At 46.0% G+C, this 140,119-nt stretch overlaps 7 protein-coding genes and 1 long non-coding RNA gene across 61 annotated transcripts in view; 5 read left to right on the top strand and 3 right to left on the bottom strand.

Moving 5' to 3' along the window:
• The window catches only part of CLIP1 (CAP-Gly domain containing linker protein 1), a 139,788-nt gene extending 108,786 nt beyond the window's left edge, over positions 1 to 31,002 (top strand). For 30 of the 50 annotated variants that reach the window (XM_078337513.1, XM_078337518.1, XM_078337532.1 and 27 more), the window contains 7 exons: positions 15,264 to 15,316; positions 19,972 to 19,992; positions 23,416 to 23,533; positions 23,619 to 23,769; positions 24,311 to 24,360; positions 28,306 to 28,430; positions 29,344 to 31,002. In XM_078337513.1, the coding sequence (XP_078193639.1) occupies positions 15,264 to 15,316; positions 19,972 to 19,992; positions 23,416 to 23,533; positions 23,619 to 23,769; positions 24,311 to 24,360; positions 28,306 to 28,430; positions 29,344 to 29,569 (744 nt within the window). In that variant the 3' untranslated portion in view covers positions 29,570 to 31,002. The remainder of the gene's footprint in view (positions 1 to 15,263; positions 15,317 to 19,971; positions 19,993 to 23,415; positions 23,534 to 23,618; positions 23,770 to 24,310; positions 24,361 to 28,305; positions 28,431 to 29,343) is intronic. The other 20 variants (XM_035257960.3, XM_054239022.2, XM_035257953.3 and 17 more) reach the window with 1 other exon arrangement.
• A 4,248-nt stretch (positions 31,003 to 35,250) lies between these two features.
• Positions 35,251 to 63,447, top strand: VPS33A (VPS33A core subunit of CORVET and HOPS complexes). Of its 2 annotated transcripts, XM_002753118.6 has the most exons (13): positions 35,251 to 35,438; positions 37,843 to 37,908; positions 38,644 to 38,771; positions 41,163 to 41,349; positions 43,748 to 43,864; positions 44,789 to 44,963; positions 50,686 to 50,879; positions 52,996 to 53,122; positions 55,275 to 55,342; positions 56,516 to 56,653; positions 59,108 to 59,245; positions 62,040 to 62,208; positions 62,590 to 63,447. In XM_002753118.6, the coding sequence occupies exons 1-13, from the start codon at positions 35,337 to 35,339 to the stop codon at positions 62,769 to 62,771; spliced, it is 1,791 nt and encodes a 596-aa protein (XP_002753164.1). In that variant the 5' UTR covers positions 35,251 to 35,336; the 3' UTR covers positions 62,772 to 63,447. The 2 variants fall into 2 exon arrangements, with proteins under 2 accessions (XP_002753164.1, XP_009003071.1); XM_009004823.5 differs by lacking the exon at positions 59,108 to 59,245.
• A 4,310-nt stretch (positions 63,448 to 67,757) lies between these two features.
• LOC144577695 (uncharacterized) lies at positions 67,758 to 89,657 on the top strand. Its single transcript, XM_078337549.1, has 7 exons — positions 67,758 to 67,857; positions 68,559 to 69,205; positions 70,602 to 70,728; positions 77,758 to 77,889; positions 79,265 to 79,375; positions 79,549 to 79,645; positions 88,878 to 89,657. The coding sequence occupies exon 2, from the start codon at positions 68,647 to 68,649 to the stop codon at positions 68,779 to 68,781; it is 135 nt and encodes a 44-aa protein (XP_078193675.1). The 5' UTR covers positions 67,758 to 67,857; positions 68,559 to 68,646; the 3' UTR covers positions 68,782 to 69,205; positions 70,602 to 70,728; positions 77,758 to 77,889; positions 79,265 to 79,375; positions 79,549 to 79,645; positions 88,878 to 89,657.
• On the top strand, positions 69,115 to 89,657 carry DIABLO (diablo IAP-binding mitochondrial protein). The gene is made up of 6 exons (XM_035257913.3): positions 69,115 to 69,205; positions 70,602 to 70,728; positions 77,758 to 77,889; positions 79,265 to 79,375; positions 79,549 to 79,645; positions 88,878 to 89,657. The coding sequence occupies exons 1-6, from the start codon at positions 69,156 to 69,158 to the stop codon at positions 89,072 to 89,074; spliced, it is 714 nt and encodes a 237-aa protein (XP_035113804.2). The 5' UTR covers positions 69,115 to 69,155; the 3' UTR covers positions 89,075 to 89,657.
• Positions 89,658 to 89,843: 186 nt separating this feature from the next.
• B3GNT4 (UDP-GlcNAc:betaGal beta-1,3-N-acetylglucosaminyltransferase 4) lies at positions 89,844 to 93,910 on the bottom strand. Of its 3 annotated transcripts, none has more exons than XM_035257908.3 (2): positions 93,823 to 93,910; positions 89,844 to 91,048 (listed from the first exon to the last, which is right to left on the bottom strand). In XM_035257908.3, exon 2 carries the CDS (start codon positions 91,037 to 91,039, stop codon positions 89,990 to 89,992), a length of 1,050 nt encoding a protein of 349 aa, XP_035113799.2. In that variant the 5' UTR covers positions 91,040 to 91,048; positions 93,823 to 93,910; the 3' UTR covers positions 89,844 to 89,989. The 3 variants fall into 3 exon arrangements, with proteins under 3 accessions (XP_035113799.2, XP_054095012.2, XP_035113802.2); XM_054239037.2 differs by lacking the exon at positions 93,823 to 93,910 and adding an exon at positions 92,972 to 93,083; XM_035257911.3 differs by lacking the exon at positions 93,823 to 93,910 and adding an exon at positions 92,074 to 92,127.
• A 260-nt stretch (positions 93,911 to 94,170) lies between these two features.
• On the bottom strand, positions 94,171 to 115,359 carry LRRC43 (leucine rich repeat containing 43). Of its 2 annotated transcripts, none has more exons than XM_078337548.1 (12): positions 115,200 to 115,359; positions 113,669 to 113,929; positions 111,587 to 111,697; positions 110,052 to 110,191; positions 107,895 to 108,193; positions 106,103 to 106,290; positions 104,673 to 104,932; positions 100,812 to 100,953; positions 100,489 to 100,617; positions 100,217 to 100,399; positions 99,863 to 99,896; positions 94,171 to 94,327 (listed from the first exon to the last, which is right to left on the bottom strand). In XM_078337548.1, the coding sequence occupies exons 1-12, from the start codon at positions 115,335 to 115,337 to the stop codon at positions 94,200 to 94,202; spliced, it is 2,013 nt and encodes a 670-aa protein (XP_078193674.1). In that variant the 5' UTR covers positions 115,338 to 115,359; the 3' UTR covers positions 94,171 to 94,199. The 2 variants fall into 2 exon arrangements, with proteins under 2 accessions (XP_078193674.1, XP_017831943.4); XM_017976454.4 differs by having other exon boundaries at positions 107,895 to 108,133.
• A 1,174-nt stretch (positions 115,360 to 116,533) lies between these two features.
• LOC118144374 (uncharacterized) lies at positions 116,534 to 121,183 on the bottom strand. The gene is made up of 3 exons (XR_004729154.3): positions 121,045 to 121,183; positions 119,906 to 120,014; positions 116,534 to 116,662 (listed from the first exon to the last, which is right to left on the bottom strand). It is a non-coding gene; the product is annotated as an uncharacterized LOC118144374 (long non-coding RNA).
• Positions 121,184 to 122,633: 1,450 nt separating this feature from the next.
• On the top strand, positions 122,634 to 125,260 carry IL31 (interleukin 31). The gene is made up of 3 exons (XM_078338168.1): positions 122,634 to 122,775; positions 123,359 to 123,504; positions 124,931 to 125,260. Exons 1-3 carry the CDS (start codon positions 122,634 to 122,636, stop codon positions 125,258 to 125,260), a joined length of 618 nt encoding a protein of 205 aa, XP_078194294.1.
• The last annotated feature ends 14,859 nt before the right edge of the window (positions 125,261 to 140,119 follow it).

Below are 140,119 nucleotides of genomic sequence, written 5' to 3'. Positions count from 1 at the left end.
TGAGGAACATAGCAAGACTCCATCTCAAAAAATATGTGTGTGTGTGTATAATATATATAAACATATACATATATGTATACATTATATGTACAATATACATATATAACATGTTATAGATGTTACATATATGTTATATAGTATATGTTGCATATAATATATACCTATACATATATAATGTATTATATACATATAAATATGTATATTATATATAATGTCATATACATATAACATATATACATGCATGTTATAATATATGCATATATACATATACATGTATTGTGTGTGTGTGTGTGTGTATGTATATATATATATATATATATATATAAAGTTTTTTTAAAGTATTAGGAGATGAGGAAATTTTCCCAAGTAAAGGAAGAACTGAATCTACAAACAGAAAAGAGAGTGGGTTGTATGGAAACCCAGTAGGGGAACCCACTGGGAAAAACTGGTCCAAAATAATAAACATACACACACACACAAATACCCTGGTGATTACTGAAATTCAGCAATATAGATATAATTCTAAGTGCCCAGTCAGAAAAATCAAATTTCTTATAAAAATTTTAAAAACCAACCCACTGCAGATACATTCAATGCCAGAAAATTCTGCTGTGCTGCCTCCAGAGTTCTGAGGGACAGGAAATATGGCCAAGGTTGTCATATCCAGATAATGCCTATTCAGGTTCATGTTTTCAGATATGAAAAGACTTAGAAGCTGTGGTGTCTGTGGGTCCTACTGGAAAGTAGACACTTGATGGTAAATTTGAACCAAGCAAGACATGAATCAAAATAAAGGCATTAGTAAAAGAGAAATGGACACAAGGACTGGTCGTGAGCATTAAATTCAAGTAAACAGATAGCTAAGCACACAGCTGTGGAGTTTATGGGTGCATACTAATGTTGTGGGGTTCTTTGTTTTTTGAGACCGTGTCTCATTCTGTTGCCCAGGCTGGAGTACAGTGGTGCAATCGGTTCACTGCAACCTCCACCTCCCAGGTTCAAGGGATTCTCTTGCCTCAGCCTACCAAGTAGCTGGAAATACAGGCGCATGCCACCACGCCCAGCTAATTTTTGTATTTTTAGTAGAGATGGGGTTTCATGATGTTGGCCAGGCTGGTCTCAAACTCCTGACCTTGTGATCCACTCACCTTGGCTTCCCAATTGGGATTACAGATGTGAGCCACCATGCCCGGCCCATACTAATGTTTTTAATATTTTATTTGGAAATTATTTCAAACCTTGTGAAAAGTTGTGAGAATAGAAGAAATAATGCTCATATTTTATTATTTTTACATAAACACTGTGCAGTCATCAAATTCAGGGAGCTTAACCTCAATTCAACACAATTACCGATGTACAGACCCTAATCCTGTTCAGGCAGTTGTCCCAGTAATATCCTTTACAACTTTATTTTTTAAATTCAGGATCCAGTCCAATTTCATGCATTCTTCTCACTGAATTGTCGTGTCTCTTTAGTCATCTTTAATCTGGAATGATTCCTGTTTTTGTCTTTCATGACATTGACATTTTTTATAAGAACAGGCCAGCTAAAGCTGCATAAAGTCTCTCATTTTCAGTTTGTGTGATGTTTCTTCCTGATGATATTCAGGTTACGCATTTTTAGCAGGAAGACTATGTAAGTGATACTGTGTCCTGCCAGGAGGCATGTTGTTAAGCCAGCCACCCCAAGTGAATCTTAACAGCATATGCCGTTTCTTTGTCCCATTATTGGTGATGTTAATTTTGATCATTTGGTGAATACAAGTTTAAAACATTTGCAAGGTAAAAAGAAAAAGAAAAAATATATAGAGAATGTGACTAACAAAATTTGATCGCCACTGCACTCCAGCCTGGGTGACAGAGCGAGACCCTGCTGCAAAAAAAGAAAAGAATTAATTTGAAATCATGTTAACGTCTTACATTTTAAAAACATATTTTACTTAAAAATTTTTACAAAACAAATGTATAGTGTGAATCTATAGGGATGTCTTAGAATCATATATATCTTGTGGTAAATATTTTTTTGCTCTCAACAAATTTATTTTGTTTACTTCCATTTTTTTACTCCCTCCTATTAAAGTAAAATTAAATTTGATTTTCCCTCCCTCTCTTTGTCCTTCTCATTCTGTATATACATGGAGATGTCTGGCATTCAGCTAGTGTTAATTATGGTCTTTTTTTGTCTTTTAATTGTATCTTGCTCTGCCTCCTAGGCTGGAGTACAGTGGCATAAGCACAGCTCACTGCAGTCTCAACTACCCCTGCTCAAGCCATCCTTCCACCTCAGCCTCCCGAGTAGTTGGGACTGCAGGCGCATACCACCATGTCTGACTAACTTTTTTTTTTTTGAGGCAGAGTCTTGCTCTGTTGCCTAGGCTGGAGTGCAATGGCATGATCTCAGCTTACTGCAACCTCTACCTGATGGGTTCAAGCGATTCTCCTGCTTCAGCTTCCCAAGTAGCTGGGCTTACAGGTGCCTGCCACCATGGCTGGCTGATTTTTCTATTTTTAGTAGAGACGGGGTGTCACCATGCTGTCCAGGCTGGCCTTGAACTCCTGACCTCAGGTGATCCACCCACCTTGGCCTCCCAAAGTACTGGGATTACAGGTGTGAGCCACTTCAACTGGCCTGCCTGGCTGATTTTTAAGGTTTGTTTTTTGTTTGTTTGTTTTGTTTTGTTTTTCTGTTAGAGACAGGGTCTCACTATGTTCCCCAGGCTGATCTTGAACTCCTGGACTCAAAAGCGATCCTCTGGTCTTAGCCTTCTAAAGTGCTTGGGATTACAGGCATGAGCTATCACACCCAGCCTGTTTGTGGTTATTTCTAAGTGGAAGAATTGGGGAAATATTTTTCCTTTTTTTTTGGTCTTTTAAAAAAAATATTGCTGAATGTCTTTTTTTAAAAAAGCATGTATCATATAAACAATAATAAAGTAATTATTTTTTAAAAATAATAATTATATCTACAACTTTGGGAATCACTAAAGCCAAACCTCTGATTTGTTTAGGTTCTGGGGGAATCATCCTTTTATCCAGTCAAGTGTGTTCAGCCATTTTTTTTCTTTTTTTTTTTTTTGAGACTGAGTTTCGCTCTTGTTACCGAGGCTGGAGTGCAATGGCGCGATCTCGGCTCATCGCAGTCTCTGCCTTCTGGGTTCAGGCAATTCTCCTGCCTCAGCCTCCTGAGTAGCTGGGATTACAGGCATGCCCCACCATGCCCAGCTAATTTTTTTGTATTTTTAGTAGAGACGGGGCTTCACCATGTTGACCAGGATGGTCTCGATTTCTTGACCTCATGATCCACCTGCCTTAGCCTCCCAAAGTGCTGGGATTACAGGCTTGAGCCACTGCGCCCAGCCTCAACCATTATTACATTTAGGAAGTGGTCCAAGGGATATGTTCAGTTCCTGAAAGTCTTTTTACAGCCTGTATATTCTCTTTGGCATCTTTTAAGTTTCTTGCTTGAGACATTCCTCTAGACTTCTCCAGAGTCCTCTTTTTCTTTTCTTTTTCTTTTTTTGAGACGGAGTCTTGCTCTGTCACCAGGCTGGAGTGCAGTGGCACGAGCTTGGCTCACTGTAACCTCCGCCTCCCAGGTTCAAGTGATTATCATGCCTCAACCTCCCGAGTAGCTGGGACTACAGGTGTGCACTACCATGCCCAGTTAATTTTTGTATTTTTAGTAGAGGCAGGTGGTTTTGCCATGTTGACCAGGGTGATCTTGAACTCCTGACTTCAAGTGATCCATTGGCCTCAGCCTCCCAAAGTGCTGGGATTACAGGCGTGAGCTACTGCCCAGCCCCAATACCATTCTTTGATAAAGGACAGTGATTTCTGTGTGAACGTATTTGAAGATGTAAATACTTTTTTTTTTTTTTTTTTTTGAGACAGAGTCTTGCTCTGTCACTGAGGCTGGAGTCCAATGGCGAGATCTCAGCTTACTGCAACTTCTGCCTCCTGGGTTCAAGCAATTCTCTTGCCTCAGCTGCCCTAGTAGCTGTGCCTGCCACCACACCCAGCTAATTTTTTTTATTTTTAGCGGAGACAGAGTTTGGCCATATTGCCCAGGTGGTCTTGAACCCCTCACCTCAGGAGATCCACCCACCTTGCCTGGCCTGAAGATGTAAATATTCTTATATAATTCATGTACATGTTCATATAAACTTAAACCAGTCCTAAGGCACGCAGAACTTAGATTGGTAGCATAATGCATGCTGCTGCAGGCTGAGTTCCCTAGGAAGCAGGCTGAGAGAGAGTTTAGTATCATGACTCTTATTAAAGGATGTTCTCGGGGCAGCTCCTGTGGAAAGGAGGAGAAAGAAACAGGATTGGGCAGTGGGAAAATTTGAGGCATGATGCAGCCCCAGCCACAGCTCCAGAGCTCTGGAGCTGGAGTGGCTATGCAGATTTGTCCGAGTCATCCATGTCATCCAACATGACCCTGCTGGAAGGGGCTCCGTAGTTGTGATGATCCCTGAGGGGATCACCAGCTGAGCTGTCCCAGAAGCTGGGCAACGCAGCTTTCCTAGAAAAAGGGCATCTGCATAGCTGATCACTGTGTCTGCCCCACTCCTTTCTTTTCTGAAAGGGCTTTGCCATACAAAAATGACTGAGTCTTCCTCTTCTGTTTTTTCCCATTACCTTCTCCACTTGCAGCAGGAGAAGTCTGTCTGTGTGTGGGAGGCGAGACTAGAATTTCTCAGACGCAGGGAGTATGTTTTGTGCTGTCAAGGTAGAACTGCTATTTTGGACCTCAGAACACTTGCTTGGTTCAAGAAGAGACTAAAATAGCCCAAATGTGAACCACCTCAGTTGAGCAGAGAGTTCTTCATTCTGTGAGAACCCTGGCTCTGAGTGCCACTACTAACTCATACACATTGAGAGCACCAGCTTACTGACTATGACATATTCGTTCACTAAGTGCAGTTATTGAGTGCCTACTGTGTGCCCATCAGTGTTCCAAAAGTAGAGGAGATCACAATAAACAAAACAGAAAAGCACTTTTCCTCTCTGGAAAAGTTTTTATTCAAGTGGTTTTACTTAGCCTCAAAGCGGAAGTTGTGTATGTAATGGCTAGGAACTTTTACATGCCCTTCATTTCACCTGAGCTAGTATTTTTCTTAGCTTAACGGACAGACATGAAACAAAGTACCCCCCATGTTTGTTTTCAAAGTAGAGATATGCATGGATGAGCTCTCGGAGATTTTCCAGTCCATTGTTCCCCAAACTATAATTATTTGTGCATTTTTTTCACTGTAACATTGTTCTCAAGTGTTTTTCCTTAACTCTCCCTTTTTTCCCTTTTATGTATGGATGTTCTCTCTCTCTGTCTTTTTTTGTTGTTGCTGTTTTGAGACGGAGTTTCGCTCTTGTTACCCAGGCTGGAGTGCAATGGCGCAATCTCGGCTCACCGCAACCTCTGCCTCCTGGGTTCAAGCAGTTCTCCTGCCTCAGCCTCCTGAGTAGCTGGGATTACAGGCACGCGCCACCATGCCCAGCTAATTTTTTGTATTTTTAGTAGAGACGGAATTTCACCATGTTGGCCAAAATAGTCTCAAACTCCTGACTCCATGAGCCACCATGCCTGGCCTCTTTTGCCTCTTTTTTAACGTTTTATTGTGGAAAGTTTTAAGCATACACAGAAGCAGAGCGAGCAGTACAATAAATCTCCATGTATAAAGTTTCGTTAGCAATTAACTCTTGGATACTCGTCTCAGCTATACTCCCATTCATCCTCTCTACCTCTGCATTTTTTTTTTTTTTTTTTGAGTTAGTCTCACTTTGTCACCCAGGCTAGTGTGCAGGGGCATGATCACAGCTTACTGGAGCCTTCAGCCCTTGGGCTCAAGCAATCCAGGCTCCTGAGTAGCTGGGACTATAGGCGTGAGCCACTGCACCCAGTTCTACCCTGAGTGTTTTGAAGCAAATCCTAAATCCTAGATTTCCTGTCATTTCATCTATAAATTCTTTATTTCCAAAGAAGTTAGAATTATTTATTTTAAATTGTTATTTTTAAATTAGAAATACATTTGTAACATGAAAGAGTACAAATATGTATAATCTAAAAATTATTATTCCTCTCATTGCCATTTCATTGAAGCTGCATTATAAATGGTTTGGTATATTTTTCCTTGGTGTTCCTTATGTGTATGCCAGCATATACAAATGCATATATGCATACATTGTTTTTGTTTTTTACAAAAGCTATATTGTACAAATTATTCCAACTTGGTTTCTTTTTCTTAAAGTCATTTTTATTGAGATCTAATTTACATAAAATACAATTCACCCTTCATAGGTGTATAGTTTGGTGAGTTTAGACAAATATATACAATCATAAAACTGACCCCACAATCAAGATTTCCTTCATCCCAAAAGGTTCTCTTATCCTTCTTTATAGTCAATTCATTCTCACTCCCTGAAAACTCTTATCTCTTTTCTGGCCCAATAGTTTTTTACCTTTTTAATTTTTTTTGTAGGTCACATAAATGAGTCAAAACTATGTAACCTTATTCACAAACACAGTAAACATAAATGGTTTGAACATTCTGAATAAATGGCAGAGACTAGCAGAATGGATTTTTTTAAAAAACATGATCTAACTATATGCTGTCTATAAAAGATACCGTTTAGATTCAAAGCCATAAATAGGTTGAAAGTAAAAGGTTGGAACAAGATCTACCATCCAAACAGGAACCAAAAGCAAGCTGGAGAAACTACTAGTATCAGACAAAATAGATTTTAAGGCAAAAATTGTTACTAGAGACAGAGAATGATGAAAAAATATCAATCCATCAGGAAGATATAACAATTTTAAACATAGATGTATCTAATAACAGAGTCCTGAAATACATAAAGCAAAAACTGACAGAATAAAAAGGAGGAATAGACAATTCAACAATTATAGCTGAAGACTTCAATACCCCATTTCAGTGATGGATAGAACAACTATACAGAAGATGAAGGAGGAAACAGAAGACTTGAATAACACTACAAATCAACAAAACCTAATAGTCATCTGTAGATTGCTCCATCCAACAGCCACAGAAAACACACACTTCTCAAGTGTACATGGAGCATTCTCCAGGACAGGTTATGTGTTAGACCATAAAATGATTTTCAATAAATTTAAAAGGGTGAAATACTTACTGTGTTGCCTTACCACAGTAGAAAAGGTTAGACATTATACATAAGGCAATTTGGGAAATTCAAAACATTATATAGCCTTATGTATCTAGTTTCTTTTTCATTTTTTTTGAAATGGAGTCTCACTCTGTTGCCCAGGCTGGAATGCAGTGGCGTGATCTTGGCTTACTGCAACCTCTGTCTCCTTGGTTCAAGCGATTCTCCTGCCTCATCCTCCCAAGTACTAGGGACTAAAAGTGCACACCACCACACCTGGCTCATTTTTGTATTTTTAGTAGAGATGAGGTTTTATCATGTTGGCCAGGCTGGTCTTGGACTCCTAACCCCAAATGATCTGCCACCCATCTCAGCCTCCCAAAGATAAAATCTTTTTCTATTTTTTATTTTTATTTATTATTATTTGAGACAAGGTCTCACTGTCACCCAGGCTGGAGTGCAGTGGTACAATCTTGGCTCATTGTAGCCTCCCGGCTCAGCCTCCCAAGTAGCTAGGACTATAGGTGTACACACCACACTTGACTAATTTTTTGATTTTTTTGTAGAGACAAGGTCTCACTGTGTTACCCAGGCTGGTTTCAAACTCCTGGGTTCAAGTGATACTCCTGCCTGGGCCTCCGATAGTGCTGCGATTACAGGCATAAACCACTGCACCGGGTCTCTAGTGTTATTTCACTTACCATAATGCCTTGGAGATCTCTCCATGTGATGTATATCAGTAGTTTGGGATTATATCATAGATGCTTTATCCATTTGGATACTAAGTTTTTCCATTTTGGGGCCATTATGAGTAAAGTTGCTTTGAACATTTGTGAAGAGGCCAAGCATATGTTTTCATTTATTGTGGGTAAATACCTAAGAGTGGAATTGCTAGTATGATCAGTCTATGTCTAACTCTTTAAGAAATTATCAAACCATTTTCCAAAATGAGTACTATTATACATTCCCACCAGCAATTTATGAGGTTTCCAGTTATTCCATATACTTTTCAGCACTTAGAAAAACTTCAGTTTTTGTCTTTTTAATATTAAGCATTTATCCATTTGTCAACTAGGGAACTGCTGGGATGGAGGGCTTGCGTGCCCAGGTGGCACATGGAGTGTATCAGTGTGGTTTCAGTTTGCGTTCTCCTAATGACTGATGATGCTGAGTGTCATTTCCTGTGCTTACTAGCCATCTGTCTCTCTTCTTTGGTAAAATGTCTATTCAAATCTTTTGGTCAGTTTTCATTTAGTTTTTTTTTTTTGTCTGCACATTATTGTGTTATGAGAGTTCTTCATATTTTCTAGATACAAGTTCTTTATTGGGTTGTGTTTTGCAAATGGTTTCTCATCTGTAGCTTTATACTTTCTTAACAGTGTCTTTTGAAGAGTAGAAGTTTTAAGTTTTGGTCAACTCCATTGACAGGGCTTAGAAGCAACAAAACCCAGTACCAATGAGCACAGCTAGTCCCTAGAGCTTGTTTTATAAATACTCTTCACTAAAGCAACCAGAAATCCATAGAGAAATGGTTGATTCCAGGGCTGGTATGGAAAGACTATAAGGTGAGCCTGGAATATTTTGTGTACTGAAAAGCAAGGAAGTGCTCAAAGAATAATGGAGATTAGAAAAAAGAAAAGAAAAAGAAAAAGATTTTTAAAAAAAAGAACAGTGGAGATTAATGAAGAGGACATTAGAACCATCTTGAAGAAGCTCCCACTGACCAAATATTTGAGCATCAAAATATATAAAAGTATGAAAAAAAATACATAAAGATATAATGGATTATAACAGATTGAGTAACAGGAAACCATGAATCTAAACTGGTATTAGTAAATAAATGGAAGCCAGGAGTAGTGGCTCACACCTGTAACCCCGGCACTTTGGGAGGCCAAGGCAAGCAGATCACTTGAGGCCAGGAGTTTGAGACCGGCCTGGCCAATATAGTGAAGCCCCATCTCTACTTAAAAAAAAAAAAAAAAACTCAGCTAAAACTAGGCTCTTGTTACATGACAAAAAAAAGTAAAAAAGAAAAATACATAAAATTAGTCAGGCATGGTGGCACATGCCTGTAATCCCAGCTACTTGGGAGGCTGAGGCACGAGAATTGCTTGAACCCAGGAGGCGGAGGTTGTGGTGAGCTGAGATTGCATCCCTGCACTCCAGCCTGGGTGACACAGCAAGACTCTCCAGTGAGTGAATGAATGAATGAATGTATGGAAAATGACAACCCTTCCTCATGATAGAAGACCAACTAATAAATATTTAATGGATGGAATTATGGACACATACAATCACCATATGGTAACCAGCATGTTAATAATTTGTTCAGGCAAGAATCATCAATCTGTGCTAAAACAAGTAGGCAATAGTTTGTTGAATAACAGGATATTTACATAGTTTTAAAATGTATTCCCCAAAAATACAGATTAATTACAAAGAAAAACATAGTACCTTTCCAGTGGAGAAACATGGAAGATATTTCCTCCTTAACCAAGTGACTGAAGTTAACCTCACCAAAAATCAACAGCGTGTACCTCCTGATACCATGTGCTGAGAATGACACAGGTTTGCTTCTGTGGTATTCCTGCCAAAAAGTACGTGATTTGACTCTAATCAAATGGAAACATCAGACGAATCCAAACTGACATTCTACAAAAATATTAGGTGATAGGCGGATCACCTAAGGTTAGGAGTTCAAGACCAGCCTGGCCGACATGATGAAACCCCGTCTTTACTAAAAATACAAAAGTTAGCGGGGCGTGGTGGCACATGCCTGTAATCCCAGCTCCTCTGGAACCTGAGACAGGAGAATTGATTGAACCCAGATGGCAGAGGTTGCAGTGAACCAAGATCGTGTCACTGCACTCCATCTTGAAACAGAGTGCAACTCCATCTCAAAAAAAAGAAATAGGCCAGGCGTGGTGGCTCACACCTATAATCCCAGCACTTTGGGAGGCTGATGCAGGTGGATCACGAGGTCAAGAGATCGAGAGCATCCTGGTCAACAAGGTGAAACCACGTCTCTACTAAAAATACGAAAATTAGCTGGGCATGGTGGTGCGCACCTGTCGTCCCAGCTACTCGGGAGGCTGAGGCAGGAGAATTGCTTGAACCCAGAAGCGGAGGTTGTGGTGAGCTGAGATTGTGCCATTGCACTCCAGTCTGGGTAACAACAGCGAAACTCCATCTCAAAAAAAAAAAAAAGAAATAAAACTTCTAGGTGCAACTTGTTATCTCCTGGATTGGGTAACAATATTGGATCAGAAGAAGAACAAACATCATTTTGTATAAAGATCAGTATTATAAATACCAAACATCTCTTCCTTGGAAGTTCAGGCACATGGACCCTCGAAGAAGGGGAGAATCTTTGCATACATTTTTGTAGGGTTGAATGATTTTTCAAATGTTCATTAATAATTGTTATTTTCTGTGTTGTGAATTATCGGCCATGCTCTTTGTCCATTCATTGTAAAAACTTATCAAGTTGTAAGTATTGATTTTTTTAACTTTTTTTTTGTTGTTGAGACAGAGTCTTGCTCTGTTGCCAGGCGCCAGGCTGGAGTGCAGTGGCGCAATCTCCGCCTCCTGAGTTCAAGCAATTCTCCTGCCTCAGCCTCCCAAGTAGCTGGGACTACAGGTGCACGCCATCATGCCCAGCGAATTTTTGTATTTTTTTTTAGTAGAGACGGGGTTTCACCATGTTGGCCGGGATGGTCTCGATTTCTTGACCTCATGATCCGCCCACCTCGGCCTCCCAAAGTGCTGGGATTACAAGCATGAGCCACCGCGCCTGGCCAATTTTTTTTAACTTAAAAATTATAAAAGTAAAACAGATTCCTTCTTTAAAGAATAAATATAAATTGTGCAAAGGGCCTAAAGACCAAAATGAAAGCCCTTCTCATCTCCATATCCCACTCTCCAGATGTTCTCTTTCTCATTTCATTTTTTAAAGTTTGCCTCCCACTCTTTTCTTCCTTTCATTCTAAATATTTCTGTGAATCAGTCCTGCAGCAAAAACATGTATCTTAATGGGTTAGGACATCAAAGATTCTATAAAAGTATGCTATGTTAACCTCTATAGATTTCATGGTAAAGGGATATTTATGTTCAGAAGATGTGTTTATGTACATTAAAGAATTTTTTTAAATAACTACATTCAAGTCCCAGTATATTAAAGAACTTAAAAAATAAGACCTCACCAGGTGCAGTGGCTCACGCCTGTAATCCCAGCTCTTAGGATGGCAGAGGTGGGAGGATAGCTTGAGCCCAGGAGTTCGAGGCCTGCCTGGGCAATATAGTGAGCCCTGTTCTCCACAAAAAAAAAAAAAAAAAAAAAAAAGACAAATAAATAAGTAAGACCTCATAGCAAAGCATGAACATACCTAATACATAATTAATAATCACTATAACTACATAGAGTGGGCTAGTAAATTCTAGGCTTTTGGAAGCCATTACATATCTTTGGTGTTATCTTTTTATTTAACACACACACACACACACACACACACACACAAGCTTTTTAACCCTTTAAAAAAAATTAACAGTGTGCAGCCTGGCCAACATGGCAAAACCCTGTCTCTACTGAAAGTACAAACTTTAGGAGACGATCCAAGATGGCCGATCGCTAACATCTCGGGATTGCAGCTCCCTGTGAAAGCGCAGAGAACGAGAGGACACCACACTTTCAGACAAATTTTGGTCGCTCACGGAGCAGAAGATTCCCAGTGGAGGAGCCACACGGGTCGCCAGCGCGACTCTTGTGGCCGGCGCAGCAGTTGTGCCGGCACCTCAGCGCGGCAGCTGTTGGTGCAGAGTAAACGGGACTGGTTCCCCTTCTGATCGAGGTTTGGAGGAGCTGCACGGGTCGCCAGTGCGACTCTTGTGGCCGGCGCAGCGGTTTTGCCAGCACCTTGGTGCGGCAGCTCTTGGTGCAGAGTAAACGGGACTGGTTCCCCTTCTAACCGAGGTTTGGAGCTCTGGGAAGGCAGAGTCACCTATTACGGACTCAACAAGGAAGCCAGACTGGAGATTCCCGGGCAGAAAAGCACCATCAGTCTTAACGCCACTGTTTTGGCCAGCACAGTGGGTTGCTCATATTTTGGCCCCGGGAATGAACAACTTGGACGTCCACTCAGAGACCTAATTTGAAAGTTGGTAATTACAAAGATGACAGGTGGATAAATTTACAATGATGGGAAGAAACCAGCGTTAAAAAGGCTGAGAATACTCAAAATCAGAATGCCTCTCCCTCTACAGAGGATCACAGTTCCTCATTAACAAGGGAACGAGGCTTGATGGAGAATGAGCGCATCCCATTAACAGAATCAGGCTTCAGAAGATAGATAATAAGAAACTTCTGTGAGTTAAAAGAACATGTTGCAGCCCAATGTAAAGAAACTAAGAACTTTGAAAAAAGGTTTGATGAAATCCTAATGAGAATAGATAACTTAGAGAGGAATATAAGTGAATTAATGGAACTGAATAATACAATACAGGAACTCTGAGAAGTATGCACAGGTTTAAACACTCGAATTGTTCAAGCAGAAGAAAGGATATCAGAGGTCGAAGTCCAACTTAATGAAATAAAACGAGAAGACAAGATTATAGAAAAAAGGTTAAAAAGGAATGAGCAAAGTCTCCAAGAAATGTGGGACTATGTGAAAAGACCAAATTTACGTTTGATAGGTGTACCTGAATGCGATGGAGAGAATGAATCCAAGCTGGAAAATACCCTTCAGGAAATTATTCAGGAAAATTTTCCTGACCTAGCAAAGCAGGTCAATATTCAACCCCAGGTAATACAGAGAACACCACAAAGATATTCCTCAAGAAGAGCAACCTCAAGGCACATAATTGTTAGATTCACCAGAGTTGAAACGAAGGAGAAAATACTAAGGGCAGCCAGAGAGAAAGGTCAGGTTACCCACAAAGGGAAGCCTATCAGACTTACAGCAGATCTCTCAGCAGAAACTCTACAAGCCAGAAGAGAGTGGGGGCCAATATTCAACATCCTTAAAGAACAGAACTTTCAGCCCAGCATTTCATATCCAGCCAAACTAAGCTTCACAACTGAAGGAAAAATAAAATCTTTTATGAACAAGCAAGTACTCAGAGATTTTATTACCACCAGGCCTGCTTTGCAAGAGCTTCTGAAAGAAGCATTACACATAGAAAGAAACAACCAGTATTAGCCTTTCTAAAAATATACCAAAAAGCAAAGAGCATCAACATAAAGAAGAATTTACGTCAATGAATGGATAAAACAGCCAGTTAACATCAAATGGCAGTAATCCTAAATTTAAATTGACTAAATCCCCCAATCAAAAGATACAGCCAAAACCCAACGTCATGTTACATCCAGACCCACTTCACATGCAAGGATACACAAAGACTCAAGAAAAAGGGATGGAGAAAGATTTACCAACCAAATGGAGAGCAAAAATAAATAAATAAAAAGCAGGAGTTGCAATTCTCATATCTGATAAAATAGATTTTAAAGCAACAAAGATATAGTGGTAAAAGGATCAATGCAACAAGAGCTAACGATCCTAATACCCAGATACATAGAGACTCAGACTCAATGAGACAGAGAACTAATAAGGATATCAAGGACTCAAACTCAGATCTGGAACAAGTAAACTTAATAAACATTTATAGAACTCTCCACTTTAAATACACAAAATATACATTCTTGTCAATACCACATCACACCTACTCATAGGTTTAAATGAAATATTGATTGGCCATTATTAATACCCCCCTTTTTTTTTAGAATAAAGCAACATTTCCATTCTCTCTCCCTCTTGTTCTTCCTCTTTCTTCCTCTCCTTCACTCTTTTTTTTCTTTCCTTCTCTCAAAAAAAGAAAAAAAGAAACCAACTTGTAGACCTCTAGATCCAGGTCAGCAATGTCTCTCTCACTGCCTGATTTCCTTCCTTCCCTTCTCTCCCTCCCTCCCTTCCTTCCTTCCTCTCTCCCTCCCTTCCTCCTTTCCTCCCTTCCTGCCTTCCTTCCTCCCTTCCAAAAAAAAAAAAAAGAAGAAAGTACAAACTTTAGCTGGGCATGGTTCTAAGCACCTGTAAATCCAACTACTCAGGAGACTGAAGCAGGGGAATCACTTGAACCTGGGAGGTGGAAGTTGCAGTGAGCCAAGATTGCACCACTGCATTCCACCCTGGGCAACAGAGCAAGATTCCAACTCAAAAAAAAAAAGCGAGTTGAAATTGGTGGTATTTGGCCAAACTGTGCAGGTTGGAGGTAGAGATGATTCTTCCTTCACAAGATTAACTACCTGAATCTTTTGGGTTTTTTAATCCCTAATGGAATAATAAAGAACCACTGGAAATTCTTTTGTAACCTCTTTGTTCTGTAGGTGAGAAACACATGCTTTACTAATGCTTGAATGTAGGAACAATTCAGTGAATGTGTGTTGAATTGATGGATGGGTAAATTGAGGTCCATAGAGAGTACGTGGCCTGTTCCTACTCCTCTGCAGTTTAGTGACACTTGATCTCTGTGGTTTAAGTAAAGGAACCAGAATGCTGTTAGCAGTGGAGCTTTACTCATTTAACAATTTGGTTTTTTGTATGTGAGAGAGTCTCACTGTGTTGCCCAGGCTGGAGTGTAGTGACAGGATCTTGGCTCTCTGCCTCCCAGGTTCAAGCAGTTCTTCTGCCTCAGCCTTCTCAGTAGCTGGGGTTACAGGCACACACCACCACACCCGGCTAATTTTTATATTTTTAGTAGAGATGGGCTTTCACCATCGTGGCCAGGCTGGTCTCAAACTCCTAAACTCAGGTGATCTACCCGCCTTGGCTTTTCCAAGAGCTAGGATTACAGGTGTGAGCCACCATGCCCAGAGAATGAATATTTTTGAATGCTCAAGTGTGCTTTGTTGTGTTCAAGGTTAATATTTTTGACTCTCAGGTCCCTGAGGAGTGGGAGTTACTGAGGTTGTGATTTATATGTTAATAACTGTACATCCTGTGATAGGGTGACCACTTGTTCCTCTTCATTGGTGGTGAGGAAAGCCAGTGGCTTTAGCTGTCCTGGAGCCTAGGGGATGACATGTGAAATGAAAAATATGCCTCTCTGTGGCCTGGTTATGAACTGAACTTTTTTTGTGTTTTTTTTCCTAGCTGGAAGAAGAAAGATCTGTGCTCAATAATCAGTTGTTAGAAATGAAAAAAAGGTAAGCTTTCTGTTTATTGTTGTGTGTGTTTAATAAGATGTCAGAACGTGATATATATGGTAACTTGTAGTAGAAAACAAGTGACCTCCTTATATTCAGAAAATGCCATTGTGATAGTTTGGTATTTGTAATTGACAAATTATGAAAATGCATTTGCTGGGTCAGGCATGGTGGCTCACGCCTGTAATCCCAGCACTTTGGGAGGCTGAGGCTGATGGATCACAAGGTCAGTAGTTCGAGACCAGCCTGACCAACATAGTGAAACCTCGTCTCTACTAAAAATACAAAAAATTAGCCAGGCATGGTGGCAGGTACCTGTAATCTCAGCTACTCAGGAGGCTGAGGCAGGAGAATCGCTTGAACCTGGGAGGCAGATGTTGCACTGAGCCAAGATAGCGCCACTGCACATCAGTCTGGATAACGTGGAAGACTCCCTCTCAAAAAAAAAAAAAAGAAAGAAAGAAAAAGAAAATCTATTTGCAAAAGTTTCACTATTACTAAAACAAAAATAATTTTATGTTAAGCCATGCTGAGTTGCTTTATTCAGAGGTGATCTAAAATCAGATTGTCTCATGTATACCACTATTACCTCCTAGTTTCAGTAACTAAAAATACTATAATCTTACATGTAGTTATTGATCTAGATATAAATACTGATTTCAATTACATAAAAATGTTAGGCTGGGCGCGGTGGCTCACACCTGTAATCCCAACACTTTGGGAGGCCAGGGCAGGCAGATCATGAGGTCAGGAGATTGAGCCCATCCTTGCTAACACTGTGAAACCCCGTCTCTACTAAAAATACTAAAAATTAGCTGGGCGTGGTGGCACGTGCCTGTAGTCCCGGCTACTTGGGAGGCTGAGGCAGGAGAATCACTTGAGGCCAGGAGGCGGAGGTTGCAGTGAGCCAGAGGTTGCAGTGAGCCAAGATTGTGCCATTGCACTCCAGCCTGGGTGACAGAGTGAGACTTTGTCTCAAAAATAAATCAGTAATTTTAATGTTCATTAATAATGGGTAACATCATTTTAAGTGTTTCTATTTTCTTTAAAAAGGCTTTGTTACTTATTGTTCTCCCATAGTAGTCAAATGGTATTCAAATTAAAAACTAGTATAATTTTTTCAGTACTTTTCAATAAGGAAGAACATGGCCCACAGAAACAATTGTATAGAAGCTTGATGCTTCTATAAGCTGATAAGTCTTTGTCTGCTGTTTTAAAATGTGCAGTTTTGTTTAGAGGAAGTCTGTGCTTTACATGATGCCAAGCAGGTTTGGGGGGTGCTACTGCTGAGAACCACAGCCTGTGCAGTGGCTGCTGCGGAATGGGTGCACACCACAACTGTGATGTGCTTTTTTGCTTCTTAGAAACAAAACTAAAAAACAGACCTTAAGGAATAGCATAACCAATAATTTCTCCATGGTCCGGTGAAGTATTTTATTCCCACTTGTCGGGGAAGAGGAGGTTTCCCCCACCACCTACTGAGGTGTGTGTTTTATGCAGCAGTGTCTCTTCTGCCAACATGGCAGTTGCTTAGGAGTGGAGGGCTTTATTTATTTATTTAGATTTAGCTATTTGTATTGCATAAGCCACACTCTAAAGGACGTCAGGCTTTGGTCCAGGGATGCATTTACTCTTCTTTTTTTATTTTTATTTTTTGAGAAATGGCCTCTCTCCGTCGCCCCAGTTGGAGTGCAGCGGCTCAGTCATGGCCCACTGCAGCCTCTATCTCCTGGGCTCAATTGACTTCCCACCTCTCAGCCTCCCAGGTAGCTGGTACTACACCCATGCATGGCCACACCTGGCTAATTCTTTTTCTTAATGTTTTATAGAGACAAGGTCTCGCTGTGTTGCCCAGGCTGCCTTTCCTTTATTTAAATTAAGAAATAGTAGTGAAATTAACTAAGGTGGTGTTTATACTCAGAATGCAAGTGTGTTTCACCACTGCCATGCCCCTGATAAGTCTTTGCTTATTTTTTAATTTTTTTTTTTTTTTAGATGGAGTTTCGTTCTTGTTGCCCAGGCTGGAGTGCAATGGCACAATCACAGCTCACTGCAACCTCCACCTCCCGGGTTCAAGCGATTCTCCTGCCTCAGCCTCCTGAGTAGCTGGTACTACAGGGCTTGTTACTGTGGCATTCTGGCAAGGGAGCTATGGTTGGACACTGGTTCATGCCTGTAATCCCAGCACTTTGGGAGGCAAAGGAGGGAGGATCACTTGAGCACAAGAGTTCGAGACCAGCCTGGGCAACATAGTGAGACTCTGTCTTCATTAAAAAAAAAAAACTGGTGTACCCCTACATTTAAATAGCACTTCATAATTCACAAATTAATCTAATCTCAAAACAACCCATTGAACTGTGTGGTGGAGCTTGCATTTTTAAAGGATGAAATTAGCCAGGCATTGTGGCACATGCCTGTAGTCCCAGCTACTCAGGAGGCTAAAGCGAGAGAATCGCTTGAGCCGGTATTCAGTGCCATAGTGTACTAGGATCATGCCTGAGAATAGCTGCTGCCCTCTAGCCTGGGCAACATAGCAAGAGTCTGTCTCTAAAATAAAATAAAGAAATAAAACAATGAAAGTAAAGCTTGAGAAGTTAGGCATGTTATCCCAGGACTCAGGACTAATAAAGGACAAGTGCAGGCTGAAGACTCAGGTCATCATATTTTTATGCTGGTTCTCCTCTCAGTGAATCTTTAAGTTTTTATTTATTTATTACTTACATAGATCTTTTTAAAAAAGAGAAGACATGCTTAATGATGAAGTCTTTATCATGTAACTTTAACTAAATTGCATGCCTTTCAAAATATGGTTAGGCATGGGACCTTTTTCGTGGCTTAAAAAGATGAAACATGGACCAGGCGCGGTGGCTCATGCCTGTAATCTCAACACTTTGGGAGTCACAAGGTCAGGAAATCAAGACCATCCTGGCCAACATAGTAAAACACTGTCTATACTAAAAATACAAAAAATTAGCTGGATGTGGTGGCACTTGCCTGTAGTCTCAGCTACTCAGGAGGCTGAGGCAGGAGAATTGCTTGAACCAGTGAGGCGAAGGTTTCAGTGAGCCAAGATTGCACCACTGCACTCCAGCTTGGGTGACAGAGCGAGACTCTGTCTCAAAAAAAAGAAAAATGGAACATGGCCGGGCATAGTGGCTTATGCCTGTAATCCCAGCACTTTGGGAGGCCAAGGTGGATAGATCATTGAAGTCAGGAGTTTGAGACCAGCTTGGCTAACTTGGTGAAACCCCATCTCTACTAAAAATATAAAATTAGCCAGGCATGGTGGCAGGTGCCTGTAATCCCAGCTACATAGGAGGCTGAGGGAAGGAGAATCACTTGAATCCAGGAGGCAGGTTGCAGTGAGCTGAGAGTGCCATCGCACTCCAGCCTGGGCAACAAGAGCAAAACTCCATCTTAAAAAAAAAAAAAAAAAAAGATGAAACAAATTTAGGGGCTGTGAAGTTCTCTTTCTTACTTCTCTCTGTTCCTGTTTTATGTCCTCATTGTTTAGGAGAATGTGTCTTGAAAAATCACTCTTAATTTTCATCAGAAAATATAAAGATGACTTTTCTGGGAGTGAAAATTTCACTCCTAGTTTATCATATGTAGAAGTGTTCTTTGTTAATTAACCCTTATGGAAAGTTATTTCTATTTTAGAAACTTGAATGTAAATTTATTTTAGCTAATAGTTGGGACCCTTAAATTCCTTCTAAAAGTCAGTTTGATAAAGGATTCATATGTAGGTCTATGTGTGTCATGGTTAAATAAATGTACCAAGCATTGAGTACTAAAAAGAACTTGATATACTGTTAATTTTGAAAGCCTTCCAAATACTTACATTGTAAAGTATTTTAAATGTAGTTGGTCATGCAAGAACTGAGAGCTTAGTCAACACTTGAATTCAGAAGTGATCATTAAACATACATAGTTAAGACAGTTATATAATCACTTCAGCCAGATGATCGTGATTTTCAAGTGCAGAATTTACTCCCAACTGTATGATTAAAGTGAAGCCAGATGCAGATTTGGGAGCTGGTTTGGTTTCACTCCCTTCTCCAGGGGAGACATTTTAGTGTCAAAGAAGGGGCTCCAAAGCCAAAGTGTGAGGCATGGATTTTTGGAGTCAGAATTCATCCTATCGGTGCCAATGCAGGATTTGTCAGGAGTAAAAACTGGTTTGACCATAAAGCCCCCAAATTCTGAGGAGGTCCTGTGCAACTTCAGTTCATCCGGCTCACTGTGGGTTGCTAACTGTCTGACTGTCTCCGAGCTTGCGCTACTTACCAATGCTCATTTCACCCCTCTCTTTTCCCTTTCCTACTCTTGCTTCCTTTGCTATATCTGTGTGTCTTTAATGGTAAGACTAAAGAAAGTCTATCCACGTTATAATAAATAAATTTCATATATTTTTAGCAAACCAAATTGTTGTATATATTTTTGGCTGCCTTTGTCCCTCTGTGTCTTGCTTTTGTTTTGTAAAATATTCTCAGCAGTATATATATACACATACACACACACACAAACACACACATATATTTCCTTTTTATATCTATATACAGCAAAAAACTTCAGTGCAAATTTAGTCTCCTTACTGTATTGCATTTCTCTTCATGATTCTAATATTTGGTTCTTGTTATTTTGCATTTTTAAAGCTTGCCCAGTAACACTTTAAGGTATTTGCTTCATTACTGGAATTTATTTCTTATGTAAGTAGTAAGGAAAGAATCTGGATAAAATATTCCCCTGGGGGATGGGGAGAGAAAAATTTCTGGTCCCTCCATCCCTTCTTTCATATTATGTTTATTTTCCCTTCTTGATTTTTTTGTAATACCAAGTCATTCCAGCTAATGGCTTAATACAATTTGTGACTCAGACATAAGTAATGTTGGCATTAACAGTGGTTTAATTTAGCCCCTCCTGGTGGTTTGCACAGTGGAATTGAGCCTTAGAGATGGCTTAAGAAGCTAGCAATGATGATGGGTCACAAAGATGAGCTGCCAGAGGCAGCTGTCATTTGGTGTATAAATCACAAGTCAGATTTCTTTCTTAATCATGCACGTGTCAGTAACTTGTATAGGAAGCATTCTGGCAGCCATCTCCTTAGAAAGCAGGGGGCTGAGAGGTTGTATGTGTATGTGATGATGAGCAGAGTCTGTTTGGTGGCCCCAGAAAAGGACACCTGTCCCTTTTTCCTTCTGCCAGCTGTACATTTGTTTATCTTTCCCCAGCACTAAGCATCTGTGGGATCTTGGCCAACTGGAGTCCTGATTATAGGAAAATCTAAATCTCTTGACAACCCCAAATCCTGTTTTTTTTTTAGTAAAAACATTTAAAATTACATTTTTCAAATTTGAGTTGGATTTATAGCAAGTGAAGCTCTGAAAATTATTTTTATAACAGAATCAACTACCAAGTGCATTTACTAGAAACATAAGAGACCCGAGTTTTTTTTGCTTTTTTATTTCAGATGGGGTCTTGCTCTGTCACCCAGGCTGGAGTACAGTGGCACAATCACAGCTCACTACAGCCTCAAGCTCCTGGGCTCAAGCGATCCTCCCACTTCATCTTCCCTAGTAGCTGGGACAGCAAGCATGAGCTGCCATGCCTGGTTAATTTTTTAAATAAGTTTTTGTAGAGACAGGGGTCTCACTGTGTCAACCAGGCTGGTCTCGAACTCCTGGCTCAAGTGATCCTTCTGCTTTGGCCTGCCAGAGTACTGGGATGACAGGCATTACACCGTACCTGGCTGAAACCCAGGCTTTATTGCCTCTTTGGATGATATCAGATGTTTTTACTTCCCAGGTGGCAAAAAGTGCCTGTACATTCCTTTCATGTAAGTTGCTGTTTTAACCTAAGCAAGAGCCTATGTCCTAACAAGGTGTTACTAGCTTAGTAATTTACCCGCACTGATGCCTACTGTTTCCAGTGCGTGAGTAATGCTGGGGTTTTTAATTCAAGAAGTTTCTGTCTCAGATTCTTTTCTTACTACTTCTCATTCTGGAGTGTAAGTGTAAGCCACACAATGAGATAAATACAACACTTATATTTTCATCTTTGTGTAGAATTTCAATTTGCCATAAATCATGAGATTTCTGTAACTTGTGTGCCGGATATCTTGGGTCTCACTAACCAGACATACATTCTGCCGTTTCTAACCTGGGCCTCAGTTTCCTGTTCCTCCAGTTGGTTCCAAAACAGACAAGCAGTACATCCTCTGCATTTCCCAGTTACTTGGAATAGAGCCAGGTGTGATTTGGCTTCTTGTTAAGGTCACGATGGCTCATCATTAGCACGATGATTGCCTGTGCTAATGCATTGTCTTAGGTTGTATGGCCTGTGGCCTAACCTAGGAAATTTTTCTCTAGTTTTGTTTTTCCTAAAGTATTTTTGTCATTTTCCTCCCATGTTTCACACTGCATGTCATTTAAAAAACTTTTTATTTAAAAATAATTTTAGATTTCCAGAAGCGTTGCAAAAGTAGTGCATCCAGTTCGCATAGACCTTCCCCCAGCTGCCCCAATTGAACAGCATACACAGCCCTGGCACACTTATCAAAACTAAGACATTACCATCAACACCATACTCTCAGCTGAAACAAGAGACTTCATTCAGATCTCACCAGTTTTCTCACTAATGTCCTTTTGTGTTCCAGCATCCAAACTAGGATCTGGCAGTTAGTTGTCGTACCTCCTTTGTCTCTTCTGTATGTGACAGTTTCTCAGCCTTTTCTTGAATATATGTAGTTTTTATAAGAAAACTTTAAGTATGGCCAGGTGCAGTAGCTCATGCCTATAATCCCAGCACTTTGGGAGGCTAAGGTGGGAGGATCACCTGAGGTCAGGAGCTCGAGACCATCCTGGCTAATGTAGTAAAACCATCTCTACTAAAATATAAAAATTAGCTGGGCGTGGTGGTGTGCACCTGTAATCCCAGTACTTTGGGAGGCTGAGGCGGGCGGATCACTTGAGGTCAGGAGTTTGAGACCAGCCTGGCCAACATGGTGAAACCCCATCTTTACTAAAAATACAAAAATTAGCCAGGCATGGTGGTGCATGCCTGTAATCCCAGCTACTCGGGAGGCTGAGACAGGAGAATCTCTTGAACCCCAGGAGGTGGAAGTTGCAGTGAGCTGAGATTGCACCAATGCACTGCAGCCTGAGCAACAAAGTGAGACTCTCAAAAATAAAAACAAAAACCCCCAAAAACTTTAAGTAGGTACACATATGTAACACATGCTAGCCTGCCCTTTGGGCTCTTTTCACTGTGTCCTGGTATCCCTCCCTGTTCTTTCCTCATCTTTCCCTTTCTCTTCCCACTCCCCTGACCCTCTCATTAAAGGTCTCACCCCCTCCCTCTGCTGATAATCAAGTGCTGAGTCAGGCCAAGAACATAAACCAGGAGCTCTGAATTTCTCCTTCCAGGCTCCCATGCTTTCATTCTGCACCTGAGAAAACCATTTTAACATTTTCTGTTCTAGCCTTTATGTAATTACCATTAATTTCTATGAGCTAATTTAATGTCCTCTTCAGAGTCTATGGCTGGAAAGTAATGAGTAATAATAATAATCTTTGCTACTGTTTTGGCCCATAACATCTTAAATACCCATTCTTGGAACTTGCTAAAAGTTACTGAAATTAGTGAGAACCAATTGATATGTCCAGCATAAAGCTGCTCTGCATGACATCTGTATAACTGCTTTGCATGTGTGTATCTTAATTGTTGGTATTGCTTGGTAATCATTTATTCAAGAATTAACAAAATTCAACTCGGGTTTAGATTTTGGTAGAACTTTGGGGAGGGTACAGCCGTTTTTTCTTTTTAATTCTACCTCTTCCAAATTTATTAACTTGTTTCTTTAAGTTCAAATGGATATAATCATATGCAGATTCTGGCATGTCTATGCATAGGTACACTTTTTCTCCCCTCACAGTAAGTAAAATTTTGTGAGCATAATGGCCTTAACTCCCTATAAAACTTCCCTGTTACACTTTTTTTTTTACATTAACTAACGTTAATTATGTGTTTGTTCTAGAACAGTTGTACATCAACCGCTCTTTCGGTTGATTTGTGGAACTTTTAACTCTTTGATCTTTTAGAGAATCCAAGTTCATAAAAGACGCAGATGAAGAAAAAGCTTCCTTGCAGAAATCCATCAGTATAACTAGTGCCTTACTCACAGAAAAGGATGCCGAGCTGGAGAAACTGAGAAATGAGGTAGAGTACGACCCAGGGCTCAAGAACTTTCACTCTGCCTCCTTTTGTTCAAAGTCCGAGCCTAAGCCAAACAACTGTGTTTCAGGTCACAGTGCTCAGGGGAGAAAATGCCTCTGCCAAGTCCTTGCATTCAGTCGTTCAGACTCTAGAGTCTGATAAGGTGAAGCTTGAGCTCAAAGTAAAGAACTTGGAGCTTCAACTCAAAGAAAACAAGAGGCAGCTCAGCAGCTCCTCAGGTAAAGGACGCCTGCCCAGGGCTTCTCCATAAGCCGCGCTTCCTCCCAAGGAGCCCTTTCTAGTACAGATGCTTTTCGAAGACAGCTTTTATGCTGCCTTGACTCCCACTCTCCTTAGCTTTTCCACCACTTAATGGGCTTTCTTGTGGTCTGTGAATGTTGTCACCAACCTACGATGGTGGCTGCCTGCTGCTATCCAGACTGGGGGGTATTAAAGTACCCAGGAGGAGGTGTTTCCTGTGGTGAAGAAGGGTGGATTGCCACTGTACATTTAGATGGATGTGACCGGCATTCTTACTCGGGAGTCGGCCGGCCTGAGCAAGAGCATGTGAAGGGCAGGGCTGGTGTCTGTGCGAACCCACAGGGTCCCACACGAGGACAGGACCTCATCCATGTGTGCTCAAAGTGGTATATTGGGAAGTCCACAGGAAAATGAGTTTTTAACACTGGCCCTTTCACTGCAGTTTAGATTGTGATTAAAAATATATATATACCTTCCCTCCACTTGTTTTTTTTTTTTTTTTTCCTCCTCAAATATAAGGTAATACCGATACTCAGGCAGATGAGGATGAAAGAGCCCAGGAGAGTCAGGTAATGTTCCTGCCTTATTGCTTTGCTTGGTTGCTGTTTTTCAAAAGCATGTAATCTTTTGGTTTATTTTCCTTCTCATTTGATGCCTTTGGTATCAGTTAGTCATTTGAATGGATAATACATTCCTCTGGTCCAAACATTAAACAAAATTAAAAATTATATACATTAAATGTTCTCCTCCAAACATTCTATCTCTTCTGCTCAGTTCCCAACTCCCCAAACAAAAAATTACTGTTATTGTCTTTCCTTTTCAGATTTTAAAAAATGTATATATAAGCCAGCACTAATACAGTCTTCCCTCTTTTTTTTTTTTTTTTACATAAATGATGGCATACTACATAAATAGTTCTGCACCTAACCTTTTCTATAGCTATGTAATGTTCTATTATGTGGATTTACCATAATTTAGTCAGTTCGCTGTTGGTTGACAGTGACCCTTGGGACGTTTCTGGTCCTTTGGGTGTTTTATAAACAATGCTGTAAGTAATTATCTTGGACAGCTATCATTTCCATATTAGCATTTCTGCAAGATGAAGTCCTAGAAGTAGAATTGCTCTGTCAAAGGGTTTGTTATTTATCTTAATCTTTAAAAGACTGGTTTCTTGAAAACTCAGTCTCTTAGAGCAAACATTAACAAAACAACTTTAGTTTTAAACTAAAAATGGGATTAGGCCAGGAACGGTGGCTCACACCTGTAATTCCAGCACTTTGGGTTGCCAGAGTGGGGTGATTGCTTGAGCCCAGGAGTTTGAGACCAACCTGGACATAGTAAGACCTCATCTCTCAAAAAACAAAAACAAAAGTAGCCTGCGGGCTGGGTGACAGAGCATTTTTTTAAGGTCCTGGGCCAGGTGTAGTGGCTCATACCTGTATTCCCAGCGCCCAGCACTTTGGGAGGCTGAGGTAAGAGGACTGTCTGAGGCCAGGAGATTGAGACCAGCCAGAGCAACAATAAATAGCAAGACCCTGTGTCTACAAAAAATAAAATTAGTCAGTCCCAGTTACCCCAGAAGCTGAGGCAGGAGGATTGCTTGAGTCCAGAAGGTTGAGGCTGCAGTGAGTCATGATCATGCTACTGTACTTCAGCCTGAGTGACAAAGCGAAAACTGTCTCAGGAAAAAAAAAAAGTAGGGTGGGGGGACTGGGCACAGTAGCTCACACTTGAAATCCCAGCACTTTGGTAGGCCAAGGTAGGCAGATTGCTTGAGCCCAGGAGTTCAAGACCAGCCTGGGCAACATTGGTGCTCCAGCCCCGGTGACAGAGCAAGACCCTGTCTCAAAACAAACAAAAATTTGTAAAAAGGGATTATATAAAGGCAAAGTATTCTGTATTTGTAAATATAATTGTATATGGCAACAAACATCCATCTTTTAATTTTGATATATTTTGGATGTACTATGTTCAAAATTCAAAAATACAAAAGCCACTTATTATTTTTAAATAAAAGGAAAACTCACCTTGAGATTTGTCTTAGTTGCCAGACATCTCCTTTGAGGGGCATGCAATGATTCAATGTTGTACAAACTTACCATGGAGTAGCATTGTCCTCTGTTACGTCTCCTGGGCTTAATAACTAACAGTATCTTCTCTCCCCTTTCCTTCTGCTTCGGTTTGTTTCATCTGCTGCTGACAACACTTTTCTTCCAATCAGCAAATGGTTCGTTTCATGTTTCCTAATTTTTGTACATGCGTGTGTGTGTTTGTGTGTATGGTTTCCCACTAATGTCCATTGTGTGGCTTTTTCTTCCTCCTGCAATGGAGCTCTTAACACAAGAATGACTTAGAAAATGCACTTTGGGAAGTGAGGATAGACTCAGTACGTCTGCCTTTAGAGGTGGCCTCCATGATGCTGGGGATATTCTGCGGACAAAGACTGCAGTGATTGCTAACTTTGCTTCATAACTTGCCCCAGCAGGAGAAAAAAAAAAAACATTTCTTTAAGAAGTAAAATATGTATGTATATGTGTGTGTGTGTGTATATATGTATATGTATTTTAAATATTATAAAGTGGGATTTTTCAATTTAGAGAAATGAGACCTTTTTATTATTTGTAGAAGAAGAAAGAAATTTTTTGTTTTTAAGTTAAAGTGCCCTTAGGTTGAAAGGAAATGTCCCTTGTGTTGGCCATCTTGTCCCCTCTGCCCCAGGGCTTGGCACAGGTGCTCTTCCTCTGGGTGGTACCTGAAGGCTGCCCTGTTGTGTGCCAGGCTGTTTGTCCTCTGTTTGGAAAGATCTTTAGCCTTCTCCATTTTCCCTGAGAACATGTTAATTTATCGCTCCACCATTACCAGTCAGCTGATAAAGGACAGTCTGAAGGAAATTTCCATATGACTTTTTCAAATCTACAGAACAGAAAAGTCCTAGATTGTAAAGTGTTGTGTGTGTGTGTGTGACTTTTGTAGAATGCAAGATTTTATTTGTGTATATATATATATACATATATATATATATGCATACACATATACACACACACATAGACACACACACACACACATCTATACATATTTTTACTTTTTTTAGATGGAGTCTTGCTCTGTTGCTCAGGCTGGAGCGCAATGGCCTGATCTTGGCTCACTGCAACCTCTGCCTTCTGGGTTCAAGCAATTCTCCAGCCTCAGCCTCCTTAGTAGCTGGGACTACAGGCATACATCACTACACCCAGCTAATTTTTGTATTTTTGTATTTTTTGTCTTTTTACTAGAGACAGCATGTCACTATATTGGCCAGGTTGGTCTCGAACTCCTGACCTCAGGTGATCTGCACACCTCCGCCTCCTAAAGTGCTGGGATTACAGGTGTGAGCTACTGTGCCCAGCCAATATTTTTTATGTGGTAGAATGAAAACAAACTTGTGCCCATATATTCAGAAATGTAAGATTATGACTTTTGGAGAATGCAAGATTTTTTTTCCAATAAAAAAATTTTCTTGGCCGAGGCGGGTGGATCACGAGGTCAAGAGATCAAGACCATCCTGGTCAACATGGTGAAACCCCGTCTCTACTAAAAATACAAAAAAAAAAATTAGCTGGGCATGGTGGCACGTGCCTGTAATCCCAGCTACTCAGGAGGCTGAGGCAGGAGAATTGCCTGAACCCAGGAGGCGGAGGTTGTGGTGAGCCGAGATTGCGCCATTGCACTCCAGCCTGGGCCACAAGAGCGAAACTCCGTCTCAAAAAAAAAAAAATGTTTTTTTCTTATATTTTTTAAAGAATCAATAGCACTCCACTAACCCACAGATATATATGTTTAAGAATAATTTCAGTGGGGTGTGGTGGCCTCATGCCTGTAATCCCAATACTTTGGGAGGTGGGCAGATCATGAGGTCAGGAGTTCGAGACAGGCCTGGCCAATATGGCGAAACCCTGTCTCTACTAAAAATACAAAAATTAGCTGGGCATGGTGGCATGCACCTGTAGTCCCAGCTACTAAGGAAGCTGAGGCAAGAGAATCACTTGAACCCAGGAGACAGAGGTTGCAGTAAGCCAAGATCCTGCCACTGCATTCCAGCCTGGGCAACACAGTGAGAAGAAAAAAAAAGAGTAATTTCATTTGCCCCAAAAACAAATGAAATCTATTTATACCTAGAAATATTCAATGAAGTGTACTTTAAATGTTTTTTTAGAGATAAAATAGCATCTACTCAGTAAGGAACATTCGAAGAATCCTGAAAGATGTGAGGGGTTAAAAGAAACTGCCATAACCTCACCACCTAGACATGACCTCATTTAAGTTCAGCTCTTTACTCACATAATCTCAGCATTCCTGTCCTCAGGGAGAGTGAGAAGCATGGGTGCCCAATAGCCACTGTTGGCCTCTTCAGCACACTTTGCTGCCATAGCTTAAAGGCATATACTTCATGACTTGTTGATGCTCCAGCTTATATATATATATTCTTGTCATTTTACACATCTCACTTTCTTTCTTCTTTTTTTTTTTTTTAACAGATTGATTTCCTAAATTCGGTAATAGTGGACCTTCAAAGGAAGAACCAAGACCTCAAGATGAAGGTGGAGATGATGTCAGAAGCAGCCCTGAATGGGAATGGGGAAGACTTGAACAATTATGACAGGTATTTCATAGGAAGACATACGGATTGCTGTGATCCCAGCACTTTGGGAGACTGAGGGGGGTGGATCACTTGAGGTCAGGAATTCAAAACCAGTCTGGCCAACATGGTGAAACCCCATCTCTACTAAAAATACAAAAGTTAGCCAGGTGTGGTGACACATGCCTCTTAATCCCAGCTCCTTGGGAGGCCAAAGCAGGAGAAGAGCTTGAATCTGGGAGGCGGAGGTCGCAATGAGCTGAGATTGTGCCATTGCACTCTAGCCTGGGTGACACAGCAAGACCCTGTCTCAAAAAAAAAGCCATACAGATTGGAACCTTAGTTTCATCAAAATAAATGTATGTTTTTAAAGTGAGCTTCTCTAGTGGATTGTAAAAAGACACAACAAAAAAAACCACAATTGTTTTGCAGTTCCTTTGCCATAAATAGATTTTTGTAAATCTGGCAAGCAAGAGGAGACTACAAATGGTTTAACATGAAAATTTTAAATGTGGGGCTGTCACGGTGGCTCACACCTGTAATCCCAGCACTTTCGGAGGCCAAGGCGGACAGATCACCTGAGGTCAGGAGTTTGAGACCAACTTGGCCAACCTGGCAAAACCCCATCTCTACTGAAAATACAACAAAATTAGCTGGGCATGGTGGTGCGAGCCTGTAATCCCAGCTACTTGGAAGGCTGAACCCAGGAGGCGGAGGTTGCAGTGAGCTGAGATCATGCCACTGCACTCCAGCCTGGGCAACAGCAACTCCATCTCAAAAAAACCAAAACCTTTAAATGTGGAATAATGTACTACTTACACTGGATGCTCACAGACTTGGCCATAATTAGTTCTTAATTTTTAAATTCTTTGCAAGCATTCTTGTCTCTTCAGTTTCTTCTGATAAATTTTCTGATTTCACACATTAACATTTATAGTGATGATCAGGAGAAACAGTCCAAGAAGAAACCTCGCCTCTTCTGTGACATTTGTGACTGCTTTGATCTCCACGACACAGAGGACTGTCCTACCCAGGCACAGATGTCAGAGGACCCTCCCCATTCCACACACCATGGCAGTCGGAGTGAGGAACGGCCATACTGTGAAATCTGTGAGATGTTTGGACACTGGGCCACCAACTGCAATGACGACGAGACCTTCTGATGAAGCCTCAAGTGGAGAACTGGGTTTTCTCAGACGCACTTGCATTGACACAACGTAACACCAGCATTGTGTGTGCAGACTTCAGGAGAACTCATGTTATTTTTTACCCCATCAACAAATTAGGAAAATATTTTGATCTTCAACAAATTGCCCTTTAGTCTCCCCTTATGAGTTAGAATAATAAATATTTAGTAGGTGAAATTTCACCTCAGATTTTGTTTTCTTGGTATTTAAGTTTGAAGACATTGCACCAGATGCCATTACATTTATTGTCCCTAGACCTCATAGAAAAATCCCTACCCTTACAATACCTTATTTAAGTAACTTTAAATTATGCCGTTACTTTTCATATTTGCACTAAAATACTTCTGGGCTGCATTTGTATATTTAGATTTTTTGGTTAAGCTTTGACACTGGAATGAGTTGAAAAAATGTGCCATTTTGCATTTTCATCTACTCATTTAAAGTATTTTATTCTTATTCAAAGAAATATCTGAGCTCTTTGCACTACCTGTTATCAGTAGTGCCTTTATTTCAGGCTTGATAATACTTAGGTGTGATTATAAAATCATGAAGCAGGTAAAGGGAGGGGAAACCCCCAAACTGCTGTGGGGACATTTTATAATCTATATGCTGCACCCACTTACTCTACTGTGGTGTTTGGTTTATTAGTTTTGCATAATTTCGACTTCTATATATTATATGTATATATTTTTTAAAAATCTCTATTTTGGGAAAAAACATACACAATGTGTCTTTCTTTTTGGATATTTACCTTTATGAAAAAGGAAATACTTAAAATGATAATTAGGACATAAGAGACTAGGCCAGAAATAACATCATGTGGCTTTGCAACTATTTTCGTTTGTTTTCCTTTTATTTCTTTACTGTATTTAAATAACTGGAGGAATTTTCTCCAATTTTTTTTTCCTTCTCTAGCAGGTATCCCCAGCAGTCAATTAACAATAGCCACTATAAAATGCCTAAATTAACCAATCTACAATCTTCCTTTACAAGATTTTTTTACTGTTTTTAGATGAATGTACGATGAGAAATTCAACATTAATAATTTTGGATTTTCTTATCACAAAAAAGAAAATGAAGGACCTCAAAGCACCAGAGAAGTTTATCAACCAGTTCGAATCTATTTATCTTCATTTGAATGTCTTCTAGAATATGTAAAAAGTAATAAAATGTACCTTCCATGCTACATGTACAATAAGAACTTCTATAATTGTATATATATGCCTTTGATGTATTTTCCCCTCAAAATTATCAACTGTGTGTTTGACAGTGAATATTAAATCTGTTATGAGTTGAAATTTTTGATTATAAATGTAATACGAATTGACAAACAGAAAACATGTAAAGCAGTATTAGAATTTGGCCAAACAAGTGTTCTGTATCTACTTTAATAAATGCTTATTCTTTTTTGTTTTGTTGGTTTTATTTTGTTTTAGACAAGGTCTCACTCTGTCGTCCAGGCTGGAATACAGTGCACAGTCATAGGTTGCTGCAGCCTCCAACTCCTGGGCTCAAGCAGTCCTCTCACCTCAGCCTCCAAAGTAGCTACGACTACAGGCAAGTGCCACCACACCTGGCTAATTTTTTAATTTTTTGTATAGAGTGAGTCTCCCTATGTTGCCCGAGCTGGTTTTGAACTCCTGAGCTCAAGTGATCCTCCCACCTCAGCCTCCTAAAGTGTTCAGAGTACAGGTGTGAGCTACCACACCCAGCCAATAAATGGTTATTTTTTGCTAGTGGTAGTAAACTGATATTAGTCTCAGGTTTGTCAAATGAGCAAGCCCTACACATCCATACAGCAATTTCTACTGCAGTCTTGTTACTAAACGACTTTTAAGAAATTGGTGACTGGACATCGGTGGCTCATTCCTGTAATCCCAACACTTTGTAAGGCTGAGGTGGGAGGATCACATAAGCCCAGGAGTTAGTTTAAGACTAATGCAGGCAATATGAGATTTCATCTCTCCAAAAAAAAAAAAAAGCCAAGGATGGTGACACAAATCTGTAGTCCCAGCTACTGAGGAGGCTGAGGCAGGATTCCTTGAGCCCAGGAGATAGAGGCTACAGTGAGCAATGATTGTGCCACTGCACTCCTAGGCAACAGAGTAAGACAGTCTCTTAGGCCAGGCGCGGTGGCTCACGCCTAAAATCTGAGCACTTTGGGAGGCCGAGGCAGGTGGATCACAAGGTCAAGAGATGGAGACCATCCTGGTCAACAAGGTGAAACCCCGTCTCTACTAAAAATATGAAAATTAGCTGGGCATGGTGGCGCATGCCTGTAATCCCAGCTACTCAGGAGGCTGAGAATTGCTTGAACCCAGGAGGCGGAGGTTGTAGTGAGCCAAGATCGAGCCATTGCACTCCAGCCTGGGTAACAAGAGTGAAACTGTTTCAAAAAAAAAAAAAAAGACACAGTCTCTTAAAAAATTTTGTGATATGTCTTTCTGTCCTTCTTAAAGTGTTTTGTGAGATATTTAGCATAATGCACCTATGGTTATTCATTACTATCTCACACTGCGTTACCTGACAAAAAAAAAAAATGTGTCACCACCACCATATGGTGCCAACTGTCTATTCATCCATGAAGGCTTAGAAACTGAAAAGTCAATATGACATTTACAAAAATTATTACTGAACCAACTGAGTGCTAGGCCTTTGAACATGCCTTTCTTGTTTTGAGGCAAGGTCTCACTGTCACTCAGGTTGGAGTGCAGTTGTGCAATCTCGGCCCACTGCAACCTCTGCCTCCAGTGCTCAAGCGATCCTTCCACCTCACCCTCCTGAATGGCTGGGACCACAGGTGCATGCCACCACGTCTGGCTAATTTTATTGTTTTATTTTTTTTGAAACATCTGTCGCCAGGGTGGAATGCAGTGGTGCCATCTTGGTTCACTCCAACCTCTGCCTCAAAGGTTCAAGCAATTCTCCTGCTTCAGCCTCCCGAGTAGCTAAGACTACAGGCGTGTGCCACCACACCCAGCTAATTTTTGTATTTTTAGTAGAGATGGGGTTTCACCATGATGGCCAGACTAGTCTCGAACTCTGACCTTAGGTGATCTGTCCACCTCAGCTTCCCAAAGTGCTGGGATTATTTGGTAGAGAGGAGGTTTTGCTTCGTTTACCAGGCTCAAACTCCTGAGTTCAAGCGATCTGCCCACGATGGCCTCCCAAAGTGCTGGGATTACAGGCGTGAGCCACCATGCCTCACCTAACATCCGTTTCATGAATACAGATTCACCCACAGGTAGGTATTCCCAAAGCAGTTACTCCTTGAATAAGAATATTACTTCTAGGCCGGGCATTTCACTTCTTACAGTGGAATCTAGGGTGGATCACAAGGTTAAGGGATCGAGACCCTCCTGGCCAACATGATGAAACTCTGTCTCTACTAAAAATACAGAAAAATTAGCCGGGTGTGGTGGCACGTGCCTGTGATCCCAGCTACTTGGGAGGCTGAGGTGGAAGAATCGCTTGAACCCAGGAGGCAGAGGTTGCAGTGAGCCGAGATTGCACCACTGCACTTCAGCCTGGCAACAGAGCAAGACTCTGTCTAAAAAAAAAGAATATTACTTCTACCTAAATAATATGCTAAGACATAGTAGTTCTCAACTTTGGTACTGACCTTAGGTGACTAAAAGACTCTAAACAAGTCTGCAGTATTTGTAGGGGAACTATAGTAGTTCAGCAATGTCTCTCCTGGTCTATAAAAGCACCTGTTGTTACTTAACCATTTTCTTTTTTTTTTTTTTTGAGATGCAGTTTCGCTCTTGTTACCCAGGCTGGAGTGCAATGGCGTGATCTCAGCTCACTGCAACCTCCGCCTCCTGGGTTCAAGCAATTCTCCTGCCTCAGCCTCCTGAGTAGCTGTGATTACAGGCACGCACCACCATGCCCAGCTAATTTTTTATATTTTTAGTAGAGACGGGGTTTCACCATTTTGACCAGGATGGTCTCGATCTCTTGACCTCGTGATCCACCCTCCTCGGCCTCCCAAAGTGCTGGGATTACAGGCATGAGCCACCACGCCCGGCCTTACTTAACAATTTTCTAGCATCCTGATCCTGCTTAGGGATAGTTTATCATCCTCGTCTTAGGTACACTCATGCATGCTGGAGATTTCGCTAACCTGGGGCATTTCACTTCTTACAGTAAGTTATACCCTCATTTAACAGCTCATAACATGACCTGCTGAACACATTTATTCTCACAGGTGTTAAAATGATGCATTCTCTTGGCTATGAGTCTGTATATAGAAAAAAAAAAAATTGTGTATTATCAGCCAGGAGCAGTAGAGGTATCTGTAGTCCCAGTTACGCCGGAGGCTGAGGCCATATGATAGCTGAAACCCAAGAGTTTGAGGCCAGCCTGGGCAACATAGGGAAACACCACCCATCTCTAATTACTATTTTTTAAATTCTCAGTTGAGGCTGGAGAACCACCTTGAAAACCAGGTTGAGAACTAATGCATGGAAGCGTTTCCATGTGTGTTAAATTGTTAAAATATAAATGTCCTTGTTGGAATAAGATTGAGAACAGAAGTTCTGGTTGAGTGGCTGCTTTTCTGCACCATCCACAAATACCGCTTTTTGCTTTTCAGACTCTGTGGTAAGTGCTTCATAATGTGAAGTGTATAGAAGATACTGAAGGAAGCTATGCACTCGAAGAAGAAAATTTTCATCTTTGAGCAGATCCCAAAAGCCCATTTCGACCCCAAAGTATCGAAAAGCATATGTCCTACTGATACTAAGCTTATCGAGCAATTAAGTTCCAGCACCCAACTAAGCTTCTCACGTGGACTACGTGATGTAATTCATACCTTCTTTGATCCCCACTACAACTCACAGGTAACTGGACTTTTACTGAGGCAAGTGATGGGACCTGGATTTCAGAAGCAATACTATTTGTGTGAAATGCCACGTCGCTGTAAAAGTCTGTTAGGAAGGGATTACAAAAAAAAAGTCCATTCAAATTCCCTCGATCCCTATATTCATACATTTTAGCTCACAAATCAAAACAGCCTTCATTAGTGCAAAGCTAAGAACCTTGTGACTACTATAATTTAAAAGATTTGAGCAGTGGGTGGCGGCGCGCACCTGTGGTCCCAGCTACTCCGGCGCCTGAGGTGGGAGGGTCACTTGAGCCCGGGAGGTGGAGGCTGCAGTGAGCTATGATTACGTCACGGCACTACAGCCTAGGCGACAGGGCGAGGAGTCCCTGTCTCAAAAAAATCTTTTTCATTACAAGTTTAGCCTTAAGATTTCATTTTACAGCAAGCACCTTTGCTGAAAATAAAAATTTGCGATTTTTAAAAGAGACTAGAGAGTGTTTTGTTCTTTTTTGGATACGAAGTCTGCCCAGGCTGGTGTCGAACTCCCGGCCTCAAGCGATTACTCCTACCTCGGCTTCTTAAAGTGTTAGGGATTACAGGCGTGAGCCACCGCGCCCAGGCTTAGTCCACATCTTTCAAATCGCCTTTCAGCGCCAGACGACTCCTGGAGTGAGGCAGGGTCTGAAACGCGCCCTGAGTCTTAACAGGAGTCTGAACAACCACCGGGGTAGAAGAAAGAGATGGACACTAGGGCCAGACGAGATACAAGCCGAACCCGGCGGATTCCAGATTCCGGGTTGGCGTGCGCAGCCGCAGAGGTCACGTGGCTGCATTGTCACGTGACTGCGTCCATGGCCCTCCCGTTGGAACCAGTGGACGTGGTGGACACTGTTGGGCAGGGGGTGGTGGGGCAAGATGGCGGCGCACCTGTCTTACGGGCGAGTGAACCTGAACGTGCTGCGCGAGGCGGTGCGTCGCGAGCTGCGCGAGTTCCTGGACAAGTGCGCGGGAAGCAAGGTGAGGGGCGGGAGGCAGCAACACCGCCCTCGCCTCCCCTGGTCCGGCCTGCCTTAATCCGTTCTCTGACCGCCTGAGCTCGCGGTGTACGAGGTCCCCGGGGCTTCCCAGGAAGCGAGCCTCAAGGCCTTTCTACTCGCACCCCTGTGCAGGCGTTAACGATGAAGTGGGGGGGCCCTGGGCGAACAGCCTGGAGCCGGAGTGGCTTCGAGATTGTTTTGTGAGAGCAGAGTAAGCCACTGTGATATCCTGGTTCCTGATAAGCCGGTTTACGTCAGGTGTCTTTTCTGCTGCCTGCCGAGGCGCGGGACGGGTGGGCGGCCCAAGAATGTGGATGGTCAGGTGTCCATTCATTACAGGGATCATACGTGTCAGTACAAATCGTACTTAGAAAGTCTCTTGAAACACCAACACCTTACAACCTGCTGTTCACGCGTGTTAGGAGAGAAGCTGTAATCATTGGGGCTTTTAAACTGGCCTCCTAAAATAGTATTACTTCTCTAGTAGCACCTTTTCACAAGGGAGTCGGGGACTAGATCAGAGATTTTATAGAATTTTTTTTTTTTTTTTTTTTTTTTTTTTTTTTTTTGTTGAGACAGAGTCTTGCTCTGTCGCCAGGCGCCAGGCTGGAGTGCAGTGGTGCAATCTTGGCTCACTGCAACCTCCGCCTTTTGGGTTCAAGCAATTCTCCTGCCTCAGCCTCCCGAGTAGCTGGGACTACAGGTGCACGCTACCACGCCCAGCTAATTTTTGTATTTTTCAGTAGAGACGGGGTTTCACCATGTTGGCCAGGATGGTTTCGATCTCTTGACCTCATGATCCGCCCGCCTCGGCCTCCCAAAGTGCTGCGATTACAGGCGTGAGCCACCGCACCCGGCCAGGATTCCTTTTAAATGGTATCACCTCTTCCTCATCCCCTTGGGTTAATCAGTCACCCTAAGTAACTGACAGTACAACTGTCAAAGGTCTAACTGGGGAGCCTCAGTCTTGGAGAGAGCAGAACCCCAAAAAGTAGAGAGGGTGCTAGCAGCCTTTGAGAGAAGAAAGCAGGCTAAATCAGGCGTCCAGTTTCAGTTCAGCAAAGGATGCAGAAATCTGAATAACATCATGGATTGTATCAATGTCAATATCCTGGTTGTAATATGTTACCCCTCGAGGAAACTGAGCAAAGTGTACCGGGGCTCGCTCTGTATTATTTCTTTTAACTAAATGTTAATGTACAATTATTTAAATAAATATTTCAATTTAAGAAAAAGAAATGATACTGGAGTTTAGTAGTAGAAATACTCATAGGGGCCCAAAGCAATGACTCGGGGTGTCAAAAAGTCCTAGGTTGGAGTCCTTTCTCCCTTACACACCGTGTGGTTCAAGATCTCTGTATGACCTTGGCAGGTACTTAAAGTGCAATGTAATCACAGCACTTTGGGAGGCCACGGCAGGCAGATAGATTGCTTGAGCCCAGAGTTGGAGACCAGCCTGGGCAACATGGCGAAATCTCATCTCTACTAAAAAAAAAAAAAAAATTAGCCTGGTGTGATGGCACACACCTGTAGTCCCAGTTACTCTACTCTCACCTAAGCCTGGGAAATCGAAGCTGCGCTGAGTGGTGATTCCACCACTGCCCCTGTCTCAAAAAAACAGAAAATCCTCTTTTGTCAAAATAAGATTTGTAATACCTATATCGTAGGTTTTAATTTTGTATAATTGACAATTTCCATATGGCTTGATCTAATAATACCATGACAGAGATATACAGCCAACTAAAGTTCCTTCTTTCTGTTCAGGACAGTGATTAACTTCTAACTTTCTCAGGATCAACAGTAGCATTGCTTTCCCTGGATGCTATTTTTCTTTACTTTAAGGATACGAATGTGTTCAGAGCTAAATTGTTTTTCTTTGGCTGCGCTCAGTGGCTCATGCCTGTAATCCCAGCACTTTGGAAGTGTGGGATTACAGGCATGACGTGTGTGGATCACCTTAGGTCAGGAGTTAGAGACCAGCCTGGCCAATATAGTGAAACCCCATATCTACTAAAAGTACAAAAATTGGCTGGGCATGGTACTGCATGCCTGTAATCCCAGCTACTCAGAAGGCTGAGATAGGAGAATCACTTGAACCCTGAAGGCAGAGGTTGCAATGTGCTGATAGCACACCATTGCACTCTAGCCTGGGTGGCAGAGCAAGATTCCATCTCAGAAACAAAACAACAAACTCCAAAATGTTTAATTTCTTTTTTCTCCTTTATTATTATTATTTTTTAAATCTTATAACACAAGGAGTAAATTTTTTAATCCTCAGAGTTGGAAGCAAATAATCCTTCTGTTTGTGATAGGCTATTTTCTATTGATACTGTTGAAATTCCTGATATTAACTATAATAAGAGAATGTTTCTCCCTTCTTACAGGCAATAGTTTGGGATGAATACCTAACTGGACCCTTTGGCCTGATTGCGCAGTATTCACTATTGAAGGTAAATGAGCTATTTGGGTTTTGTTAGGGGAATAATAATTCTGTACTTCAGCAGTTATGATAGGATTTTATATTTCTTCCTTAATCATTGCTTTGCAAAGCTGTTTGGTCTTTATAAACATTGATACTAGTGCCTGATTAACATGTTGTATCCATTGGCCAGTGGTTCTGTACTGATCCTAGCATTATGTGACCATTACCTGGCGTTTTTGAGAGTTCATTATATAAGAGTCATTTGAATGCTGCTGCAATAACAGTGGCTTTAGGGCCAGGTGTGGTGGCCCACACCTGTAATCCCAGCACTTTGGGAGACCAAGGCAGGTGGATTGCTTAAGATCAGGATTTCAAGACCAGCCTGGCCAACATGATGAAACCCCGTCTCCACTCACAATACAAAAATTAGCTGGGCTTGGTGGTGGGTGCCTGTAATCCCAGCTACTCTGGAGGCTGAGGCAGGAGAATCACTTGAACCCAGGAGGTGGAGGTTGCAGTGAGCCTGCACTCCAGCCAGGGCAACAGAGTGAGACTCCCTCTCAAAAAAAAAAAAAAACAATACAAAAAAACAGTGGCTTTATACTGAAACTTTGTTCTTTATATATTTGGCTTTGAGGGAATCTAAATTTTGATATTAAAATATTAATGTGCTCTTGACTGGGAGTGTTTATGATTTCTGAGTCTGAAAATGATAGGTAAATTTCAGTCTTTTTGTTAACCTTTTGTGTATGTGTTTGCCTAGGAACATGAAGTGGAAAAAATGTTCACACTTAAAGGAAGTCGTTTGCCGGCAGCTGATGTCAAGAATATTATTTTTTTTGTCAGACCCAGGCTAGAGTTGATGGATATAATTGCTGAAAACGTGCTCAGGTATCTCAGAACTTGTGTTTGATCTAAAAGAGTTTGGTCCCTATCATGCTTTTAAAGTATGAGCTTCTTCTCATGGAAGACCCTCACTCTTGCTAGTGCAGGGTGGTCTTTTGGAAAAGTGAGATAGGCATGGAAGAATATAAAAGAGAAGATGAGGGCTGGGGGAAGGTGGAGATGGTTAGTAGGTACAAAAAAAAAATAGAATGAATCAGACCTACTATATGATAGCACAACAGAAGGACTATAGTTATTAGTAACTTAATTCCTTTTTTTTTTTTTTTTTTTTTTGTATTTTTAGTAGAGACAGGGTTTCACCATGTTGGTCAGGCTGGTCTTGAGCTCCTGACCTCGTGATCCGCCCTCCTCAGCCTCCCAAAGTGCTGGGATTACAGGCATGAGCTTTTTTTTTTTTGAGATAGAGTTTCGCATTTCCCATGCTGGAGTGAAATGGCTCAATCTCAGTTCACTGCAACCTCCATCCCCCCACCCCCAGGCTCAAGCCATTCTCCTGCCTCAGCCTCCTGAGTAGCTGGGATTACAGGTGTGCACTACCACACCTGGCTAATTTTTTGTGTTTTTAGTAGAAATGGGGTTTCACCATGTTAGCCAGGCTGGTCTTGAACACCTGACCTCAGGTGATCTGCCCACCTCGGCCTTCCAAAATGCTGAGATTACAAGTGTGAGCCATCAGCCCAAGCCTTAATTGCATAGTTTTAAACATAAAGAGAGAGGCTGGGCACGGTGGCTCACACCTGTAATCCAAACATTTTGGGAGGCCAAGGTGGGTGGATCACTTGAAGTCAGGAGTTTGAGACCAGCCTGGCCAACGTAGTGAAACCCTATCTGTACTAAAAATACAAAAGTTAGCCGGGTGTGGTGTCACGTGCCTGTAATCCCAGCTACTTGTGAGGCTGAGGCACAAGAATCTTTTGAACCTGGGAGGCCGAGGTTGCAGTGAGCCGAGATCCTGCCACTGCACTCCATCCTGGGCTGGAGGGAGACTCCGTCTCAAAAAAAAAAAAAAGGAGAGTGTAATTGGATTGTTTGTAACTCAGTAAGTGCTTGAGAGGATGTGCCCCCTCGCATTCTCCATGATGTGCTTAATTTCACATTGGTTGCCTATATCATAACGTCTCATGGACCCCATAAATGTATATACCTGCTGTGTACCCCCCAAAAATTATATATGTAAAAGAGAGGATGGGAAACTGAGGAAGTCGTTCTCAGCAGTTTGAGAGAAGGATCGTCTTCTAACCCCATTCTTTAAGGATAGCCAAAAGTTTAAACATGTGTCAGTAAAAATGACGCTGGTTTAAAAAAATAAGCCTCCAGCGGTTATTTTTTTTAATATACTGCATGTACTTGAATTTCATAAGCAAAAAAAAAAAAAAGAGCTGATTAAAATTTAATACAGCATCCACTCTATAGAGGAAGTGCTCCCAGCCCAGTCTGCACTCTGTGGTACCATTGATTGATGCAGCCCCTAAAATCTTAAAAGCATAAGGGCTATTTTTGGAAGTCCGCTGTCAATTAGAGTAGGGGTGGGAGTCAAGAGTGATCTTTCATTTTAATTTAAGACTCTTTGTGGCTGCATTGCTTTGGTTGAAGAACCATTTGTTTTTAGTGAGACACAAATACCTATTCAGAGCTTTAATGCCCCAAAGATAGTTTAAGAGAATACTAAAAAAGTACTAGCCAGGACTCAATGCTGCTTTTCTGTCGGGGAAGAAAAAGAGAGTGGGTGCGACTGTAACAATTTGGGTCTGAGAGTCAGTTTTTGGTTATTTTTTTGAGACAGGCTCGCTCTGTTGCCCAGGGTGGAGTACAGTGGTGGGATCTCTGCTCACTGCAACCTCTGCCTCGTGGTTCAAGTGATTCCCCTGCCTTAGCCTCCCAAGTAGCTGGGATTACGGGCACACACACCACCACAGCCAGCTAATTTTTGTATATTTTATTTATTTATTTATCTTTGAGATGGAGCCTTGATCTGTTGCCCAGGCTGGAATGCAGTGGCATGGTCTCTGCTCACTGCAACCTCTGCCTTCCAGATTCAAGCAATTCTCCTGCCTCAGCCTCCTGAGTAGCTGAGATTACAGGTGCCTACCACCATGCCTGCCTAATTTTTTGCATTTTTTAGTAGAGATGGGATTTCACCACGTAGGCCAGACTGGTCTCGAACTCCTGACCTCAAGTGATCTGCCTACCTTGTTCTCCCAAAGTGCTGGGATTACAGGTGTGAGCCACTGCACCCGACCTGAGAGTCATTATTTATATGATTTATCTAGCCAGCTTTATAGTGCCTAGTATGTGCCAGGCAGTAAGGATAAACAAAGCAAAATGGTCCATGACTCTTAGGAGCTCATAAGCTAACAAATGTTACTTCCTTTGCAGTGAAGATAGACGAGGCCCAACGAGAGATTTCCACATTCTGTTTGTGCCACGCCGTAGCCTGTTGTGTGAACAGCGGTTGAAGGATCTGGGTGTCCTGGGATCCTTTATTCATAGGGAGGAGTACAGCTTAGATCTCATTCCGTTTGATGGGGACCTCTTATCCATGGAATCAGAGTGTGCATTCAAAGTAAGTTTGGCATTTCCTTAATATCAGGCATTAGTTTTTGCCCAGTTTATGAATGTGAAAGTATCACAGTATTGTTTTAATTTGTAATTACTGTGAAGCTGAGTTCCATTTTATATGTTTATTGATGTTTAAGATTTTCTCTTCAGCAAATTGTTTGTTCATTTTCTTTGCCCATTTTTTCTTTTTGGGTAATTCTTTGTGTATTCTGGATGTTGATCATTATGGGTTATAAAAGCTGCAAGTATCTTCCCAGTCTGACTTGTCTTTTAACTTTGTTTATAATGTCTTTTATCATGTAGACATTTCCCATCAAAAGTAGTTAAATTTTTAAATAATAGCTTTATTGTAACTCACAATACTGGCTGGGTGCATTGGCTCACACCTATAATCCCAGCACTTTAGGAGGCTGAGGCAGGTGGATCACCTGAGGTCAGGAGTTCGAGACCAGCCTGGGCCACATGGCGAAACCGCATCTCTACTAAAAATACAAAGGTTAGCCGGGTATAGTGGTGGGTGCTTATAATTCCAGCTACTCAGGAGGCTGAGGCAGGAGAATCACTTGAACCCAGGAGGCAGAGGTTGCAGTGAGCCAAGATTGTGGCACTGCACTCCAGCTTGGGTGACAGAAGGAGACTATCTCAAAAAGGAAAAAAAAACAACTCACAATACTATGAAATTCTCTCCTTGATGGTGAGAATACATGGTTTTTAGTGTATTCACAGAGTTGTGCAACTCTCACCACTGTCAAAATATGGCACATTTTAACTTCCCCAAAAAGAAGCCCGTGCCCTGTAGCAGTCCATCCCTCTCCTTCCTTCCCCCAGCCTCTGGCAGGCACTAGTCTAGTACAGTCTGTGAATTTGCCTGTTCTGGAGTTTTCCTTTTCTTTTTCTTGAGACAGTCCCACTCTTTTACCCAGGCTGGAATGCAGTGATGTGATCATACCTCACTGCAGCCTTGACCTCTAGGCTTGAGCGATCCACTAGCCTCAGCCTTTTGATTAGCTGAAACTACAGGCATGTGCCACCACACCTGGCTAATTTTTTAAAAATTTCTTTTATTTCTATTTTTATTTTTTGAAGAGACAGCATCTCACTATGTTACCCAGGCTGGTTTTGAACTTATAATGCGTGTGTGGCATCTTCACTTAGCGTCATGTTTTCAGGGTTCATCCAGGTCGTACCCCTGTCAGGGCTTCATTCCCTTTTGCTGCTGAATAGCATTGCATTGTAATGGTATCATTCATCAGCTGACGGACACCTGGTGGGTTGTTTCCACTGTTTGGCTGTCATGATATTTTTGAGAAAAGTTTTTTTGTAGATGTATATTTTCATTTATGGTAGATAGACCTAGAAGTAGAATTGCTGACTCACATGGCAACTCTACATTGAACATTTTGAGGAGCTGCCAGACTCCTGCGCTGAAGCTGTACCGTTTGTACTCCCAGCAGCAGTGTGTGAGGGGTCCAGTCGCACATCCACATGGACACCGTCGTTGTTCTGTCTTTTTTTGGATTATCACTTTGTCACCCAGCCTGGAGTGCAGTGGCGCGATTTCAATCTCGGCGCACTGCAAACTGCCTCCCGGGCTCCAGTGATTCTCCCACCTCAGCCTCCTGTGTAGCTGGGATTACAGGCACACGCCACCAAGCCTGGCTAGTGTTTGCATTTTTAGAAGAGATCGGGTTTCGCCATGTTTGTCCACCTGGTCTCGAACTCCTGACCTCAGGTGATCCACCTGCCTCAGCCTCCCAAAGTGCTGGGATTACAGCCATGAGCCAGTGCACCCAGTCTTCCCAGGTGGTTTTGTGTATATTTTGGAGGTCCGTTTTTCAATGCAAAAATATGTATATTTTATGAAATGAGACTATACTCAAGGTTGTTCAACTTGGTCTTTTCATTTCTCAAGAGATTGTGGCTTTCGGTTGTCACTTGTGAAAATCTGCCTCATCCTTTGTAAGAACAATGCAGTATCTGTCCTGTGGTCTTTTGCATTTCTGGGCATTAGCATGTGGCTCTCCCAGCGTGTCCTTCCAGAGTTTACACTCACCAGTGAATAGGACCCCATGTCTCAGTGTAAGTCCGTGTTCTACAGTCTTTTATTCAAGAGCTGATTCAGAAGAGCTGGCATGCCAGGTGAACAGTTTTCTTCCAGAAGCCCCAGCTCTGCCCAGGAAAGGTGCTTCCACGGCTGCACCCACCCCTGGGGCTGCCAGCCTTAGAGCCTAGACGGGCAGGCAGCAGTTTTGGAAAATGAACTTGAGTTCCCAGTTTTCCTGGCACAGGGTGAAATAACCAGAATGATTTTATTATCTGTTGCTGCACCCCAGCCCCAGGAACAGAGAGGGGCCCCTAGGAGGCCCCTGTGGCCTGCCAGTAATTGGCCTTTCCCCTCACAGGAGTGCTACCTAGAGGGCGATCAGACGAGCCTATACCACGCAGCCAAGGGGCTGATGACCCTGCAAGCTCTGTACGGAACGATCCCCCAGATCTTCGGGAAAGGAGAATGTGCTCGGGTGAGAACCAGCTGCTTTCTGGTGGCAAAGGAGGGGCCCTTCACACCCCAAAAGGAAGCCAGAATGGGAAGCTCCGTACATACAAATTCAGTTGATCCTAATTATTTATGAATACTGTACTCACGAATTTGCCTCCTCATTAAAATGCACTTATAACCCTCCACGTCAGTATTCCGGGTGCTTTTATGGGTAGGCACAGTGGTGTATTTGAGTAACCAACTGCGCATGTTCCCATCTGAGGCGGGGTGACACTCCACCTGCCCATTGCAGCTCTCAGACTGCCAGCAAGTGTCCTTTTCACGGTCTCACTGTCATGTTTTTCACACGTTTGTACATTTTTTGGTGATTTCACTGTTTCAGTCGTAGGGCTGAGGTGCAGTCTGGTGTCCTGAGCACAAGAAGGCTGTGATATGCCTGGCAGAGACATTACATGTGTCAGAGACTCTTCGTTCAGGCACAAGTCACAGAGCTGGGACTGTGAGTTCAAGGTGAATGATCAACAGTGTTAAGTCAGGCATCTTTGAGCAGAAACACATATAAAGCTGGGTTCTGTGTTGATCATTTGACAAAAACGTTGAGACCAGAGGCTCACAGGAACCGAACTCTGCATTTCCCCCAGAAACAGTGGTCCCATCTTCACTAATTTCGTGTTTACAGTGACTTCATAGAACATAACTACTGCAAATCCCAAGAATAGAGTGACCTGATTTTATGCCTCATTGGCAAATGGCAGCTCCCTTGGCGCCAGCGTCAGGATGGGTGCCAGCAGCAAGGCGCTTTTCTAGAGCTGCTTATTTCTGAGCAATGCACTCTTCCACAGTTTTCTCCGTTTTTACTTTTTTGATTGTCTTTCTGGTTTTAGATGAATTTTTAAATCTGCTCGTTCCCAGGAGGGCCCCACCTCATCCAATGTTTTGTTTCCAGCAAGTGGCCAATATGATGATCAGGATGAAGAGAGAGTTTACAGGAAGCCAGAATTCAATATTTCCTGTTTTTGATAATCTCTTGTTGCTTGATCGGAATGTGGATTTATTAACGCCTCTTGCCACTCAGCTGACATATGAAGGACTCATTGATGAAATTTATGGCATTCAGAACAGTAAGTACATGATGTCTGTTTCCACTAATAGGTAATATGAGAAGAATATCTTTTGTGGAGGCTACTGTTTGTATATTGGACACTTAAGCGTATTTGAAGTCAGAGATCCAGTTTTAATGATGATTTCAAAGTGTAGATTAATACAGACCTTTTCGTAAACCATTTGGCAACATATAAAACTTTTCTAACCCTTGGCTCAAGAAAACCCAAAGCCTAAGAACGTCCTTTGAGGAATCATCCCAAAAAAGGGGATCAGTGAGATTTGCATAAAAATTTCAATTTCCAGGCTGGGCGTGGTGGCACACACCTGTAATCCCAGCACTTTGGGAGGCCAAGGTAGGCAGATCATGAAGTTGGGAGTTTGAGACCAGCTGGTCAACATAGTGAAACCCCGTCTTTAGGAAAAATAATAAAAATTAGCCAGGCATGGTGGCATGTATCTGTAGTCCCAGCTACTTGGGAGGCTGAGGCAGGAGAATCACTTGAACCCAGGAGGTGGAGGTTGTGGTGAGCTGAGATGGCACCACTGCACTCCAGCCTGGGCAACAGAGTGAGACTCCACCTCAAAAAAAAAATTTTTTTTCAATTTCCATTTTCTTACCGGAATTTTCCAAACAATCTCAGTGGTGGAGTACATTATAAAATATTATGGAACCAGCTGGGCATGGTGGCTCCCACCTCTCATCCCAGCACTTTGGGAAGCCAGGGCAGGTGGATCACTTGAGGTCAGGAATTTGAGACCAGCCTGGCCAACATGGTGAGACCCGTCTCTACTAAAAATACAAAAAAATTAGCCGGGCATGGTGGTGTGTGTCTGTAATCCCAGCTACTTGGGAGGCTGAGGTGGGAGAATTGCTCGAACCTGGAGGCAGAGGTTGCAATAAACTGAGATAGCACCACTGCCCTACAGCCTGGGTGACAGAGCGACACTTTGTCTCAAAAAACAAAGAAATTATGGAAACATCAGAATAATAATTGTGGAACATAAAAAGCTGCATAGGCATGCTTATTTCAATTAGAAATTATTATATATTTGTATGCGTATGTATTTGTGTTCCAAACTATATTTATAATATATAAAAAATAACTGAGAATATCATAAGAAAGGGAAATAACTGGAGGCGGACTAATCAGATCCTGCCTCCGAAGGGTCGGTTTTCAGAAAGCTGCTCGCTTTACATAAATCAGAGAACCCTTGAAACAGTAAAAGTCCTGACTTTGACTTTCAGACACTGGGATTCAGTGACCTCTGAGCAAACTGCGGTTGTCGGTGACACAAGAGTTGGCAGCAGTTTAGTGCCCAGGCCTGTCTTTGTCCCCTGTGAGCCGAGGCAGCGGGTCTGCCACAGAGGGCACTGGTGTATGGGGTAGTTGCGGAAGGCTGCGGCAGCCTGGCGCTCGTGCTGGCTTTGGAAAGAAGCAGATTAGACGGGGGCCTGGGGCAAGGGCGGGCAGCGTCGCACAGAAAGTCGTGGCGAGCTGAGCAGCCTGCTTGAGCGGAGCACACGACTGGGGAGATGTTTCAGAGAAATGGCTGGTACAGAAGGTTGAGGCCTCTCGATGGGAGACTTGGGTGGCTGCCTAGAGCTTGGGCGTGGTAGGTGATTTGGTGAGAGTCACAAGCATTTTGGTTTGGTTGGTCTTGGCCCACATGATATTTTCTGTCAGCTTTCAAATATGATACATTTTAAGTAATAATCCAGAATTTTTCCATAACTTGAAAAATACTGGAAGCACTAGCAAGAGGCCATGCTCCCACTGGGTGGCTGAGACCCCGTATCCAGAGCTCTGTGCCTCACCACAGACCCCCACACCTGTCTCAGCCTGCCTTCTTCCCTCATCTGCCTAGTCCCCGGCCTCTGTTGCCTTCCTGAATAAAGTCACAGGGGTCCAAGGAAAGGCCTGAGGGGACGGATGTGTGAGGAAGATGGGGCTGGGCATGGTGGCTTACTCCTGTAACCCCAGCACTTTGGGAGGCCAACGCAGATCACTTGAGGTCAGGAGTTTGAGGCGCACGTGCACACACACACGTAGCCAGATTTGGTGGCACATACCTGTAGTACCAGCTACTCAGGAGGGTGAAGCATGAGAATCGCTTGAACTCAGGAGGCGGAAGTTTTAGTGAGCCAAGATCACACTACACTCCAGTCTGGGCGACAGAGTGAGACTCTGTCTCAAAAAAAAAAAAACCAAGGTGAAAAATTGAAAAAATATTTTTTAAAAGGTAGGCCTAAAATTCAGAGGGAAACAGACTCATGGTTGCCAGGACTGCAGGAGGGAGGTGGGGAGTAACTACTTATTGGCTACAGGGCTTCCCTTTGGGATTAAAAAAACCTCTGGAACTAGAGACTGGCTGTGGTCCTACCATGTTGTATATGTACTAAATGCTACTGGATCATTCATTGTAAAACAAAATGGTAATTTTTGTTTGATGTGCAATTTACCACAAGAATGAATGAATGTATGACCTGGGTGAGGGAATGGAGAGACGGGCACGAACAGGTGTTTCTACACACTCCTCCTTAAGGTCTTAGAAGATTGTAAAACATCTTTTTATTATTATTATTCTTATTTGTCAAAAAATGGCTACTACTTTGTAAAACTCTATTTATTGACAGGAATTCATTTCAGGAGAGCCCTCTGCTGGGTCGTGGGTGGAAATGAGAGAAACGGGGTGGTCCCAGAGTGTGTGCCACCCAGGAAGGCATGAAAGGAGTGCTCTGCAGTTGAGGATGGGGAGTGGCGCAGGGGAAAGGGGGCTGGGAGTTGGCCCAGGGGACAGCTATGTAGGACAGGCGAGAGGTAAGTGGGAGGGAGTTTTCTAAGAAGACAGTATGTTTAAATTCCCAGCCTCCGTGTAGCAAGTTTTTTTGTAATATAAGTCAAGAATTGATTAAGGAAAAAGTTGGAAAAATAGAAGAAAACATAGATTCCTTATTATCTTCCAACCCTACCCTATGGACCTCTGGCCCCAAACCTTGGGAAAACCACTGTTAATTTTGTGGTGTATTTCCTTAGCATCTTTTTTTCCCCCTTGTGTAGTTTATTTTAATGAATGAAAAATGGAATCAGGTTGTACAAATAGTTTCAAACCTGAGTTTTGATTTGATAAGCTAATGAGCATTTTCCTAGCATATGCATTCGTTAAAATCCACAATATAGATTGGGCACAGTGGCTCATGCCTGTAATCCCAGCACTTTGGGAGGCCAGGGCAGACAGTTCACCGGAGGTCAGGAGTTCGAGACCAGCCTAACCAACATGGTGAAACCCTGCCTCTACTAAATAAAAACAAAAATTAGCCGGGCGTGGTGATGTGCACCTGTAATCTCAGCTACTCAGGAGGCTGAGGCAGGAGAATTGCTTGAATCCAGGAGGCAGAGGTTGCAGTAAGCTGAGATCATGCCATTGCCCTCCAGCCTGGGCAACAAGAGTGAAACTCCTCTGTCTCACCAAAAAAAAAAAAAAAAAAAAAAAAACACAGTACATTTAAACCCTGGTTGACAGAGTCATTCCTCTAATGTTGGGCATTTTAGGTTTTTTCCTGTGTGTGTCATTATAAAAACATCTATATAAATAAGTGGGGTTTTTGTTGTTTTTGTTTTTTATTTGTTTTTAATAGAGAAGGGTTTCACCATGTTGCCCAGGCTGGTCTTGAACTCTTGAGCTAAAGCAGTTTGCCCTTCTCAGCCTCCCAAATTGCTGGGATTACAGGTGTGAGCCATCGTGCCTAGCCAATGTTGTTGTTTTTGAGACAGGGTCTCACTCTGTCACCCGGGCTAGAGAACAGTGGCGTGATCATACCCCACTATTGCCTTGACCTTTTCAGCTCAAGCAGCCCTTCCACTTCGGCCTCCCAAGCAGCTGGGACTATAGGAATGCTCCACCAGGCCCAGCTAACTTTTCAAGTGTTTATAGAGACAGAGTCTCCCTGTGTTTCCCCAGCTGGTCTTGAACTAGGTTCAAGAGATCCTCCCAGGCCAGGTGTGATGGCTCACATCTCTAATTGCAGCACTTTGGGAGGCTGAAGCAGATAGATCACTTGAGGTCAGGAGTTTGAGACCACCCTGGCCAACATGGCAAAACCCCGTCTCTACTGAAAATACAGAAATTAGCCAGACGTGGTGGTGCACACCTGCAATCCCAGCTACTCGGGAGGCTGAGGCATGAGAACCACTTGAACCTGGGAGGCCAAGGTTGCAGTGAGCTGAGATCATGCCACTGCACTCCAGCCTGGGTGACAGAGTGAGACTCTGTCTCAGTTTAAAAAAAAAAAAAAAATGTGGCCAGATGTGGTGGCTCATGCCTGTAATCCCAGCACTTTGGTATCCTGAGGTGGGCGGATCACCTGAGGTTAGGAGTTCAAGACCAGCGTGGCCAACACGGTGAAACCCCATCGCTACTAAAAATACAAAAATTAGCCAGGCAAGGTGACAGAGCAAGACTCTGTCTCAAATAAATAAAATAAAATATAAAGAGATCCACCCGGCGCTGTGGCTCAAGCCTGTAATCCTAGCACTTTGGGAGGCCGAGGCAGGTGGATCACGAGGTCGAGAGATCGAGACCATCCTGGTCAACATGGTGAAACCCTGTCTCTACTAGAAATACAAAAAATTAGCTGGGCATGGTGGTGCATGCCTGTAATCCCAGCTACTCGGGAGGCTGAGGCAGGAGAATTGCCTGAACCCAGGAGGCGGAGGTTGCGGTGAGCCGAGATCGCGCCATTGCACTCCAGCCTGGGTAACAAGAGCGAAACTCCGTCTCAAAATATATATATATGTATATATAAAGAGATCCTCCCACTTTTAGCCTCTCAAAATTCTGGGGTTAGAGGTGTGAGCCACCATGCCCAGCCTACACAAGATTTTTTTAATATATCAGATTATTTTCTTTCCCTGGATTCCCTGATGCAGGATTTTGGGGTGAAAGGCACTTGGTACGTGTTGCCAAATTGCTTTACTGCAGAGTTACACCAGCTCCATGCCATCAGCAGTTCATGAGCACATGTGGGGTGTTCCAGGGAAATAGGGACTCGCTTGGCTTGGCAGGAGCAGAGTGGAGAGGAGATTAAGGTTACTTCACAGAGGAAGTGGATACCATGCTATTTTGGAGAAATATGTGAGAAATATATTTTATATCATGAGATAGAGTGAGAATAAGTGAATAATGTATTTTACATCATGACCCAGTACATACATACATGTATATGTATGTGCATGTGAAACTGAAACAAAAGTTTTATTTAAAAAAAAAAACTGAAGCCACCACTAGCTTCTCTAATGTCATGTGATCAGCTTTTGTAATTTCTGCTCTCTGCTGTTTTGGGTACTGTTGTTTTCTTTTTGTTTTTAAGATGCTACTTGCAACCCAGCAGCTTGATTTCATGATCCACTAATGGAACATGATCTACAATTTGGAAAAACACAAAGAGACTCTAGGGAGATCCTTGTAAGCTTTCCGAGTGGAAAAGTGACCTACTCTCTGAATAAGTTAAGGAGTGGACATTGCTGCATGTGGTTTACATAAATGCCCCAAAGATAATTAGAACTGTGGTATCAATATCAGAGTCACTGCTTCCTGTACTTTGATCATGGAAAATCGAAAGCTCAGAGCTGTGTGTCGTCTGCCATCTTACATTGTCTCCTGAGCTGGAAGCTGTTTTGTGCTTGATTGGTTCTGCCAGTCATTGCACACAGGTGCTTATTCCCTTCCACTGCCGTTCAGGTTATGTGAAATTACCTCCAGAGAAATTTGCACCTAAGAAACAGGGCGATGGTGCTAAGGACCTCCCCACAGAAGCAAAGAAGCTGCAGCTGAATTCTGCAGAGGAGCTGTATGCTGAGATCCGAGATAAGAACTTCAATGCGGTGGGCTCTGTGCTCAGCAAGAAAGCAAAGATCATCTCTGCAGCATTCGAGGTGAGGCCAGTTTGGGGTGTCATTCTGAAACTCTAGGTCTCAGGTAGATGCCCATCCCAGAGGACAGTGAATAAAAGCTCCAAAAATATGGAGCCATTAAGCTGGGCTTCAGTGCAACTTTTCTCATCTTCAGTAACTACAAATTCCATATTGGAAGATCCAGGGTTTTCTTTCATTTTAAACTTTCTCACGCCCATTTGGTGTCAAGCTCGTTTTGTGTGGGGGTAGGTGGAGGCACACGTGTGTGCAGTTTACAGACTGCCATCATTAACATTTGCTTTATCATCTTAAATTATTTCCTCCCTCAATTAAGAGAAGCCATCTATACTATAAATAAAAATTCCTCTCTAATAGAACTTGTGGTTCATGCTGCAAACTCAAGTTTAGCCAGCGTGACTGTGGCAGGGGACCCCAGCACGTGTGGTGAGTGATAATGAGACTGAAATCCCCAGCAACCCAGGGCTTTTAAATTGGCTTAATTATCACCTTTCTGCCTCCTCTTGCCCATTCACTTGCTTATTTTTGCTCAGGCTCCTTTTTGAAACATGGGAATTCAACAAGATGGTAAACTCTGAATATTTATACTTTAGAAACATAAATTGGAAGTTTTTGAGAATGAATTTTTCATTGAGTATGTAGTTCCAGATTTTTTTTTTGAGACAGGGTCTCACTCTGTCACCCAGGATGGAGGCAGTGGTACAATCACAGCCTACTACAGCTGCTACCTCCCAGGCTCAAGCAATCGTTCCACGTCACTCTCCCAAGTAGCTGGGACCATAGGAACATGCCATCGTGCCCGGCTAAGTTTTTTGGGTTTTGGTATTGTTTTTGTAGAGACGGGGTCTCCCTGTGTTTTCCAGGCTGGCTTGGAACTTGGCCATGTAATTCCAGATTTTATCTTTCTTAGGAATTATATTCATTAATTGATTTTCATATTTCTGAAGTTACTTTTGGTTTAAGTTATTACATTTTGCTAAAAAATATCATCACCAAGCTAGGTTCGCTTTGTTCATAGACTATACTCAAGACTAAGGTTCAGGCCAGGCACAGTGACTCCCGCCTGTCATCTCAGCACTTTCAGAGGCTGAGGCAGGAGGATTGCTTGAGCCCAGAAGTTCTAGACCAGCCTGGGCAACACAGCAAGACACCGTCTCTACAAAACAACAGCTTCTTTTATTTTTTTTAACTAGCTGGACACAGTGGCATGTGCCTGTAATCCCAGCGACTCAGGAGGCTGAGGTGGGAGCCTAGGAGTTGGAGGCTGCAATGAGCTGTGATGGTGCCACTGCACTCCAGCCTCGCCAACAGAGAGAGACCCTGTCTCAAAATCAAAGACAAGACTGAGGTTCAACAGAAAAAAATGGTGTTGTTTTTTTTTTTCTGTTACATAGGAAACTTTTCCTCTTTATGGTACCCTCTAAACATTTTTTGTCTTAGTTTTTTACTCAGAAATTTGATGATCTATGTAATACTGTCTTTCACCAATACCTAGATGCCCACAAAACACTGACATAGTGTGTGAGCTGGTACACTGGAAGACAGACGCTGAGGCATCTGCTTCTCTAAAGAAGTGCTAATTCGGGAGACAGGCACCATGAGCTCTATATTTCAGTGACATGTACTTTTCTGTTTTTCTGTATAATGTTGGAGCTGTGTTTGGCCCGATTTATTTGTTGTCCATTCTGCCTTTTATAGTAATATAAATGAAATATCCTCTGAACAATACAAAAAACAGAGCACTTAAAAATAAAATATCAGCCGGGCGTGGGGGCTCACACCTGTAATTCTAACTCTTTGGGAGGCCAAGGTGGGTGGATCACTTGAGGTCAGGAGTTTGAGACCAGCCTGATCAATACAGCAAAACCCCATCTCTACTAAAAGTACAACAATTAGCTGGGCATGGTAGCAGGCACCTGTAATCCCAGCTACTCAGGAGGCTGAGGCAGGAGAATCACTTGAATCCTGGAGGGAGAGGTTCCAGTGAGCCAAGATAGCACCACTGCACTCCAGCCTGGGTGACAGAGCAAGACTCCCTCTCAAAAACATAAATAAAATAAATAAATACATAAATAAACCATCTTCCCTGCCTGAGGCACTGCTGTCTTGTTTCTTTCAGGAAAGACACAATGCAAAGACCGTGGGGGAGATCAAGCAGTTTGTTTCCCAGCTGCCGCACATGCAGGCAGCAAGGGGCTCGCTGGCAAACCATACCTCAATTGCAGAATTGATCAAAGATGTCACTAGTGAGTATCCTTTGTAAAGGTGGTTTCCATCTGGGGCTCTAGCACGCACAGCGTTTTACACCTGGGTCATCAACACCACGACGCCTCCTTGGAGTCAGCTCTGCCTTAATACCATGTGTTATTCCCTGTGTTAACTAAGTGTACATATGTTAACAGTTAAGAATTCCAGGCTGGGCACGGTGGCTCACACCTGTAATCCCAGCACTTTGGGAGGCTGAGGTGCGTAGATCACCTGAGGTCAGGAGTTTGAGACCACCGTGGCCAACATGGTGAAACCCTGTCTCTACTACAAATACAAAAATTAGCCAGGCGTGGTGATGCGTGTCTATAGTCCCAGCTACCAGGGAGGCTGAGGCAGGAGAATCGCTTGAACCCTGGAGGCAGAGGTTGCAGTGAGCTGAGATCACGCCACTGCACTCCAGCCTGGGCAACAGAGTGAGACTCCATCTCAAGAAAACAACAAACAAACAAAAAAAGGATGTTTCATTTGTTGACTGGGCATGGTGGCTCACGCCTGTAATCCCAGCATTTTGGGAGGCTGAGGCGGGCAGATCACTTGAGTCCAGGACTTGAAGACCAGCCTGGGCAACATGGTGAAACCACATCTCTACCAAAAATATAAAAATTAGCTGGGCATGTGGCACATGCCTGTAGTCTCAGCTACTCAGGAGTCTGAGACATGAGAATCACTTGAACCCAGGAGGTGGAGGTTGCAGTGAGCTGAGATTACATCACTGCACTCCAGCCTGGGTAAGTGAGACTCCATTTCAAAAAAAAAAAAAGAATGTTCCATTTGTTAACTGAATTTTTTTCATTATCATTTATATGAAAAATATTTGGAATGTAGAGAAGAGAAAAATATTTTAAGTTTGACATCATAATTTGAGATGGTTAATTTTTAAAATATAGCTTTTTCCTTTTACTTTTTTATTTTGAGAAAGAGTTTCACTCTTGTTGCCCAGGCTGGAGTGCAGTGATGCCATCTCGGCTCACCGCAACCTCCGCCTCCTGGGTTCAAGCGATTCTCCTGCCTCAGCCTCCCAAGTAGCTGGGATTACAGGCATGTGCCACCATGCCCAGCTAATTTTGTATTTTTGGTCTAGATGGGATTTCACCATGTTGGTCAGGTTGGTCTTGAATTCCTGACCTCAGGTGATCCGCCTGCCTCAGCCTTCCAAATTGCTGGGATTATAGGCGTGAAACACGGCGCTTGGCTGCTTTTTTCCTTTTTGAAGGATTACTTACTTGGCAAAGGGTGATTTTTTGTTGTTGTTGTTCTTTCCTTGAATACTCTATTCAGAATTGGTACAGAGAGTATATGTTGAGTATTTTGAAGAGCTCAGAAAATGTCTATTAAAGCAGACATGAGTTTGTTCATTACAACACAGGGCTGTAAAAGCTGAGTAAGAGGTTGTTTCATGAAGTATACTTTTGAATCTTAACTAAAACAGTGTTGGAAAGTCAGTCCTTTGTTTTCCTGTTAGTAGAAGTGGAAACCAGTTGAAATTGGGTTGAACCTAATGATGAAAATGAAATGCTCTTGAGGAATTAGCTTTTATTGATACTGACGCTCATTCTGGGGTCTGTACTGAAATCCTAAGGGTACAAAGGAGGGCCGTTGTCAACTCTATCTCAATGTAACTTAGGAGTACCGAGGCCTAGGGTTTTTCATGTTTCCTAGAAGATTTTCTTCAGATGATGACTTGAACTTATTGCTTGCTTGCTTTTTTTGCATGATGTCTGGTTTCTTTCCTTTTTTCTTTCTTTCTTTTGAGACAGTGTCTTGCTCTGTTGCCCAGGCTAGAATGCAGTGGCATGATCTTAGCTCACTGTAACCTCTGCCTCCCAGGTTCAAGTGATTCTCGCCTCAGCCTCCCGAGTAGCTGGGATTACAGGTGTGCACCACCACAGCTGGCTAATTTTTGTATTTTTGGTAGAGATGGGATTTGGCCATGTTGGTCAGGCTGGTCTTGAACTCCTGGCCTGAAGTGATCCACCCACCTCAGACTCCCAAAGTTCTGAGATTACAGGTTTGAGCTACCATGCCCCACCTGTCTAGTTTCTGAACCATGCTCTGTGTATAAAAGCATGCCACTCCAGTAAGTTAACATTTAATTTCTAAGTTGCAAATTTGCTAATTAATTCATTTTAGCTTCTGAAGACTTCTTTGATAAATTAACCGTGGAACAGGAGTTTATGTCTGGAATAGACACCGATAAGGTATGTGGACAAAAAAAACCTCTTTAACAAGTAGTTAAAAGCTTAGTAAACATCAAATTATAGCCAGAAAAGCAACTGCTTTGATTCCCATGCCTTGCCTAAATTTTTTTTTGTGTGACAGAGTCTCACTCTGTTGCCCAGGCTGGAGTGCAGTGGCACAATCTCGGCTCACTGCAACCTCTGCCTCCCGGGGTCAAGTGATTCTCCTGCCTCAGCCTCCCGAGTAGCTGGGATTACAGGCATGTGCCACCCCGCCTGGCTAATTTTTTTTTTTTTTTTTTTTTTTTTTTTTTTAACTATCTCCAGTAATGGGTATAAGCAAATTTTTGTATTTTTAGTAGAGACGGGGTTTTACCGTTTTGGCCAGGCTGGTCTCAAACTCCTGACTTCAGGTGATCTGCCCATCTCGGCCTTCCAAAGTGCTGGGATTACAGGCGTGAGCCTCTGTGCCCAGCTGCCTAAATATTTTTAAAAACAAATACAAAATGTGCAAGTGTAGATTTTATCATGTAACAGATATTTACCATTATTCTGTGCAAGACTCTTTCTGCCATACCTGGCAAGATGAGACCTAGCCCTGAAATCAAATATTTTTAAATTAAGATATTTGCTCTTTTGAGAGAGTTTCTTACATAATTCCTTTAAATATTTAACTCTGTTAACAAATTTTAAATCATTAACTTTATGAAAATTCCTAACATTAAACAATTACTGGTACTTTCTGCTAGATAAATTGTGGATATTATTGAAACGGACTAGGTGTCTGGTAGCCTCTCAGGAGCGTAGAGGCAGGTGGGTCCAGACAGACATTTGGAGTAACCAGCTGTATTCTCTGTGGCCTTGGGCTCCGGTGACTTGGCCTAATCACTTGTAGGGTGTGTGTGTGTGTGTGTGTGTGTGCACCTGCATGCTAGCCCAGGTGTGCATGTGGCTGGGGCTAGGAGAGCTATTTCAGAGGGGTTAGGGATTGTGAAAAAATAACTCATTTTCCCACATATCTCCTTTATTGGACTTTGAAAAATAATAGTAAACATCAAGTTCTTTTAAGTTCCCAAACCGGATAGTGTGTGTGTGTGTGTGTGTGTGTACACGTACGTACGTGTGTGTATGTGTGTACACGTACGTACGTGTGTGTGTGTATATATATGTATATGTATGCTACTTTATTTCTAGGTCAACAATTACATTGAGGATTGTATTGCCCAAAAGCACTCATTGATCAAGGTGTTGAGACTAGTTTGCCTGCAATCCGTGTGTAATAGTGGGCTCAAACAAAAAGTTTTGGATTATTACAAAAGAGAGATTCTCCAGGTAAGTATATTTTTAAATTATTAATTTGCCAAGAGGGACAGCATCTTTTTAAAAAATACTTCATGGGCCAGGCACAGAGGCTTATGCCTGTAATCTCAGCACTTTTGGAGGGCGAAACAGGTAGATCACTTGAGGTCAGGGGTTTGAGACCAGCCTGGCCAACATGGTGAAACCCTGTCTCTACTAAAAATACAAAAATTAGCCAGGCGTGATGGTGTGCACCTGTAGTCCCAGCTATTTGGGAGGCTGAGCCAGAATAATCGCTTGAATTCAGGAGGCGAGGTTACAGTGTGCCAAGATCACACCACTGCACTCCAGGCTGGGTGACACAGTGAGATTCTGTCTCAAAAAATAATAAAAAATAAAATTTTTTTAAAAAATAAAAAATTCAAAGCTGCCATTTTGATATATTGTTACCACTGTTTTTTAAATTGTTTAACACCTAGAGGAATTGGTCTTGGAAGCCATCATTGCTTATTGTATTTGTGTGATAGTAGCTAACAGGCTGGGCACAGTAGCTCACCCCTGTAATCCCACTATTGTGTGGGACTGAGGCAGGAGGATCCTGGAGGCCAAGACCGGCCTGGGCAACATAGGTTTTTTTACAGAAAGTAAAAAATAATGATAGCTAACATTTATTGAGCATCTGCTCTATGCTAGGGTCTATTGGAAAAGCTTCATATGCATTCATTTCATCTTCACAACATTGTACCTTGTTAACTGTAGTTAACAACAGCAACAACAAATCTTGACAACCACCCTGTGAGTTAGACACTGTTATCATCCCAGTTTTATGGATGGAAAACTGAGGCACAGACTAGTTTAGGTAACTCACCCAAGGTTACCTGGCTGGTAAGTGGCACAGCCAGTGGTTAAAGTTACTTTGTAATAAGGAAGAGCCCACTCTTATTTTAAAAAATTCTCCCCTTTGTTTGAAAATGACTCAGGTAGTATTTATTTGCTATTACCAGGCACAGTTAGGTACATTTTAATTAAAATCAAGTGCTCATTAATTTTTTGTTTTTGTCTTTTTTCAAGTTATACATTCTTGTATAAGAGTCAAATAATGCAGAAGTACACGGAACAAAATGTGAACATCCCCTGTACCCTGCTCATACCCCCATTTCCCTCCCCAGATGTGACTGGTGTCAGCAATCTGGTTTGCTTCCTTCCAGACTCCATTCTTTGCATTTATAGACAGAGAATCTTTCCATACCCAGACTTCAGAGTGGGATTGGCTGGATCCTTAAGCTCTGCTCCTCACTAACTATGTGACCTTAGGCAGGTTATTGAAACATCTCTGTAAAATGAAGATAATGATACCTACATCATGGGGTTAGAGCCAGGATGACTGAGTTAATGTATAAAAGTGCTTAGACCAGAACGGGGCCCAGCTCATCCAAAGTATTATGTAAGTGTTGGCTACTTTTTAAAATTTATTTATTTTTTGAGACAGTGTCTCACCCTATTGCCCAGGCTGGAGTGCAGTGGCACAATCTTGGCTCACTGTAATCTCTGCCTGCTGGGTTCAAGCCATTCTCCTGCCTCAGTCTCCTGAGTAGTTGGCATTACAGGTACCTGCCGCCAGGCCCAGCTAATTTTTGTATCTTTAGTAGAGATGGGGTTTCACCATCTTGGCCAGGCTGGTCTCAAACTCCTGACCTCAAGTGATCTGCCCGCCTCAATGCTGGGATTATAGGCCTGAGCTACTGTGTCCAGACCTTGGCAACTTTTTTTTTTTGAGATGGAGCCTCATTCTGTTGCCCAGGCTGGAGTACAGTGGCATGATCTTGTCTCATTGCAACTTCTACTTCTAGGGTTCAAGCTATTCTCCTGCCTCAGCCTTCTGAGTAGCTAGGACTATAGGCACGCACTACTATGCCTGGCTTATTTTTGTATTTTCAGTAGAGATGTGGTTCCACCATATTAGCCAGGCTGGTCTTGAACTTCCGACCTCATGATCCACCCGCCTCGGCCTCCCAAAGTGCTCAGATTACAGGTGTGAGCCACTATGCCCGGCCCTTGGCTACTTTTAAAAAATAGAAATAATATCCTAATCTACACAATATTTTTTATGTTTTTAATATCTCCTGGAGAGCTTTCTTATCAGGATGTATAGATACGCCTTATTCTTTTTTAGAGCTAATTATATTCAGTATATAAATATACCATCATTTATTTGATGCTCAGTTAGGTTGGGTCCATAAATTCTGACTTTAAAGTAAAAATTTTAAATTTCTCTTTGGAACTGCTAATTAACAGTAGCAGGTGAAGCAGTTTTAGGGCAAGTTTCATCCCTCCACCCTGTCCTCTGTGCCTGTCTACTGGCATTGCTGGACTTTGTAGCACGTCCTGCTGTACAAACCAAATTGATTTGCTGGAAGTGCCCTTCTTTGAAAATTGCAGAAATCCTTTTCCAGATCTGACATCAAGGCCAAATGACTTCCCTTGCAGACGTACGGCTATGAGCACATATTGACCTTACATAACCTGGAGAAGGCTGGCCTGCTGAAACCACAGACTGGGGGCAGAAACAATTACCCGACCATTCGGAAAACATTGCGCCTCTGGATGGATGATGTCAATGAGCAGGTATGCCGCACTTACCTCATCTCAGCTTAGCGACCGGTTAGATCGTCCACATGACAACATATGCTTCTGAACCTACACATCTGCCTTGCTTTCTAAAAACAGTTTTCTAATGTTTTTGAATAAGTAATGTATTCATGTATGGTATCTATCAGAATCCCAGTAGGAAACAGAGAATACATTTAAACTGGGGAGTTTCTAGAGAGTTTAATAAAGATGTGGGCCAGGCACAGTGGCTCACGCCCGTAATCCCAGCACTTTGGGAGGCCAAGGCGGGTGGATCACTTGAGCTGAGGAGTTCGAGACCAGCCTGGCCAACGTGGTGAAACACCATCTCTACTATACATACAAAAATTAGCCAGGCGTCGTGGTACACACCTGTAATCACAGCTACTTGGGGGGGGTGAGGCAGGAGAATTGCTTGAACCCAGGAGGTGGAGGCTGCAGTGAGCTCAGATTGCTTTACTGCAATCCAGCCTGGGCAACAGAGTGAGACTCTCAAAAAAAAAGATATGGTGTCAGGTGCAGTGGCTCATGCCAGTAACCCCAGTATATTGGGAGGCTGAAGCATTCAGATCGCTTGAGTTCAGTAGTTTGAGACCAGCCTGGGCAACATGGCAAAACCCTGGATCTACAAAAAAAAGAGCCGATGGTGGCATGACTCTTTAGACTGGGAGCCTGCGGTTGGAGGACCACTGATCCCGGGAGGCAGCTGCAGTGAATCATGTTTGCACCACTGCACTCCAGCCTGGGCGACAGAGGGAAACCCTGTCTCAAAGTTGTGGCAAGAGTGGACACCAGTAAGAGGCAGTGCAGTGGGGAGTCATTGCCAGCCACAGCCTGAAGGGCAAGGAGAGGGGGCTATTCTAGAAACTCATCTTGGAACCTGGAGAGAAGAGCTGTGGTGGGGCCATCTGATGAGGTAAGGGGTGAGGGGCCTCTGGCTGAAGCTACGGTCGACCTCCAGGAGAGGAAGCCAGCCAGTGACAACCTTGTCCTCACATTGCTGCCCACTCTCCAGTCTACTCTGAGGCTTTGCATTGGTCAGACCCAAAGAGAAGGCACTGGAGAGTGTTGGTGTGAGACCTACAGGTCCATCTCTGGGCATAGAGCATTGCGGACAAGGGTGGAAAGGAGTCAGGAGATGTCCAGCACTCGTAAACAAACCAGCCATGGCTGGGCACGGTGGCTCACACCTGTAATCCCAGCACTTTGGGAGGCCAAGGCAGGAGGATCACTTGAAGTCAGGAGTTTGAGACCAGCCTGGCCAACATGGTGAAACCCTGTCTCTACCAAAAAATACAAAAGTGATCCTCCAAAAAATGCAAAAAAATATAGATGGTGAAGCATGTACCTGTAGTCCCAGCTACTATACTCAAGAGGTTACAATGGGAGGATCACTTGAGCCTGGGAGGTAGATGCTGCAGTGAGCTGAGATTGCACCGCTGCACTCCAGCATGGGCAACAGAATGAGACCCTGTCTCAAATTTAAAAAAAGCTATACAAAAGCAGGGCTGTCAGGGTCAAGTGAGTTTCCTTCCACAGTTCCCCCTCAGAGGCAGCCACTGTGGCCAGTTTTTTATCTATCCTTCCAGAAAGATTCTATGCATATACAAACATTTTTACACAAAGTGCATATTCTCTCTACTGTTGGTCTCCAAAGTGGGGTGTACTTTGCTTTACATTTATTATTTATTCTAATGTTTCTAAATTTCAGTCTTTTTTGGTTTTTCATAAGGAACTTTATATTAGGCTGCCTCTTGCAACAAAAGCTCATAACTAGACAGTCTCCTCTGTCAGGAGCAAAATTGGATGATTTTTTTTCCCAGTGGGAAAATAGAGATCCCTAATGTATATCATGTACATATTAGTTCAGCTGTCTTCACCATTCTGACCTTTCTGTCTCTGGACTCACCCACCACTTAACAAAAGGATCTTGAAGAGTCTTCTGTGGTCTTCCCCTTCTTTTTAATTTTTCTAAATTGCTACATAGTGCTTTGAGGCTATACCTTATTTAATGATTTAACAGATTCCAGTTGATAGAAATTCTGGTTGTTTCCAGTCTTTGCTATTACATGCAGCATTGCAGTAAATATGTTTATACTTTGGTCTATTATCTTTTGCTCTGCAAGCAACTCTGTAGAATTAATGTCTAAAAGTAGAATTGCTAAGTTCAAAGGTAATTGCACATCGTTGCTCAGCTAGGGAGTGCCAAGTTCCACCCCCACAAGAAGTCTACTGGCTGGACGTGGTGGCTCACACCTGTAATCCCAACACATTGGGAGGCCGAGGCAAGTGGATCAACTGAGGTCAGGAGTTCAAGACCAGCCTGGCCAGCATGGTGAAACCCCATCTCTAGTAAAAATACAAAAAATTAGCCAGTAGTGGTGGTGCACACCTGTGATCCCAGCTACTTGGGAGACTGAGGCAGGAGAATTGCTTAAACTTGGGAGGCCAAGGTTGCAGTGAGCTGAGACTGCACCACTGCACTCCAGCCTGGGTGACAGAGCCAGACTCTGTCTCAAAAAAAAAAAAAAGGTTTCATGTCAGACCACAGAACAGTTTTTCATCTGTACCTAGAGCTGCTTTGAGTGGCTTTTCAAGATTTAGTCAAAAGTGAAGTTCTGGCTGCTAAAATTGAGCCCCGCTAGGGTGGATTAGAACAGGGCATGGCAGGGGTGGCAGCTGTATCTCTGTCTTTAAATTCAAATCAAATAATTTTGGATTACCCAAAAGGCCACAGTCAGGTAGCTCTAAGACTCTGTATCAACAGACTTTTGTTCTTTAAATCTCACAGAACCCCACGGACATATCCTATGTGTACAGTGGCTATGCCCCGCTCAGCGTGCGGCTGGCTCAGCTGCTTTCCCGGCCTGGCTGGCGGAGCATCGAGGAGGTCCTCCGCATCCTCCCAGGGCCCCACTTTGAGGAGAGGCAGCCACTGCCCACGGGACTGCAGAAGAAACGTAAGTCCCAGTCCAGCATCTGCAGATAATTATGTTCTGTCAATGTGGTTTTCAGGTATTGTACAGTTGGCTTTGTAAAATACTTGGTAAAGCACATAGGAGTCAGAATTAAAGATCCCTCTTTTGTTTGTTGCTATTGTATATAGTAAGCACTAGAATCAGATTATTCCCTGAGGGTTCACAGCTTTCAACCTCTGCATTGAGAATCTCAGGAGTTACAAAAAACATTGAGATTAAAATCAGTGTCCCTGGGTTTCAGATGAACTGTCTGGATGAAGACTTGTTTATTATGAATGATAAAATGTTTGAAGGGGTGGGCAGAGAAGCACCACTAATAAAATAAAAACCACTAGTTTTTAATTCTGAAATTTTACATTGTAGGTCAACCGGGAGAAAACCGAGTCACTCTGGTATTTTTCCTTGGGGGCGTAACCTTTGCGGAAATTGCTGCCCTGCGATTTCTTTCCCAGTTGGAAGATGGAGGTACAGAATATGTCATTGCCACCACTAAATTAATTAATGGAACCAGTTGGATAGAGGCGCTGATGGAAAAACCTTTCTAGGGTGTTCAGAAGAGACCTAACAAGTGAACTGCAGAGTAAACTGCCTCGTTGAAGAAGTTGCTGAAAGGAAGTAAAACCCCATAGAAGAAACATGGGATTACAGAATATAACCTGGGGTCAGCTTCTTAAATTATACTGTTTACTCCTTTCTCCTTCTCGTTTATATTCCTTTATTTTTGTGGTAGGGAGATGGAGTTTTGCTATGTCACCCAGGCTGGAGTGCAATGGCGTGATCTCAGCTCACTGCAACCTCCACCTCCTGGGTTCAAGCGATTCTCCTGCCTCAGCCTCCTGAGTAGCTGGTACTATAGGCATTCGATACCATGCCTGACTAATTTTTGTAGTTTTAGTAGAGATCGTGTTTCACCATGTTGGCTAGGCTGGTCTTGAACTCCTGACCTCAGGTGATCCACCTGCCTCGGCCTCCCACAGTACTGGGATCACAGGCATGAACCACCATGCCTAGTCTCTAATCTTCTGAAGAAGAATAGAAGAGAATCAGCCTGTATAAAAGAAGCACTGGTTTTGAGGTTTCTAAGCTCAGGGTCTTCATTAGAGACCTGTGGAAATACGTTAGGGATGGTGGGGGTAGATAATCCATTCAGCCACACAAATGGGGCCAGCTCTTAAAGCTGAGACTGAGGAGGTAAAACTGAAAATAAAAAGAGGAAGTCCATCCCCTAATCTCCAGCGCTGTATTTCTTCAAGGCGCATCAGGCCTAGGACAGTGGTTAAGTGTTGGGAGCTGGAGATCATTTTATCACTGAGTTGAGATTTCTTCTTCCTGCGAGTATGGGAGAGTATGTTTAGGGTCACCAGTCGCTGATCACTAAGGCAACTTTGCTTCCTTCTTACAAAGCAAGAGGTTTGGGGGAGCTTCTTGGCCAGCAACAAAGTTTATGCTCTATGGGATCAGCTACATCTCTGTAGGTTCCATACTTATCAGGGACTTTCAACATGAAAAAAATGTGATAATTGGGGAGCAGCCTTTTGAGAATTCAGCTTTTGAAAGAATTCAGAGACACTTTCTGGTTTTTTGTTTTTGTCTTGAGACAGAGTCTCGCTCTGTCACCCAGGCTGGAGTGCAGTGGCGTGATCTTAGCTCACTGCAACCTCCACCTCCCAGGTTCAAGCGATTCTCCTGCACAGCCTCCGGAGTAGTTGGGATTACAGGTGTGCACCACCATGCCCAGCTAATTTTTATATTTTTAGTAGAGACGGGGTTTCACCATGTTGGTCAGGCTAATCTTGAACTGCTGACCTCAAGTGATCCACCCACCTCAGCCTTCCAAAATGCTCAGATTACAGGCATGAGCCTCCATGCCCAGCTTCAAAGACACTTTCTTAGCACACACGTTATTAACTCCAGACACAGCAGTGGTGGATGCCTCCATTGTGCTTTTCATTTTCTCTTCTGTCCATCATGGACCCACCATCCAGCTGATCCCACAGTGAGCAGGGGCAGCTCTTGCCTCTTCAGCCTCTGGCCACTTCATCTCCATGGTAATGTACTTTTCTAGCAGTCTGTGACTACCCCATACCCAGCTGAAAACACTCTGTTTCAGCCCCCTCTCCAGTGAACTCAGCCTTCTCCAGTTGTATCTCTTGATGATCTTGGAGACCAGCAGTCACAGCTGCTGCTACTCATGTAGGAGACTGTCAGGCTGTGGTGGAGAGCAGGGGTGTGGGAGGAGAAGTTGGAAATCTGTGTGTTCCCTGCCTCTAAGCTGTTCCATCTCAGCTTCTGGAGTTGAGGCACCAAGAAGGGCACTAAGGTTGGTGACTTCGCTGCCCTTGCCCAGGCCTCCAGCAAAATTAGCTGGTCCCCTGCTCTGCTGGATCCCAGCCAGCTGTGGTTTTGGTTGTTACTTAGTAATCACACATTGTTTTTCCCCACCTTTTTCATTAGTGGAGTGTTAGTTTTTTCAAGACAGAGTCATGCCCTTGCCCAGGCTAGAGTGCAGTGGTGCAATATTGGCTCACTGTAATCTCCATCTCGTGCCTCAGCCTCCCATGTAGCTTGGAATATAGATGTGCGCTACCACACCTGGCTAATTTTTTGTACTTTTAGTAGAGATGGGTTTTCACCATGTTGGCCAGGCTGGTCTCAAACTCCTGACCTCAAGTGATCCACCCACCTCAGCTTCCCAAAGTGCTGGGAGTACAGGTATGAGCCACTGTACCTGAACCATTAGTGGAGTTCTGATGGGCATGGTAAATGTTATTAATGAAAGAGAAATTCTGTATACTTTAAAAAATCTCTTTAGTAAAAGAATGAAGGGTGGCAGAGATAATATTTGAAAGATTTGTTTCTCATGGAATTAATTTGGCCTTGACATTCAGTATTTGGAAATGTCTTTAAGAAAACCATTCTTGTTGTAGAAAATCCTTTTTCAAATACTTGTTATCCCAGGGAGATTAGTTTATACCTTCCACCTCAGGCAGTCATGAGCTGCTTTAGAGAATGAAATGTACCCTGCCCCTCTATGTTTTGGCTCCTGGGGCTCAATTCAAGTCTATTCAAGTCTCCCTGGCTGGGGATTCTGTCCTGTGAACAGATACTCTGTTGTAGTGTCATGTGTCTGCATTCACTCATATGCTTGCTTGCTCAGAGCATAGCTAGGTCAGCTTCTAAAAATGCATTCAGCAGAAGACTTTAAAACATGAATTGCTTCATTTGTATCCAAATAGAAAGTGGCAGATAATTATATATTGTACGCCTTTGTGTAAGTTAATTTAATACTTGAAGCAGTCTTTGTCTACCGAGAAAGGATATGTGAAAGGTACATTTATTGTCGGAGAGAGTGGATTGTTTACATCATGTCTGCACTTTTGTCTAGTTGGGTAGACAGTTCTACACCAGCAGCCCCCTTACTAAAGAAGTCTACATAGACACTGTTTTGTGTCTTGCTATACAGTGTTGAATTCTAGCCAACAGAGAATTAAGTATTTGTTAATTGTGGAGCAAAAGAGTAATGGTGAAAGAGGGATGATTTAAAACAGCACATGTAATTCTCAGCGAAAGCTGGGACAGTCTCATTGTGAGTCCTATTCCATTCAGATCTTCCCTCACTGGAAATGGATTATGATTAAGCATGACAAGCTTGTCTGTCTTGTTCTCAGTTGTTCAATAAAGACCAGCCTGTCACCAGGAGGAAGTGTTTGTATTGAGCAGAGTTTAATTCAAGAAGAAATTTTTTTTGAGACGAGGTCTTACTCTGTTGGCCAGGCTGCAGTGCAGTGGCACAATCATAGCTCACCTCAGCCTTGAACTCCTGGGCTCAAGCAGTCCTCCTGCCTCAGTCTCATGAGCAGCTGGGACTATAGGAATGCACCCAGCTATTTTTTTTTTTTTTTTTTTTCCTGTGACAGGGTCTATGTTGCTCAAATTTCTGGCCTCAAGAGAAATAATTTTTTTTCTTTTTTATTAAATGTATTATCTTTTTAATTTTCTGTAGAGATGGTCTCACTACATTGGCCAGGGTCTTAAAACTCCTAGCTTCGAGCAGTCTTCCTGCCTCAGCCCCCGCAAAGTGTTGGGATTACAGGTGTGAGCCACCACGCCAGCTGAAAGACTTTAAAATATAAAAATGAACTGGATGTCTAAAGCAGACAGTAAGAAGGACTATGATAAAGATCGTGAGGCACAGAAATGCAGACATCATGTAGACAATCTTCTTTGGGCTGCGAATTTACTGTAGAGTCTGACATATTCAATCATATGGTTTAATATGACATCCTATAGAAAATAGAGGATACTTTTTTGTCAGACAACAGAAGCAAAAGGCAGTTATTTAAAATTTCTCAGATTCTTTTTATTTCTAAATGGATTAGTGTGAATTTCCAGCCACCTAGTGTTTCTTAGCTTCAGTTACTCCATTGCTGTAAAACACCCAAAATCGGGTGGTAACAAGAGGCTGCAAAGTCTAGAATGTGTAACTGCCTGGAGACATCCATTTGGAGGATGTGAGAATTAAAAGGGAACAGAATCAGGCCTATTTTTAATAGCCTGACTGGTTCATCCATTATTTTGGTGTGAGGGACGGTATAAATCTCAGCTGTACTCCGTTTCCAGTAGGTAGGACACAGATGACCAGTTCTCGGGGGTAGTAATTACTACTCACTGGCTTCCTGAGCAGCTTGATAATGTTCTGCTCCTGTTTTCAGCCTCACTGTGGCCAAGGCAATAATTTGATAATAAGAGATCCTGATTAAATTAAGGAGCCATTTGCTTCTGGATGATAATGTTGATAAAAGGGTTGATGTCCACACTGCCTGCTCTTTCAAAGGTCAAAAAACAGTTTGAAGTAAAAACTGCAACAAGCAAAATGATCGAAAGTAGCTTAGTTTGTGTTTTCGTTTCCTGTTGTTGTTGCATCTGGGAAAGTGTTCATTGCAGAAATCATCGCTGGCTCCTTTTGCCTCACATTTGGAGGAGGTGAAATTGGAAGTGTCACATTGGAAAGGTGCCTGCCTGTATGATGAGTCTGTAAGCTGTGAAACTCTTTGTAAATTGGAATCAAGCACTTGGGAGATTTCAGTCATCTAAGCTTGTTCTCACACATGTGCATGCTTGCATTTGCATGTATTTTAAGACAATAGCTTTTGTTTTAGTTGGGCAGTCATAAGTGACCACTGGTGCAGTGGTTCTTCTGGTGCCCACACTCAGAGGAGTGGGACTGCTCTCCATGTGTCAGAAACGAAACTACTGGCACTCTAACCCCTTACAGTATTCAGAAAAACACAAGACAAGAGGGGCTTGAAATACCCACTAGTTACCACCTGCTCAGCCCATCTAGGTCTGTGAAACCACAGCTGAGCCCTGTGGGCTGTGGTGGCGAGGGTGGAGGGCGGGCAGGGTTGCCAGCGCCCCGCCTGGGCTGGGAACGCCTGTGCGCAGCTCCCTGAGAGCTCAGGGACCACGCGGAGGTTGTAATTGGTCTCTAGACCACACCTAGTTGTTGAGTGCTGCTGCTTGAAAATCTCAGTTCTGCCGAGATCGTGGAGTACACACAAGCTACCTTTGGGCACCAGAGCAGACAGGGAACCTCGGAGCTTCTGGGTGGACAAGTGGAAACTTTGCCAAGTAAGTGAGATGGGAGAGAGGGAAGCCAGTGCCTGGCATTGCGGGGAGTGGCTGGGCAGGGCAGCAGTGGTGGTGCGGTAGGGTTCCTACTGTCTGATGAGCTGGTGTGGGGTTCTTAATGTCCGATGCCCGTCTCTGGTGGAAGTTAGCAGCGCGGGGGCAGATGCATAGAGCACGGTAGGGGAGGTGAGCCCAGGATCAGATTAATGCCCACCCACCACCTGGCACCCTGCAGTCCTGGCTGGCCAGGAGACAAGCATGCTGGACCACAAAGCGAAGATCCTCCAACTCTGCTGCTGGCATGCCTTGGGGCCAGGGAACTCACAGAAGGGCAGGTTTGGGCCTGTGCCTTCCTCCTGCCCAGATGGGTCTCTCTCCCCTTCCCCTTCCAGCCAGGGCCGCAGCCGGGGCTGCAGCTTGAGTGACGGGAAAAGAAAGCTTTACTCTACCAGCCCATTAGCGGCACAAACAGCATTAAAAATGCAGGAGGTGGTGGGAAGAGAGGGCTGGGAGGAAGACTCGTGCAGCAGCAAGGCGCGGGGAAGAGCCGGGTTCTGCCTCCTCAGCCTAGATCAGAGCCGAAGAGCGAGGGCAGTTTGGGTTGAGAAGGAGTCTCCAGTGTAACCAAGAAGCGAGCGTCCAGGAGGCTGCTGGGGAGGCTGGTACTGTGGGCTTCCCTAGCCTTCGTTTGCTGTTTCGAGGGGCCAGGACCTCGTGTGTTCCCGTCCGCCCCTCCGGACGCGCCAGCCCTGCAAGCTGCCGACCGTCCCGGGGCTCCCGCGCAGCGCGATGCCGGCCTCGTCCACCGTCCACGTGCTGCAGCTGCTGCGGGAGCTGCTCGCCTTCGTGCTCCTCAGCTACACGGTGCTCATCGGGGCGCTGCTGCTGGCCGGCTGGACCACCTACTTCCTGGTGCTGAAGTGACAGCGCCACCGCCGCGCCCCGCCACCGCCTCCCGCCGAACCCAACTCACCGCGGAACTCCCCTCCAGTACGGGCCAGAGCCGAGGCCCCGCCCACCCCCCCAGCGTCGCGGCGCCCGTCTCAGTTCTGCGCCCTCAGGCCCTGCGTATGCCCCGCCCCGCGCGGAAGCTCCGGCGGTTGGTTGCCTGGCGCGGCCGTTACGACCGTTGCCCTAAGCCCCGTCCTCTCCCTCCCCATCTGCCCTATCCCGACTACTTCCTTGGGTGGGGGCGTGGCCATGGGGTGAGGCTCTCTCAGGTGGAGGCCGCGCCCCGCCCCGCGCTCACGAAGCTACGTCACTTCCGGCGTGTGCGTCCGGCGTCCGCCCACCACGGGATGGCGGCTCTGAAGAGTTGGCTGTCGCGCAGCGTAACCTCACTGTTCAGGTACTGCTGCAGCCGCATAGTGGGGCAGGACCAGAGGGAGAGACCGACGTGGATAGCGCTGAGGCCGGCCCACGGCGCTCGCTTTGCTTACATGCTCATCTCTCGTCGGCCGAGCCGGGCCGCGGCGTCTCTCCCCGCTCGAGATGACTGAGAATGGTCCTGCCTCCGCCCCCTGGGTCATGCCCTGCTTCCTTTCTTTTGAGTTCGTCTATTTTGTAGAAGCGAGTCTCCCAGACCCTGGGCTGCCTTCATGGGGCCTCTCGAAGTCCCTGAGGAGACTTGGAGAGGAGGAAGGACACGGCGTGGGGAAGCCAGGAAAGAGAAGGGAACGTCTGAGGACGTCCTCCCAGAGGGCAGACGGGACCCTGGGTAACTGGCGCGGGGCTTACCTCCTAGCGCTGCAGGCTCCTGGGCGTTTGTAGCGGGACTGTCAGACACACCTGGTACCCAGGCCATGGCTGCAGAGCTAAATCCTGCCTGCAGGAGCGTTTATTATAAAAAGCTTTAAGGCGACATTTTATTTTATTTTTTGAGTCAGGATCTGGCTCTGTCGCCCGCGCTAGAGTGCATTGGCCAGATCGCAGCTCACTACAACCTCCGCCTCCCCCGTTCAAGCTATTCTCCTTTCCTGTCTCAGCCTCCCGAGTAGTTGGGATTACAGGAGCTCCCCACCATGCCTGGCTGATTTTTGTAATTTTTAGTAGAGACGAGGTTTGACCATATTGCCCAGTCTGGTCTTGAACTCCTGAGCTCGAGCAATCCTCTTGCCTTGGCCTTCCAAGTGCTGGGATTACAGGCGTGAGCCACCATGCCCTACCCGAGGCAACCTTTTAAACTTAAGTGTTGTCTGTTGAAAATTTCAGCCGGGCGCAGTGGCTCAAGCCTGTAATCCCAGCACTTTGGGAGGCCGAGGCGGGGGGAATCCCGAGGTCAAGAGATCGAGACCATCCTGGTCAAAATGGTGAAACCCCGTCTCTACTAAAAATACAAAAAATTAGCTGGGCATGGTGGCGCGTGCCTGTAATCCCAGCTACTCAGGAGGCTGAGGTAGGAGAATTGCTTGAACCCAGGAGGCGGAGGTTGCGGTGAGCCAAGATCGCGCCATTGCACTCCAGCCTGGGTAACAAGAGTGAAACTCCCTCTCAAAAAAAAATTTTTTTCAAAACACCTCGCCAGTTTCCTGCTTGTGATGGTTGGCCTGGCTCCCCAGGCCGTCACGCCCCACTGCCCCCGCCCCCCGTTGCCCACTTGCACTGTGCCCTGTCATTGGGAAGGCTGTCCCACATCCTCATTTAGGTTCCTGCTTGGCCTGAGTTTGAGTTTTATAGCCCCTGCAAATCAAGAGTCTGTTACAGATTGGCAGTTGTGCCTCATGAAATCTGACTTCTATTTCCAGGTACAGACAGTGTGTTCCTGTCGTGGCTAACTTTAAGAAGCGTTGTTTCTCAGAATTGATAAGACCATGGCACAAAACGGTGGCAGTTGGCTTTGGAGTAACCCTGTGTGCGGTTCCTATTGCACAGGTAAAGTACTGCCCTGTGCAGTGTTTCGTTTCTTAATGTACCGTGTTCTCTTGAAGTCTCAATGGCGCCCATACCTTCCCCCACATGATGATATACTTTGTACGACACCAGGATCTTTTTTTTTTTTTTTTTTTTTTTTGAGACAGAGTTTTGCTCGTTACCCAGGCTGGAGTGCAACGGCACGATCTCGGCTCACCGCAACCTCCGCCTCCCGGTTTCAGGCAATTCTCCTGCCTCAGACCCCTGAGTAGTTGGGATTACAGGCATGCACCACTGTGCCCAGCTAATTTTTTGTATTTTTAGTAGAGACGGCGTTTCACTATGTTGACCAGGATGGTCTTGATCTCTTGACCTTGTGATCCACCCGCCTTGGCCTCCCAAAGTGCTGGGATTACAGGCGTGAGCCACCGCGCCCGGCCTGACACCAGGATCTTTTCACAGTTGAGCAGATGTATTAATATTCTCATTTTGATTGTCTCATTTGGTAGTGTTACATATAACATTTTTCTTTTTGGTACCACAAAGAAAAATTAATACTGAGACAAAGGATCTCTCAGCAAAGCAATTCTTTTTACTTCCTGCTGAAAGGGTACTCCCGTTAGGTTGCTAACAGCAATAGATTGCTACTCCTTGCATGATGACTATCAAGGGTATGCTTCCTGTAGTCCAGGAAGTAAAAATTGCATTGCTAAATGATCCTTTGTCTTGGTGCTGATTTTTATTTGCGGCACCAAGCATCTATTTCTAACAGGTAGGAACAGCACATCAAATTGTATAAAGTGGGTAGAGAAAAATAAGAGTTAGGCTAGGCATGGTGGCTCACGCCTGTAATCCCAGCACTTTGGGACGTGGAGGAGGGTGGATCACGATGTCAGGAGATCAAGACCATCCTGGATAACATGGTGAAATCCCATCTTTACTAAAAGTACAAAAAATTAGCTGGGTATGGTGGCACACGCCTATAGTCCCAGCTATTCAGGAGGCTGAGGCAGGAGAATGGTTTGAACCGGGGAGATGGAAATTGCAGTGAGCCGAGATCTTGCCACTGCACTCCAACCTGGGTAACAGCGAGACTCCATCTCAAAAAAAAAAAAGAGAAATAAGAGAATATTACAGTCTATCAGCAAAATAGTCTTTGATTTAACAAAAATTTATTGAGCAACTTTTATGTGCCAGGTACTGAGAATGTAAGAATGAACAACAACAAAAAATTCTTGCTCTCACAAAATGCTTTGTGGAGATGAAAGAGGCACAAATAAATAAATATAAAATTATCAGCTGGTAATACATGGTAAGAAGAAAACAGGGCCGGGCACAGTGGCTGATTGATGCCCAGTGCTTTGGGATGCCAAGTTGGGAGGATGGCTTGAACCCAGGAGTTTGAGACCCAGCCTGGTCAACATAGGGAGACTCTGTCTCTTCAAAAAAAGAAAAAAATTAGCCAGGTGTGGTGGCTCACACCTGTAGTCCCAACTACTCAGGAGGCTAAGGCAGGAGGATGATTGCTTGAGCCCGGAAGTTTGAGGCTGCAGTGAGCTGTGATCTCACTGCTGCCTAGCTTGGGCAACAGGACAAGACCCTTTCTCAAAAAAAAAAAGAAAAAACAAAACAAATAGGGTAAGTGAATAGGCAATACTGGGAGGGGGTTGTTTTGTTTTAGATAAAGGTGGTCAAGAAGAGCTACTCTGAATGTAGAGTAGAGAAGTAGAGATCTGAATGTTCTGAAAAAGTAAGCCATTATACTATCTGGTGGGGAGAAGAGCTTTCCAGGCAGAAGGAACTCGGAATAGCAGAGACCTAAAAGCAGTAGTATGCCTGATATGTTTGAGGAGCAAGGAGGCTACTGTGACTGGAGTAGAATGGGGGAAACAGTAAGATGAAGCCAGAGAGTTAACTGATAATCAGGTCGTGTGCTTTATAGTTTGTGGGCCATTGTAAGGCTTTTGGTTTTATTCTCAAAAAAGCTGCCACAGGAATTTTTTTTTTTTTTTTTTAGACAGTCTCTTACTCTGTTGGCAGGCTGGAGTGCAATGGCACAATCTTGGCTCACTCAACCTCTGCCTCCTGGGTTCAAACGATTCTCCTGCCTCAGCCTCCTGAGTAGCTGGGATTATAGGAATGCGCCACTATGTCTGGCTAATTTTGTATTTTCAGTAGAGATGGGGTTTCTCCATGTTCCTCAGGCTGGTCTCTAACTCCCTACCTCAGGTGATCCGCCCACCTCAGCCTTACAAAGTGCTGGGATTACACAGCATGAGCCACCACACCCGGCCTAAATTTTAAAAGTTTTTAAAAGTTGCTGTGTGGAACTAGGAAGACTAATAGAAGGATCTTGCCATATATAGGCGTGAAATGATAGTGGCTTGGACCAGGCAGGCAGGAGAGGTGAGGGGAATTTAGCTGAACGTAGCCAGCAGGAGTTGCGGATGGATTGGATGTGGGATGTTTTCTCTAGATTAGGGGTCCCCAACCCCTGGGCTAGTACTGGTCTGTGGCCTGTGAGGAAGCCGGCTGCACAGCAGGAAGTGAGTGGCAGGCAGGTGAGCATTACCGTCTGAGCTCCGCCTCTGGTCAGATCAGCAGTGGCATTAGATTCTCATAAGAGCATGAACCCTTTTGTGAACTACACATGCGAGGGACCTAGGTCATGTGCACCTTATAAGAATCTAATGCCTGATGATCTGAGGTGGACCAGTTTCACCTTAAAACCATCCTCCCCCACTCAGTCTGTGGAAAAAGTGTCTTCTTCAAAACTGGTCCCTGGTGCCACAAAAGTTGAAGGCCACCGCTTTAGATTCCAAGAGAGAGAGATATATATATTTATTTATTTATTTTATTTTATTTATTTTTTTTTTTTGAGGCGAAGCTGCACTGTTGTTGCCCAGGGTGGAGTGCAATAGCACAATCTTGGCTCACTGCAGCCCCTGCCACCTGGGTCCAAATGATTCTCCTGCCTCAGCCTCTGGAGTAGCTGGGATTATGGGCATGTGCCACCACACCTGGTTTTGTATTTTTAGTAGAGACAGGGTTTCTCCATGTTGGTCAGGCTGGTCTCAAACTCTCGACCTCAGGTGATTCACCTGCCTTAGCCTCCCAAAGTGCTGGGATTATAGGCGTGAGTCACTGTGCCTGGCCGATTCCAAGATTTTTTTAAAGGCCTTAGCAACTGAATGAATGGAGTTGACATTTAGTAGGATGGAGCGGAGTGGGTTTTGAAAGGGAAAAAAATAATCAATTCACAGTTTTGGAAATGTTATTTCCAAAATGTCTAAGAAACATTTAGGTAGAGCTGTCAATTAAGTAGTTGATTAAAAAATGGCACTTTGGTCGGGTGCGGTGACTCATGCCTGTAATCCCAGCACTTTGGGGAGGCCGAGCAGGCGGATCATGAGGTTAGATCAAGACCATGCTGGCTAACATGGTGAAATCCCATCTCTACTAATAATACAAAAAAAAATAGCTGGGGATGGTGTACACCTGTAGTCCCAGCTACTTGGGAGGCTGAGGCAGGAGAATTATTTGAACCCAGGAGGCAGAGATTGCAGTGAGCCGAGATCACACCACTGCACTACAGCCTGGGTGACAGTGCAAGACACTGTCTCAAAAAAAAGGCACTTCGGTCGGGTGCAGTGGTTTACGCTTGTAGAGGCCAAGGTGGGTGGATTGCCTGAGCTCAGACGTTCAAGACCAGCCTGGGCAACACAGTGAAACCCTGTCTCTATTAAAAAATATATATATGTAAAAAATTAGCCACGCATGGTGGCATGTGCCTACGCCTGTAGTCCCACCTCCTTGGGAGGCTGAGGCAAGAGAATTGCTTGAACCTGGGAGGCAGAGATTGCAGAGAGCCAAGATTGCGCCACTGCACTCCAGCCTGGGTGGCAGACAGAGCGAGACTCTGTCTCAAAAAAAAAAAAAGGAGGGGGGACTTCATTTTAAAAATTGTAGCTTAAATGGTTTATGGTAAGAACTAGGTAGGAAACCAGCAAGCTCCATTTCAGCAAAATATTCCTGCTACTGATGTGTGTGTTCATCACAAAAGCAAGATTAATTCCATGTATCAAGTATTTTTAGCATCTTCTGAGGCTCACTCCTGAGCCCTTGCCTTACTGTACTTCACTTCAGTTGTCATCCTTGCACGCTGATGAATCTATAGCCCTAAAACTACGCTCACTTGAATACCAGGCCATTTTCGGCCACAACTGGTACAGCATTTTTTAATTCAAAAGATTTTTTTTTAGATTTGTCCTTTCTCAGTTATTATGTTACTTTCTAAGTCCCATTTACCTCAGTTCTGGGCCACATGATGGGGGCCCCTGGTCATTTAGTATAGCAATCCCACTTCATTCTTTAAAACCCCTCAGTGGTCAGCTACGCATGATGGCTCAGTCTTGTGATCCCAGTACTTTTGGAGGCTGAGCGGGAGGATCGCTGTAGGCCAAGAATTTGACACCAGCCTGGGCAACATAGCGAAACCTCCCCTCTACAAAAAACAGCCAGGTGTAGTGGCGTGTGTCTGTAGTCCTAGCTACTCGGGAGGTAGGAGGATCATTTGAGCCCAGGAGTTCAAGGCTGCAGTTGGCTGGTATCACAACACTGCACTCCATCTTGAGTGACAGAATGAGAAATGAAAAACTTTAGAGTGGCTCTCCATGAGGTGTTCAGAACTAAAATCCAGCTAAGTCGCCCTGCACTCCAGAACCCTAATGAGTCTCATCTGTCTTATGCCATTGCTCCAACCAGTCTAGATCCCTGGACATCCCCTGCAACAAATGAATTATTTTCCTCATTGTTTCCTATTATCCAGGATGCCTGGCCATTCTGATTCTTGGACTCTTTAGTACCAAGTCTCACCTCTATTTAAAACCTTTCCTTATTCCTGTGCAATAGCCGTCTCCTTTCCCATCACTTAATATTGTATATTTTAATATTTGATGATAATCCTATGGCACTGTCCTGAGTTAGCAAAGCATAATGGGAAGGGTACATACAGACTTTGGAGTGAGATTTGGTTTGAGGTCTAGATGTGACTTTTTAGAAAAGTTACATAACTATTCTGAGCTTCCATGTTGTTGCTTGTAGAAAAGAAGTGATAACTGGACTGTTGTGAGAAACAAGTGAAAACACATTGTAAAATATAGTACATTATGAAGACTTATCAGAACATTAAGACAAAATTAGCTTCTTGTGAGCAGAGATGTCATTCTTCCCTTTGTACTTGATTGAATGAAATATAAAGTTCTTGATTTGTTCATATCAAAAATATTTCTTGACTGATGCTTTCAACATGCAGTGATTCTGAGTGTTTATACTCTGAATATCAAAAACAAGACAGAGCATGGTGTGATTGCTTTTTTTTTTTTTTTTTTTGAGATGGAGTTTCACTTTTGTCACCCAGGCTGGAGTGCAATGGTGCAATCTCAGCTCACTGCAACCTCCACTTCCTGGGTTCAAGCAATTCTCCTGCCTCAGCCTCCCAAGTGGCTGGGATTACAGGCACCTACCACCACGCCAGCTAATTTTTGTATTTTTAGTAGAAACGAAGTTTCACCATGTTGGCCAGGCTGATCTCAAACTCCTGACCTCAGGTTATCCTCTTGCCTTGGCCTCCCAAAGTGCTAAGATTACATCATACCCAGCTGAGTGACTGATTTCTTTGTTGGTTCTGATATAAGAAGTGCTTTGCTGAGGAGGAAAAAGGCAGAGAGTCATGGATGATGTGTCATTACAGTTGCCAGTATTTAGTCAGGGTAGCCACAGGTGATTATATTGGTCTTTTCTTTATTAAAATAGCTGAGGTCAGGTGGGGCTCAGTGGCTCACGCCTGTAATCCCAGCACTTATGGAGGCTAAGGTGGGTATATCACTTGAGATCAGGAGTTGAAGACCAGCCTGGGCAACAACATGGTGAAACCCCATCTCTACTAAATATACAAAAAAATTAGCGAAGTGTGGTGGCAGGTGCCTGTAATTCCAACCATGTGGGAGGCTGAAGCAAGAGAATTGCTTGAGCCTGGGAGGCAGAGGTTGCAATGAGTCAAGATTGAGCCACTGTATTCCAGCGTGGGTGACAGAGTGGAACTCTGTCTCAAAAAAAATCAAAATAGCTGAGGTTCCCCCATCAACACCCTACTGCTTCATTCTGCTCAGAATTGCCTTGCCTGTCCACTTAGACTCAGCTTAATCCTCATTAAATTTGTGAAGCCTTTTCTAAGCCATTATAACTCTACATAGAACTGATTGCTCCCTTCTGCATGCCCCCACTATAGCTCATACATACTCCTGCCACCACTTCCATGATAAATAATTGTGCTCATTTGTCTAGTTCTGTTAGCCCATCATCTTCCTCTCTCTGCCCCTGCACCTGTGTTTGAGGGCAGAGAATGTTTTATTGAGACTTTGTGTCTCAAGTATCTAACACTGTTAATGAATGAATTGTAATCTTATGAATCTGTTGGTTATAATCAATAGCATTTTTTTTTGTTTTTTTGAGAGTCTTGCTGTGTCACCCATGCTGGAGTGCAGTGGTGTGATCTTGTCTCACTGCAACCTCCGCCTCCCAGGTTCAAGCAGTTCTCCTGCCTCAGCCTCCCAAGTAGCTGGGTTTACAGGCACACACCACTACCACTCGACTCATTTTTGTATTTTTTAGTAGGGATGGGGTTTCGCCATGTTGGCTAGGCTGGTCTCAAACTCCTGACCTCAAGTGATCTGCCCTCCTCGGCCTCCCAAATGCTGAGATTACAGGCATGAGCCACCATGCCTAGCCCCATTTTATTTTATATATAAAGAAATAATTTGCTTTTTGGAGCAGAGAATGAAAGTCACTAGAAAGCATACTCTGGAATTATTTCCCTATATTGTCTTAAATTGCCTAAATAAGGCCTTAAAAAATATAAACCCCAAAAATGTAGTGCAGTTTCAGCTTAAAACGCTAAGCAGCATGACAATTATGTTTTTTTACTTGCCTGTTGGTAAAAAAGTTCTCAGTTTGAGCTTTAGCGGTCTAGTGACAATGTTTGTCTTTCAGAAATCGGAGCCTCATTCCCTTAGTAATGAAGCATTGATGAGGAGGGCGGTGTCTTTGGTAACAGATAGCACCTCTACCTTTCTCTCTCAGACCACATATGCGTTGATTGAAGCTATTACTGAATATACTAAGGTATGTCTCCTCTTGTTAACTCTTGATCTTCTAAACCATGATTTAGCAAATAATGACTCAAAACCAAATTGTCTGATGCCCATGTTGGTATTTTATTGAAACATAGTCTGGCGTATTTATTTATATATTGTCAATAACTGTTTTTGAGAGTTTGAGTGTTTCAGCAGAGGCTATAAGGCCCACAAAGCCTAAAATATTTACAGTCTGGCCCTTCACAAAGAAAGTTTGCTGACCCCTGATTTAAATCACTGGTTTTTAGACTTTTTCCAGGAACGTTTTTTTTTTTTTAACAGAAAAGTCTTAAATATGGCAGCTTAGAATATAAAACAGGAGTCAAGCTGATGTGGTTCAGTTACAGATAAAGGGGTCCGTGGTCTATCAACAGAAGCATCTCTGTAAGGATTATTTAAAAACCACTGATCTAAACTAGTATGGGCCAGGCATGGTGGCTCATGTCTGTAATCTGAGCATTTTGGGGAACCAAGGCGGGAGGATCACATGGGGCCAGGAGTTCAGGACCAGCCCAGTCAACATAGTGAGCCCTGTCTCTACCAAAAGAAATTTTAAACTTAGCCAGGCATGGTGTATTGTGTGCCTGTATTCCCACTTACTCCAGAGGCTGAGGTAGGAGATCACCTGAGTCCAGGAGTTTGCGGTTACAGTGAGCTCTGGTCATGCCACTACACTTCAGTCTGGGTGATGTTGCACCCTGTTTGTAAAAAATAAGTTTTTTTAAAGAGTATATGGATGCCAGGCGTAGTGGCTCACGCCTGTATTCCCAGCACTTTGGGAGGCCAAGACGGGTGGATCACCTCAGGTCAGGAGTTTGAGACCAGCCTAGCCAAAATGGTGAAACCCCGTCTCTACTAAAAATACAAAACTGACCAGGTGTTGTGGCACACGCCTGTAATCCCAGCTACTCATGAGGCTGACACAGGAGAATCGCTTAAACCCAAGAGGCGGAGGCTGCAGTGAGCCAAGATCGTGCCACTGCACTCTAGCCTGGGTGAGACAGACACTGTCTTAAAAAAAAAAAGTAGCTAATCAAAATTATTGAAGTCTCATTTTTGCATTTATTTTACATATATTTTCTAGCAGCTGTTTTTCTGAGGCTTTAGAGTTTTCCCTTGTATTGTATTCTCTGTGTCTGAATTGTTGACAAGCTTTTAAACGCACAAGTTTACAGATAGAAATATTGATGTCCTGGAGTGATACCTTTACTGCATAGGATAATAGTGCAGTTTTTCAGTGAGGCAGCAGTATGGAAGAACCAGTTTGCTATAATGGGACTTAATTTCCTTCAGGTGGAAATCTCTCTATTCCTTCTAATATGTCTCACTTATTTTACTCAGACTTATTCATTCTGTATTTGTAGGCTGTTTATACCTTAGTTTCTCTTTACCGACAATATACAAGTTTACTTGGGAAAATGAATTCACAGGAGGAAGATGAAGTGTGGCAGGTGATCATAGGAGCCAGAGTTGAGGTAAGCAAAAAGTTATAGGCATTTCTGTGTCAGTGCACCTACCTCAGGTAGTATCTAAATTACTAAGTCTAACGAATATAATCAGTGACTGTTCTCTAAATCTACTACTTTAAGTCCATTTAAATGGGCTGTACCTCTCATGCTGTTTCAAGCATTTTGCTTGTTTTATATAGATGACTTCAAAACAACAAGAATACTTGAAGCTGGAAACCACTTGGATGACTGCAGTTGGTCTTTCAGAGATGGCAGCAGAAGCTGCATATCAAACTGGTAGGTTAAAGCTTTGTATTGGTTTTATTTAACTAGGGAGGTGCCATTTGAGTTCTCATCTGGTTTTCTAAAATGAGGGCTTTATATTAGATGGTCTGTGTGGCTCTAACTTTGAGAAATTTTCTCCATTTTCTATGTATTAACCAACATTTTATTTCCACAATAAATGAGCATACCCCTGCAGACCAGACTAGAAGAAGCTGGGTTGTCAGCATCTTCAAAATGAAAAATGATCAAACTATTACCATTGGAAACTTGGATTGCTTCAAAATAGTTTGAGGTTTTTTTGGTAATAGAATTTATTAACAGTTAATCATAGAATTACACAGTTGGGTGAGACCTGAGATCATTAGTCTGTGTGAACCCTTTTGTACAGATAAGAGAAAATGAGACCTGGAATCATAGTGGCAAAACCAGGACAAATTATTATGTGTCTGTTTCAAGCTTTGTGGTAAGCATTTCATAGGCACTTTTTATATATGAAGAAACTAGAGGGCAGATAGGCCAAATAATTCACCTAAGACGACATGGTATGGTGAGTAAGCAGCCAAACTGAGATTCAGCTGAGTAGGTTGTTTTTTTTTGTTTTTTAATAGTGATGATGGGGTTTTACCATGTTGCCCAGGCTAATCTCAAACTCCTAGGCTCAAGCACTCTACCCGCCTTGGCCTCCCAAAGTGCTGGGATTATAGGCGTGAGCCACCGAGCCAAGTGGGTCGAATTCTGAAGCCTTTCCTTCTCCTAGCAGCCAGTACTTTGTCCTCTGCACGTTGGTGCCCCAAGGTGCCCATCATAGAACATCTTACCTGATTGGTTCCAAACTAGGTACTCTCACATTAATTTTTTTTTTTTTTTTTTCTGAGACGGAATTTCACTCTGGCACCCAGGGTGCATGCAGTGGCACGTTCTCAGCTCAGTGCAACTTCTGTCTCTCTGGTTCGAGCAATTCTCCTGCCTCAGCCTCCCAGTTACAAGCATGCACCACCATGCCGGCTAATTTTTGTATTTTTAGTAGAGACAGGGTTTTGCCATGTTGGCCAGGCTGGTCTTGAACTCCTCACCTCAAGTAATACACCCACCTCAGGTAATGCACCCACCTCGGCCTCCCAAAGTGCTGGGATTACAGGCATGAGCCAGCACACTCTGTGAGCCAGCTCACAGAAATTATATCCTAGTACTAACTCTTATTAAGCAACTGGTGGCCAAGGTAGTTGCTTATGCCTGTAATCCCAGCACTCTGGGAAGCCAAGGTGGGCGGATCACTTGAGGTCAGGAGTTCAAAACTAACCTGGCCAATATGGCAAAACCCAGTCCCTACTAAAAATACAAATATTAGTGGGGTGTAGTGGCACAACCCTGTACAGGAGAATTGCTCGAATCCAGGAGGAGGAGGCTGCAATGAGCCGAGATGGCACCACTGCACTCAAACCTTGGTGACAGAATGAGACTCTGTCTCAAGGAAAAAAAAAAACAAAACTGATAGGGGTCGGCCACAGGGGCTTATGCCTGTCTTTGGGAGGCTGAGGTGGGCAGATTGCTGGAGCTTGACATGTTCCTCTAGTCCCAGCTACTCTGGAGGCTAAGAGGTGGGAGGATTGCTTGAGCCCAGGAGTTCAAGGCTGCAGTGAACTATGATCATGCCTCTGCACTCCATCCTGGGCAAAAGAGTGAGACCCATGTGCCTAAAAAAGAAAAAAAAAATTTGTTGGCCAGGCGCGGTGGCTCACGCCTATAATCCCAGCACTTTGGGAGGCAGAGGCGGGTGGATCGCCTGAGGTCAGGAGTTCAAGACTAGCCTGATCAACATAGTGAAGCCCTGTCTCTACTAAAAATATAAAAAATTAGCCAGGCGTGGTAGGAGGTGCCTGTAATCCCGGCTACTCGGGAGGCTGAGGCAGGAGAATCACTTGAACCCGGGAGACAGAGGTTGTAATGAGCTGAGATTGCTCCATTGCACTCCAGCCTGGGCAATAAGAGTGAGACTCCATCTCAAAAAAAAAAATTGTTATATTAAAACATACTCTTGTTTTCTGTTGTCAGGATTAGCAGACTATGGTCTCAAGCATCAAATCTTAAAAATGATATAAAGGGCTGGGTGTGGTGTGGCTTGTACCTGTTATCCCAGTTACTTGGGAGGCTGAGGCAGGAGTAAAATTTGAGCCTGGAAGGCAGAAGTTGCAGTGAGGCGAGATCACACCATTGCACTCCAGCCTGGACAACAGAGTGAGACCCTATCTCAAAAAAAAAAAAAAAAGCGGGGGGGTGCTGGGCGCGGTGGCTCAAGCCTGTAATCCCAGCACTTTGGAAAGCCAAGGTGAGTGGATCACTAGGTCAAGAGATGAAGACCATCCTGGTCAACATGGTGAAACCCCGTCTCTACTAAAAATACAAAAAATTAGCTAGGCACGGTGGTACGTGCCTGTAATCCCAGCTACTCAGGAGGCTGAGCTAGGAGAATTGCCTGAACCCGGGAGGCGGAGGTTGCATTGAGCCGAGATCACGCCATTGCACTCCAGCCTGGGTAACAAGAGCGAAACTCCGTATCAAAAAAAAAAAAGAGAGGATTTTTTTTTTTTTTAAGGTAAATGTCCTGTCACCATACTGAAAAAGCAAAAAATAATTAAATTTTTTTTTACTTTTATTTTTAAGAGACGGGTCTCGCTGTCTTGCCCAGGCTGGAGTGCAGTGGCTATTCACAGGTGTGATCCCACTACTAATCAGCACAGGAGTTTTGACCTGCTCCATTTCCGACCTGGGCTGGTGGGCTGGTTCACCCCCTCCTCAGGCAACCTGGTGGTCCCCCGCTCCTGGGAGATTAACGTATTGATGCTGAACTTAGTGCAGACACCCAATTGGCATAGCGCATTACAGCCCAGAACTCCTGGGCTCAAGTGATCCTCCTGCTTCAGACTCCCCAGTAGTTGGGACTACAGGCCCGTGCCACCATGCCCGGCTTTTTTTTTTTGGAAACAGTGTGTCACTCTGTCCCCCTCACTGCAACTTCCACCTCTCTGGTTCAGGCAATTCTCTTTCTCGCCTCAGCCTCCTAAGTAGCTGAGGTTACAGGCGCCTGCCACCATGCCTGGATAATTTTTGTATTTTTAGTAGAGATGGGGTTTCACCACGTTGGCCAGGCTAATTTGGAACTCCTAATCTCAAGTGATCCGCCTGCCTTGGCCTCCCAAAGTGTTGGAATTACAGACATGAGCCACCACGCTTGGCCCAGAAAAAGAATTATTAGTGATCCTGAGGGATCGGAGATTCAGAACAAAGAATGAAACAACAGAAGCATTATAGTCATGCCACACAAAGATGGCAGTGGGTTCTCAGGTGAAGTGAACAGGAGGATGTGCTTACATCTAGGAGGAGAGAAGAGGGAGAGGATATGTAAGCATTATCTGAAAAAAGGTAGACATTTTCCTAGAACTCATCCAAAGGGGTAACAAAGTTGTAACAAGATTTTTGTTTTTTTGAGACAAGGTCTTACTGTGTCACCAGGCTGGAATAAAATGGCACAGTCATGGCTCACTGCTTACTACAGCCTCAACCTATGGGCTCAAGCAATCCTACCACCTCAGCCTCCCAAGTAGTTGGGATTACAGGTGTACTTTGTGTTTTTGGTAGAGAGTTTTGCCATGTTGCCCAGGCTAGTCTTGAACTCCTGAGCTCAAGTGATCCATCTGCCTTGGCCTCTCAAACTGCTGGATTACAGACATGAGACACTGTACATGGCCTTTTTTTTTTTTTTTTTTTTTTTTTTTGAGATGGAGTCTCACTCTGTCACCCAGGCTGGAGTGCTTTGGCAGTCTCAGCTCACTGCAACCTCTGCCTCTCCCAGGTTCAAGTGATTCTCCTGTATCAGCCTCCTGAGTAGCTGGAACTACAGTCATGTGCCACCATGCCTGGCTAATTTTTTGTATTTTTAGTAGAGACAGGGTTTCCCTTGTTAGCCAGGATGGTCTTGATCTCCTGACCTCATGACTCGCCTGGCTCGGCCTATCAAAGTTCTGGGATTACAGGGTGGGCCACCATGCCCAGCTGATTTCACTTTTTTAACAAAAATTCTGGTCCAGGTGCAGTGACTCATACCTGTAATCCCAGCACTTTAGGGTGCCTAAGCAGGTGGATCACTTGAACTCAGGAGTTTGAAACCAGCCTTAACATGGTGAAACCCTGTCTCTACAAAAAAATTAGCCAGGCATGGTGGTGGGCGTCTGTAGTCCCAGCTACTGGGGAGGCTGAGGCGAGAGGATCACTTGGGTCCTGGAGGTTGAGGCTGCAGTGAGCCATGATTGAGCTACTGCACTCTAGCCTGGCTGACAAAGCAAGACCCTGTCTTATTAACAAAATAAACAAACAATAAATATAACAGCATAACAAAAAGACTCAGAACAAAATCCCAAAACTAGAAAAAAAATAGATTACCTACAAAGGAAGTAGAATGAAACATCAGGCATCTTCTCAGCAACACTAGAAGTGACAATAAATCAATAACCTAGGATTTTTATATATAGCCAACTACCATCAAAATGTGAGAATAAAAGATGCCTTCTGACATAGACTCAAAAGTACCACCTGCATACACTTTTTGGAAGAACTGTGAAGAAGGAAAAATGAGTTTTGAAAGAAGCTACTAAGATTTTTTCAAAAGTTCTGAGTGTAAAACAAGTTTTTAAATTTGGGAAAGTCAAACATGCTAAGCACACTGATAGTAGACGTTGTTAAACACTGCAAAGAGAATTAGGAGTGGGAGGAAACTTAATCCAATTGAGGCAGGAAAGGTTTAAAGAAATAAAATCTGTTAATTAGAAAATAACAAAATTGGGCTGGGCTCGGTGGCTCACCTCTGTAATCCTCTGTAATCCAGCACTTTGGGAGACCAAGGCAGGCGGATCACCTGAGGTCAGGAGTTCAAGACCAGCCTGGCTAACATGTGAAAAGCCCATCTCTAATTTAAAAAAAGAAAATAGAAAATTATAGGAATAATTTCAAACATCAGTGATTGCAATAACAATAAACATATTAAATGACACTTTTAATATTGTATTCCAAAAAAATCTAGCCAAAATTAGCTAAATCAGAGGAAAGATTCAAGATAAAAAGCAATAAATACGACAGAGAGGCCAGGCATGGTGGCTCATGCCTGTAATCCGAGCACTTTGGGAGGCTGAGGCGGGTGGATCACCTCAGGTTGGTAGTTTGAGACCAACCTGAACATCATGGAGAAACCCCATCTCTACTAAAAATAAAAAATTAGTCCGGGCGCGGTGGCTCATGCCTATAATCCCAGCACTTTGGGAGGCCGAGGTGGGTGGATCACGAGGTCAAGAGATTGAGACCGTCCTGGTCAACATGGTGAAACCCCGTCTCTACTAAAAATACAAAATTAGCTGGGCATGGTGGTACATTCCTATAATCCCAGCTACTTGGGAGGCTGAGGCAGGATAATTGAACCCGGGAGGCAGAAGTTGCCATGTGCCGAGATTGCACCATTGCACTCCAGCCTGGGCAACTTCATCTCTTAAAAAAAAAAAAGGACAGAGAACAATTCATTAAGACATTATCAATCATGAAACATACACATAAGGCAAAAATTGATAGAATTACAGGATCTCAGAGATGTGTGTAAAGCTCAATTTTCTGAGTACCCTTGTAGGTCAGGAAGACCAAAAAAATTAAAGCTGTTGAGGAATAGAACAGAATTTGTTTTGGAGACAGGGTCTTGCTCTGTTGACCAGGCTGGAATGTAATGGCATGATCACAGCTCATTGTAGCCTCAACCTGGGCTCAAGCCATCTTCCCATTTCAGCCACCCATGTAGCTGGGACGCCAGGCACATGAACCAGGCTCGACTAATTTTTTTTTCTTTTAAGAAATGGGGTCTTGTTAACGTTGCCTAGGCTGATTTTGAACTCCTGGGCTCAATTGATCCTCTTGCCTTGGCCTCCCAAAGTGCTAGGATTACAGGCTTGAGCTGAGCCACTGTGCCTAGCTCAGAATGGTTTGTTATTTTGGAGACGGGGTCCCACTCTGTCACCCAGGTTGGAGTACAGTGGCTTGATGTTGGCTCACTGGAAATTCTGCCTCCCAAGCTCAATCCATCCTCCTGTCTCAGCCTTCTGAGTAGCTGGGACCACAGGCACTTGCCATCACACCCGACTAATTTTTTGTATTTTTTGGTAGAGATGGGCTTTCACCGTGTTGCCCAGGCTAGTCTTGAACTATTGAGCTCAGGCGATGCAACTGTCTCAGCTCCCAAAGTGCTGGGGTTATAGGCATGAGCCACCATGCCTGTCTGTGATTTTTGTTGTTGTTGTTATTAAACAAAGGAAAATCAGATGTGTGTGTAAGAGAGAGACAAGGTCCATGCTGGAGTGTAGTGGTGCAATCAGAGATCATAGCTTACTGTAGCCTCGACCTTCTGGGCTCAAGTGGAGGACCTCCTCCCTACCTCAGCCTCCCAGTAGCTGGGATTATAGGGGTACACCACCATGCCCTGGCTAATTTTTGTATTTTTTAGTAGAGACAGAGTTTAGCTAAGTTTCCCAGGCTGATTTTGCAGTGATTTTTAAACAGTATAAAACTTCCCCCCATCCCCTCTAAAACTACATACTCTTCTAAAACACAGTTGCGGGGCGCGGTGGCTCAAGCCTGTAATCCCAGCACTTTGGGAGGCGGAGGCGGGTGGATCACGAGGTCAAGAGATCGAGACCATCCTTGCCATGATGAAACACTGTCTCTACTAAAAATACAAAAATTAGCCAGGTGCGGTGGCACGCGCCTGTAGTCCCAGCTACTCGGGAGGCTGAGGTGGAAGGATCGCTTGAACCCAGGAGGCGGAGGTTGCAGTGAGCCGAGATTGCACCACTGCACTGTAGTCTGGCAACAGAGCAAGACTCCATCTCAAAAAAAAAAAAAAAAAAAAAAAAAGTTATATAGGAATAATCAGAAAGGCAAAATCTTCTTCCTTGAAAAGACTAAAAAATTAGGCAAGGATTTATGACTTTTTAGAGAGAGTACAAAAGTAACATCAGAAAGAATCATTACAGATATGGATTTTTTTAATTATATGAAAATATTATGATCTTTATGTCAGTCTCAAGGAGTAAAGAATGTGTATAAGACCAGGTTGGGCACAGTGGCTCACACCTGTAATCCCAGCATTTGGGAGGCTGAGGCAGGAAGATCACTTGGGCTCAGGAGTTTGAGACCAGCCTAGGCACCTATTTTTACAAAAACAAAAGAAAAGAAAAAGCCAAGTGTGGTAGTATACACCTGTGGTCCCAGCTACTTGGGAAACTGAGGTGGGAGGATCACTTCAGAGCCAGGAGTTCAGGGCTGCAATGAGCCATGTTTGTGCTGCCGTACTCCAGCCTGGGCAAGAGAGAGACCCTATCTCAAAAAAAAAAAAAAAAGAAAAAAAGCCTGTAATCCCAGCACTTTGGGAGGCTGAGGCGGGGAATTGCTTGAGGTCAGAAATTTAAGACCAGCCAGGTCAACATAGTGAAACCCTGTCTCTACCGAAAGTACAAAAATTAGCTGGGCATGGTGGCAGGTGCCTGTAATCCCAGCTACTTGGGAGGCTGAGGCAGGAGAATCACTTGAACCTGGGAGGCCAAGGGTACAGTGAGCCAAGATCGTGCCACTGCACTCCAGCCTAGACAACAGAGAGAAACTCCATCTCCAGAAACAAAACAAAAGATCAATAACTATAAAAGTAGAAATGGTATTCAAAGATTTGGATGTCCCCAAAATGGACACCAGGCCTAGGATGTTTTATGGAAGAGCTTTATCAAATATTCTAAAACCATAATACCTATGTTACTGCAAGTGTACCAGTGCATAGAAAGTAATGGCAAGCCGCCTCTTACCACTGTATAATGCCTGCATAGCCCTGATCTCAGACTGGACTGGGGCAGCACCAAAACAGGCTATAATCCAGTATCACTTCAAAATTTAGCTGTAAATCAAATGTAGCCCTTTACCCATAATACAGAATGATAGTTCAACATTGTAAAAAAACTGCAATTCACTACTTGAGATCATCTATCCATAGATTAAAGGAGAAAAACCACTTAATTATTTATATCAATCACCGGGCCTGGTGGCTCACGCTTATAGTCTCAGCACTTTGGGAGGCTGAGGCGGGTGCATCATCTGAGATCAGGAGATTAAGACCATCCTGGCCAACATGGTGAAACCCCATCTCTACTAAAATACAAAAAATTATCCAGGCATGGTGGCACAAGTGTGTAGTCCCAGCTACTTGGGAGGCTGAGGCAGGGGACTCACTTAAACCATGGAGGCAGAGGTTGCAGTGAGCCAAGATCGTGCCACTGCACTCTGGCCTGGTGACAGAGTGAGACTCTGTCTTAAAAAAAAAAAAAACCTTCAATAAAATGTAGTACCATTTATGATTTGAATCTAAATACAATTATGAATAGAATTTTCTTAATGAAATAAAGGTTAAGTAATCCCACGTAATTGTGAACTATCAAGTGTTTTCATCAAAATCAGAAGAGGAGGATGGCTGCCATTCTCCACTACCTGTCAACATTGTATTGAAGGTTCTTGTTAGTGCAGTGAGAAAAGATCCAAATGTTCTATAGGTGAATCGATAAAATATACATAAGCAGGTGATGAAATATAGTAACAGCAAGTAAAATGATAGAGCTCAAAACACGTTTACCAGTGAAAAGAAAAAATTATAAAACATGTTTAATCCCTTTTATGCTGTTATGTAAACTTATAGTAACAAAATATTTTTCTATGCATTCCGTATGTGTGTGGTCACATTTTGAAAGATGAGAATACCCCCAAATCCCAAGAGGTTACCTCCAAAGATTAGGTAGGATGATAAAACGGATCTTTAATAATTTTATTTGTGATCTGTCAAAAAGAAATGGATGACGTGTAGTTTAAAAATTAGCTATTAAGTTCTGTAATACACTGAGCATAACAACAAAAAAAAATTAGCTATAAAGATTGTGAGAGTTGCATTTAATAATTGTGATTAGCCACTGGTAGCTGAAGAAAAATGCTGTTTTTGACTGTTGGTTAAATGCAGACCTGAACATAGAGGTAGAAGGTTCTCTGCAGAGAGAAGAATGGTAGGTCAAGGAAAGTGATCCCAGGAAGGCTTCGAATGACAGCCACAGCACCCCCAGGCCAACATCCACATGTACCTTCTGCCCTGCTCAGCTACTCAACCCGATTGTCCCATCTTTTGCAGGCGCAGATCAGGCCTCTATAACTGCCAGAAATCACATTCAGTTGGTGAAACTGCAGGTGCAGGAGGTGCGCCAGCTCTCCCAGAAAGCAGAAACCAAGTTGGCAGAAGCACAGATAAAAGAGCTCCGTCAGAAAATACAGGAGGAAGGGGACGAGCAGGCGGAGACAGAGCAGGAGGCCTACCTGCGTGAGGACTGAGGCCTGAGCCTGCTGCCCTGTCTGCCCACTCAGTGGAGAAAGCAGGGGCAGACGCCACCCTGCCCAGAGTTGGCATGACTGTCTCTGCACTGAGAAGAGGCAGCAGGTCTGGCTCTGGCCAATCAGGCAAAAGGCCTTTGTGAGCTGTTAGTGCTCCTCCTGTGGTCTCAGGCTTGCACTGGACCTGGTTCTTAGCGCTTGGGCACCGCACCGTTATAACATTTCATCCCACTCTTCAGCTGCTCTCTTACCTACCCATCTTTTTACCTCACACCCAAAGCATTTTGCCAACCTGGGTTAGAGAGAGGAGTCCTTTTTGTCATGCCCTTAAGTTCCGTAGCTCTTTAATCTGTTTTTATTGTGAAAATGATTTCGTGTTTGTTCCTCTGTTGGGATGTGAGCTGTGGCAGGAGACTGGGAGCCTGTCCAGTTTGTACGATTGAAGTGTTTCTAATGTGTTTTCTGATCTGCCCCCACTGCCCTGTGAGGACAGCTCAGGCCAAGCAGTGAAATGTCTATTACTGCTAAGGGAAGGGATGCAGAGTGTTTACCTGGTGCTCTCAACAGGACTCTTCCTAACACATGCCTCTTGTTCCTTTCTTTTCTTTGCATTTCTGCAATGTATCTAAAGGAGAAGAGTAACATTTTTTTCTGCATCTAAATGAGAAAGTGTGTCTCCTGGGTCCTATGCAGCCTCCTTCCTTCAGGCTTCAGGAATCCCCCATCAGGTTCCTGGCACCACTTTGGCTCCCATTCAACACAAGTTAGCCAGGTTGCAGTGTTTTTAATTAGAGCTAACAAGGTGGGGGGGTTACAAAAACTCAAGTCGGCATTTCCTGTAGACCAGCAGGGATTAATTTCTCATCATGATAGAAAATCAACAGTGCACTCTGGAGCTGTTGCCCAACCCACCCCTCAGTGCTGGGGTATGGGGGCAGCTGCACACTTGAGCCCCTCATCTGTCACCAGTGCCCACATGGTCCACATCTCGAGGGGGCTCAGGCGGTGCACCAGCAGGAGCCCCCTATACAAGCAGGGGTCTAAGGGATCCAGGGGCCGCCGGATTCCAAACGTCTTGAAGCCAGCATGATGCGTGGGGCTCAGCCCTAGCCTCTTCAGGCACATACCTACAAAGACATCGTCGATAGGGAAGAGTTCAGCCTCTTCCACAGCGGCCTGGAGGCGCTGCACAGTGGCTCTGGACATGACATATCCTCCCCCACCAGCATAGGGTGGGTAGTGGCTGGCTCTGTACATTGAGGGTGGGATGAAGTATTTGACCTTAGTGTTCCTGTTGGGCAGCGCTTGGCGGATGATATCTCCCACCAGGAGGTCCTGGGCCGGGTCCCAGCCATGCAGGAACTCTAGCACATTGGGGACGTGGACAAAGACATCATCATCTCCCTTTAGCGTGAAGCGGGCCTGGGGGCAGGCAGCCGCTACCCAGCGCTGTAGGTGCAGCTCCTTGAGTGTCAGGTTGAAGAAGTCCTCAGTGAAGTCCCACTGGAGGATGTCGTCAAACTCTCTACTCTCATAGGCCAGCAGCTGTGCTGGGGGAGTGGGTCCTGCCACCCCTAGGAGGAATACCAGCTTCAGCTGCTGGCCCCTAGCCCTGCCCCATGTGCTGCGGATAGCTGCCCGACGCTCCACATGACCAGGCTGTGACTTGATGGCCAGGAGCAAGAAGGTATCCTTGGAACAGCCTGAAGGCTCCAGCAAGACAGAGAAATTTCGGCAGTGGCGATAGGTCAAGAAGAGGCGGTGACGGCTAGGCAAGGACAGAGAGGCACTAGCCACTGTGTGGTTGGGTGGACATCGGCTGTGGCAGGGCACTGAAGGAGCCCAGAAAGGCTGGCGGGCTGTGGGGTCTCCCATGGGCTTGGCCTCCTTCCTCAGGAAGAGCAGGCAGCCCAGCAACAGCACAACCAGGCTGTAGGAGACCAGCCAGCCCAGCTTGCGGAGCATTGCCAATCCCTGCAAGGAGAGAGCTGCCTGAGCAGGTCCCAGCCCCAGGTCCCTGTCCCTGTCCCCAGGAGTTACCTGCACCCCAGCAGCTAAGTCCCTGCTGGCCTCTAGGCTTCCTTTTATTCTCAACGTGTCCTCAGGCTCTTTCCAGAGTCCTCCCTCCCCTGAGGATGGGCCAAGCATAGCCAGCCCTTGCCCTCTGCCATCATCTGAGTACTCCTGGGTCTGTTTTTCCCAAAATGACTTGCAGCCACTTTACAGCTGACACCATAAACGTTCCACGCCTTTCTGCCAGGAAACTCGAGCACCTGATGAGTTTTATTGAAAATGGGCCGGGCGCAGTGGCTCATGCCTGTAATCCCAGCACTTTGGGAGGCTGAGGCAGGTGGATCACGAGGTCAAGAGATGGAGACCATCCTGGCCAACATGGTGAAACCTCATCTCTACTAAAAATACAAAAAAACTAGCCGTACATGGTGGCACATGCCTGTAATCCCAGCTACTTGGGAGGCTGAGGTAAGAGAATCACTTGAACCCAGGAGGCGGAGGTTGCAGTGAGCCAAGAATGCGCCATTGCACTCCAGCCTGGGCAACAAGAGCGAAATTCTGTCTCAAAAAAAAAAAAAAGAAAAAGAAAATGGCACAGACTCAGTATAGCTTTGGATCAAATTCACTAAGCATAAACTGACATTCAGGGTTCTTCAAGTGTGAAGTCACACTCTCCCAAAAAAGCCTAGGGCCTGTGGGGTTCTGTGTTGGGCCTCTCCAAGATGACCAGGAGTGCACTGCCTCCCTGGGAGAGGAACCAGCACCACATGGTGGCTGTGGCCACCAAAGCACACACCTCTTCACACCCACCTCAGAGATCAGGACTTCCAGGGGGAGCCAGTGAGACAAAACACACAGCAAGAGGGAAGCAGGAAAGCTGAGGACTTGAATCAGGGTTGGCTTCTGAGACACCCTGCCCCGCCTTCCCACCCCATTCTAAGTGCTGATTTCTCCCAGGCACCCAAAGAGGAGGAGATGGAATCCACCAGAATGGCCTGCCGCGAGGTCCACAGTAGCAAAGACAGGCTTCAGTTTCTCATTTTTGTCCCTCCAGTGTCTCTCTCTGCCCCAGTCCCCTACACCGCCAAGTCTTTGGCCCTTCACCTCTGACCAGACTGCCGCACTGGCCGCTGCCGTAGCTGCTACTACAAGAAAAGCAACTGCTAGGTGCTAGGGATTCAGTGGCAAGCAAGATAGGGCCACTGCCCCGACAGGAAAGCACAAAACACAGAAACCAGGTACGCCTAGAAGTTACAGCGCCTAACGAAGTGAAATGGCTGGAGGACGGATCCCATAGCCAAGGGTAGCTAACAAAGCCCTCCTTGATGGAGGGACATTTGAGCAAGAACTGAGTGAGGAAGGGCACCCTGCATGAAGACCTGGGGGCTCTGCAGGCCCAGGGCAGTCAGGCGGCCCCAGAGCAGGAGTGAGGGGAGAGAGAAGGCGGGGTTGGGGGGTAAGCGAATTTACAGTAGGAGACGCCGGCCAGGCTAGTGAAAGAGCTAGGGTTTTTGTTGTTTTGAGACAGGATCTGTCACCCAAACTCTAGCGCAGTGGCACAACCATAGCTCACTGCAGCCTGGAACTCCTGGTTTCAAGCGATCCTCTGGCCTCAGCCTCCCCAGTAGCTGGGACTGCAGGCGCGCAGGGTCCGGCTGTGTTTTGCAGAGATGTGGTCTCCCTTTGTTGCCTGCGCTGGTCTGGAACTCCTGGCCTCAAGAGATCCTCCCACCTTGGCCTCCCAAAGTGTTGGGACTACAGGCGTCAGCCACCTACCGGGATTTTCTGAGCGCCCTGGAGATCTATGCGGGGGAGGGGCGGGGGGACAGGAAGGTCTGGCAGAGGCCATGAAAGGATCTACGTTTGGTAAAAGGTCACTCCTACCGCTTATTCCCTGGTGGGCTGCGGAAAGCTGGGGAGGAAGAAGGAAGGGCAGCTGGAGGCTGTCTCCGTGCTCAGAATGCAGGGGGTGGCGGGGTGGGAGCAAGATGGGTCTCAGGTGTGCGAGCACCGCGGGCTGTGGGCGAGGGTCCCAGGTGGGCGGCGGTGCCATTCACCGAGAAGGGCGCACAGTAGGTGGCTTGATTCCTTCCCAGGAGGTTCCAGCCCAGGCTGCGCCGCGGCCTGGGTGGCACCGTCCCTCCGCGGACGTCCCCACGCGCTGGCCGCACGGCCTCGCCCCGCCGCCCTCGGAGCAGGATCCCCCTCACGGTGACTCCAGAGACCTGCTCTCCACCCGCCGCGGGGCGCACGACCCCTCCTGGGGGTTGCGGGTCCTGAGGCTCGGCCTGGGTCGATAGCCGCCTCCGGTCCCCACAGGACTCGGTGACCCAAGTGCCCCGGTGCGGGCAGGGGCCGAGCTCTGGTTCATTCTTTCAACGCGACGGTCTCTGGAGGGCTGGCGGAGGCAGGGACCCACCCCGCGGGGGACCTCGGGCAGGGGCTGGCGGCAGCGCGGCGCGTTGGGGGCGAGCAGCCCAGGCTGGCGGGGTCCACGACGCCCGGCTCCGGCCTCTATCCCCAGCCCGGAGAACCGAAGCCGAGCGGCCCGTGGGCCTCGAGCCCCGCCTGCCAACGCCAGACCCGCGCCGCACCCGGGCGGGGCCGGCGTCCTCGCCGGGACCCGGGAGGGGACCGGAGAGCCGGCTGCAAAGGTACCGCCGTCCTAGCGACGCCCCTCCCCACATGGTGACCCAGCCTCCCTCACAGCACCGGGGTCCCGGTTCCCGACCTACCTGAGCGTGACGCCGGGGCAGAGGCGAGGAGCTAGCGCAGCGGAGCCAGGGCAGATAGTGCCCAGGTGCGCGGAGCTCGAGTGGGGACTCTTTGGGGCGGGGCTTGTGGGGAGGCGGGGGTTTGGGGCGGGGCTTGTGGGGAGGCGGGGGTTTGGGGCGGGGCTTTTGGGGAGGGCGGGCTCCGGGCAGCCAGTCTCTGCCACGCCCACGGCTGGACGCACGTGTCCCGTCCCCTACCCAGTCCTAGGATCCGCACGAGCCTAGTGGGGCAGAGGCTCCTCCTCCCTAGATCGCCGGCGCCACACCCGCCCTCCGACGCCCGCGGCAAGACCGACGCGGAGGCGGGAGTGCTGGGAACAGCCTTTACTGCCCGCGCCCTACACGGCGAACGTGTGCAGCGCCTCCTCCGCCGAGCGGCACTGGTTCAGCTGGATCTGCACCTCCACCGTCAGGGGCTCGGGATGGTAATCGCCTTCGTAGATGGGAATCACGGCTTTTGGCTTTTCTGAGAAAATAAAAACGCGAGCATGAGTCCCGGGAGACAAACGGGCTGGCGTTCTCGGCCGCCCTGACCCATCCCAAATGCAAGCCCTCGACTCTGTCCTGGCAGGAGTTTTCGGTCTTCGGGTCTTAACTGTAATGAGAAATCAAATCAAATTGCATTTAATTAGATAAAGTCACAGCTGTGAGCTGCAAGACGAACTAGCTGCTTTTTATTTTGAGAGTGTCTTGCTCTGTCGCCCAGGCTGGAATGCAGTGGCGTGATCTCGGCTCCCTGCAACCTCCACCTCCCGTGTTTAAGTGATTCTCCTTCCTCAGCCTCCCGAGTAGCTGGGATCGATTCTCCTGACTCAGCTTCCTGAGTAGCTGGGATTACAGGCGCCCGTCAATACGACCGGCTAATTTTTAGTAGCGACAGGGGTTTCACCATGTTGGCCAGGCTCGTCTCGAATTCCTGACCTCAAGTGATCCGCCCGCCTCGGCCTCCCAAAGTGCTGGTATTAGAGGCATGAGCCACCGCGCCTAGCTGCAGATATTTTCTCAAGAATGAAGTAATTTGGCCAGGCGCAGTGGAGGCAGAGGCAGGTGGATCACGAGGTCAGGAAATCGGGATTATTCTGGCCATGTTGAAACCCCGTCTCTACTAAAAATACAAAAATTAGCCAGGTGTGGTGGTGTGTGCCTGTAGTCCCAGCTACAACGAGGCGGAGGCAGGAGAATCGCTTGAACCCAGGAGGCGGAGGTTGCAGTGAGCCAAGATTACCTGCTGCAGTCCAGCCTGCGCAACAGTTAAAAAAGAAAAAAAGGTAATTCTGTAATTCTGGCACTTCAGGCAAAACAACTGAAAGTATTTCAATCGATTGATAACATTTGCCATAAAAATGAGATAACATTGTATCTGCCACCATGAATTTTATCAATTTTCCAATACTCAAAGACCTTTCCAATGAGTGGGTGGTGATAGTAAAGAACGTGATTTTTGGAAAATGGATAGTGATGGGGTCAACAGTTGGAACATCGGCCTAAGTTGGTTAACCTGTATTTTATAAGTAACTCATGCATGTTACAAATTGTGCATGGTGGCCAGGTGCGGTGGCTCAAGCCTGTCATCCCAGCACTTTGGGAGGCCAAGGCGGGTGGATCATGAGGTCAAGAGATCGAGACCATCCGGGTCAACATGGTGAAACCCCATCTCTACTAAAAATACAAAAAATTAGCTGGGCATGGTGGCACATGCCTGTAATCCCAGCTACTCAGGAGGCTGAGGCAGGAGAATTGCTTGAACCCAGGAGGCGGAGGTTGCGGTGAGCCGAGATCCCGCCATTGCACTCCAGCCTCGGTAACAAGAGCAAAACTCCGTCTCCAAAAAAAAAAAAAAAAAAAAAAAAGAATCCAGGTGTCTTCAATTCAGCTAGACATTAAAGAGATTTACCCAAAAAAAAAAAAAAACAGGAAGATCCAAGATAGCCAATCGCTAACATCTCGGGATTGCAGCTCTCAGTGAAGGCACGGAGAACTAGAGGACGCCACACTTTCAGACAAATTCCCCAGCACGACACCAGAGCCCGGCGCAACAGCTGTGACGGCACCTTGGCGCAGCAGTGCTCAGTGCAGAGTAAACGGGACCGGTTCCCCTTCTGACCGAGGTTTGGAGCCCCAGGAAGGCAGAGTCACCTACCACGGACACAAGAAGGAAGCCAGACAGGAGAATCCTGGGCAGAAAAGCACCATCAGTTTTAACGCTGCTGCTCTGGCCCTGGGAACTAACAACCTGGACGCCCACTCAAGAGACCTAATCTGAAAGTGGGTAAATTCAAAGACAACAGGAGGATAAATTTACAATGACGGGAAGAAACCAGCGTAAAAAAGCTGAGAATACTCAAAGTCAGAACGCCTCTCCCTCTAAAGATGATCACAGTTCCACATCAACAATGGAACAAGGCTTGATGGAGAACAAGCACATCCCAATGACAGAATCACACTTCAGGGAATGGATAATAACAAACTTGCGTGAGTTAAAAGAACATGTTGTAGCCCAACGTAAAGAAACTAGGAACTTTGAAAAAAGGTTTGTTGAAATCCTATTGAGAATAGACAACTTAGAGAGGAGGATGAGTGAATTAATGGAACTGAAGAATACAATACAGGAACTCCGAGAAGTATGCACAGGTTTAAACACTCGAATTGTTCAAGCAGAAGAAGGGATATCAGAGGTCAAAGTCCAACTTAATGAAATAAAACACGAAGAAAAGATTAGAGAAAAAAGGATAAAAAGGAATGAGCAAAGTCTCCAAGAAATGTAGGACTACGTGAAAAGACCAAATTTACGTTTGATAGGTGTACCTGAATGTGATGGAGAGAATGAATCCAAGCTGGAAAATACCCTTCAGGATATTATTCAGGAAAATTTTCCTAAACTAGCAAAGCAGGTCAACATTCAACCCCAGGTAATACAGAGAACACCACAAAGATATTCCTTAAAAAGAGCAACCCCAAAGCACATAATCGTTAGATTCACCAGGGTTGAAATGAAGGAGAAAATACTAAGGGCAGCCAGAGAGAAAGGTCAGGTTACCCACAAAGGCAAGCCTATCAGACTCACAGCAGATCTCTCGGCAGAAACTCTACAAGCCAGAAGAGAGTGGGGGCCAATATTCAACATCCTCAAAGAACAGAACCTTCAGCCCAGAATTTCATATCCAGCCAAACTAAGCTTCACAATTGAAGGAAAAATAAAATCTTTTATGAACAAGCAAGAACTCAGAGATTTTATTACCACCAGGCCTGCTTTACAAGAGCTTCTGAAAGAAGCATTACACACAAAGAAACAACCAGTATTAGCCTTTCTAAAAATATACCAAAAAGTAAAGAGCACCAACATAAAGAAGAATTTACACCAACGAATGGATAAAACAGCCAGTTAACATCAAATGGCAGTAACCCTAAATTTAAATCGACTAAATCCCACAATCAAAAGACACAGCCAGAACCCAACGGCATGTTACATCCAGACCTGTTTCACATGCAAGGATACACAAAGACTCAAAACAAAGGGATGGAGAAAGATTTACCAACCAAATGGAGAGCAAAAATAAATAAATAAAAAGCAGAAGTTGCAATTCTCGTATCGGATAAAATAGATTTTAAAGCAACAAAGATATAGTGGTAAAAGGATCAATGCAACAAGAGCTAACGATCCTAACACCCAGATACATAGAGACTTAGACTCAATGAGACAGAAAATTAATAAAGATATCAAGGACTCGAACTCAGATCTGGAATAAGTAAACGTAATAAATATAGAACTCTCCACTTCAAATACACAAAATATACATTCTCGTCAATACCACATCACACCTACTCATAGGTAAGGGAGACCTGTGGGGATCGCTCCCATGTGAGGCCCCTAGGAAATGGGCCTTGCCATACGGTGAGCTTGAGCCGGGACACAGATCCCTGGTTGGGGGAGTTGAGCTGAGGGAAAGCAGGAACCGAGAGAGGAACTATATGTTATTCAAAATAATCAACAGACATTACTTTATGGATATGAGGACTTGGGAGGCATTGTGTCTACTTTCGGCTTCTTATGGTTTATTGCTTGTGTTCATGTTGGACCTGTGTTACTTACTTACGGTAACTTACAGGGCGTAACTGTAACTTACTTACCATAGCTTACAGGGCGTGACTGTAACTTACTTACCATAGCTTACAGGGCGTGACTGTAACTTACTTACCATGGCTTACAGGGCGTGACTGTAACTTACTTACCATAGCTTACAGGGCGTGACTGTAACTTACTTACCATGGCTTACAGGGCGTGACTGTAACTTACTTACCATGGCTTACAGGGCGTGACTGTAACTTACTTACCATGGCTTACAGGGCGTGACTGTAACTTACTTACCATAGCTTACAGGGCGTGACTGTAACTTACTTACCATGGCTTACAGGGCGTGACTGTAACTTACTTACCATGGCTTACAGGGCGTGACTGTAACTTACTTACCATGGCTTACAGGGCGTGACTGTAACTTACTTACCATGGCTTACAGGGCGTGACTGTAACTTACTTACCATGGCTTACAGGGCGTGACTGTAATCTACTTACCTTGACCTATTGGGCGTAACCTACTTACTGGAAGTAACCTACTTACTGGGCGTAGCCTACTTACTGCGCTTAACTTACTTACTGGGTGTAACTTGCTTACTGTAACTTAAGTACGTTAATCTGGTGTAAACACCTTTAACTTCAGAAAAGTATATAATGAAACACATTGCAAAAATAAAATTGCTGCATGAGCATAGTGCATGTAGCCCTCCAGACCTCGCCTTTTCTATCTCCTTTTTTCCGGCGCTCGCTCTCTTCCAGGTTTGGGACCCTCTCGCTGGACGAGATTCCTGGCTCGCGTTCAGTTCACAACACATAGGTTTAAATGAAACATTGATTGGCCATTATTAATACCCATTTTTTTTTTTTTTCAGAATAAAGCAATATTTCCATTCGCTCTCCCTCTTTCTCTTCCTCTTTCTTCCTCTCCTTTACTCATTTTTTTTCTTCTTTCCTTCTCTCAAAAAAAAAAAAAAAAAGAAAAACAACAACAACAAAAAAAAATACCTTTTTAAATCCATCTTAACCCACAGGTAAGTACCACAAATCACATGTTCGTATAGGCATGGGTTTTGAAGTCCAGTAGCGTATGCCCTCCAACATTTACTTCTTCAGTGATTTTATTTTATTATTTGTTTTTTTGAAACAGAGTCTCACTCTGTTGCTCAGGCTGGAGTGCAATGGCTCGATCTTGGCTCACTGCAAACTCTGCCTTCCGGGTGCAAGCGATTATTTTGCCTCAGTCTCCCGAGTAGCTGGAATTACAGGCACCTGCCACCACACCTGGCTAATTTTTGTATTTTTAGTAGAGAAAGGGTTTCACCATGTTGGCCAGGCTGGTCTCGAACTCCTGACCTCAGGTGATCTGCCCACCTTGGCCTCCCAAAGTGCTGAGAATACAGGCGTGAGCCACCGACCTGTGCCTATTTCACTTTTCAGCTTCAGCATGATGGCTGCTCGGCTATGAATTGGCCTCAGGTTTTGCAGCCACCTCCCACAGCTCTCCCTGTCTCCTTTCTCTCCCTTCCAGCCAGACATTCTTTCTGAACCTCAAACCCAAGATGCACCCATTTCAGATGCTTCTGCAATTCCCCACAGGACAAGTCCAGGCTCCTCTTACAGCCAATGAGACCCAATAGCCTAGAGCTGGAGGCAGACACCTCGGAAGCAGAGGGATCCCAAGCCACCCCAGCTATGAGCCCTCACCCCGCTGTGGCTCTACCACAGGCGCCTTCCCCACCTGCGTCACAACCCACAGGCCTGGTGGTCTAAGGGCTGCAGGGAAGGAATATTAACACTGGATCCTAAGGCCTCTCCCCAGGCCAGAAGCACCCATTCCCCGCCCTTCTGTTCCTTTGGCCTCTACCAGAGCTGGCCCTCAGCTGGTCCTCCTGCCACTCCCTGCCGTTGGTCACCACCACCGGCACTCACCTTTTTTGGCAGTTTTCTTAATCTTCTTTGAATCCTGAGAGAAAGAACCACAAAACGAGAGAGGAGGTTCTGGAGAAGGGGTTTCTCTGCGGCCCCACCTCCTCCATTCCCTCTAACAGGTCCAGGAAGGTGGGGGTCTCTCAGAGAGCGTGCCCACCCCAAGGGGAAGGCTGACTGGGCTAAAACCCACAGAGGGGCCCTGTGTGCAGGCGGCAGCACCAGCACCCGGCTATGTGACCCAGGGAAAAGCCCTCCCCACCACCTCCTCCCCATCCAGAGACCTGGGCCCACAGCCCTTGCTTGCCCTCAGGGTTCCCGTGGGGAGGGCAAAGGCAGAGGTGGAGGATGTGGTACCCTGGCAAATGCCAGCCTGTCGGATGCCAAGGTGCGGATCACGCCGAAGTTGCACACGGAGGACACCAGGGGCTCCCCCACCAGTAGGGGCTCCAGAACCACCAGGCCTCGGCCCAGCACCTGCAGGATGGGGGGGTCCTGCCGGAGCTCCTTGAGTGGCTCTTTCTTCTTCTTTGGTGCCTGCTGGGGGAGGCCAGGAGGGTGGGATGAGGTGGGACGTAGCAAGATGAGGCTGTGGCCGGACTGCCCTCCCTGGCACCGGGGCCCGGTACCTTGGCCGGCTCTTTCTCTCCTTTCCCCTTCCTGTCTTTCTCCTTCTCTTTCTTGTCTTTCTCTCCTTTTCCTTTCTTGGCAGACAGGGGACTGTCCACAGCAGGCAGCACCACTGGCCAGGAGAGAATCTAGGGGCAGGGATGTGGCCTCAGTGAGCAGAGGCCCAGGGGGGTTGCCTGGGGTCACCTCTCCCTCACCCTTTCCGGAGCAGTGCTGAGACCTCAGCTAACCAGGGAGTGAGGCTCCTATAGGGGATGGCCCAATGGGAACAGGGGCAGAGGTGCAGCCTGTGGGCAGCCAGGCACTGCCTCCACCTGCCCACCTTCTCCTCCACAACAGTCACGGTGGTCCCTGCCAGCAGGAAGGCCTTCAGTGGCACCAGGTCCCTGAGCACGTGCTGCACCTCATAGTTGCACTGTATGACCTCAGCCCAGGGCTTGTGGGTGGTGTTGAAGAGGACGGTCCTCGGGGAAGGAGAGATGAAGACGTGCTGTCACCCTGGGGCTGTGGCCAGGAACCCGGGACAGGACTGTGAGGGGACATCCAAGGAGACCATGAGCATCAAAGCCCACAGAGTGAGGAAGGGGACCTGGCTGCCACCAGGCAGGGTGAGGGGACCAGAAGGCCAAAAAAGAATGTGGACACAGGAGGAGACAGCAAAAGAAAAAAATGCACATGGGGCCCTGCTTCAGGGGCAAGACCACCCTGAACAACTGATACAAACCATTCGAAAAGCACCAAGAGTTATTTGTTAAAAGTTCAGCAAAGGGCTGAGCATGGTGGCTCTCGCTTCTAATCCTAGCACTTTCGGAGGCCAAGATGGGAGGATCACTTGAACCCAGGAGTTCAAGAACAGCCTGGGCAACATGTCGAGCCCTCGTTTCTACCCAAAATACAAACATTAGCTGGGTGAGGTGGCACATGCCTGTAGTCTCAGCTACTCTGGGGGCTGAGGTGGGAGCATTGCTTGAACCTGGGAAGTCAAGGCTGCAGTGAGCCGTGTTCATGCCACTGTACTCAAGCCTCAGTGACAAAGTGAGACCCTGCTTCAGGAGAGAGAAAAAAAAAGCAGAAACAAATCTAGCCTAGCCCCAGGCTAGAACACAGACCCCTGACTGGCATTGCCTTAGTCTCAGAACACCATGCCAACCCTGAAGTAGCATCCCACTCTGGAAAGGATTTAACATAAATTGTTCTACTGATTGGATCACAGCCTGAAGGAGAATTAATAATACACTCCAACAAATTTAAAGTATGTCCAAGTTAAACGTTAATACAAACCTCCTCACTTATTCCATCACTGAGGATGGAGAACATTTTCCCTCAAAGATAAGTAGAGACCAAGTGGCAGACTGAAATATCACAGCAGGTAAGCCCAGTAAATTAATGAAGTCAGCCTAGCTATTCTGGAGGCTGAAGCAGGAGAATCGCTTGAACCCAGAAAGCAGAGGTTACAGTGAGCCAAGATCCCACCACTGCACTCCAGTCTGGGTGACAGAGCAAGACTCCCTCTCAATGAAACAACACAAAACAAATGTTCTGAGGTAGTGGGGGGGAAAAAAAAACCCACCAAAACTGTCAACCAACAATTCTATACCCAGCAAATCTGTCTTTCAAAATTGCTTTTGAAATAAGGACATCATCAAGAGAAACAAAAAACTGACTTTGTCGACAATAGATTTGCTTTACACAAAACATGAAAAGTTGAATACATGAATACATTAACTTCCTGAAGAAAAGTTCAGGCTGAAAGGAAGTAACACCAGAGGGTAATTCAAATTCACATGAAAAAAGAAAGAGCACCAATAAAAGTAATCATGTAGGCAAATACAAAAGACAGTATAGTTATATATTTCTTGTCCTTGATTCTAATTAGAATAAAATACAATAGCATAAGACAACATCTATAAAATTGCAGTTTGGGCTATGGCAGGTAGAAATGTAATATATGTGACCATAACAACATGAAGGAAATGGGGGTGAGAATGAAGCATGCTGGAGTAAGAAAATGACACCATGCCCAGGCATAGTGGCCCACACCTGTAATTGCAGCACTTTGGGAGGTCACGGCTATAGGATTGCTTGAGGTCAGGAGTTCAAGACCAGCCGGTCAACATAGTGAGACCCCACCACAAGAAACAGATAAAGGAACAAAGGGGCGGAAAAAAGAAGGGAAAGGGAGGTGAGGGGAAAGGGGGGAATGGAGGGGAGGAAGGGGAAACAGATAGTAAATCAATGAGGGAGGGAATGAAACCAGATAGTGAATCAATTCTTTTTTTTTTTTTTTTTTTTTTTTTTAGACAAGAGTTTCACTTTTATTGCCGAGGCTGGAATGCAGTGGTGTAATCTTGGCTCACTGCAACTTCTGCCTCCTGGGTTCAAGCAATTCTCCTGCCTCGGCCTCTCAAGTAGCTGGGATTACAGGTATGCATCACCACTCCTGGCTAATTTTTTGTATTTAGTATATTTAATAGAGACAGGGTTCCACCATGTTGGGCAGGCTGGACTCGAACTCCTGACCTCAAGTGATCCACGCGTCTCGGCTTCCCAAAGTGCTGGGATTACAGGCGTAAGCCACAACAGTAAATCAATTCTAAAGGAAGATATGAAAGGAACCAGAAATGGTAACTAAGATGGTTAACAAACTTAAAAAAAAAAAAACACACACTTTGGTCAGGGGTGGTGGCTCCCACCTGTAATCCTAACACTTTGTGAGGCCAAAGCAGATGGATCACAAGGTCAGGAGTTCGAGACCAGCCTGGCCAACATGGTAAAACTCTGTCTCTACTAAAAATACAAAAATTAGCCTGGCATGGTGGCAGGCTCCTGTAATCCAGCTACTGGGGAGGCTGAGGCAGGAGAATCACTTGAACCCAGGAGGCAGAGGTTGCAGTGAGTGGAGATTGTGCCATTGCACTCCAGCCTGGGTGACAGAGCAAGACTCTGTCTCAAAAAGAAAAAAAAATCTTTATAAATATATTTGTGTTCTCCTTTCTTCTCTGTAAAACATGGATTATATAAGGCAATAATTATAACAATGTATTATTGAGTCTGGTCTGTAACATGTTTATAATAATAAAATATTTATGAAAATTACTATAATATTCATAACAGAAGTAGCACAAAAAAGAAGGAATGGAGCTAGATTGGACTCAGACAAGAAAGAACACAGTGTACAAGCTGGAGGATCCCTACAGCACTTGATATGCCAGAATACATCTCAGATGGATTAAAACATGAGACCAAAAAAGGTTTTCCCACCCAAGGGCTGAAATGAAAAGGGCTGTTAATTTATCATCTCTCAATCAACTCAAGAAATTCAGGCCAGGTGCAGTGGCGCATGCCTGTAATCCCAGCACTTTTAGGAGGCCGAGGCGGGCAGATCACTTGGGACCAGGGGTTTGAGACCAGCCTGGCCAACATGGCAAAACCCTGTCTCTACTAAAAATACAAAAATTGGCCAGGCATGCCTGTAGTCCCAGCTATAGGCTGAGGCATGAGAATTGCTTGAACCTGGGAGGTGGAGCTGGTAGTAAGCCGAAGTCATGCCACTGACCTCTAGCCTGGGTGACAGAGTAAGACTCTGTCTCCCCCAAAAAAGAAATTTAATCACTCCAAAAATCTTGGCTGGTCAGGGAAGTGGGACTCAGTTGTACTTTGAGTAGGCAGTTAGAGTAGGATTTAGCATTCAAGGCTCCAGGAAAGAGGGCTGAATCCCAATGCCCCTGCACAGCTAACAGCCTAGTGGGGCCTTAACCATTCCTGGGGGTGGAAGATCCAGGAGTGACTCAGCCTCAGGACTGTTGTTTTTTTTTTTTTCCAGATGGAGTCTTGCTCTGTTACCCAGGCTGGAGTATAGTGGCATAATCTCAGCTCACTGCAACCTCCGCCTCCTGGGTTCAAGCAATTCTCCTGCCTCAGCCTCCCGAGTGGCTGGGACTACAGGCACGCAACACCACACCCAACTAATTTTTGTATTTTTAGTAGAGACGGGGTTTCACCATGTTGGCCATGATGGTCTCAATCTCTTGACCTCATGATCTGCCTGCCTTGGCCTTTCAAAGTGCTGGGATTATAGGTGTTGAGCCACTGTGCCTAGCCCACCTCAGGACTTTTAAGCGGAGCACTAGGCTACGACCCTACTGCTCTGACTACTTGCCCTGGTTCAGGTTTCCATCCTTACCCTGGCGATGGGCAGAGCCGGGGATCTATACGTGGCCGCAACTTGGCCAGCTCTTCTGCAGAGGCCCTCGGTGTCGGCAAGACGGTTGAAGGGACTGAGACGACGGACAACTCCGACTCTCCCCATTCCTCCACCTCAGACTCCAGAGACCCTTCCACCTCCTCAGTGACCTCTTCAACAACATCTTCCATGACGTTTTCAATGACCTCTTCAGGAGATTCCTCAACTAATAGTTCTAAGCTGGGAGAGGGCTTGACGATCTGCAGGAAGACACATCCAAGGCTGCTGTCTCCAAGACGTGCTCAGCTGATGCCTTGGGCGTGTCTGTAACACAGCTCCCGACATCTAGATGAGGTTCACGTGTGAGCAGACGAACGCTGCTAGGAAGGCTCTGAGAAACCCAGTCGTGTCTCTTCTGAAAGACCTACATTAAGTGTGAAAGCAATCACCACTTCCACGTGGGAGCAGGAGACCAACATCATCACGCTTCCCCTAGTCAGACGGTGTCCTTGGGTTTACTTCTGATGTGGAGGGAGATAGAAGGAGTTGTAGAAATTGCAGAATGGGGCTGGGAGCAAGGGGCTGTTATGAAACACTGGGTGGCTTTTTAGGCTCAGATTTTTTATTTTTATTTTTTTTATTTTAAGAGGGCAAGGGGAGTGTGTGCATGGCTGAAAATGGCTCTAGCTGTAAGAAAGAGGCTGAGCTGAAGCCAGGTCCCTGCATGAATCACCAGATTCCACATTAAGAATTTTCCAGGCTGGAGGCAGTGGCTCATGCCTGTAATCCCAGCACTCTGGGAGGCTGAGGTGGGCAGATCACGAGGTCAGTTCGAGACCATCCTAGCCAATGTGGTGAAACCCCCATCTCTACTAAAAATACAAAAATTGGCTGGGTGTGGTAGCCCACGCCTGTAATCCCAGCTACTCAGGAGGCTGAGGCAGGAGAATCACTTGAATCTGGGAGGTTGCAGTGAGCTGAGATCACACCACTGCACTCCAGCCTGGGTAACAGAGTGAGATTCCATCTTAAAAAACACAAAAAAGGATTTTCCTTGACCAGGCATGGTGGCTCACATCTGTAATCCCAGCACTTCAGGAGGCCGAGGATCATTTGAGCTCATGAATTCAAAACCAGCCTGGTCAACATGGTGAAACCTCACCTCTACTAAAAATATAAAAATTAGCCAGGTGTAGTGACGGGCACCTGTAATCCCAGCTACTGGGGAGGCTGAGGCAGGATAATAGATTGAACTTGGAGGCAGAAGTTACAGTGAGCCAAGATCACACCACTGCACTCCAGCCCGAGTGACAGAGCAAGACTGTGCCTCAATAAATAAATTAATTAATTAAAAGGATTTTCCTGGGTCCACAAAGCAGTTCAGCCTGCACAAGGGCCCCCCATACTCCCGGGGACAGCCCGGGGCACACCTCGGCCAGCACGTCCGTGTACTCATTCGCTTCACCTTCTTCGTCTTTCACAAAATCGTAGGTCACGTAATAGGTGTAAGTGATGAAAGGGCCTTCGGGCCCTGGTTCCGGGTCCAAGAGAGAGGTGTCCGGAACTCCCCTGACATTTCCAATGGTCACCACCAACTGCGCTTCCTGTGCCAAGAGATCTGCAGAGAGGAATGGGCAGGACAGAGGGGCCCGTGGAATATAAGTGGGCAGACAGAAAACAAGAGGGCCGGGAAGGCATGGGTCCCCGGATTCTCTCCACCACTCAGGGCTGAGCCTTAGTGGGGCAGTCAGGTTCACATGCCACTCTGGCAAACTGACCTGGAATGATTTGGGTGTCATCACACCCCTCTTTGGCCTTGTTTTCCTGATCTGTGTATGGCAGTGATGAGGGCTGCTCTGCAGGTCACCTTAGCATTATCTAGGATGTCACTATGACCTGGAGAAGCCTCCAGGTGCACCTTGTGGCATTGGCCTCAAGGGGGCGATCTCAAGCCAGCAGGGAGATGAAGAAGCTAATTGAAATAACTGTCCCAAGTCCCTGTACGTTATTTTATTTTATTGTATTATTACTTTTTTTTTGAGACGGAGTTTCGCTCTTGTTACCCAGGCTGGAGTGCAATGGCGCAATCTCGGCTCACCGCGACCTCCGCCTCCTGGGTTCAGGCAATTCTCCTGCCTCAGCCTCCTGAGTAGCTGGGATTACAGGCACGTGCCACCATGCCCAGCTAATTTTTTGTATTTTTAGTAGAGACGGGGGTTTCACCATGTTGACCAGGACGGTCTCAATCCCTTGACCTCATGATCCACCCGCCTCGGCCTCCCAAAGTGCTGGGATTACAGGCTTGAGCCACCGCACCCGGCTGTATTATATATTAAGATGGAGTTTCACTCTTGTTGCCCAGGCTGGAGTGCAGGGGCGCGATCTTGGCTCACTACAACCTCCATCTGCCAGGTTCAAGTGATTGTCCTGCCTCAGCCTCCCGAGTAGCTCAGATTACAGGCACATGCCACCATGCCTGGCTAATTTTGTATTTTTAGTAGAGACGGGGTTTCTCCATGTTGGTGAGGCTGGTCTTGAACTCAGGTGATCTGCCCGCCTCAGCCTCCCAAAGTGCTGAGATTATAGGTGTGAGCCACCGTACCCAGCTATTTTTTTTTTTTAAGAGGCAGGGGCTTGCTCTGTGGCCAGGCTGGAGTGCAGTGGTGAGATGACAGCTCACTGCAGCCTCTGCCTCTCAGCTCAAGTGATCCGCCCCCACATTTTTTTTTTTTTTTTTTTTTTTTGAGAAGAGGCTGGAGTGCAGTGGCATTATCTCAGCTCATTGCAACCTCCACTTCCTGAGTTCAAGAGATTCTCCTGCCTCAGCCTCCCGAGTAACTGGGATTACAGGTATCCACCACCATGCCCGGCTAATTTTTGTATTTTTAGTAGAGACGAGATACTTGTTGGCCAGGCTGGTGCTGAACTCCTGACTTCAAGGGATCCCAAAGAGTGACTGCTTCAGCCTCCCAAAGTGCTACGACTACAGGTGTGAGCCACTGCGCCTGGCCTCCCACTACCACTTCTGTCCCCAAATCCTCATCACAGGAATCAAAGCCTGGGGAAAGGTCTGACCCGGAAGAGAGGCTACACCTGACTTGGGTCTGGGTCAGATGGGAAGCTGCAGGAAAGATGGGTGCAGAGACCCAGGAGGGCAGGGCACAGCCAGGCAGAGGCTGGGCTGTCATGTGCCTCCCCCTCCCTGCATGCTGGCACCCTCACCGCCATTGAGGCTGAGCCCCCGGAACAGATGCTTCTCGTTGGGAGACACGGTGATGTCGTCCAGCACACAGAGCTTGGCCAGGCTGTCGACGGTGAGGCCGCGGTAGTAGGGCACCAGGGCCAGCGGGTTTCCCTGTAGCACCAGCAGCCGCAGGTGCCGGAGGGTCCTCAGCCTGGCAAGCATGCTCTGCAGGTCCATCAGGTCGTTGAAGCCCAGGTCCAGGGAGACAAGGTTGGGCCTGGAAGGTGAGCAGGACCATTTGATTGTCAAGAAGCCAGGTGACCAGGGGCCAGCAGCCCTACAGCCAAAACAGACGGGGGCCTGGGGCTGAGGACTCTGCCATCCATGGGCTGCACACCCTGCCCTGTTAACTTGACTCAAGTTAACCCACATTGGGAACGAGTGCTTGACTCTCGTCTCCTCTCTCCACAGCACTGCTACCCTCACAGTCAGAGCCACAGGGATGCCCCTCACAACTGGCCCCCACCGGCCTCCCTTCACAGGGCTCCCCTCTTCTTGGCCAAACCTCTCAGTAGCTCCCGTGGAGCCTCGTGCACTGCGTGCGTCAAGGAGGTTCTGCACAAATACTATGGGCAGACTGCGCGGCACAGCCGGGGACAGCCACTGTGGGGGAGCCTTGGACAGGGCAGGCACGGGGTTGACGTTGGGGTCTGGGAGGAGAGAGCCAGAGGCTGGAGGGATGGGCGGTCTAGAAGCTGGAGGTGGCATCTCAAAGTCAGACTGGGGCAGGACCCCAGGAGGCAAGGGGGCTGGGAGGGGCCTGTGGCCAGACCAAGACACACGGCAGGGGCAGGGTGACTTTCCTGCTGCCACAAACTGGAAAGCAAATTGATCTCAGCTGAGAACAGACACAAGAAAAACACAAGGGGCCGCTGTCAGCACAGCCTCTCCCAATCCCAGTAAGATGCCTTGCCCTTCCCCTAAGAGCAGAAGAGAAGGGGAGGAAGAGGAAGCTAGAGTCAGAGAGGCAGCTTCCCTTCCCTGCAGGCGTGTGGAGGGTTGGACCCCCCCAAGGGTGTGCCCTCCAGCTTCCTGGGGGAAGGAGAGAGGGGAGGTGGGTCTATCCAGTCCACCCTTGCCAGGAGTGAACAGGCACCATGGAGATGCTGCCAAGCCGCTCAAGTCCTACACGTCTCGGAGCATGCTTTGCAAAGCCTTCCCTTCCCGGCTTCCTTTAATGGCCTTTTCTGGGTGGTCTCTGGTCCCCCTCCTGCCCCTCAGATCCAGGATGTTAAGGTTTCTACCGTTCGCCCACCAAGGAGACCAAGGTGAATATGCACTGGGACCGGGGCCTTCTGCAGGCTTCCTAATGAGCCTGAAACTTCGAGAGCAATGGGGTGCCTGGCGCTGGGAGGGCCTGGTGCCAGGGCAGTGGTTCTCAGACTGGGGGGATTTTGCTGCTCAGGGTACATTAGGTTCTGTCTGGACACATTTTTGCTTGTCACAACTAGCAGGGAGGTACTCCTGGCTCGGCAGGTGGAGACCAAGGATGCCACTCAATACCCTGCTGTGCCCAGGGCAGCACCACAGCAAGGAATGATGGGGCTCCGATGCCAACAGGGCCCGAGGTCAGAAACCCTGCTCTAAAACATGGCACCAGGCCAGGCATGTTGGCTCACACCTGTAATCCCAGGACTTTGGGAGGCCAAGGTGGGTGGGTCACTTGAGGTCAGGAGTTCGAGACCAGCCTGGCCAACATGGTGAAACCCTTTCTCTACTAAAAATACAAACATTAGCCAGGCGTGGTGGTGGGCACCTGTAGTCCCAGCTACTTGGGAGGCTGAGGCAGGAGAACTGCTTGAACCCGGGAGGTGGAGGTTGCATAGCCAAGATCGCACCATAGCCCTCCAGTCTGGGCAACAGAGTGAGTCTCCATCTAAAAAATAAATAAATAAAAAATAAAATATGGCACCGAAGAAAAGGCTCTGCCTCACAGCCACCACCTTCTCCTCCTTCCCGGAGCCTCAGTGGAATTTTGCTATTGGGTCAGAGAAATAAAGCAAAGGTCTGGAGTTAGCAGCCAACTGGGAGTTACAGAAAACAGCAAAGCTAAGTTCTCAAGCCGCCGGGGAGGAATCGCCCCGGTCTAAGACTTAATCCCTCCCTCTCTCTTTCCATCTGGGCTTCCAAGTTACCAGTGGTCAGCGGTGATGTGGAGACTTTCCGAGGGGCCTTGAAGTTTGTTGTGGCCTAACCCCAAGTGCTGCAGGCCGGTGGGTGGGTGGGCGCACAGACACTCCATGCTGCTGATCTCATTGCCGTAGAGCTCCAGCACCTGGGAGACCACACAGAAGGCCCGGGATGACCATGCAGGAGCCAGCGTTGAGGAGCAGGCCCGCCCTTCTGCCCTGAGAAACTTGGAGGAATCACAAATTACTGACACCCGGCCCCCCTGGCCCAACCCAGCCTCCCTGTGAAAGACCCAGGAAGAAAAGATTCCTTCGGCAGGTCTGGGGAGGTTTCTTTTCCTTTCATGAAAGACATGTCAATATTTGGAATTGGGGGTGGGGGTGTGATGTTGGACTGGCAGTGGGGAAGCTGCATAGCATCTGGCACCTTCTCAACCCATGGGGATGCTTCCCTGGGAAGCCAAAAGGGCCCCTGGATGGATCCGGAATAAACCCAACACTAACCTTCCTGGTTCATGGTTCTTATCCACAGCCTCACCTCCTTTTTGTTGTTGCTGGGTTTTTTTATTTATTTTATTTATTGTTTATTATTTGAGGTGGAGTCTTGCTCTGTCGCCCAGGCTGGAGTGCAGTGGCGCAATCTTGGCTCACTGCATCCGCCTCCCAGGTTCAAGTGATTTTCCAGCCTCAGCCTCCTGAGTAGCTGGGATTACAGGAGCATGCCACCACGCCTGGCTAACTTTTGTATTTTTGTAGAGAAGGGGTTCCCTATGTTGCCCAGGCTGGTCTGGAACTCCTGAGAACAGGCAATCTGCCCACCTCGGCCTCCCAAAGCGCTGGGATTATAGGCCTGCTTCATTCCTTTCTATGAGTGAATAGCATTCTATTGTATGGAGAGATCACTTTTTTTTTTCTTGAGACAGAGTCTCACTCTGTCACCAGGCCGGAGTGCAGTGACGCGATCTCAGCTCACTGCAGCTCTTGCCTCCCAGGTTCAAGCGATTCTCCTGTCTCAGCCTCCCAAGTAGGTGGGATTACAGGCATGCGACACTACACCCAGCTAATTTTTGTATAGTAGAGATGGGATTTTGCCATGTTGGCCAGGCTGGTCTCAAACTCCTGGCCTCAGGTGATCCGCCCGCCTTGGCCTCCCAAAATGCTGGGATTACTGGCATGAGCCTCCACGCCCAGCCTGACCACATTTTTTTGTTTATCCATTCATCTGTTTTTAGACACTTGAGTTGAGCCCACCCTTCCGCTATGGTGAGTAGCACAGCTCTGAACTCTGGAAGTCGAGACTCCGGCTACGTCCCTGTCTTCAGTTCCTTCGTGGATACACCTAGGAATTGAAGCGCTGGGTCTTGCAGTAATTCTATGATGAACTTTTTGAGGAAAGTGACCTACATTGGAAAAGCCTGGAGCTGGGTCCTAGCCTCCACGCACACTGGCCACACCTATGCCGGGCAGGGCAGGGAAATGCCATGCAGGCAGTGCTGGGCAGTGCTGGCCCAAAGACTCGGCACGGACCAGGGTTCCTTCACCTTAAGTGTGGGGGGCAGATTGGCAGCTTCCACCTCCTTGATTCGATTGGCACTCAGTACCAATTCCTCCAGCTTCAGAAATTTCAGGAGGTCTTTATCCACCAGGGTCACCTGGAAGAGGGGAGAAGCAGCCGAGGGCTGTGGTGCGTGAGGGAGCACAGGCACAGAGCCACTGTCTTTCTACTGTAGAAAGACAGTGGCTCCTTCATCAGAGGTGCCTCCCCCCCATTCCTACCCCCTGCTTCCCTGAGGCTGTTCCCATACTGCATCGTTCTGCCAGGATCCAAGAGTCCCTCCCAGTCTCCATCCTTCCTCTGACTGTAGGTGGTACATCATTTCCAGGCCAATGACCTGTGTCCTTTGTCAGACCATATGAACCTGTCTTCTTCCTGTGTACCCCAGAGCCACAGTGAACTCGGCACTGAAGTCAGTGAAGGTCTTCGGGAATCACCCAGAGCAGGGTCCGACCAGAAGCTGCAGCGACTCATCCATGACTCCTCAGTTCCCCGTGGCCTCAAAGACATCAGGGCCCCTTCCCAGTGGGGCCTTCCTCCTCCAGGGTCACCAATGTGCCAGTCTGCCCAGGACAGGAGTTTGTTCCCAGGATGCGAAACTTTATGCACGGACACTGGAAGTCCCTGGCAAACTACCAGTCAGTCACCTACTCGTCTCCTACTGCTATGTCGCTTCCCAGTGGCTCTGGAAAAAGCAAGCCAAGGCTTTAGAAGGCTGAGGCCAAGTTTCCAGGCAATGTTTGGGCTGGCTTGCTGGATTGATTGATTTATTGAGACAGAGTCTCATTCTGTCACCCAGGCTGGAGGGCAATGGTGCAATCATGATCACTGCAGCCTCTACCTCCCCAGCTCAAGTGATCCTTGTGCCTCAGCATCTGAGTAGCTGGGGCTACAGGTATGCACCACCATACCTGGCTATGTTTTAAATTTTTTTTTTTTTTTTTGAGACAGTCTTGCTCTGTCGCCAGGCGCAGAGTGGAGTGCAGTGGCGCAATTTCGGCTCGATGCAATCTCCACCTCCTGGGTTCAAGCAATTCTCCTGCCTCAGCCTCCTGAGTAGCTGGGAGTACAGGCGCGCACCACCACGCCCAGCTAATTTTTGCATTTTTTAGTAGAGACGGGGTTTCACCATGTTGGCAAGGATGGTCTCGATCTCTTGACCTCATGATCCGCCCGCCTTGGCCTCCCAAAGTGCTGGGATTGCAGGCGTGAGCTGCCGCACTTGGCCTACATTTTAAAATTTTATAGAGTCGGGGTCCCACTATGTTGCCCAGGCTGGTCTCTAACACCTAGACTCAAAGGAACCTCCTGCCTCAGCCTCCCAAAGTGCTGGGATTATTAGCACCAGGGAGCCACCTCGCCCAGCCTGGGCTCTGCTACCTATGTAGACAGGTGGCTTTTTGATAACAGAAATTAAAATAGTTAGAACTATACCAACCCTCCCCTCCCCTGACCCCTATGGTTTAGAGGACGTAAAACTCAAACAGACTCTTCGAAAAAACCTTTGCTAGATCCAGCTGGTTCCACTGCAGAACTCAGCTATGGAAGACGGCGGTCAGGGTGAAGGACAAAGAGACACAAGGCTGATGGAGCAGCCGGGCGCGGTGGCTCACGCCTATAATCCCAGCACTTTGGGAGGCCGAGGCGGGTGAATCACGAGGTCAAGAGATCGAAACCATCCTCGTCAACAAGGTGAAACCCCGTTTCTACTAAAAAATACAAAAATTAGCTGTGCATGGTGGTGTGCGCCTGTAATCCCAGCTACTCAGGAGGCTGAGGCAGGAGAATTGCCTGAACCCAGGAGGCGGAGGTTGCGGTGAGCCGAGATCGCGCCATTGCGCTCCAGCCTGGGTAACAAGAGCGAAACTCCGTCTCAAAAAAAAAAAAAAAAAAGAATGACAGAGCAGCCGGCCGGGCCTGGAGCACAAGCCAGGGGGATGAAGCTGACTGGCCTGGGCTCCAGCCCCCAGAGGAGGACCCCAGAGGCGCTGTGGGAAGGGTGCCCTCCCCCCAACCTCCCTTAGGGGAGCGGCCACCCCGACATCACCCCCGCACGCCCGGCACTCACCTCCTTGTCCACCACCCGCAGGGACCGGAAGTAGGAGTAGAAGAAGGTGTCTCTGACCGTCATTGGGTTCCGGATGGCCAGTTCTCTCAGGAAACTGTCTTCCGCGTTGGAGTCATTCAGCAGAGCCCAGGGGGAGTGGGGGCTGCGGACCAGGCCCAGTAGGGCCTCCACCGTCTCCTCCCCGGGGCTCACCACGTCCTCCTCTCTGGGGACCAGCTCTCTCCATGTTCGCCAAGTTTGAGGAAGAAATCGCGATTTATTCTGCAGTGGCAGAGAGGGGATTTCTCCAAGTGTGACACAGCCCCCTGTGGATGCCAGACTCTCAAAACGGAACAGATCGTAAAACTGGACGACTGGGGATAGGCCGGGCGCGGTGGCTCACGCCTGTAATCCCAGCACTCTGGAAGGCCGAGGCGGGTGGATCACGAGGTCAAGAGATCGAGACCATCCTGGTCAACATGGTGAAACCCCGTCTCTACTAAAAATACAAAAAATTCGCTGGGCATGGTGGCGCGTGCCTGTAATCCCAGCTACTCAGGAGGCTGAGGCAGGAGAATTGCCTGAACCCAGGAGGCGGAGGTCGCGGTGAGCCGAGATTGCGCCATTGCACTCCAGCCTGGGTAACAAGAGCAAAACTCCGTCTCAAAAAAAAAAATAAAAATAAAGAGTTTAGCAATCTAGACAGTAATCAATAATTCTGATGGATTATTAGCCACGGATATAACTATAGATGAGGGGAGATACAAAATAAGTAAAACCTCCCATTCCTTTGAGAGGCTGAGGTGGGAGGATCACTTGAGGTCAGGAGTTTGAGACCAGCCTGGGCAACATGGTGAAACCCTATCTCTACTAAAAATACAAAAATTAGCCGGGCGTGGTGACTCAGGCCTGTAATCCCAGCTACTCGGGAGGGTGAGGCAGGAGAATTGCCTGAACCCGGGAGGCGAAGGTTGCAGTGAGCTGAGATGGCGCCATTGCACTCCAGCCTAGGCAAGAGGTCTTCCTGGGCCACACTTGGGCTCCCCTCGTGGTGGAAGCCACGGGAGGGAAGGGTCTAGGACTCTGGAGATGGGATGGGGGTGGGGAGTGACCCCTTCTCCTGGACCCCAGGTCGCAGGCTGCAGGCTCAGAGCCACCTCTCACGCTGCCTTGGGCTCTCATTACATGCTCCGAGGCTGGGAAAAGTTGCAGAACTCTTTGACCAAAACAAAAGGTTTTCACCCCAAAAGGAGCCTGACCACTGGAAATCTGGGGTGTTGGCGTCTTCAAGTCAGGGAGAAGCCCCGGCCCAGGTCAGCTGACGTGCTCAGGACGAGCCCTGCGTTCCCCCAGGCAGTACCCACGGCCCGGGCCCCACCGTTACCCCGGAGCCCCACCCGCCCCCCACATCGGCGGCCCCCAAAATGCGCAGATCCTAGGCCCCAGGGACTAGCCCGCCCCTGCGCCAGCCCCTCGGCCCACCCTGCTCGCCCGGGCACGTCCCTCCCTGCAGCAGCTCCAGGCCCCCAGAGCCCGGCCCCGGCGCCCGCACCCAGCTGCCGGCGCCGCACGGGAACTCGCGCAGACACAGCTTCCGCAGGTGCTCGTGCACGGCCGCGCTCACGGTCCCCGTCCCGGGCCGCTGGGTCCCATGCCCGGCCTCAGACTCGGACTCCGAGGACGCCTCCATGGCCGCGGGGCCGCGGGACCGCGTTGCCCGGCAACCGCCAGGACGCGTGCGCGAGGGCTGAGGCCTCTCCAGGTGCGCGCACCTGCGGCGAGGAAAAGGCCCCCCACCCGGATCACAGACAGTTCGGCCCCAACCACCTGGGTTTTCTCTTCTGCCCTCATCTGTAAAATGGAATCACAGATGGTGGTTCCAGGTGTGGCAGCTCCCGCAGGCAGTTAGCGCCGTAGCTGACCTGTTCTTAACTGCTCTCAAGCACTCCCCACCAAAAGTCATCCTATACCCCTCTGACAGATCGATAAAGGAGAACAGACCCCAAGGCCAAACATCTCCAGCCAGCCAGTGGGTGCCAGGGTGGGTCTCTCTAAGCCTGCGTCAGGGGTTTTATCACTGTCCACCTGTATAACTGGTTAAGCACTCGGACCTCATTTTATTATGTATTTATTTTAATTAATTAATTAATTAATTTTTTTTTTTGAGACGGAGTTTTGCTCGTTACCCAGGCTGGAGTGCAATGGCGCCATCTCGGCTCACTGCAACCTCCGCCTCCTGGGTTCAGGCAATTCTCCTGCCTCAGTCTCCTGAGTAGTTGGGATTACAGGCACGCGCCACCATGCCCAGCTAATTTTTTGTATTTTTAGTAGAGACGGGGTTTCACCATGTTAACCAGGATGGTCTCGATCTCTTCACCTCGTGATCCACCTTCCTCGGCCTCCCAAAGTGCTGGGATTACAGGCTTGAGCCACCGCGCCCGGCCTATTTTTTATTTATTTTATTTTATTCAGATGGAGTCTTGCTCTGTCGCCCAGGCTGGAGTGCAGGGGCCCAATCTCGGCTCACTGCAACCTCTGTCTCCCAGGTTCAAGCGATTCTCCTGCCTCAGCATCCTGAGCAGCTGGGATCACAGGCGCATGACCACTTTCGGCTAATTTTTTGTATTTTAGTAGAGATGGAGTTTCACCATGTTGTCTAGGTTGGTCTCGAACTCCTGAGGTCAGGCAATCCACACTTCGCCCAGCCATGAAGCCCCTTTCGTAAGGACATTAATCCCATTCATGAGGAGCCCCCATACTGAATCACTTCCCAAAGGACCCCACCTCTTAATACTATCACACTGGGCATCAGGTTCCGACAAATGAATTTTGGAGGTTCTGGGTCTGTCCTGCAGACTCTGGCCAGGGGATGAAATGAGTACTCACCGGGCATGCAGTGTAAGAGCAGCGAGGGGAATGCCTGGCTCTAGTGGCCAGAGAGGCAGCCCCAGACGCTGGAGCTGCTTGCTTTTATCCAGTGCAGGCCCAATGCCAAATGCCTGGAGCAAACACAACCTGTAGGTAATTAACACTTATTGTTCCCCTTTCAGGGAACTTCACCAGTGGATGTTCAAAGGTCAGTTCCTGGACAGCTTCAAACAAGCCTGATCAAGATAACTTCCCCCTTCACTCCTGCAGGCTGCCTCGGGGCTAGATAACGGCTGCCATCAGCTATTCTCCCCCAGGGCCCAAAACCTTTGACTTTTCAGTAGGTTTGCCTCCTTTTCCTATAGTTTTTCCCACCGCTCTGGCTGCTCTGACGGATCCCCCACATGGAAGAACACATCAACATCTCTCATTCTTTTTAACTAAACGGTATCAGGACAACTGTACTGTTATTAGAAAAATTATCCAAAACTGGGATTTAAGGCAAAAAGATGACCATATCCCTTTTTTGGGAGCGGCGGGGGGGGGACAGGTCTCACTTTGTCATCCAGGCTACAGTGCAGTGGCGTGAGTGATCACAGCAGCTCACTGAAGCCTGAACCTCCTAAGCTAAAGTGGTCCTCCCACCTTAGCCTCCTGAGTAGCTAGCTGGGACTACAGGCATGCATCACCATGCCTGGCTAAGGTTTTCGTATTTTTTAGTAGAGACGGGGTTTCACCATGTTGCCCAGGCTGGTCCCGAACTCCTGACTTCAAGTGATCCACCCACCTCGGCCTCCCAAAGTGCTGGGATCATAGGTATGAGCCACCCTGCATAGCCCTCAAAGAATAAAATAAATATCTGTGAGTCCATATGATAAATAAGTCAAGGAGATGAACCGCAGATGGGGCTCCTGGGATTTTGATGGAGCAACAGGTGGACGATGTGCAGCGAGGAAAGACAAGACTCAGAGGGGAAATCAAACATCCTGTTTGAAACAAGTGAAGGTCCAGATGCCAATCAATGGGCGTCTGTCAAATCAGCCATTGGTTAGGAGGCTCAGGGATGAGGTCAGGTCTGGGTGGTACATAGAACCCAAGATGCACAGAAGGGACCCACCAGGAAGCCCTTCCACCCTTCATCCCAAGTCCCCGTGCAGCCGCCACTGTCTCTTTTTCTCTTCCTTTTCATCCACGCTTCTTGACACAGTGGTCTAGGCTCCCTTTTTTTCCCTTATTTATTTTTTGAGATGGAGTCTTGCTGTGTCACTGGACTGGAGTGCAGTGACACAATCTCGGCCCACTGCAGCCTCCGCCTCCCGGGTTCAAGACTCCTGAGTAGCTGAAATTACAGGTGCCCACCACCATGCCTGGCTAATTTTTGTAGTTTTAGTAGAGATGGGGCTTTATCATGTTGGCCAAGATGGTCTCAAACTCCTGTCTTCAAGTGATCTGCCTGCCTTGGCCTCCCTCCCATGCTGGGATTACAAGCGTGAGCCACCACAGCCGGCCTACGCTCACTTTTTCCTCACTTCCCAAACCACCACAATATACCAAACCAAAAATGCATTCAAACTCTCCTAGCAAAGTTCCTGTGACCACATGTTGCCCAATCCAGTGAATCTCCGCAGTCTTTATCGTATTTCACCTCTTCATGGATTTGATGATGTCAACCATTTCCTCCTTCTTGAAAGTTACTTTTCATCTTATTCCATGACAACATGTATTTCTGGTACTTTTCTTTTTCTCTCTCTCATTTTTTTTGAGACAATGTCTTGCTCTGTCACCAGGCTGGAGTGCAGTGGTGCGATCTCAGCTCACTGCAACCTCCGCCTCCCAGGTTCAAGTGATTCTCCTGCCTCAGCCTCCTGAGTAGCTGGAATTACAGGCACCACCACCACACAAAGCTAGTTTTTGTATTTTTAGTAGAGACAGTGTTTCACCATGTTGGCCAGGCTGTTCTCAATCTCTTGACCTCATGATCTGCTCACCTCTGCCTCCCAAAGTGCGGGGATTACAGGCGTGAGCCACCACGCCTGGCCTTCTTTTTCTCTTGAGAGCACCTTCTCCATGTTCTAGACTAAATCATCATCTTCTCCCTGTCCTGTTGATGAAGGCATATCTCAGGTCTCCACGCTTGGCTCCCACACATCACACTGCTCATCTCTTACCGGCTTGCAGTTTTATCTGCCACATACCTCGTTGGCACCCACATTTATGTTGGTAGCTCCTTCCTTCACGCTCAGGCCCACACGTCCAATGGCCTGCTGTGTGTCTTCAGCTGAGAATTCCGTAACATTCTTATTCACTGTGTCAAAAGCTGAATCAGCCTGGCCATGTGGCTCGCACCAGGGAGGCCGAGTCCCAGCACTTTGGGAGGCCGAGGCAGGCTAATCTCTTGAGCTCTAGAGTTCAGGACCAGCTTGGCCAACATGGCGAAACCCTGTCTCTACCAAAAATATAAAAATTAGCCAGGTGTGGTGGTGGGCACCTCTAATCCCAGATACTCTAGAGGCTGAGGCAGGAGAATCCCTTGAACCCGGGAGGTGGAGGTTGCAGTGAGCCGAGATTGGGCCACTTTACTCCAGCCTGAGTGAGAGTGAGACTCAATCTCAAAAACAAAACAAACAAAACTGAATTAGGCTGGGTGTGTGGTTCATACCTGGAGCCCCAGCACTTTGGAAGGCCAAGGTGGGTAGATTGCTTGAGCCTAGTTCAAGACCAGCCTGGGCAACATAGCAGGATCTTATTTCTACAAAAATTAAAGTTAAAAAATTAGCCAGGCATGGCGTGTGCTGTGTGCTACCTGGCTACACAGGACGCTGAGGCAGGAAGCCTAGGAGTTTGAGGCTGCAGTGAGCTGTGATGGCATCACTGCACTCTATCCTGGGTGACAGAGTGAGACTTTGCCTCTTAAAGAAAACAAAACCAAATCCAGCCAACCAACAAGCAAAGAGCCGAAATTCATCTCACCCAAGCCCCAAAGGCCTAAGGCCTGTGATGCTCTCAGTTTGATATTTGGGTAACAGCTCTTCCCTCACCGCTATCCCCATATCCAATCCAATGTCATCTCTGGCCAGGTGTCATGGCTTACGCCTGTAATCCCAACATTTTGGGAGGCCGAGGTAGGCAGATCACTTGAGGTCGGGGATTTGAGACCACCCTGGCCAACATGGAGAAATCCTGTCTTTACTAAACATACAAAATTAGCCGGGTGTGGGGGCGCATGCCTATAATCCCAGCTACATGGGAAGCTGAGGCAGGAGAAACGCCTGAACCTGGGAAGTGGAGGTTGCGGTGAGCCGAGATCGTGCCATTGCACTCCAGCCTGGGCAACTCCATCCTGAAACTCCGACTCAAAAAAAATAAATAAGCCATGTCTTACATACTTACCCTGCTAAACATTTCCACAATCCATCCACGTCACTATTGCCCTGTTCTCACCCACTTTGGGCATGTTGATTTGGAGGTGCCGGTGGGATGTTCAGGTGGACATTCAGGTCTGGAGAGTGAAGGAGACAGACACTGAAGTGTGACAAATCCAGATCACTGGTGGAGACCATGGAGCCAGGGAGAGGGGCAGAATGGGTTGGACGCTACGGGAGCAGAACAAGGGGTCATCATGAAGGGGGAAGTGGTTGGTAATGTTTCATGCCATAGAAGGTGACGTAAAATGAAGGCTGAAACCCCAGTAAGGCTGACAACATGCAGTCTCTGGGTCTGTATTAGTTCCCCATTGCTGCCATAACAAATAGTACAAACAGCAGTTTAAATCCACAAATGCGGCCAGGAGTGGTGGCTCCTGCCTGTAATCCTAGAACTTTGGGAGGCTGAGGTGGGTGGATCACTTGAGGTCAGGAGTTTGAGACCAGCCTGGCCAACATGGTGAAACCCTGTCTCTACTAAAAATACAAATATTAGCTAGGCATGGTGGCTCACGCCTGTAATACCAGCTACTCAGGAGGCCAGGGCAGGAGAATCACTTGAACCCAGGAGGCAGAGGTTGCAGTGAGCCAAGATTGTGCCACTGTACCCCAGCCTGGGCAACAGAGCCAGACCCCATCACAAAATAATAAATAAAAATTTTTAAAACACACACACAAATGTGACCAGGTGTAGTGGCTCATGCCTGTGATCCAGCACTTTGGGAAGCTGAGGCGGGATTGCTTGAGTCCAGGGGTTCAACATCAGCCTGGCCAACATGGTCAGACCCCATCACTACAAAAATACAAAAATTAGCCAGGCATGATGGTGTGGTATGGGCCTATAGTCCCAGCTACTTGGGAGGCTGAGGTAGGAGGGCTCCTTGAGTCTGGGAGGTCAAGGCTGCAGTGAGCCATGATCACACCACTGTACTCCAGCCTGAGTGGCAGAGCAAGATGCTGTCCATTACACACACACACACACTTACACACTTTCTTTCTCATAGTGTCTGTAGGTCAAGATCCTAGCATGCTGTGGATACCTTCTTTGCTCAGGAACTCACTGAGCTAAAATAAAAGTGCTGGCTGGCTAGGGTTCAGCATGCTCACCTAGGGTTCAGCATCCTCTTCCAAGCCCAGTGGTTATGTTGTGAACTGAACGTGAGCCCGGGAATCTCGTCCAGCGAGAGGGTCCCAAACCTGGAAGAGAGCACGCGCCAGAAAAAAAGGAGATAGAAAAGGCGAGGTCTGGAGGGCTAAATGCGCTATGCTCATGCAGCAATTTTATTTCTGCAATGTGTTTCATTATATACTTTTCTGAAGTTAAAGTTGTTTACACCAGATTAACATACTTAAGTTACAGTAAGCAAGTTACACCCAGTAAGTAAGTTAAGCGCAGTAAGTAGGCTACGCCCAGTAAGTAGGTTACGCCCAATAGGTCAAGGTAAGTAGATTACAGTCACGCCCTGTAAGCCATGGTAAGTAAGTTACAGTCACGCCCTGTAAGCCATGGTAAGTAAGTTACAGTCACGCCCTGTAAGCCATGGTAAGTAAGTTACAGTCACGCCCTGTAAGCCATGGTAAGTAAGTTACAGTCACGCCCTGTAAGCTATGGTAAGTAAGTTACAGTCACGCCCTGTAAGCCATGGTAAGTAAGTTACAGTTACACCCAGTAAGTTAGGGTAAGTAAGTTACCAAGTGTAAATACTTAAGTTAATATTTTACAATGAAGGCAACAAGGGTCCAAAATGAACACAATCAAGCAATAAACCATAAGAAGCCAAAAGTGGACACAATGCCTCCCAAGTCCTCATATCCATAAAGTAATGACTGTTGATTATTTTGAATAACATATAGTTCCTCTCTCGGTTCCTGCTTTCCCTCAGCTCGACTCCCCCAACCAGGGATCTGTGTCCGGGCTCAAGTTCACCAGATGGTGAGGCCCATTTCCTAGGGGCCTCACACGGGAGCGATCCCCACAGGTCTCCCTTAGTTATTGACCAAATAATTTCCTTCTCGAACTTTTCACGCCACCCCCTCCATCTTCAAGCCAGCAACGGCAGGTCGGCCGAGCCCTTCTCTCACTCGGAATCTCTCCATCTTCCTCTTCTGCTTTATGGGCTCAAGGGAAGGCGTTGGGGCCTGCCGGGGACCAGGGTAATGTCTCTATCTTAGGCAAACTGATTGGTAACCATGACTACATCTACAAAATCCATTTGCCAGGCAATGCAGCAGAATTGTGGTAGTAAACACCTTTAGATGAAAGTCATGCCTACCACGGACTTCGCTAGAGGATTTTGATTAAATTATTGGGGTGGTGAAAGTCATACTGTCGCAGTTTGGGAAGTCAAGAAAAAGTCAGTGGTGGCTGCAGGAGCCTTGGGGTGAAGGGTGGTGGGGCTTCCTGGCTGTGTCACTCTGCGTATCTTGGGTTCTACGGGCCGCCCAGACTGACCTCCTCCCAACATGGTGAAACCCCATCTCTACTAAAAATACAAAAATTGAGGCCAGGCATGGTGGCTCACGCTTGTAATCCCAGCACTTTGGGAAGCCAAGGCAGATCTCGAGATCAGGAGTTCAAGGCCATATGAACAAGGATTTCAGCCAGTAACTCTGGAGCACAGTGTCTGGTTCTGGGCCCTGAGGTTGCAGAGCCATGGCAGAGAGTCCAGTGGCGTCCAAGGCCACACAGGGTTGAGATGGAGCCTTCAACCCGCCGCACTCACAGCAGCTACGGGGTGGTCCCTCACACTGGCATGGGCATAGGCTGCAGAAATTTCCAGAGATACCACATTCTGCGCATCTTATGCCAGCTTCGCATTTCCTCCCCAGAAATTCCCCGTGGGCCCTGCCCATGAACCCCTGTGGGTCACCCGCTCCCTGGTGGTAGATCGTGTCAGTCAATACTGGGCTTCAAAATTTTGTCTAGTCAAATCAACAGGCTCCTTCCAGGAAGAAAAGGCAAAGATGCATGTGCCTTCCTGTGAAGTCGGTGCGAATCTGCACTGAGTCAGGCATCTGCCCACCTTGAGGGTAACCTCAGCATTTCCTTCCAGCCCTTTCACCCACCATGACCGGCAGAACTTCGAGTGTTTTCTGGAGAAAAGCTGAGTAGCGGTTTTGCCACGGGCAGGACGCTGACAGCTCATCCTCCTCGGCCTGGCCTTTATATATCTCCAGGCAGCCATGGCTAACACATCTGGCTCCAGCGCCCCTGCTGAAGCCAACCTCACACTCTCTCGCCATGGCCTCTCACTCAGGTATCAATGGTCCTGGTGCTTCCAAAGTCTTGGGCACCATCTATGTCGCCAGGAAGATTCTGGAAGCACTCGCCCCAGGGATGGCCCAGTAGCGGCTGGAGGGATGGAGCCGGGGTGGGCAGGGGTGTGTGAGGCATGTGCTCACCACATCGTTCTCTCCTCAGGCCCTGCCACATCTGTGCTGTTCCTGCTCTGCTGCCTGGGAAGCTGGCTGGCCTGCCACACGCTGCCTGTCCATTTGCTACCACCAAGTGAAGTACAGAAAGTAGTTGAGGAACTGCAGTTCCTGTCGAAGATACTTTTGAAAGACGTGAGTGCTGTAGAGATTCCTTTTCCAAACCATGTTTTAAAAATGCCTTCCATTGCCCTCCAAAGAGGCTCCTCTCTTCAGACCTGAAGCTCGGTCTGTGGCCATGCCAGGAAGGGATGGGGGCAACTAGACAGATGAAGATGGCCTTTTTTTTTTTTTTTTTTTGAGATGGAGTCTCCCTCTGTCGCCAGGCTGGAGTGCTATGGCGCGATCTTGGCTCACTGCAACCTCCGACTCCCTGGTTCAAGGGAATCTCCTGCCTCAGCCTCCCGAGTAGCTGGGATTACAGATGCGTGCCACCACACCCAGCTAATATTTGTATTTTAGTAGAGATGGGGTTTCACCATATTGGTCAGGATGGTCTCGATCTCCTGACCTCTGATCCACTCGCCTTAAGCTCCCAAAGTGCTGGGATTACAGGCGTGAGCAACCGCGCCCAGACAAGATAGCTTTGTCCAATGAACAAATACCCAAACTTGGAAACAATTCATAAAATTGGCATTACCCTTCTCATCTACCTTGGCATTTTTTTTTTTTTTTTTTTTGAGACAGTCTCACTCTGTTGCCCAGGCTGGAGTGCGGTGGTGCAATCTCAGCTCACTGCAACCTCTGCCTCCCAGGTTCAAGTGATTCTCCTGCCTCAGCCTTCTGAGTAGCTGGGACTACAGGCACGTGCCACCACGCCCAGCTAATGTTTGTATCTTTTACTAATAGAGACAGGGTTTCACCATGTTTGTCAGGATGGTCTCCATCTCTTGACCCCAAGATCTGCCCACCTTGGCCTCCCAAAGTGCTGGGATTACAGGCGTGAGCCATCGAGCCTGGCCCTGCCTTGGCATTTAGACTTCAGCCTTGGCTTTTATAAAAGGCTGAGGTTGTTACCAAGCAAAGGTGACTGGGCAGTTCAGGTTGCTGAGTGAGGTGTTGCTAGCAATTTGGTCTGACCCAAAAAATGGTTAGTCCTTAGGAAGAGGGAAGGGAGGGAGTGGTCCGCACTCCTTGGTTAGTTTGGAAAAACTCTTCCTTGCATCTCGGAGGCCTTCCCAGACAAGCCTAACACTCTCCTCTATAAGTGGGGCGTGTGTGGCTTCAACACAGAGTCCCACAGGGCAGGGAGCTGCCATGGAAGGCCAGATGTGCTCCAATTCCCACCTCCCTGGGCATGTGAGCATGGATTCTGGAAGGCTGGGGACGCCTCAGCTGGATGGAGCAGCAGTTCTGAGCACAGGCTTCAGGACTGCGACCACCTGAGCTCTAGTTTTGTCTGGAAATGGGGTTCGGGGTGGCACAGCCTCATAGAGTCATGACACTGGTCAGATAAATATATCAACCAGGCGGGTCACGGAGGAAGCATGCAAACATTCTCGGCTGAGACTTTCAGCTGTTATTGCAAACCAAGCACTCACTATTTCTCCTCATTCCACAGGTGGAGGAAGAGAAGGGGGTGCCCGTGTCCCAGAACTACACGCTGCCGTGTTTCATCCCCGACGCCCAGCCGCCAAACAATATCCACAGTTTAGCCATCCGGGCACATCTCAAGGTGATCAGTCAGGTAGACAGCAAATCTGTTATTGACGAAATCATAGAGCAACTCAACAAACTCATATTTCAAGATGCACCAGAAACAAACATTTCTATGCCAACAGAAACCTTTGAACGTAAATGCTTCATCCTGACTATTTTTAAGCAGTTTTCAGAATGCATGGACCTTGCATTAAAATCGTTGACCTCTGGAGCCCAGGAGGCCACCACCTAAGGCTATCTATTCATTCTGGAATGGCAGGAACTTTTTTTTTAAGCAGCCTTAAAAAAATGACCGGCAGCTATATGTGGAAACTCTGCCATGATTCCTAAAGTATATTTTTCCAATAATCTCAGCGACCCCTCAGATGGGCTAGTCCTGGGAGGGCTGAGATGTAAATTTGTGAATTACCTTGAAAAACATTATGCTATTGTTATTAGTCTTGGTATTTATGGACTGTTTCTCTTCTGCAGGCTTAAATCTTACTTATTATATATACCCTTGTGAGAGTGGGAGGTGGCAGCTGTGCTAATTTGTTGGTATTCATTATAAGAAGAGTTGTTAATGCTTCTTGGAAGGGCCCTTGCCATCTGTTTAATAAACTGTATTGAATTTTTCTCGTAATCTGTGATGAAGAGCTTGAAATTAGCGAATGGGACTCCAAGCTGGGTAGAGCTGTGGCAGAGGGCAGACGGACATGCTCTAGAAAGAGGCACCAATTCTACCACTATCATTTCTCCGCACTGGACAGGCCTAGTAAAAAAAATAATGACCCTGAGCCGGACACCATGGCTCACACCTGTAATCCCAGCACTTTGGGAGATCAAGGCAGGAGGATCACTTGAGCCCAGGAGTTCAAGGCCAGCCTGGGCAACATAGTGAGACCCCATCTCTATTTAAAAAAAGAAAGGAGGCCAGGTGTGGTGGCTCACGCCTATAATCCCAGCACTTTGGGAGGCCGAGGTGGGTGGATCACGAGGTCAAGAGATAATGACCATCCTGGTCAACAAGGTGAGACCCCGTCTCTACTAAAAATACAAAAATTAGCTGGGCATGGTGGTGCGCACCTGTAGTCCCAGCTACTCAGGAGGCTGAGACAGGAGAATTGCTTGAATCCAGGAGGCGGAGGTTGTGGTGAGCTGAGATCGTGCCATTGCACTCCAGCCTGGGTAACAAGAGCAAAACTCCGTCTCAAAAAAAAAAAAGAAAGAAAGAAAAAATAATAATGATCCTGGCCAGGCACAGTGGCTAGTTTCGTCTGGACATGGTGTTGGTGATGGCCACAGCCTCACAGGGTTGCAACATGGTTCAGATATCCTAGCATTTTGGGAAGCTGAGGCTGGAGGACTGCTTGAGGCCAGGAGTTTCAGACCAGCCTGGGCAACAGAGCAAGATCCCATCTCTAAAAAAAAAAAAAAAAAAGCCGGACATGGTGGTATGCTACTTGGGAGGCTGAGGTGGGAGGATTGCTTGAGCCCAGGAATCCGAGGCTGCAGTGAGCTAGAACAGCACCTCTGCACTCCAGAGGCAAAGTGTGATCCTAGCAGAAATAAACACCACGGAGCATTTTCTTTACGCCAGAACATGTTAAGTACCATCCTCTTCTCATAGGTAGGGAAACTGAGGCAGGAAGTCCGTTAGTCACTTGCTCAGGGCCACACCACTGGGGGTAGAGCCCAGATTCCAGCTTGGGCTTCTTCGCCTTACCCAGGCTTTGTTCCTCCCTGGGCCATGGCTGGGTCTCACAGGCCCTCAATGCCAGGTGTGGCATGCAGCAATCTTACAGTGTCCTGGGCACAACTCCTCACTTGGTTTTCAGTGCCTAGGGGGACTTCTTGATAGCCAGGTTCAAAGAATTTGTCATTTGAATCAGTGTTAAGTCCCAAACTGTTAAAACTTCTTAGAGATCACTCGGACTCAAAGCGGGGCCTCTGCCCCAGCAGCAGCCTGTGGCAGCGTTTTAGAAATGTAAATCTTCAGGTCTCACCCCAGACCTACTGAATCAGAAGGTCTGTGGGTAGAGCCAGCAATCTGGGCATTATGGAACCCTCCAGGGGATTCTAAGACACCCTCGAGTTTGAGAACCACTAATCTTGAGTCTACCAGCACCGATATCTTCATCTTGTCTCTGGGGAAAACTGAGGACCAAAGAAGTGTGGTTTGCACATGTAAGGGGGATGTGGTCAGGACTCTGAGACATGCAGTTCAGTCTTGGACTTTTCAGTTTTACTCCTGTAGGTATTTCTTTTTTTCTTTTTTTTTGAGACAAGAATCTCACTCTGTCTCTCAGGCTGGAGTGCAGTTGTGTGATCTTGGCTCACTGCAATCTCTGTCACACAGGTTCAAGGGATTCTCCTCCCTCAGTCTCCTGAATAACTGGGATTACAGGTGCCTGCCACCCTGCCTGGCTAATTTTTATATTTTTAGTAGAGATGGTGTTTCACCATCTTGGTCAGGCTAGTCTTGAACTCCTGACCTTGTGATCCACCCATCTTGCCTCCCATAATTCCGGGATTATAGGCATGAGCCACTGCGCTTGGCCTCTTGTAGGTATTTCTACTGCAGTCCCCTAGCAGGCTTTTTATTTTTTTTTGAGACAGAGTTTTACTCTGTCACCCAGGCTAGAGTGAAGTGGTACCATCTTGGCTTACTGCAATCTCCACCTCCCAGGTTCAAGTGATTCTCCTGCCTCAGCATTCCAAGTAGCTGGGACAGCAGGCTCAAGCCACCATGCGAATTTTTGTATTTTTGTGGAGATGGGGTTTTTGCCATATTGGTCAGGGTGGTCTTGAACTCCTGACCTCAAGTGATCCACCTGCCTCGGCCTCCCAAAGTGCAGGGATTAAAGGCGTGAGCCACCACACCCATCCCTGTAGCAGGCTTTAAAGCCACCAGCTATCCTAGCCTCCAGTGACAAGGTTTTGGTGATCTTTCCAGAAAACATCCACTGTGGCAGACTTCTCTCTCTCTTTTACATCAGAACACCTTTACTCATATTAGAAATATTATCTAAAACTGGGAAATAAGGCAAAAAGATGGCCATATGTCCTTTCAAAGAATAAAGTAAATATCTACAAGTTCATTGTGATATAAACAAATATATCACAATTTGTTTATATCACAATGATATAAACATTGGGCCAGGCATGGTAGCTTATACCTGTAATCCCAGCACGTTGGGAGACCAAGGTAGGAGCATCACTTGAGGTCAGGAGTTCGTGACCAGCCTGGGCAACATGGCGAAACCCCATCTCCACAAAAATACAAAAATTAGCTGAGTGTAGTGGTTCACGCCTGTAATTTCAGCTACTTGGGAGGCTGAGGCACGACTTGCTTGAACCCGAGAGGCGGAGGTTACAGTGAGCTGAGATGGTGCCACTGTACTCCAGCCTGGGTGACAGAGTGAGACCCTGCCTCAAAACCAAAAACATAAAAAATAAATGGTTGACAAAATGAATAAATGAGGAAAATGACACGAACGTTCCTGACAGCATTCTAACCAATAAATTATAAATACAGAAGGAATGAGGGAAATAGAAAATCATCATTAGAGCACCGCAATAACCACTGCCTCAGGCAGAATCCACAGACGAATGCTAAAGGTAGCAGGTGGAACTTCGAGGAGAAACAGGAAATTTGCACAGCCTCAAAGAATCTGTCTTCAAACCATGGTGGTGGCTTTAACATATGTCCACAAATATTCCCCCCTCCAGGAGCTGGGGCTTAACTCCCCTCCCCTTGAAGGTGGGTAGGACTTAGTGACTCTCTTCTAAAGAACAGAGCGAAGGTTGAATGCAGTGGCTCATGCCTATAATCCCAGAACTTTGGGAGACCGAGGCGGGAGGATCATGAGGTCAAGAGATGGAGACCATCCCGGCCAACATGGTGAAATCCCGTCACTACTAAAAATACAAGAATTAGCTGGGCATGGTGGCATACGCCTGTAGTCTCAGCTACTCGGGAGGCTGAGGCAGGAGAATCACTTGAACCCAGGGAGTCAGAGGTTGTGGTGAGCCAAGATCGCACCATTGCTCTCCAGCCTGGAGACAGAGCAAGACTCTGTCTCAAAAATAAATAAATAAATAAATAAATAAATAAATAGAACAGAGCACAAGAGGGAATACTACAAGGAGATGGGGGAGATGCGTGACAGACACCACCTCCAGCCAGCGATCCAGGCGAATGCTGGCCAGCACTTGGGTATCACACACCCGGTGACATGATGAGAAGGTACCTCCCTCACCTCTCTGTGATCTTCCAAACCCACCATCCCCGTCCCATCATGAGAAAACACCTGCCAAGCCCAACCAAGCATCATTTCACAAAACCCCTGACTGGCACTCTTCCAAAGTGTCAGGGTCATGAAAAACAAGGAAAGGCTAAGAAAAGTTCACAGACTGAAGACTAACAAGATACGAGGACTAAGCAAAATGTGGGAACCTGGACTGACTCTTGGACCAAAAAACAGACATTAGTGAAAAAATGGGAGAAAATTCAAAGCCAGCTGTTAGTCTAGTTATTAATATCGTACAAGTGTTAATCGCTTAGTTTTGATAAATGTGCACAGTTACGTAAAAGGAAGCTGGGTGAAGAGTATAGGAGAACTCTGTGCTGTCTATAACTTTCCTATAAATCTAAAATTACTTAAAATAGGCCAGGTGCTGTGGCTCACCCCTGTAATCCCAGTGCTTTAGGAGGCTGAGGCGGGTGGATCACTTGAGCCCAGGAGTTTGAGAGCAGCCTGGGCAACACGGCGAGATCCTACCTCTATTTTCCTTCCTTTTTTTCCTTTTTGACATGGAGTTTTGCCTTTGTTGCCCAGGCTGGAGTGCAATGGCGCGATCTCAGCTCACTGCAATCTGTGCCTTCTGGGTTCAAGCAATTCTCTGCCTCAGTCTCCTGAGTAGCTGGGATTACAGGCATGCAACACCACGCCCAGCTAATTTTGTATTTTTAGTGGAGACAGGGTTTTACCATGTTGACCAGGCTGGTCTCAAACTCCTGGCCTTAAGTGATCCACCTGCCTCAGCCTCCCAAAGTGCTGGAATTACAGGCGTGAGCCGCCTCATTCAGCCTTCTCACCTTTTCTATTTTATTTTTGAGATGAGCCTTGCTTTGTCATGCAGGCTGGAGTGCAATGTCACGATCTCAGCTCACTGTAACCTCCGCCTCCCAGGTCCAAGCAATTCTCCTGTCTCAGCCTCCCAAATAGCTGGGATTACAGGTGCCCGCCACTATGCCTGGCTAATTTTTGTATTTTTAGTAGAGACAGGGTTTCACCATGTTAGTCAGGCTGGTCTCAAACTCCTGACCTCAGGTGATCTGCCCGCCTCAGCCTCCCAAAGTGCTGGGATTATAGGTGTGAGCCACCCTGCCTGGCCTCCCAACTCTATTAAAAAAAAAAAAAAAAAACTTAAAACATTTCTTTCTTTCTTTTTTTTAAGATGGGGTTTCACTATCTTAGCCAGGCTGGTCTTGAACTCCTGACCTCATGATCCACCCGCCTCGGCCTCCCAAAGTTCTGGGATTACAGGTGTGAGCCACTGCGCCTGGCCCAAAACTTTTTTTTTGTTTTGGCTGAGTGTGGTGGCTTATACTGCACTGAGTGCTGGGTAATCCCAGCACTTTGGAAGGTCGAAGCGGGTGGATCACCTGAGGTCAGAAGTTGAGACCTGCCTGGCCAGCATGGTAGATATGGCTGGGGGCTTTATGTTAATAATTGTAGTATTAAAGTTAATGCCCCTAAAATAGAAGAAACACCTGCCAAGTGGAGCGAGAAGAAAGTCAGATCAACAGAGGCTCCTGCATGTGCTGGGTTTCCTTCTAAAGGGATAATCCTGGTTCCCACACCAGCTTCTACTATTGAATATGGCAGCAGGAGTAGGAGAGAGTGGGGAGAGGTCAGAGCCCATATAATTTATCCGGGGAAATGCCATATTGGGTGTACCAATTATCAGAGGGACCAGTCAGTTGCCAAAACCCTCAATTATAATTGGTATGACTATAAGGAAGACAATGACGAATGCATGGGCAGTGACAATAACATTATAGATGATCATCTCCTAGCAGAGTTCCTGGCTCGCCTAATTCTGCTCGAATCAGAAGGCTGAAGGCGGTGCCCCCTCTCCCCGCTCATGCACGGAATAGCGGGTATAGTGAGCATTCCAATATCTTTGTGGGTAGTTAAAAACAATCAATGTTTGATGAACATAAGTGGAAAAAAAGGTAAAATGGCTGAGTAAGCATTAGACCATAAATCTAAAGACAGACATCAAGGCCTCTTCTGACCAGCCCTGAGGTGACCTGTCATGTTGAATTGCAATTCACAGGAGCAGCATCAATCCTGCCAGGGCTTCTCCTGCCTGTTTCCCAGCAAGGAAGGGCTGGAGAAGTGGATTGAAGCCAGGTGATTGCAGTGTTTAGCTGTTAACTAAGTTTTCCTGGGTTTGAATTCCACCAATTTAGCAAGGGCTTAGCTTAATGAAAGGGGTTGATTTGCGTTCAATTGATGCAGAATAGAGTCTTGCAATCCTTAGGTCTGTTACAGAAATTAAGTGTAATTTACTTACTAAGGGTGTTGAAGGCCCTTGGTCTTTTTTTTTCTTTTCAGAGAGTCAGGGTTTCACCTTGTTGGTCAGGCTGGTCACGAACTCCTCACCTCAGGTGATCCACCCACCTCGGCCTCCCAAAGTGGTGGGATTATAGGCATGAGCCACCCCATCCGGCCTGGTCTTTTTTTTTTTTTGAGACAGAGTCTCACTTTGTATCCCAGGCTGGAGTGCAGTGTTACATTCTCAGCTCACTGCAACCTCCGCCTCCCAGGTTCAAGTGATTCTCCTGCCTCAGTCTCCTGAGTAGCTGGGATTCCAGGTGTGCGCCACCATGCTGGGCTAATTTTTGTACGTTTAGTAGAGACGGGGTTTCACCATGTTGGTCAGGCTGGTCTCAAATTCCTGACCTCCTGATCCACCCGCCATGGCCTCCCAAAGTGCTAGGATTACAGGTGTGAGCCACCGCCCCCCAGCCCCTTTGGTCTTATTTAACCTAAATCTCTAAGTTATAGTTATTATTAATGGCAAGATGGGTAAGAGGAGGGTAGAAGAAATGGGTAGTAGGGGGAGGAGTAGTACGGGTTTTGTGTTTTCAAACTGACATTTTATTTTCATAGTATTAGATGTGGGGAATATTGTCATTGAGATGGAGTAAATTCGGCGTCTATAAAAGTACAGGTTAAGCAGGGTTATGACAGCGATCATGGTCTAACACTACACTCCAGCCTGGCAACAGAGTGAGACTCCATTTCAAAAAATAAAAAATAACAAAAGAATTCGGTTCCTCAGTGTCACTCACATCTTGAGTACTCCAAAGCTGCAGGGGCTAGAGGTGACATTATTGGACAGCACAGACACAGAGCATCTCCCTTACCCGGGAAGCTCTGTTAGACGGCCTTGCAACTTTGTTTGACTTATTATTTATTACTCATTAGGCCCTAGGGTCTTCCAACTTAGAGAAAACAGATAAGATGCAAATGATCTCTACCAAGTAGAGAAGACGACTCCAAAGGTTGTGTTGACATTTGTATTGTGTTAATATAGGCCGTTAACCACTTTCCATCTAACAGAGCTGTTTGCTTCCGGCATTCTTTGTCCTCACTGACAACAGACAGACAGGCAGGCAGATGAGAGGTGATAGCAGTCTCTCACCTCCTCCTTTGAATCAGCTGTGTTATGCTGATTCCCTAGCACTGAGTTGAATCGAAGCTTGACTCGTGCCCACTCTGGGTAAGGACTGTTTGGTGCAGCAGGGCCTGCTGTCTGCTGCAGAAGCTGAAATGTGACACCTGCCTTCCCAGCCTATCTTGTCGCTAAGCTGTCAGCATGAGACTGTGGCAATGCAATCGGACTTCAGATCAGACACTGGTGACACGAGCAGCAGAGATGGTGGCAGTGCTTCATTGCAGGGAGAGGTGGCAATTGCAACAAGATCCCCTCTCTGGAGGAAAAGGGGTTGTACTCTCATGGCCATCTGGTGCCCCCACCCCAGTGGGGTTCCCCATGAGCAACAGGCTCACAGTGATTCTGCAAGCCACCTGGTCTCCTTTAATGAACTCCCATTCTGCTTCTACCCGCCAGGAGAGTCATTCAATGCCGACGGACTGATGGACTGACCTAGGAGCGCTCGCAGATCTCGCACAGACTCAGGCTTTCTCCATCTGTCACTGGAAGCCCACAGTTCTGGAGATGACTCAGCTGGGGGACTCCGCTGCACTCTTCTCACTAAAACCACCACATTGCTTTTGCAGGGAGAGGAAACCTTTTGAAGTTACTAATTTCTCCTCTCCTACTTCCAGGTCCTCGGAGAAAGAGGCAAATGCTCCGTCTGTCCTTTGCAGGCGTCATTCTGGGCTGCAGAGACGGCGATCTCGAGCCTGTGACCTACTCAGTCATGGGGCCTGGAGCTCAGAGGGCCCCGAGCTTGTTTTCACCCTCTGTTCTCATCTGTCTTGAAATGCTTTGTGATTTTTAAACAAAGTGCACAGCCAGTACTGCTGATGGGGAGTTGAAATGCACATTCCTGGGTTTATAGCCAGAGGTTCTGATTTAGTAATTTTGGCTGGGCCCTGAAATCAGTTTTTTTTTTTGGACGGAATCTTGCTCTGTCACCCATGCTGGAGTGCAGTGGCACAATCTCAGCTCACTGCAGCCTCTGCCTCCCGAGTTCCAGCGATTCACCTCCTTCAGCCTCCTGAGTAGCTGGGATTACAGATGGACGCCACCACGCCTTGCTGATTTTTGTATTTTTAGTAGGGATGAGGTTTCACCATGTTGGCCAGGCTGGTCTTAACTCTAGACCTCATGTGATCCACCCACCTTGGCCTCCCAAAGTACTGGGATTACAAGCGTGTGCCACTGTGCCTGTCCCGGAATCAGTATTTTGCATTTTTTTAAAAAGATATAGTTTATATACTGTAAAGTTAGCCCACTTAAAGTGTGCACTTGGGCCAGGCACAGTGGCTCATGCCTGTAATCCCAGAGCTTTGGAAGGCTGAGACGGGTGGATCACTTGGGGTCAGGAGTTCATGACCACCCTGGCCAACATGGTGAAACCCTGTATCTACTAAAAATACAAAAATCATCCAGGCATGGTAGTGTGCGCCTATAATCCCAGCCACTCGAGAGTCTGAGGCAGGTGAATCATTTGAACCTGGGAGACAGAGGCTGCAGTGAGCTGAGATGGTGCCACTGCACTCCAGCTTGGATGACAGAGCGAGATTCCATCTCAATACATACATGCATACATGAAGTGTACGACTGGATATCTTTTGCGTGTGTGTGTTTTTAATACAGACGAGGTCTCACTATGTTGTGCAGGTTGTTCTTGAACTCCTGGGCTCGTGCCTTCCTCTCACCTCACTCTCCTAAATGCTGGGATGCCAGGCACGAGCCACCACAGTCTGATGTTTTTAAACATAGTCACAGTTGTGCCACATCACCATTATCTAATTCCAGAACATTTTTATCATCCCCAAAAGGAACTCTACCATGGCGAGGCAGCTCACCTGTAATCCCAGCACTTCGGGAAGCTAAGGTGGAAGGATCGCTTGAGCCCACGAATTGGAGACCAGCCTGGGAAACATAGCAAGACCTCATCTCTACAAAAAGAAAAAAAAAGAAAGAAAGAAAGAAAAAGAAAGAAACCTTGTGCTCATGAGCAGACACTTCCCATCCCCAACTAGCCTCAGCCCCCAGTAACCACTAAGCTACTCCCTGCCTCCCTGGGCTTGCCTGTCTGCCCATTTCATATACATGGACTCGACAACATGTGGCCTTCTGTGGCTGTTTCTTTCTCTTAGCCTGGTGTCCTCAAGGTTCATCCAGGTTGCAGCCTGGATCAGCATGCCTATTCACCAGGATCGATGTTTTTTGCACAAGCCCCTGAGGCCTGATGCAGGGGGTCTACCCATATGGCAACGTTTGACTTCATGCCTGTTTTCCCCACTGATTCTCAGAAACAAGAAAAATTTTGAAAGGAGATAGAGAAGGAGATTAGGGGCAGACATTTGCATGTAAATCAAGATCGTCTACCACAGCCTACGCAAGAGGAAAAAACCTAATTCATATTTGTCTTTCCTGAAAGATGCAACATGGGACAGAACCGACCACAGGGGTTGAGTGCAATGAATCCTAAGTTACCTGGAACACAGCTAGCACAAACTCTCAAGTCACTAGAATTTATTTTTATGATAATCTGCCAAAACCTAGAAAGAGGCAAAAAGGGCCTGGTGTGGTGTCTCACGTGTGTAATCCCAGCACTTTGGGAGGCTGAGGCAGGTGGATCACCTGAAGTCAGGAGTTCAAGACCAGCCTGACCAACATGGTGAAACCCTGTTGCTACTAAAAATAACAAAAATTAGCAGGGCATGATGGCACGGGCCTGTAATTCCAGCTACTTGAGAAACTGAGGCAGGAGAATCGCTTGAACCCAAAAGGCAGAGGTTGCAGTAAGCCAAGATTGCACCATTGCACTCCAGCCTGGGCGACTATCGAAACTCCATCTCAAAAAATAGGCCGGGTGCGGTGGCTCACACCTATAATCCCAGCACTTTGGGAGGCTGAGGCAGGCAGCTCATGAGGTCAGGAGATCGAGAGCATCCTGGCCAACATGGTGAAACCCTGTCTCTACTAAAAATACAAAAATTAGCTGACTGTGGTGGTGCATGCCTGTAATCCCAGCAACTTGGGAGGCTGAGGCAGGAGAATCGATTGAACCCAGGAGGTGGAGGTTGTAGTGAGTCGAGACCAAGCCACTGCATGCACTCCAGCCTAGCAACAGTGAGACTGTCTCAAAAATAAATACACAAATAGAAAGAGGAAAAAAGACACCAATTTCCAGGGTATATCGTGTGATGGGAACAGTCCAAAATATTGACTTTTAAAAAATCAGTGCCACCAAATCAGAAAGGAAAGAAAAATAAACAAACAAAAAATCAAGAGTCACAGAGACCAAAACGGTAAATGATAATATGATTTGTTTATTTCAAGGGCACCTTTCCAAGACAAGGTCAAAGCTTAAACATGCCCAGTTTATCAAGGAAGAACAGGGAATACAGAGAGGTAAGAAAACAATTTTAAAGAAATTCATTTTCCTGTTCAGGAGAATTAAGAGGTGAGAGGAAAAAGAAGTGGGTGCGGTGGCTCACGCCTGTAATCTCAGCACTTTGGCAGGTGGAGATGGGCAGATCACCTGAGGTCAAGAGTTCAAGACCAGCCTGGTCAACATGGTGAAACCCCATCTCTACTAAAAATACAAAAATTAGCTGGGCGTGGTGGTGGGTGCCTGTAATCCCAGCTCCTTGGGAGGCTGAAGCAGGAAAATCGCTTGAATCCCAGAGGCAGAGGTTGCAGTGAGCTGGATGTACTCCAGCCTGGGTGACAGAGCAAGATTCTGCCTCAAAAAAAGAGAGAAGAAAAGAAAACGCAAATAGAAGAGGTAATCAGATAAAGAGAGACAGATGAGAAAAGAAGGCGGAGAGGGGAGAGAGAGAAAAAGAAAAGTTTGGTGGGGCGTGGTGGTGCATGCCTGGAATCCCAGCTCTCGGGAGGCATGAGAATCACTTGAACCCAGGAGTTGGAAGTTGCAGTGATCTGAGATCATGCCACTGCACTCCAGCCTAGGCAACAGAGCAAGACTCCATTTCAAAAAAACAACAAAAAAGAAAAGCTTAAATATAAAACCAGAAATCAAATAGGCAGTAAATGTGAAACTCTGTTCAACCACAGAAGTAACTAAGAAAGGCAAATAAATAGGAGGTTTTTTTATACCTTCACATCAGCAGAGCTTTATAAGGGCGCAGGCCGGAGGGTGAGAGAGGTCCACTCAGCTACTTCTGAAACACGCATCAGAGCCTTACAAAAGGATTCTGTCTCCACACAGTAACCCCCTCCTGGTATTCCTTCCTCACAGAACTTCCTGAGGGGATAATCCTAGATTTGGACAGGATATGTGCATGTACATGTTCATACCAGCATTAAGGATAACACCAAACCCCAAACAAGCAAACAAAAGTGGAGGTGACTGTGCTAGTCCAGGTGCTCTAGAAGCAGAGACCAAATGAGACTCTTTGCCATGCAAGAGATTCATCAAGGCCAAGATTACATTCACACCTGTAATCCCAGCACTTTGGGAGGTGGAAGTGAAAGAATCACCTGAGGTCAGGAGTTCCAGACCAGCCTGGTCATCATGGTGAAACCCGTCTCTACTAAAAATACAAAAATTAGCAGAGCGTGATGGTGTGCACCTGTAATCCCAGCTACTCGGGAGGGTGAGGCAGGAGAATTGTCTGAACCCAGGAGGCAGAGGTTGTAGTGAGCTGAGATCACGCCACTGCACTCCAGCCTGGGTGACAGAGCAAGAGTCTGTTTCAAATAGATAGATAGATAGATAGATAGATAGATAGATAGATAGATAGATAGATAATAGATTCATCAGAGCCAAGCCTGGGAGGGAAAAGAGGAGGGAGCCAGGGGCTGCTGGAGCTGTCCCTCCACAAGGCAGGTCTGACTCTTGCTGGAGGACAGGAGGAAAGAAGGAAGGGAAGTTGGGGGTGCCATCCTATGAGAGTTCAGCACGAATGTGGGAAAATCCTCAGACAGAGGAGCCCGGGTCTCCCAGGAACCAGCCACTGTCAGCATCCCTGCTGTGCTGTCTCTAGCTGGGAGAAGCCTGCAGGAAGCAGGGTCCCCACGAGCTGGGTGATTTCGGGGCACAGCAGCTGGGCCCTCAGGCAATTATACTCCCCAGAGTGAGAAATCTGAGGGGCACATTTTCACAGTCGCCATACAACCCCAACGACTGAAAATAAGGCAATGACCCAATGGCAGCATGATGTGGCTGTTCAAAGTCATTTTCTCAAAGAATGTTTAATGGCAGGGTAAAATGCTTCAAGTATGATGTTAATTTATAAAAGTCACAAAATATGTTTATGATGGGCCCCCACTGAGTCAAAAAATACGTGTTGGAGGAATGTGGATGGAGCTGGAGGACATTATCCTTAGCAAACGAACCCAAGAACAGAAAACCAAATATCACGCATTCTCGCTTATGAATGGGAGCTAAGTGATGAGAACTCATGACCACAAAGAAGGAAACAGACCCTGGGGGAATTTGAGGGGGAGGCGGGGAGAGGGAAAGCGGAGGGGGGAAGAAGGGAGGGGAACAGAGAAGATAACTATTGGGTACTGGGCTTAATACCCGGGCGATGAAATAATCTGTATCATAAACCCCCATGACACAAGTTTACTTAGTTCATTTTCATACTGCTGTAAAGATGTAGCGGAGACTTGGTATTTTATAAAGAAAAGAGGTTTAACTGACTCACAGTTCTCAGGTCTGGGGAGGCCTCAGGAAATTCATAATTATGGCAGACACGGAAGAGGCACTTCTTACATGGCAGCAGGCGAGAGAAAGTGGCGAGCAAAGAAGTAAGTGCCCCTTATAAAACCTTCAGTGAGAACTCACTCACTATGGCGAGAACAGCATGAGGGAAACTGCCCCCATGATCCTATCACCTCCACCTGGTTTCTCCCTAGACATGTGGGGATTACAATTCAAGATGAGATTTGGGTGGGGATACAAAGGCTAGCCATGTCACTATGTAACAAACCTTCACATGTGCCCCTGAACCTAAAATAAAAGCTTTTTTAAAAGTGTGTGTAGCTGGGCATGGTGGCTCATGCCTGAAATCCCAGCACTTTGGGAGGCTGAGGTGGGTGGATCACCTGAGGTCAGGAGTTGGAGACCAGCCTGACCAATATGGTGAAACCCCATCTTTGTTTTTTTTTTTTTTTTTGAGACGGAGTTTCGCTGTTGTTACCCAGACTGGAGTGCAATGGCACGATCTCAGCTCACCGCAACCTCCGCCTCCTGGGTTCAAGCAATTCTCCTGCCTCAACCTCCCGAGTAGCTGGGACTACAGGTACACACCACCGTGCCCAGCTAATTTTTGTATTTTTAGTAGAGACAGGGTTTCACCTTGTTGACCAGGATGGTCTCGATCTCTTGACCTCGTTATCCACCCGCCTCGGCCTCCCAAACTGCTGGGATTATAGGCGTGAGCCACTGCGCCCAGCCTAATCTTTGTTAAAAAAAAAAAATTGTGTATGTGCATGTGTGTGTATGTGTGTGTGTGTCCCCATATAGACAAATATGTGTCTTACATATAGACAAAAAGCAAGACTGGCAAAAAACATCTTTGGGCAGTGTGAGAATTTTTCTTTCTTTCTTTCTTTTTCCTTTTTGATTGCAGTGCTGCGATCTCAGCTCACTGCAACCTTTGCCTCCTATGCTAAAGCGATTCTTCTGCCTCAGACTCCTGAGTAGTTGGGATTACAGGCGCCTACAACCACACCAGGCTAATTTTTGTATTTTTAGTAGAAATGGGGTTTCACCATGTTGGTAAGGCTGGTCTCGAATTCCTGATCTCAGGTGATCTGCCCACCTCAGCCTCCTAAAGTGCTGGGATTACAGGCATGAGTGACCCTGCCCAGCCAAGAATTTTCTTTATATTTTAATGTATTTTCCAAAGTTTCTAAAGTTAGTTTATATTATTTTAGAAATCAGTCAAATAAACATGATTTCAAATTTTAAGCGAAGGGTTTTCAAGTCTTGGTATTAAGGGTAAAAGACCGTGGGACCCCCAGGTTTCTTACTGTAGCAGCAGGTTTGTGACATTGGTGCTTCTCCTCGATGACCTCTGACATCAGGCCCGGCTCCACTGTTCACAGCTCTTCGCCTGCTCTTCGGATCTCCCAGCTGAATGGGCAAAGCGGCCCCTCGGCATGACTCCTTGTATAACCAATTTTACAGTAAAACCAATACAATTTATTTCTCTCAGCCCTTTTATGCATTACCCAAAATGACAGTGCTGTGCAATGAGAGGGAATATTTAGAATGACAGTTCTGAGGCTCTTCAAGATACCATTATTAATTTCCTATTCAATGGCCCTGGAAACATTTCCCCCAACAGCATTAGTGCTGAGAGCAGCTAACCTTGGATTCCAGTTTCTGGTTCTCTACTTACCATAAGTGATGTAA

Source organism: Callithrix jacchus, chromosome 9 (genome assembly GCF_049354715.1).
Source record: "Callithrix jacchus isolate 240 chromosome 9, calJac240_pri, whole genome shotgun sequence".
NCBI lineage: Eukaryota > Metazoa > Chordata > Mammalia > Primates > Cebidae > Callithrix > Callithrix jacchus.
This window is presented reverse-complemented; position numbering and strand designations above follow the sequence as displayed.

Excerpts from the sequence above, each read along its gene's own strand:
- VPS33A (XM_002753118.6), top strand. The coding sequence starts at position 35,337 with ATGGCGGCGCACCTGTCTTACGGGCGAGTGAACCTGAACGTGCTGCGC. Across the intron at positions 35,439-37,842 it reads ACAAGTGCGCGGGAAGCAAG|GCAATAGTTTGGGATGAATA; the intron begins GTGAGGGGCGGG and ends CCCTTCTTACAG. Across the intron at positions 41,350-43,747 it reads AATCAGAGTGTGCATTCAAA|GAGTGCTACCTAGAGGGCGA; the intron begins GTAAGTTTGGCA and ends TTCCCCTCACAG.
- LOC144577695 (XM_078337549.1), top strand. The coding sequence starts at position 68,647 with ATGCCGGCCTCGTCCACCGTCCACGTGCTGCAGCTGCTGCGGGAGCTG.
- DIABLO (XM_035257913.3), top strand. The coding sequence starts at position 69,156 with ATGGCGGCTCTGAAGAGTTGGCTGTCGCGCAGCGTAACCTCACTGTTC. Across the intron at positions 69,206-70,601 it reads AGCGTAACCTCACTGTTCAG|GTACAGACAGTGTGTTCCTG; the intron begins GTACTGCTGCAG and ends TTCTATTTCCAG. Across the intron at positions 70,729-77,757 it reads GTGCGGTTCCTATTGCACAG|AAATCGGAGCCTCATTCCCT; the intron begins GTAAAGTACTGC and ends TTTGTCTTTCAG.
- B3GNT4 (XM_035257908.3), bottom strand. The coding sequence starts at position 91,039 with ATGCTCCGCAAGCTGGGCTGGCTGGTCTCCTACAGCCTGGTTGTGCTG.
- LRRC43 (XM_078337548.1), bottom strand. The coding sequence starts at position 115,337 with ATGGAGGCGTCCTCGGAGTCCGAGTCTGAGGCCGGGCATGGGACCCAG. Across the intron at positions 108,194-110,051 it reads CACATCACCGCTGACCACTG|GGCTGCTGGCCCCTGGTCAC; the intron begins GTAACTTGGAAG and ends TTTTGGCTGTAG. Across the intron at positions 99,897-100,216 it reads ACAGGCTGGCATTTGCCAGG|GATTCAAAGAAGATTAAGAA; the intron begins GTACCACATCCT and ends TCTTTCTCTCAG.
- IL31 (XM_078338168.1), top strand. The coding sequence starts at position 122,634 with ATGGAGCCTTCAACCCGCCGCACTCACAGCAGCTACGGGGTGGTCCCT. Across the intron at positions 122,776-123,358 it reads TTCCTCCCCAGAAATTCCCC|GCCCTGCCACATCTGTGCTG; the intron begins GTGGGCCCTGCC and ends TTCTCTCCTCAG. Across the intron at positions 123,505-124,930 it reads CGAAGATACTTTTGAAAGAC|GTGGAGGAAGAGAAGGGGGT; the intron begins GTGAGTGCTGTA and ends CTCATTCCACAG.